The sequence below is a fragment of the Magnolia sinica genome, chromosome 17 (assembly GCF_029962835.1).
Source record: "Magnolia sinica isolate HGM2019 chromosome 17, MsV1, whole genome shotgun sequence".
In the NCBI taxonomy this organism is placed as follows: Eukaryota; Viridiplantae; Streptophyta; class Magnoliopsida; order Magnoliales; family Magnoliaceae; genus Magnolia; species Magnolia sinica.
Window position 1 is genome coordinate 26,539,018 of NC_080589.1, and position 144,179 is coordinate 26,683,196.

General features: G+C 40.1%; 1 protein-coding gene across 5 annotated transcripts; it reads right to left on the reverse strand.

Annotated features, from left to right (window-relative positions):
• Positions 1 to 17,768: 17,768 nt before the first annotated feature.
• On the reverse strand, positions 17,769 to 114,479 carry LOC131231709 (F-box/LRR-repeat protein 4). Of its 5 annotated transcripts, none has more exons than XM_058227998.1 (9): positions 113,896 to 114,468; positions 104,593 to 104,838; positions 75,183 to 75,589; positions 64,556 to 64,741; positions 64,061 to 64,253; positions 57,786 to 57,862; positions 53,217 to 53,367; positions 53,015 to 53,126; positions 18,903 to 19,039 (listed from the first exon to the last, which is right to left on the reverse strand). In XM_058227998.1, exons 1-8 carry the CDS (start codon positions 114,202 to 114,204, stop codon positions 53,055 to 53,057), a joined length of 1,641 nt encoding a protein of 546 aa, XP_058083981.1. In that variant the 5' UTR covers positions 114,205 to 114,468; the 3' UTR covers positions 18,903 to 19,039; positions 53,015 to 53,054. The 5 variants fall into 5 exon arrangements, 4 of the variants coding, with proteins under 4 accessions (XP_058083979.1, XP_058083982.1, XP_058083981.1 ...); XR_009164521.1 differs by lacking the exon at positions 53,015 to 53,126 and adding an exon at positions 38,358 to 38,532 and having other exon boundaries at positions 18,914 to 19,039; positions 113,896 to 114,466; XM_058227996.1 differs by lacking the exon at positions 53,015 to 53,126 and having other exon boundaries at positions 17,769 to 19,039; positions 113,896 to 114,445.
• Between the last annotated feature and the right edge of the window lie 29,700 nt (positions 114,480 to 144,179).

The following is a 144,179-nucleotide window of genomic DNA, read 5'->3' on the forward strand; positions in this document are numbered from 1 at the left end:
ATCAGGCATACAGATGATGCGAATGATCATGAATCATGGATCTATACTAAACATGTATAAAGAGATGGGTTCTAGGTATAATGGAGATGGGCCTAGACGGCCTACTTACCACAAGTTTGGGCCTATCAGTGGGCCTTAGGGAGAGCTATAATGCGGACATTTAACCAACATTATCAATGTGGACGTCAAACCAACATCGCTCCCAAGGAATGGCCTTTCATGAATCACATATTGTAATGGGCCTTTTGTACATCTAATTGGGCCTTGACCCAAGGACCCAACTACATCAAATGGGCTACATAACATGAGCCCCATATCTATATCAAGGTGGGCCTCAATGGGCCTCATAATATGGGCCTAGTACAAATCAAAGTGGGCCTCAACAAGGACCACTAATGCATGAAGATGGGCCTCCATAATGGGCCTTAATTTATCTCCAAACGGTTGGACTGTTGGATGAAACACATGCATCATGATGGAGCCCACACTAATAAAGGGTGTGGTTTACAATACTTACATAAGTGGGGCCCACCAAAATGCTCATTTTCCACCCAGCCTAAGGCCCAATGTAATGTTTATTTTCCACCCAACTTAAGGCCCATTATAATGTTTATTTTCCACCCAACTTAAGGCCCATTATAATGTTTATTTTCCACCCAACTTAAGGCCCATTATAATGTTTATTTTTCCACCCAACTATTCATAGGGTCATGTGGACTAGGGTAGAGCCCATTGTATTATATATATATTTTTTTTATTATCCAATCTACCCATAAGGTCACGTGGGCCTGGATAGGGCCCACTGTAATGTTTGTTTTCCATACAACCCATGGATAGGTCGTGTGGACGAGGGGCCACTGAAATGTTTATTTTTCATCTAACCTGTTGATCAGGTCGCCCGGGCAGGGAGCCCACCGAAATATTTATTTGACGTCTAACCTGTTATAGGGCCACCCGAATGGGGGTAGACGTGGGGCCCATCAAAATGTGGTTCACAAATCCAGCCCATCCATTATGTGGGTCCCATATAAATGACGGTACAGACCAAGTTTCAGCAACATCCAAAACTCAGGTAGGCCCCACCAACGATTTTATATGTTTTAGGCATGTCTTCACATGATTTTAGATGGTATGGCCCACATGAGTTCCGTATAAACCCGATTTTTGGGATGGACGGTCAGTCCATGGGGACCCATCAAATGCACGGTGTTGATGGTCGAAAGGGACCAAGGTGGGACCCACAGTCGAGCCGTGAGGGCCTGCACGGTTCGTCCGTCAGCAGCCCAGCGCAGGCGCTGCCTGCGCATTCTGTCAGGGGCGGCAGCAGTTGCTGCTGCTCTTGAGTTTTTTTTTTTTTGAATAAAATTGTTTTTCTGCGGTATTTCATAGACGGGGCCCGCATCAGCAAGATCCACACCATTCATTGGCCCCTGTGGCTCGATACAAGTCTATCGAGACCAATATTGAGTAGTTTTCTGACGTACTGTAGCATCGGGATGCATTTCAATGGTAGAAAACTTGTTCACTATGCTATGGCCCACTATCAGCTCATATTGAGATCATTTTTCGGCTCAACGCCTAAAATGATCTGAAGAAGGGGATGGACGGCTTGGATTACATAAAAGCATCAAGGTGGGGCCTACATGAGTGGCCCACCTCTCCCTTCTCTTTTTTTTTAAAATTGAAGTACACACCCATTGCCTGTGCACACACTCCTCTTGCCAACGTCCAGCGTCCAGGGACGCTGGACGGCATACATAAGTATATTATTGGGGTGGGTCCCACGTAGATGTGGCCCACCAACCTATATACATATAATATATATATATTATTATATATATAATACATAATATATTATATATATATTATATATATTATATAAAATATAACATATATATATATATAAAGCATTTAGCCCACCTAAATAGTGGATGGTGTGGATCATCACCTGTAATAGAGTGGACCACACCGTCTGATGTAGATGGACGGGGGAGATGTAACACATATTGGTGGGATCCACACCATTACAAAGAAAGAAAGAGAGAGATAGAGAGAGATACACGGTGAGATAGAGGAACCCCGCCACTATGGGCCCTCTTGATTAAATCACATACATCCAAATGGGTCCCACCAACAAGTGGGCCCTAAAATTCAAAATAATGGAAAATCACCCACCTTTAAGCCTCTTCCTTGCTCCCTTGGCTTCAAATGCACCTTGCCTATGCCTTGGATGGTGGATGATGGGAGATTAATGGTGTGGATGAGAGATGGGAAGGTGTAGATGGAAGATGGAAGGTGGACCACACTTGTGGTTTGGGAGAGAAGTGTTGGACGTGAGAGGCTTGGTTGCTTGGAGAGATTTGAGAAAATGAGAGAGAAAATGAGAGGATGGGAGTGATATGAGGTGATGGAGTGATGGGTGTAATTAATGAAGCATGGGTTTGTTTGAAAAGTGTGTAAAAGAGGGATGGGTGAAGAGAGAGAGAGAGTTGACTTTGGAGAAAGAGGGATGGGTTGTTGTACTTGAGATAAGGTTGTATTTAATGGTTGATTGATGGGACTAATTGTAGAGATTCCCTCGAAATCCGCAACGCGCGGTGTTTCTCCGGAATAAACGCTGATCGGCATCTTCTTGCCTGGGTATCGGTTCGGTGCGCAAGTCACGGCGTTGGAACCGCGGCGACGACGCGGTCGCTATGATACAACTTTCGGATCAAGCTAACGTCGGTGTGCGGGACCTGGCTTAGGATCGTGCGCAAACACCGAATACGGTGCGAAGGTTGCCGGAATTTGACCGGAAGGACCGCGGAGGCTAACGGAACAGTACGGACTAGGACACAGGTCTTACAATTGGTGCACATTAACATGGGGCCATATAATGTATGCTTCACATCAAAGGTGGGCACCACATGATGGATGGCTCACATCAAAGTATGGCCCCACATGATGGACGATCCACATCAATGGTGCCCCACCTGATAGATGATCCATATCAAAGTTAGGACCCATATGATGGATGATGGACATTGAAGGTGGGACCACATGATGGAAGGTTGACATCAAAGGTGGGCCCACATGATGAACTACCCATATTGAAGTTTGGGTTGTCCACATCAAGTTGGGCCCACATAATGCGTGGTTCATATCAAAGGTGGGTCTCACATGATGGATGGCCCACATCAAAATGTGTCCACATTAAGTGGGCCTCATATGATGGACGGTCCACAAGAAAAGCGGGACCCACATGACAATTGGTGGACATTAAAGGTGGGCCTACATGATAAATGACCCACATTGAAGGTGGGGCCCCACATGATAAGTGGTCTACATCAAGGTGGGCCAACATAATGCATGGTTCACATCAAATGTAGCTAGGTAGATGGACCATCCACATTAAGTGGGCCCCACCTAATGGAACGTCCACACCAAAGGTGGGACTCACATGAAGGATGGTGGACATTGAAGGTGGGGCCACATGATGGATGGTTGACATCAAAGGTGGGCCCACATGATTAAGGACCTATATTGAAGGTGGGGCCCGTATAATGATGTAACGTCTCGAAAAAATTCGTACAAAGATCCGAGTATCACCTCAGGCAGAAATCACTAAGGACTGAATCCTTTAGAAATTAGATGAAAATTAATTAAGTACTAAACTGAATTAATTAGTAGATTAGCTTGAACTGCTTTCTATACGATCTGCAAAACCCAAAATCAGTAGAATTGCTAATTCTACATTACCTAAAGACCTAGGAGAAATCTCAAAACCTAGTTACTCTCGGGAGTACACTGAAACTCCGTATCGGACCTGGACCGTGCGTCGAAAGTCCGATTACCGCGAAACTATACAATTATGACTGTCTTATTGGGCTTGACAACCATCTCGGGGATCAAGTCCAAATAATATCGAAAAATGCACAACTTGAGCCTAGAGCAAAGTGTGTGAGAATATCTTTTGAAAATAGACCCAAACTTAAGTGAATTGGGCCGTTCGCTTGCAGGCCAAATTTAAGGGTTCAGACCGTCAGATTCTGACCCAACTACACCCTTGGATCAGAGAAATTTTCCTACACATGTCAGTGCACTTGTGGCCCTGATCGAGTGACGATGGCCGATGAATTGAAGCTGGTCCTCCACGGTCGATCTACAAATTCGATCGAACTGAAACTTTAACCTGACATAGATCCATTGTCAGGGAACTTTCTCTGGACCGTGTGCAGAAAATGGACCTCCAGATGAACTCCGTTGGCTCAAAACAACCGCTTTTTGGCTATAACCTAAGTATACCATGACCCTAGGGCCATTGACGTCACTTCTGAGCCTATATAAAGCCTTAAACTCACCCCTCTCTCATTTCATACGAATTTTCTAAAACCCTAGGTGAGAGAAGAGAGAAAAGAAGAGAAAAGTGTGAGGAGAAGAGTGAAAGTTAGGGAGATCGAGGCAGTGTTTCTCTCATGCGACTACACGCACTAGATCGCCTCTTTGCTACGCTATTCAATTCGTTTTGACTGTGATTTGGGTAAGGAATCCTAACCCTAATCTTGTTTTGGAAGTCCAAATAAAGGAATCGACGAAATAGCTAACCTATTCTGTGATTCAGGTAGTCGTTATGCCGTAGACAAAAACGTAGTGTTCGAACTGAGTTCGATATGAGTTTATCGACAGAAGGTGCAGACTATAAATGTTTAGGTTATGATTTTCAAGGCTTTCAATGTCAGTAAATGATTTATGACTAACTTGATTGTTGTCACATATGCTTAGATGCGATATTTTTCGTGTATTACATATATATATGAACTATGTTGAATATAATGCATTCCATGTGTTTGTTAAAATGTCTGAATGAATATGAAATTATGATTTGTGCTTGCCATGATTATTGGTTGAGAATACATGATTGTTGTATGTGTGGCAACTCCCTTGTGAAAGGATTTGCTATAATATAGGTTATAACTAATTTATTACATATATGTATGTGTAGTCTAAGTGTTTGATAAAATGTCTGATTTAGAAATTGCGGGTTGAACTGTATTTAATAAGGGCGTTGAGATAGGATTCTCAAATACCATATCTATAGTTATAGTTTCCTACATATAATCTATCTTACTACTACATAATTCATAAATGAAGTACATATGTATGATAATATGTTTTATGTTTTGTTAAAATGTCCAAATGAGATTTATGTTGGCATTGTTTGTTAAATGTTGTTATGAATATCACATGTATACACATGCTGTATTTGAGTTGGTTTATGACTACTACGTAGTCCAGGCAATCGGTAATGGTTTCGATCAGTGGCCTAATCAGTTTCACCACAATGGATACATTCAATGAATCCAAGTCGTACGGTGATTATCGACAGTGGGTAGGCTGCGAGGAGTGCGTATGCGCTCCATGTCAATTAATTCAACGTGCACTTGTATCAGTCAAACTTGTCAAGTAACCCGATTGGCCTAATGTATGTTCACCATGTATGGACGCTACTACTTGAATCTAAGGTACCACTTACCAGTGAAAAGCCCGTTTAACCTTGGTACCATGATCCGCTAAGACTCATGAGCCGGGTATGGTGGTATGGGACACCGTGGTTGAGCTGTCGGCCTACGCTGGGGTAATGAGCCTCCCCGTAGTGTCTATTGAGCAACCTAAACTCCTGAGTTGAATACAGTGGTATGAGACATCATATTCAAGCCGTCGGCCTACGTTAAGGTGACGAGCCTTTCCCATAGTGACATCGAGTATAAACTAGGCCTACGCCGAGGTGACGAGCCTCCTGTAACGACCTGAACTTGCCTATCAACTGTTTTTAAATTAGGGGTGATGTTGCCCTATAACTTGCCTATCGTATGTGATTAACTAGGATTGATGACCCTATATGGATCATCGTTTGGGTACATGATATAAAGGGAGGTACCTTAGCTTCCCGAATTTGCTGTATGAATAAACCTAATTAAGTATTGGCTAACACGATCATGCACTGCGTTGCATGTGCTTTGGCGAGGAAGTGCACTGTCCGGAGTGATGCATGTCGCGATCGTGAGATGATGTCGCTGAGGGAGTGCGGGCAAGAGCATGCATCATTACAGCATATCATTCCTGCATTAATAAGAGTACTTAGGATATGAGTGTTATACCGCTTTATCATTACTGCTTGATTGAATTGATAACATGTTAACCTTTGCCTTATAGTACACTGAGTTGATCACTCACTCCCACTCTAGGACAATGTTTTAAAACACTAACCAGACTCTGTTGTAGCTACAGGTGATGGCATGGCTTATGAGATGAAGCCCGACTTCTATGACGATGAGGAGAAGTTCTCCTAATGCAACTCTCTGGCGGGTCTATTTAGACCTGAAGTTGCATTGCCGGGATTACAGGGATACGAATTAGTCGGACGGCACGCTTGTCATTTTATATATTTTGGAACAAACATGTATATATTCAGCCTGGTGGCATGGTCATACTCTGGGGGTTTATAACCACTCATATACTTTATATATCTACCACAGTCTTCCGCTTGCTTAATTCAATCATTTCTGGAGTATGATGTGCTGATTTAGTATAATCTCATTCTTGTTTAATGTACTAATACGGACAACATTTAATCATCATTATCTATGTTGCATAAGTGATGCGTCGAAACTCGGGAGTTGAGCATTCACTCGACCCCTGATTTTCGGGGCATTACAAATGAATAGTCCACATTAAGGTGGGCCCACATAATGGTCAAAGTAGGCCTCACATGATGGATGGCTCACATTAAAGTGTGGCTCGTCATTATGGACAACCCACATTGAAGGTCTCACATAATGAACAACCCATATCCAAAGTGGCCCAATACGATGGATGATCCTCATAAAAGGTGCCTTCATGATGGATGGTGGACATCAAAAGAGGGCCCCACATGATGGATGACCCACTTTGAATGTGGGGCCCACACGATGAACACATCAAATGTGGGCTCCACATGATGGGTAATGAACCTTGAAGGGCCCCACATAAATGGAAAATTAGCATTGATGGTGGGGCCCACATGATAGATGGCCTACATCTAGGTGGGCCCCACAAAATGGATGATCCACATCAAGGGTCAGCCCCTAATGATGAATGGTCCACATTTAAGATGGGCCTTGCATGATGGATGATCTACTTTGAAGGTTTGGCCCATACAATGGACATTCCACACCAAAGATGGGCTCCATATGATAGATGATCCACATCCAATATTTATCATGATGGATGACCCAAATGTCTTAAAACACGAAGATTGTAGCCATCCATTCATTTACCATTTGGGGCATGGTCAATCTATGGTGAGATCTACCAAAACAATCGTATGAATTGCTCTTATAACGAAGTTGTTGTAATTTTTAAAAATTATATCAACTACCGGTAAAAAAATCTCTTATTCAAATGTTTTACTAAATGTGCTTATTTAACATAAGAGCTTTTTTTTTTTTTTTTTCCCAGTTTTGAAAAAGTAATTTTACCAAACAAGCTTATAGCAAAAAAGAGCTAACCAAAAGTAGCTTATTAGAGTAGTTCTTATTTGAAAAGCTATTGAAATTTTGGTTTAAAAATAAATAAAAAATTTTAAAAATTTTCATTTTCCCTCTAAAACGGTTTGGAAAAATCAAAAGAAAATTGTGTTTTTTAGTCTCACATCGGAAAGAGTGGGAAAAAAGTTGTGGTTTATAAGAGGTTGAGTGGGTAGTATTCTTACTTGGATTAATTGAGCATGAGATGCCCGGTTTGCATGTTCCAGTGCGTAGCATTTGAATATGCACTAGAACACACGCATGCATGCACGTGCTCGGGCGTGGGCAAGGGTGAGGGCATAGGCAATGTGGCTATAGTGGCGCTAGATAAGCAAGAGGGGCCCTATTTTGACATCCACCATCCATCATGAGGGCACCTTCTATCGTGTGGGCAGAGATGAGACTTATGCCATGACTTGCACTAGGTACAATGATACATTTGTAGGGAGTAAACTTAGTAGATATTCTAACCATCAGGGTAATAAATACAAGAATACTATTAATAGGGTCTTAAGATATCTTAAACTAACTTGGGATATTGGCCTTCATTACCAAAGGTCCCTTGCTGTGATTGAAAATTACAGTAATGCTAATTAAAGTTTAGGTAGCGATAATTTCAAATTTATATATGTTTCCCACTTACATTGTGAGGGTAGTGCTTGAAAGTTTCATGCAGCTTACAATGCCACTCTTTTTTTGGCTTCATCTCCCCATCACTCTCTTTTATAGGAGAAGGATTACAAGAACACAGGGCTGTCCACCCTCTAAAGCATATCCTTCTTTACTTTTCCAGCCCGAAATCAGGTCTAGCATTGCCCATGGGCTTAGATTTCAGGTCCAAGACCATCTTGTGAACCATTGCAAAACGCAGCTTGCACATTAGCTCGACCCAATGCAAAAGCTATCAAAAGCTTTAACTCAGACTATATTGGAACCAATCCAACTCGACCCCACGAATCAACCCTCTTGACTCACCCCAACTCAGGTGAGTTAATTGGAACAAGTCATGATGAGTCATTGAGTGTGAAAATCATGATGAAAAGGACTCAAGAGACAAGGGAAGCCCAACTCCTTTAAACAAAGGCTCATGCCTCACTTAGGCGCAGTAATCCAAGCCTGATGGGTCTTTAAGACATCCAGGCCCAGAAGGACATTCCAAGTGAATCTAACTGATACCAAGCATTACAAAGGGAGTCTTGGAATCTATGTTCGCACACTTGTTAAAAAAGATTTGATTCTCACGTGATCCTTGTGAATCGAGACTTGGCAAGATGTGGTGTTAGGGTCAAGCCCATGGCCCATCGATTTGAAGTGTTTGTTGGAAAAAATATAATCTGGTACATAATTGAAGATAGAAAAATTATAATGAGAAAATCAATTCTATCGGGTTCAAGGCTCGACTTGAATAGTCAATTTCTCAAGATAGATTTGCTGTCCTTTTTTTGGTAGTTCCAACAAGTGCAAACGAATGAAATCTATAAATTGTCTTCATGATACAATGAACTCTTAATTTGAATTTCAACGCGAAAATTTGCACATTTAAGTGTTGAACACATCTCTAGTTTTGAAACCGATACGCTTTTACTTGAGTTCAGAAAAAACACAGCAAGATGTAAGATTCAAGAGTATTGCACAATGGATGGTTTATCTGAAAAATTGAGAGAATATCTTCTGGATTATAGTATCTAAGATTTATAACAATTGAATGGTCATAGAGTTCTTCCTAAGAGATACCCATGTGCCTCTTCAAGACATTCACACCTATTCACAACAAACAACATTCTTCCATGAAAGGACATGACCCTTTGTCCTATGGTAGTTATTTTTGTACCCTTTTAGACAGAAACAATTATCCAACAGTTTAAAACTGTAGCCACATGTCCTAATCATCCTAACCGTTGCCACATAAGCAACATGTGGCATAGGTGCTACATATACAATCATGTCACAATCACTCTCAATCAACACTAAGGTTAATAATACTTCAGAGTAGACCCTAGTTCAATTCAAGTTGCACCATGGCTCAAAAATTTTGATCCATGTGCCAAAAATATTAAGGCTCTTTTGGCTCCATGCGACGATGCGCACCTGCTAACTGCACATAATAAAGAGCCCAAGTAGACCTACATCCCATGCCGTGTGCACAGACAGTGCATTGCGTCGTCCTTTAGAAGATTTGAACCCTGGTTACAGAAGCAAAAACTCATTCTCTTACCAACTAGCTATACACTCTTTTTATGAAAAGTCTTAATAATCAATATATTTATTTACTTATTAAAAATAATATTTTATTTTTTAATTTATTTTTATTATAAAAACACAACAATCCCCTGCAATTTCAAAAATAAAACCAAATGCTAGAATGAATGGCATATTAGTATAAATAGGTGTACAAGTAAATGTATCTTTTGGATTTGAACATTTACTTTAGTGTATACGTATTAAAGTTTTGTCAGGTACTTAGTAACCCATTAGTATTGAATTAAGGACCTTATCTGACTCACCGGACACATAACACACATCTTTTCATATATAACTGGAGACATAAAAGTTCGCATATTTCTGGCCTTCTGTGTATCATGATTTCATGAGTATTATAGAGACGATCCCACTCTCTTCAAAAGCGGTCTCACTTCTCTACTCATATAAGTAAATCTATCAAAGATGATTCTTCTTCATCTCAGCAAAGCTTGCATTATTGTACCCTTTAAGTACAATGGAATACGACTTATAATGCAATCCATAGTCTATGGTTCCTTTTAGATATTTCAAAACTCTCGAAATTGCATTCCAGTGTACTTGTCTGGATTACTGGTATACCTACTTAGCATTCCCACTGTGAATGCTATATTAAATCTAATACAATTCATTGTATACATTAAACTCCAAATAACACTAGCATATTCTTGTTGTGCTTTACATCTATCAGTATTTTTAACCAATTTAATACTTGGATCAAATGGGGTTGAAACTGGTTTACCACCATAATGATTAAACTTTTTAAACACTTTTTGTAAATAATGAGATTGTGTTAATGTTATTCCATCATTAAGATTACAAATCTTAATACCTAATATTATATCGGATTTACCCATATCCTTCATGTCGAAGTTGGTATTTAGAAACTTTTTAGTTTCTTTTACACAATCCATATTTGGTCCAAATATTAGCATATCATCTACATATAGGCAATTAATGGTTTGACTTTTAATATATATATATATATATATATATATATATATATATATATATATATATATATATATATAAATATATATATATATATATGCACTTATATGCTTGGTTTACTCTAAAATCATTACATTGTACTACTTGGTCAAACTTCTCATGTCATTACTTAGGAGCTTGCTTAAGCCTATAGAGAGATTTGACCAGTTTACACACTTTTTTTCTATTGCCCAGGTTGAACAAACCCTTTAGGTTGTTCCATATAGACTTCCTCATGTAGATTGTCATTTAAGAATGTTGTTTTGACATCCATTTGATGGATTACTAGGCAGTGAATTGTTGCAAGAGCAATTAGAGTCATAATGGTAAATATATGAGAAACAAGAGCGTATGTATCAAAAAAATCGATACCTTCCTTTTGTCTAAAGCCTTTAGCTACCAATCGAGCTTTAAATGTATTTATGGTTTTATAAGGATTGAACTTTCTTTTGAAAATTCACTTATATCCTATAGGCTTTGAACTTGGTGAAAGATCGACCAAACACTAAATGTTATTAGAGACTATTGAATCTATTTCATCGTCATGTCTTCCCTCCAAAACTGTACATCAGGAGATGAGAGAGCTTCACTAAGTGTTGAAGAATCACCTTCAATACTTAGTGGTAGAGTGGTCTTCTTTCTTATTTCATTTATATCCCCTTCTGTAAGGAACATATAAAAATTTAGGTCAGAAGATGTTTCTTTTCTTGCCTTTTTCGATCTTCTTGGTTCATTTCCTTTTGAATGAGTGTTAGATTTATTTTGAATGCTAATAGGTTTTTCATTCATTCGTTCTACTTTATTTTCATCAACCTGCCCTTTTGTATGATTATTTATATAGTCTTTATATACCGTATTTTTAAAAAATATAGCATCAATATACTCTATAATCATGTTTTTGTCAGCAAAAGTAGATTGTTTTAGAACAAGAAATATATATACGAGACTATGAATCCCATAACCTACAAAGGCACACTTGATACCTCTAGGACCCATCTTTGCTATTTTAGAATCAATTATTCTGACTTCCACTATACTTCCCCATACTTTGTAGTAATGAAGACTAAGTTTCTTCTTTTTTCACAATTCATATGGGGAGACATTTACTTTTTTTTTTTGGGATAACATTTAGTATACGATTTGCTATTAGCAATGCCCCCCCCCCCCCCAAAAAAAAAATAATAATAATAATAAAATTCAGTGCTAAGCCGAAATTTAATATCATACAGTTGATCATCTCAACTAATGTCTTATTTTTGTGTTCCGTTAGGCCATTTTGTTGAGGTGTGTAAGGAGCAGTAAATTCATGAATTATACCATTTGATTTACAGAATTCAGAATGTAATATTGGAGTAAATGAAAATATATTTGAATTCAAATATTTTTTCCATTTCAGCCTTATAAAGATTAAACATTTCAAAGGCTTCATCTTTAAATTTGATCAAATATAATAGGAAAATCTAGTGAAATCATCGATAAATTTAATAAACTATCTTTTTCCACCACGAGTTAAGATGTTATTTAAATCGTAGATAACAAAATGAATTAATTACTCCAAGGGTTATGATTTTCTCATGCCATTTGCAAAGAGTTTTTTGATTATTTTAGAATGGATACACACATCACATTTCCCTTTTTGTTCTATTCCATGTTTTGGCATAAGTCCTAAAATTATCATTCTTTTTATTGAATGATAATTAACATGACCTAGTCTAGCATGCCATAAAGATACATAATCCACTATATAAACGGAAACATCATTATTATTATTGATATTTAGTTTAATCATACCATTAGATGAATATCATTTGCTTACAAACATATTATTCTTGATGATAACCAACTTATTAGACTCAAACACTATTTTGAATCCTCTCTTATTAAGAAAATCGCCTGACACTAGATTTTTACACATGTCAGGTACATGTAATACATTTGTTAGTGTCAGTATTTTGCCTAATGTAAACCGAAGCTTCATTGTTTCTTTTCCAACAACATTCGTACAAACGTTATTACACATATTCACTTCTTGTTCATTTGCAATACCTTCATAAGTCTTGAAGATGTTTTAGTCCTTTGATATGTGAATGGTTGCACCAGTATCTAGCCACCATCCACTATCAGATATTACTATGTTGGCGTTAGTAGCCATTGTTATAAGTTGGTCTTCTGTCATGTTAGCATGAGCTTTCAATTGCTTCCTCCTGTGTCGACATTCTTTTATGTAGTGTCCTGGCTTATTGCAGAAGTGACACTTGCCCCTTTTCTTTTCCTTTCTTAAACTTTGTATCCTTCTTTGGGGGAATTTATTTAGAGTTCTGAAAATTTGGCTTGTTCTCTTTTACCATATTTTCTTTGGAATGATTTTTCAAAGCATCTTCTCTTTTGTCTCGGTTTTTGAACTCTTTTTCTATACGAAGATGTCGTTAAAGCCCTTCAATAGTGTACTTCTTCTCATCATGTTTTAGTTTCTTTTTATAATCAAACAATGATAAGAGTAATTTTGCAATTACTACAATAACCATGAATTCTTTAGGAAGATCTATACCACTAATATTCAATTCATCAACCAAGTTTTGTAGTTCAGTTACTTGGGAGAGAATTGACTGATCATTTTTAAACTTGAAGTGGATATAATTGTCGATCAAAAATTTCTGAGTACTGATATCTTCAATTTTATATATTTGATCTAATTTTGTCTACAGGTCTTTAGCAGAGAATATTTTATGATACGAGTTATAGATGGAATTAGAGAGGTCATTTAAGATATAACCTTTGCAAAGAAAATGATCATCCTTCATTTTCTTCCGTTCCGCCTTCACTTGTTCTAAGCCGCCGTTCATTGGCTCGAGCAGAGAAGGCAAATCATCATCTAGGATGTATGATAACTTAAGAGTTGTTAGAAAGAAAAGTATCTTATGCTACCATCTTGAGAAGAATTAACCGTCGAAACAATTCAGTTGTACAAAGTCTTGATTCATAACTTGAATGGAATGAATTGCCTCCATTATGACTAGAGTTAAATATGTCTTGAATGTTGGAAAAAAAAATATAATATAGTACGCATGGAAGACAAAAAGAAAATATAATGAGAAAATTAGATCCATTGGGTTCAACGCTCGACTTGATTAGTCAATTTCTTAAGACGGATTTGTTGTCATTTTTCTGGTAGTTCCAGCAAATGCAAACAAAGGAAATTTACAAATTGTCTTCAGGATACAATGAACCCTCAATCTGAATTTCAACATGAAAATTTGCACATTTAAGTGTTGAACATATATCTAGTTTTGACACCGATATGCCTTTACTTGAATTCCCAAAAACAAAAAAAAAAAAAACACAACAATAGGTAATATTCAAAAGTACTACACAATAGATGGTTTATCTGGAAATTTGAAAGAATATCTTCTGAATTATAGTATCCATGATTTATAGCAATTGAATGGCCATCAAGTTCTTCCTAAAGAGATACCCATGTGCCTCTTCAAGACATCAACACCCATTCACAGCAAACAACATTCTTACATGAAAGGACATGACCCTTTGTCCTATGGCAGTTATTTCTGTACCATTTTAGACAGAAGCTGTTATCCATCAGTTTAAAACTACAGCCACATGTCCTAATCATCCACATAAGTGATACGTGACATAGGTTCCACATGTACAACCATATCACAGTCAATCAACTCTAAGGTTAATAATAGTTCAGAGTAGACCTTAGTTCAATTTAAGTTGCACCATGACTCAAAAAATTTGAACCATGTGCTAAAAAAACCTCCATGCGACAATGCGCACGTGCTAAGTACGCCTAATAAAGCGCGCAAGTACCCTTATAGCCCAGGCCGCATGCAGACGGTACTTCGCACCGTCCTTAAGGAGATTTGAACCTTAATTGCAGAAGTAAAAAATTCATTGTCTTATCAACTAGCTATACACTTTTTATGAAAAGTTTTAATAATCAATATATTTATTTACTTAATAAAAATAAACTTTTATTTTTAAAATTTATTTTTATTATAAAAATACAACGGTGTTAAAATAAAATAAATTAAAAAAAAAAAAAAAAACCAAGATGAGATAAATGAATGTTAAGGCTTGATAGTTAGCATATCTCACACACACATGCACACTATCGTGTTTATAGACTAGTTACTTAATTGACATATCTTTTATAGTTTATGTAATTGGACTCTCTATTGGCTTGAAAGCCTTAAAGTTAAATGCATTGCTTAGCTTAACTTGCATATTATCTTAAGTAGGCAATTGTAATTTAAAAAGACGAAAATTTTATTTGATCCTAAGGGATATAAGATACAGAAGACCAAGATCCATGTTGGCTATATCGAGGCATCAAAATGTCTTTCCAATCAGGTGTGCCTTTAAGATTGATGCCTTAAATCTTCATTACTAATACATAGACAATCCATTAATTTTGCAATATTAAGATTACAGAAGGAGCCAAAATAGCCATGCATAGCAACTCCAGGCTAAATCATTAGAAAAGAAAAGCTAGTTCGACCCTCACAATTAAGTAAGTTAAGGAACCTGAAAAGGTAATCATCGAGAAACTATCATTAAAAAAAAATTAAAAAAAATGACTCAACACCTAAAGCCTTTATACATCTCAGCTCATATGAACAACTACAAAAACTGGCAATGACACGTGGCAAGATATGAGAGGCAACATCTCAGCTCATATGAACAGCGGACCAACGATAACTGACAATGACACATGACAAGAACTGAAAGGCAACAACCATTGAGTGGCCTAAACGGTTGCAGGCACATTAGAAGACACGGCAGAACAATTATAAAACCAGCCGTTCCAATTCATTTATAAATAGGGCTGAAGATGAAGATCTCAAGGCCCGTCATTGTTATCAATATTGAAAGTCCTTTTGGCTAAAAGGCAAAAAGAGCCCATTTCACGATCGGTGGCTAAATATACAACTGATCCACTTCGGTTATCAGTCTCGTGATCTATCTTAGCCCTGAGTCAAAAAGAATTTAGTTTAAATCGATATCTATCTTGGCCCTGAGTCAAAGGAGTTTAGTTTAAATAGAGCCACATCTAGCTCTTGCATGCTCAGCACGCGCACGCGCGCGCACACACACACACACACATGACCAATTTAGAGCCAGACACTTCCCTCTTTTTTGAGCAAGGAAAATGGTTGCTTTGAAATGAGAAAGAGGAAATCATGGGTTAGGGTTTTTTAGTGGTAAAGGGTGTTGCTATCTTTCACAAAGGCCATGAGTTTGATTCTTGTTCCCTGCACATTTTCATTTTTCAAAAAATACCACTATCACAAGCATACTGACTCGGCTTGAATAGACTTGACAATTCTTAGAACTAAGGTTTTGATACAAGAAAAGGAGAAATAGGAATGGATAAGAGCAACGAAGGGGGGTAGATAGGATAGGGTAGTTTTGGGAGATGGGTATTGTTTTGGGTACATCAATAGGAACAAGAAGAAGAAGAAGAAGAAGAAGAATTTGATGAAGGAAAAGGAAAACATTAAAAATTCCATAGCAAACTCACTCTGATACCAAAATGATGCAACAGCTGCTCCCAAATGCACGGCCATGTAGACTTCTATCATCACATGATAGGATTCAATGTCAACTCTTAATGCAAAACGTGCAAGGGAGTATACAATCAAAGGAGCTTTGCTATAAGCGCACTCACGTGTGTAAAAAAAAGCTCGTATGTGTAAGGATGGCGCATAGGCACGAGAAATCAAATCCATCCATCAGGTTGGTCCAACCCTGCACATGTTTTCCGATTACACCCAAATATTGGAAACATGTGAATTGGTTAAAATCTTAAGCTGACTTTTCCAGAGCCGTACATTTGTTTTGCAAACTGTGGTCCCCACACCAGTGATTCCAATCCGATGCTTGGGCTAGGGAATCAATATAGCTATTGTATATTCTAATACATAGATTGGATCTAGGACCTATCATGCCATACTGCCACATGCATGGAGCATACTTGAGCTTTATTGCAGACGTGTGTGGGCTTGGCAAAGCTCTTATCAAAGAGGAGAAGAAAGCTTTTAATCTAACCATGAGATAATTCACCCGAGCAAGAAAGCTGTAAATATCAAATGCATACTAAACCCTTAACATGGTAATTACTAAAATAGCCCTTTTTAAACATCAGGGAATTTTACAGAAACTACTTGTTTGATATAGAATTACATTCGGGTACCTTTTTCAAAAAGCTTTTCATTAAGTAATAACCATTAGAGTGCCCTCCGTTAGATTCCTTGAAAGCAGCTTAGGTGGGTCCAAACCTGATGTTTACGTGAGATCCACACTGACACGTCAACCCCAACCCCCCCGCCTGTTAGGACCAGGGCCCAAAAGTCAGCTCCATCCGTGATTCTGGTGGACCACACTATTAGAAACAGTGTTTAGAGCAACACTCACCCTTCAAACTGTTTCCCATGAAATTCCCTTTTTTCTAATATTTTAGGAAAATATCCATTTTTTCAACAAAAGGGACACAGCCCTTGATTTTTTTTACAAGGCCTGTTGTTTATGATATGTAGGTGAATACAATCTGATCATTAGATGTGTAATCCAACATTAGAACAAAAGCCACCATTAAAAAAATCTAACGGAAGGTACTCCTAATGATAATTACTTGGATCAATGGGTTAGCTTATCAAAACCTTTTTGAAAAAAAAAAAAAAAAAGGTACCAGAATGTATATTCCCCTCAACATTATTCCCTTCTGTTTGGAGGCCAATTTTGTCATTTCCCCCTAAAACATAATGAAACAACTAAAACTAATAAATCCATTGCTTAGATCTCCTAAGAGCCTCACACATGCGAGAGAATGTGGGGAACAAGGACACTGCTTGCATCAAAGATGGTGTGGTACCATTGTTGCTGTATGTTGCCTGTATTTGATCAGTTCTCCAAGATTCAATACTATTCCTAAGCATGCTACCACCTTTTTAACCCGTAAACACATGCAGCCCGTCTCCAAGTGAGATGTCTTCACTGATCATATCCTCTTGAAAATTCCACATACACCCTCACATCTAATGTAACATGTCAAAATATGCTTTACAACAATAATGACTTAATTACCCTCAAATATTTAATCCATCACCATTTCACATTCAGTCACAAGCTAGATATTGGTTTAATAACAAATGCTATATAATTTCTTCCAAAAGAAGCAAAAAAAAAAAATTAACAGGAAGAAAACCGCTCTTTATCAGACAGTTCTTTTTGCACAAGTCATGAACTTAAAGCATAAACATACAAAGAAATGTTTAAAAATTAGAAATTCAGAGCAATCTACAAGAGCACTGGGATTCCTCACTCAATTCACATGTGCCAAATAGGCAAGAATGTCGGACGTGCAAGCCATTCATCAGATAGGCCCACACAAGTATGAAAAAAATAATAACAAAATAAGAAGTTGAACAATAGGGCACATTTAGCATTCATGTCTGGCCCACCTAATAACTGGACCAGCCTCATTTCAGGCTACACCATGTACAGGGTGGCGGCCACCTGATGAACAACCAGGATCTTGCACACATGCTGCCAAATTGTCACATGCGGCGAGGGTGGAAGTGGCCTTCTTAGGGCCTAAATAAGTACAACATAAATCTATCAATGCGAGGATACATACAAATACCCTTTTAGCATGTACTGACACATGCTAGATTCCTTGAGACGTCAAGCCATGGCTTCCCACCTTCAGCTCCAAATATGCATTTGGAGCAGAAACGGTACAGTATAAACAGGTAAAGGTAAATGGGTACCAAGGAGCATTGATGAAAAGAAGTCCCACTTGTGAAATGATGGGGGCCCACCCATGATCTGTGCGGACATGAGATGATAGGTCGCATTTTTCCACCAACAGAGCCCACATGGTACCTAACTTGGTACTCCTAGACGGTACCAAAGCCAACCTCATATAAACAATCTATGATGTGGAACTAAAGATCAACACAGAGATATGCGAGGACTGAACCTGCTCTTCGCCTAGTTCTCTGGCTGACCTTCCACTTCTCTACGAGGACCCGCTTTAGATTGACGCAGCTTGAGACCACTGTGGCAACTCCGGCTGCAGTCACAAATGGGCAATAAACCATGTGGCAGGATTCTAACTGGGTACATCGCTTTACGAGATGTGATAAACCAACGTCTGTTATTTGCCTGCAGTGGGACAGCACTATGTCCTTAAGCAGCGGGCAGCCATCGCCTATTTCGGCAAGTGCTATATCCCCCAAGTTCTGGAGAAGGCAAATATGTGCAAATATTAGTGCCAATTTTCAGTAAACCAAACAAACGGTAGAAAAGAATAAACTAATATTTTGTAATTTCATTAATCATGGAAGAGAAGAAGAAGAAGAAGAAGAAGAAGAAGAAGAGATTCTAACTGTTTAAGAAATATCACAGAACGGACTTTTAAGGATTCCACTAGATCAATTCAATTTTTACGTGTTAAAGCACCAAAGGAATAAAGAAGAAGAAGATGATTGGTCAAATAGGATCATAGAGCAGAGTCCATGTACCCAGAATTGTTGGGACTAAGCCGTGATGATGATAATGCATCATCATCTAAGACTTATCCCATGACTAACTGGGGTCAGCTAGCCAAATCCTGTTCTGCCTTTCCATTGTACTTCAAATGTGAGATTGTCAGGATTCATTATAAAAGTTATGGCTGAAGCTTCATGCCAGCTACCAACCTGACACAACCATCTTTTATCCAGGCTTGGGATTGGCAACAAGTGCATAAAACACCCACAGTCATTATTGACAGTAACAATGAGTGTGTGTGTGTGTGTGGTCTTTCGTCCAACCGGTTGGACTCCAAGTTATAGTCCACCCAGATGATAACTTCTAGCCTATTTAACTTCATGTGACATCCGATCAAGGCGTGCCATAATGGTAACGGCGGTTGTGATGGCCATCACTGTTACCGTTATGATATAGGCCATAACGGCTGTTATGCTCTATCGATTAAAATATATATATATATATATATATATATATATATATATATATATATATATATATAAGGTGTATTGGGCCCATAACAGCCATTACAGGACACTTTTCCTCTAACGGCCATTACGCCTGTTACAACCTTGTCACGCGAAACGGTTGTCACCGTTACTGTTATGTAACGACCTATATGGCTCTGTAACAACTGTTACGGCATACCATGCAGCCGATCCATCCAATAGGTTGGCCCCATCAAGAGGATTGTCTAGTGCAAAAATCAGCCCCATCCACTCGTCAGGTTGACCTCATCATAGAAAACAATATCTAGTCATTGAAAGATAGCAAGATACAAATGTGGTCCACTAGACAACATGAATGTGGCTGATTTTTGCACAAGTTGAGCCTTATAATGGGGCAAACCTATTTGACAGGTTGGATGTCACACACATGAAAGGTTGGAAATTATTCGCTGGGTGGACCAACTGGTTGGACAGGCTTTCTCCTCTGAGCCAAACCACATTTATATTAATGCAGGCAAAGGGGTCGTTGACTATTGGCTCGGGTGGGCCCCAGCATAATGTGTTTCTGCAATCTACTTTGACGATTAGATGTGTCCACTCATGCTAGGTCCAAGGCGCAAAAATCCGCCACATCTATGATTGAGTTGGGGCTACACTATGAGAAACAGTTGGTAAGAGACTCCCACCCCTGATTTTTTACAGGTGCCACCATGATATGCATGCACAATCCACTTCGACCAACAGTTTCGTCATCCACTATTAGGCTTATGGCCCAAAACTCACACCGACTCATGAGTCAGGTGGGCCGCATCAAGGGAAACAGTTTGGTGGGAGACCGAATCACAGATGGGGCTATTTTTTAGTGCTACTAACTAAATTAGGCCACACACCAGATGGTAGGAGTGGATTTTTGAAAAACATCTCGTTGGGGCCCACTACCAACTGACCCGTTTCTTACATAAATCACGCTAGTGAGGTCCTCACCACTCTTTACAGCGGTGCGGAGACTTTGTGGGGCCCACTGTGATGTGTGTGTTTTATCCACACTGACCATCCATTTTGCCAGCTCATTTTAGGCCATGAGCCCAAAATTGAAGCATATCTAAAGCTCAGGTGGAATACACCACAGGAAACGGTGGGAATTGAATGCCTACTGTTGAAAACTTCTTGGGGGACACAAAATCTTTGGATCAAGCTGATATTTGTGTTTTCCCTTCATTTAGGTCTGTGTGACCTTATGAACAGGTTGGATGACAATAAACATCAATGTAGGCCCTAGGAAGGTTTCAATGGTGGACATTATTATCCCACTATATTCTCTGGGGTGCTCCACTTGAGGATATGCTTCAATTTTGGACTCACCGCCTAAAATAAGCTGGCAAAATGGATGGACGGCATGGATAACACACATGCATCACATACACCACCTCACTGCACAATCCACGTCCTACATAAATGGCTTTTATGTAAAGGGGTCGTAAGCTCGAGTGGGCCCCACCATCATGCATTTCCAAATCCACTCAGACCATCAAGTGAGTGACTAGAGTTTAGGGTTAGGGATGAAAAACCAGCCCCATCCATGATTCTAGTGTACCATACAATTAGAAACAATGTACATGGCGACACTCACCCTCCAAATTGTTTCCTTTGGTTTGGCCCTCCTGAATCACGTATGGGCCTGATTTTTGAGCCCCATGCCTAAATTTTAGTGTGGCATCTAATGGTTTGAGTCGATTTCACATAATCATCACGGTAGGCCTCGTAAAAAATCAATTGTCATGGACTCTCCCAAATGTTTCCTTTAGTGAGGCCCACCTAAATCACATGTTAGCCTAATTTTTTTGCCTAGTCCTCACATGGTATGGCACATGCAATGGTTGGAGTGGATTTCACGAACACATCACAGTGTGCCCATAAAAAATCAAGTGTGGGTGTTCCCCTCCCAACTATTTCCCTTGGTTTGGCCCACCGCCCACATGAATCATGGATTACACTGGTTTTGACATCGGCCACAAGAGATCATCCGTGCAAGCATTGGGCCCCACTGTCATGTGTATGCAAAATCTACTCCAACCACAACTAATCATGAATTCACTAGGGCCCACTTGAATTGCAAAATGCCTTGATTTTTAGGCATAGGAAATAACATGAGTAAGACACCTAATGGATGCATTGAATTTCACATGCGCAACATGGTGAGCCCTATACAAAATCAAGGGTGAGCTTCACCCTCCCAACTATTTCCATTAGTGCAGCCCAGCTGAATTTAGGCCTTGAGCCTAACATGGGGTGACACACTTGATGGTTGGATCAGATTTCACATACAAATCACGGTGGGGCCAACCAGGTATACACACATGGATGGTCTCCTATGGCACAACTCGCAGGATCTCTCTCTCTCTCTCTCTCTCTCTCTCTCTCTCTCTCTCTCTCTCTCTCTCTCTCTCTATGTAACACAGAGGTTGTCAAAGAACAAAATTTAATTTAATTATGCAAGATGTGTGTATATGTTCAAGCACAATTTTTCCCTTTCATTAGGAACGCATATGACTCTTTACTCTTTTGTAAGTATTTGATGGCAGAAAGCAAATGTGAAGTGCCCGAAACAACGAAGTTGCAGCGATTTCTCACAAGATAGCAGTTCATAACACAAGAATGTCTAGTGTTTTCAGACCAAATATGCGAGGAAGTGCAAATCATTGGAATCTTCTCTGTAGCAATTCCTCCAAGGAAATATTGTGAGATTTGGATGCTTGAATATTTGTTGAGTTTCTTCTTCATGATAAACGTCCACGTGTCAAGATTCAATAGATTATATCTAATCCTAGGAGTAAAATTAGAAAGCTTCAAATCTCGGAGGAGTTACTTTGAATCAGTGTTCGAAATATTGGTATCGCGTTACGTATCACATCCTTGGGATACATATACGTATCGGTTATCGCACGGGATATATCATTTGTATCGAGTAATTTATCGCACTTTTTGGGAAATATGGGGAAGCATTGATGGTTAAATTTTTCAATGAAAAATTGGGAAATTTTGGAGAAATTTGGGGATTGTTAAAAAAACCTTAATACACACTTTTCAATCATAACATCTCAAAAAAGAAGTGCAAATAATAGGTTTCCTTTATATAGGGTCGAACTAATGCAACTACATTCAACTTGAATGTATAACATTTAGTGTGTATGTGATGATCAATGTTGTCATAATCGTTATCTTGTCGTAAATTGTAAGATTTTTTCAGATTTTCATAACACATTATATATATATATATATATAACACCAATCATCCATTTTGTCATGAATATGCAAAAAAACAAAAACAATTTAGTCTAAAATTGAGACAAACTGTATACTAAATGTATGATGTATCATTGATTCATTGTCAATGTGTTGCACTTGTATCATCATGTCATAATCAAGTTAAGAAAATAACCCTTTTCCCATCCCATGTACATGTAAGTTTTCTATATGATTAAAAAAATAATGTTTTTCCCATCCCCATTTACTTGTATAATATATATGTATTCTCTATTCACTTCAAAAAACTTTAAAAAATAAAAAATAAAAAAAATTCGAAATATTCTATTTTTCTTTTTCGAAAAACGCATATTTTCACCAATATATGAAAGAAATGAAATAGAAAGGAATAACTAAATATTTTACATGTATTCTTACCAATTTTAACGTAGAAATTGAATGGAACAAGCGGTGTTCGATTCCATTGAGCGACGAAAAAGATAAGTTGATTTCTTTCTCTATGTTTCCTATGGCTCACAACCTCGAAAAGTCCCCAAAATCTCTCAAAAGTTGCAAAATATGTGATATTCTAATGAGTGTGGGACCTAAATAGGTTTTAAAACCCAAAGCCCTAAAAAATTGCAAAAAACAAAAGGAAAAATAAAAAATCTACTGGATGTTGCTGGTGTTGCGTCAGGATTATCAAATCATCTGATTTGATCTGAATCGTATGATTCACGATAAAATCATACAATTCAACCCCAAATGCGATTCACAAGTACGATTTATATCATACAGCCATACAGTACGATTTGATTCGTACATCGTACGCTTTTAACAACATTGGTGATGATCATTTCATCAAACACTCCTAAACACATCAAAATTAGTCTTAATTGACAGCTGGTTGAAAGGAAAATTCAAGAAAAAAATAATAATAATAATTTTTTATTTTTATTAAAAAATGATTTTCGTTTTCTGAAAATTGACAAGAACTTGGCAAATCAATAGATTAGCCCTCATACATGTTTGATTTCATGTTTGGAGTGCAACATTCCAAGCAATTTGGGAGAAATTTGGAAAATATCAAAATTTCCCCAATTTTTCCCAAATTTGACCACCAACACTCAAATTTCGAAACTATAGTGTATGTGATGATCATTTCATCAAATACTCCTAAATACATCGAAATTAGTCTCAACCAGTGTTCGAAATATCGGTTTCGTGTTACATATCGCACCCTTGGGATACAAATATGTATCGGTTATCCCATGAGATATATCAGTTGTATCGCGTAATGTATCATGGTTGTTGGAAACATGGGGAAACATTGGAAATTGGTCGAATTTTTCAATGAAATTTCAGTGATTGTTAAAAAAGACATCAATACACACTTACAAATCAAAACATTACAAAAAAAATAAGTGTACACAATAAGTTTTCTTTGTATGGGTTCCTAATCTATGCATTGTCTAACTGAATTGATGCAAGTATATTCAAAGTTTACTCATATAATTTACAAATGTAAGAAGATATGTGGAAACACAAGCAATATATTCAAAAGCAAAAGAAGAATCACTAGATCAGGTTACATACATGTTTGATTTTATGTTTGGACATAAAGATTGCAACCAATTTGCAAGAAATTGAAATTTTATTTTATTTTTTTCAATTTTCCACAACTCGATCATTCTCCTCCAAATCTCGAAATCGAAGCACCCAATCCATGATTGTTCATGCAAAACATAAAAAATCATTGATTTGTAACAATTTGACACTGATTTAACATAATTTACAGAAAAAAATTGATCGGAAATAAAAAATGCTCACCGGATCAAGCATGTGGGATATATCCCACTACTTCCGTGTTTCGTATCGCACAGGCGGGATACAAGATATATTGTGGGATATATCGGCCGATGTCGTCGATATTTAAAACATTGGTCTCAACTAACAGCTGGTTGAAGGAAATTTTTGAAAAAAAACATGGAGAACACGAAGAACTAATGGATATCAAAATTAAAGCTCAACTACATGATTTTTCATAATTTCTAAAAAAAAAAAAAAAAAAAAAAAAAAAGAGGATCAGAGATTAAAAATACTAATCGAATTGAACATGTGGGATATATCGGCACTACCTGTGTGTTTCGTATCGCATATGTGGGATATAAGATATATCGTGAGATATATCGGCTGATATAGTTGATATTTAAAACATTGATTTGAATAAGGTGTACAAAAGAACTATAGCTATGGGTTTAAAATCTCAGAAGTGCCTAATAAGGATGTTTGTTGTCAGGCCAAAGGGTGTCATGGACCGTCCATGGATTTTGGATTATGTTTTCAAAGAGATTAAAATCTCTAGCTGGGGCTTTAAACATTTTGTTTAACCCTTTAACTAGAGATAATAATCTGATTGTTCGTGATTCTACTTCTACTAGGGCATCATGCCCCTATCTTTGTATCAAGAATTCCATTCCCCTTAACTTTTAATAAATCCCTTTAATCTGTTTTTTAAGGTTAATTGAATTTCTATTAAGAAAGCCACCTAGGCAAAAACTGCGGTGGAAAAAGAAAAGAATACAACTTAGCAAAACAGCCACAGGATGGACAAAGGGGTACAATCATCCATGGCTCTCAAGCCAGACGCCCATCCCACCACCTCCCACTTAACCTTACGAACTACACTTCCACTAATCCGCTCTTATTTTAGGAACAATGCCTATTCCGTTCCCCCCAAATGATCCACAATAAAGCCATTATGGTTAAACGCATATGATCGTGCCTTCCTTTCCAAACCCACAATAGTCATCAATTGACTCCAACATCACACAAAAGACTATTGAAAATCACAAAGAAGCACTCCCACACCCTCTGTATAGAAGGGCAAGGAATGAAGAGATGATCAACCATCTCAGTGTCCATCATGCACATGACACAGATGTTGGGGAGTCTATAGCTCTCTTTTGGAGGTTGACAATAAGCACCCTCTTCCTACCCACCAATCACACAAACGCCACCACTTTGGGAGGGGCACCATAGTACTAGAAGTGGTGAAAATGTACCAATCTGACCTCAGAAGTCAGTTTTCAAAGCACCCTGTAAAAAAATCGAATCGAGAACTGTCCCAATTTGTGAGCTTTCTAGATCATTGCGTCCTTCCAGTCACAAAAGGATGGTACCCCTACAATGATCTAAGAGCTTTACAAACTCACCCACTTCTTATTCGACAAGTCCCTTCGACATATGGTGGAGACCACAGCACATAATCCCCACAGATGGAATAACAACGAGCTACTGCAATGTTCCTATCTGGTGTCAACCAAACGAAGTCCTAAGAAGTCATCCTAAAGTGATCTGCCACCACACCATACATACTCCCAAAACCAAATGTACCTTCCAACACCAATCGCGAAGGACACACCTTTCTTAAACTTGGGAATCACCTCAATTACGGCTTTTCATATTCCAAAGGCTCTACACCTTGAAGATGCCCTCACCCCCAACCTTCGTTCTCGACCCTATACTTACCTAGCAATTACCTCTTTCTACAACCTGCCCTCTTTTGTTCCAAACCGCCATAGCCACTTGCCTGTTAAAGCCAAGTTCATCGTGTCCAACACCCTTATACCTACACCGCCTTCGGCAAAAGACTCACAAACCTCGTCCCATTTGAGGAAATGAAATTTGTGTTTTTGCTCAATCCCTTTCCACAGAAAATCATGCCTCAACTTCTCAAATTTGTCCAACATTGACTGAGGTCACCTAAACGAAGACATGAAATAGAGTGGCAAGTTTGAGAAAGCGGTTTTAATAAGCATTAGTAAGCATTAGACGACCTCCTAGCAAGAGATGATGACTCTTCCAACTTGAAAGTTTCCTCTCAAATCTTTCAATCACCTTATCCCAAAGGTGCCCGCGGGCTTACCAGTGCACAAAGGCAACCCAAGGTATGTTGACGAAAAAGAGCCCACACCGCATCCAAACACACCTACCAGACTCACCATTTCGTCCCAAGACAAGCACATACCTAACATCTCACTTTTGTAAACATTTACCTTCGGGCCAAAAACTACTTCAAAGCACCTAATTATCTTCTCAAGATTATCCACCAAGTATGCCTCAACATCACAAAAAAAGATGGTATCATTGGCAATTTGAAGATGGGAAACCTTAAGTATCCTTTTGGCGATCCATTCACCAACACAGAAAATGCGGTCGATCGAACATACTCTCGAATCCAGCCCCTCCACTTCTGCCCGCATCCCATCCTCCCAACATAGAGTCAAGGAATTCCCAATCAACATCGTCACAAGCCTTTCCAATATCTAATTTGCACACCATGCCTTACCTTCTCCGTGCCTTGAATCAATGCACTTATTGGCGATGAGAGCGCTATCCCAAATATGCCTTCCTGGTACAAAGGTTCCATAGTTTTAAATATAACACTTCAAGAACCGTCTGGTTATTAACCACATCACCTTTCACCATGTTCCAAAAAACCTAAAAGAAGGCCATAGGATAGCCAGGACCCGAAGCCTTGTCCTCACCCAAAGAGTCGGCTGGTTGCTTAATTTCTTCCTCGGAGACCAGCTTTTCAAGGGAGTCTACTTCTGCTTCTGACAATTGATGAATGGGAGATTGTCCAACTTGGGCCTATTCCAATTATCACCTGTTAGCAACTTGCTGTAGAACCGCATAATGGCTTCACGAACTTGGGTTTTGTATTCTACCCTTTCACCTTCCACTGGTAAGCTGCTAATTATATTATTCCTCATTCTTGCACTAGTAATGCTATGGAATAACTGCATATTTTTATCAACTTCTTTTAGCCGAATGACCTGCGATTGTTGTCTCCACTTGATTTCTTCTTCTTTTAGGTGATTCGAGTAATCCAAAGATAGTTTAACACGCCGATGTCTCACATCCTCCAACAATGAACCCCATTCCTCCTTCAAGTCTAAGGCATGGATGTCCCTAAGGATACTCTCAACCTCACCTTCATGCTTCCCTAAGACCACCATCTTCCAAGCATAAATCTTTCCTTTGATCCTTTCAATAATTTAAGTTTCTGGCTCAATATGAAGTCAGCAAAGCCCTCATCCTCGAACCACTTCTACCAATCCTTCACCAAATTTGTCAATTCCTCCACATCTAGCTACATAAGCTCAAACCTGAAAAGTTTAGGACCCCAACTCTCTTCCTCTATACCCCAAACAGTACAGGCCGGTGATCTAAAATGTACCTGGGGAGACCCCACTGCTGGAAAAGTGGGAAATTGATGACTTTTTGAAGAGTGAATGACAATTTTCAGCCCACTTTCCTCCAAAGGTAGTGGCTTCTCTTTGGTGAGATGCAAATTGAGCCCTAGGTGCAGTGCCATGGGATTAGTGGTGCAATTTCACCTAGTTATGTTTACTTTCCTACATGTGAGAGAGAGAGAGAGAGAGAGAGAGAGAGAGAGAGAGTGACAGTTTTTTGTTCCAGATCCGCCTGACAAATTTTCAGATTCAGAAATTTTCAGTTTTTTATTTCCCTTGCATGATGAGGATTTGAATCCGTATCTAATCCAGAGAAGTTACATCTTCAGATCTGCAACTGGGAACCCCGTTTTGCATCATTTGCCGATCAAGGTTGCCACAGATCCATCTGGTTTATTAATCAGATCCCAAGACCTGGACCTGGATCTAGCCTTAAAGACCCCAAATGCAGGAGAAAACTAGTTCAGACTGTACGATGTTAAGTTATCGAGTCTAACCCGTCCCATTGACAATCTACCTTCCTTTTAGGACTGCAAATTGTGTTGGAATAGGTTTGAGCCTGATTTAATCAATGATCATAAGATGTGGATCTAGATCCAACCAGACAGACCTGAAATCTGTGTCCAAACCCAAGTCCAAGATGGACCGAGTTTGCTGGGCCAGTGAGTCGAACTTACTAGAGTGGTGTGCCTATGCATGCTTATATGTGTCTGTGTTCAAACATGACCTTGCAAGTTTGTTTGGTGGTGTTTTGGTATGTATTTGGTGCTTAAGGGCATTTCTGTCCTTTTACTTGTTTTTATTAGTAAAGTTGTGACTATGGGGCTGTTGGACTCTAAACAACGTTGTCTTTCTCACATGTTTTTCCTCTCTTCACTTGGTTCTTCTTTGCTCCTCATTCATCATCATCATCATCATCTAAGCCTTATCCCAAGTAATTAGGGTGGACTACATGAATCCTTTTCTGCCATTCTACTCTATCAAGGGCCAATAACTTCAATTAGACCATATGCCATCAAGTTTTTTCTTACTACCTCCATCCATGTCCTTTTGGGCCTTCCCCTTGCCCTTTTAGAGCCTTCAACTTGTACCAACTCACTAATAACCAGCACCCCAATGCACATGACCTCTAAGTCTACTTTCCCTCATCTTGTTACCTATTGGTGCTACTCCCAAATTTCCTCAAATGCATTCATTCTAATTTTATCCTTGTCTTGCCACTCAGCCATCTCAGCATTCTCATTTCAGCTACACTCATCCATGGACATGTTGTTGCTTAATTGCCCAACATTCCATCCCATAAAGCGTGGCTGGTCTTATTGCCATCCTACAAAATTTCCCATTCGGTTTGAGTGGTCCACCACAATCACATAAAACTCCAAAGGCACATCTCCATTTCTTCCACCCTGATTGAATTCTATGGCAACATTTTTCTCAATCAAGGTATTCGATAACCATAATGGTGGCCGTAACAGCCAGCCTTATGGACGTTACGATACAGGCCGGCCCTATAATGATAAAAAATAATAATAATAATAATAAAGGAAGAAACTGTATTGGAGCCATAACACTCCCGTATCGGCCCATAATGGGCCACTTTTTTTCAGAACAACCATTACAACCGTGTATTGTGTAAAGGGTACCACTGTTACTGCTACATAACTGCTGTTACATAACCATTTTTAAATACCATGTTCTCAATCTCTCCACCCTCATGAATTATTGACCTAGGAAATTGAAAGTGGTCATTTTGGGAAACTTCTTGATGTAGGACCAATGCATAAACTAGGTAACATGTGAGATCAAATAACCGAATTAAGATATTTAATTAAAAAAAACACAAACATCGCTATATTCATCACAAATATCATGAAAATCAAAAGAGAGTCATGCATAATCCTGACCTAAGCTACCAACATCATAACACAAGATCATTAAATAAAAATAAACTAGGATCAAATGGATATAGGGACATCCAGTTAGCATAGGTATAGTCTATTTCAAATAGGAAACCTAATACAACCTATGGTGAAAATTAGGGTCTGGGTAATTTGGGAAAGTAAGAAAATTATGAATTTTAGGTTTAGGGTTAGGGTTTCGGGGATGGAAGAAAGGGGTTTTGATAATGATGGTGGGAAACCAAAAGGGGCAGGTGGGATTCACACGTTTGGTTGTATGGTCACACATGTGGTGTGGGAGGATGGGTTTAGGTCGGTTAGGATTTGGATTGTGGATGGGTATGGGAAAGTTGGGTTTAGGAGAAGAGAGAGATCTAGGATGTGAGAATTAAGAACCTGAATAAAATACCTGTATGGAGGAGAAAAGAGAAGATGGTGTGGGGATAGATGGAGACCTCGCACCTCCGTTGACAAAGATTGGCCTCGCACCAATCTTCCTTCCAAATCGCATGGTACTAACTTCACATTGCATGAAGATGGGAGAAGAAAACAAGAGTTTTTCTCTTTTTTCTTTTTTTTTTATCACAAAATCCAATGGGACAGAGGTCACACGTCCCCCTCTTTTTATAGATCTAAGAAGTTTCAAAAATTACAATAATCCCACTGTCTTGTGAATTTTAACAAAAATAGCCCTAGTCTAAATAAAATCAACTAAAACACTCATAATGTGTCCAAATATAAAATAATCAAAAAGTAAATCCTAAAATATGATAAAAGTCTAAAGTTGATGTGAACGATCAACGACCAATGGCCTGTTCATGTGATCCATGCGATCCAATGGCCCGATTGTTGTGTCCCTCCGATCCAACAGTCTGGATCACTCCATAAAGCAGCTCATGTTCATCTTCTCAGTGCGGGGTCTTCCAGATGCTCGCACATGCACATGGGGTCTTCAGCATGATCACGGGTACTCGCCAGCCACAGGAAAATCGATGCGGCCTGCCTCCTCCTCTGATACATACGTAAGGGTATATGTGACGTGATGTCCTCATCAACTCTCATTGACTAAGAAGAGTTCGGCTTTGGCGAACTAAAGCTCCTGTAGCGCTCCAAAATTTCTAGGTTTAAATGTAGCTCGTCTTCTATAATCCATGTACTGTCTGAGATCGACCTGTTCTTTAACTTGACAAGAAATTTCTAAAATCCTCCATGTCAAGTGGAAACTGCTTGTACATCTAGTATGTCTTCTATCTGTTCACTTCGACCTGGCAAGGACGGTAAAGGTGGTAATAGTGCGGATGATTGGTCAGGTAGGGGCCATGGATTTAGGACTAGATCACGATCTATGGGAGGGTCTGTGGATAGATCAAAAGGTGAAGTAGCAGAACCCTTGTATTGTACTAGATCTTCTACATTAAAAGTAGAACAAATTCCCATGGTAGGTGGAAGGTCTACTACATACACATTAGGACCCAGTTTCTGCATTATTTTATATGGTCCTGCGCTACGCGCTTGTAACTTTTTAACGGCCCTATGTGGGAACTGTTCAGGCTTCATGAGAACCATGACATAATCTCCTACTTGGAATTCATGAAACATGCGATGAGAATCAGTAAACGCTTTGTATTTTTCATTACTTACATTAATTCGCTTCCTGACCTTACCATGCAACTCATGTATATGACGTGCAAACTCTTGTGCAGACTCAAATGACTAATGGGACACAGACATAGGTATGAGATCTACAAGTTTCCTAGGTTTGTAGCCATGCACAACCTCAAATGGACTCATGCCTGTGGACCTATTGATGGAAGTATTGTATGCTAACTCAGCTATAGGTAAAACGATATCCCAAGTTCAGACGTGATCACCTACAAGACATCTAAGTAGATTCCAAGACTCCTATTGACAACTTCAGTATGATCGTCTGTTTGAAGGTGATAGGCAGATGAATATTAAAGCCTTGTCCCCATCATGTGCCATAGTGTCTTCCAAAAATAGCTCATAAAGCGTACATCACGATCAGACACTATGATCTTAGTAGACCATGTAAACGCACAACCTCCCCAAAGAAAAGCTTAGCCACATTGGAGGCATCTGACGTTTTCGAGCACGGAATGAAATGGGCCATTTTGGAAAAAAGGTCCACAACCACAAATATGGAATCATGTTGCTTGATAGTTTTCGGAAAGCCCAACACGAAATCTATACTAATATCCTGCCACGGAGCACGGGATACTGGCAAAGGCGTATACAATCCTGTATTTTGCTTCCTTTGCTTTGCCAGTTGACAAGTCTTGCACTGCCCAACAATCTTGGCTACATCTCGCTTGAGATTTGGCCAATAAAATCTATCCTCCACAAGGGCAATGGTCTTGTCCCTCCCCAAATGACCAGCTAGCCCTCTTGCATAAAGTTCCCAAACTAGGAAATCACGGAGGGAGGTACGAGGAACGCGGAGTCTGTCACCTTTAAATAGGAACTCATCGATGATAACAAACCCGCGACTGTCGGTTGATTGACTGTCTCGCAATGACGCATACAACTCATCAAAGTTTGGGCATGTATGATACTCTTCTCTCAGTCGATCAAACCCAGTCACTTCCACTCTCATACTTTAGAGTAGAGCCACACGACAACTAAGGGCATCGACAGGTTTGTTCTCGACCCCAGCCTTATGTTTAAGAACGAAAGAGTATTCCTGAAGAAATGGGACCCATTTAACATGCCTAGGGTTTAGTTTCTTTTGGGAATGAGGTAACATACGGCCTCGTGGTCAAAGAACAAGACAAATTCTTGCGGTAATAAATAATGCCGCCAATGGCGCAAAGATTGGATGACCGCATAGAACTCTTTGTCATAGGTGGAATATCGTTGCTTTGCCTCATTCAACTTCTCACTAAAATAAGCAATGTGGTGCCCTTCCTGACTGAGCACGCCACTTATACCTACCCCAGATACGTCACATGCGACCTCAAAGACTTTAGAAAGTCTGGAAGGCGCATGATAGGGGTTTCACTCATCTTGCTCTTAATCTTCGTAAAAGCTTTAGAGGCAGCTTTAGTCCATACAAACTCCCCTTTCTTAATGCAATCCATGATGGGAGCCATAATGGAGCTAAATCCTCTAATGAACCGCCTATAAAAAGTTGTCAAGTCATGAAAGCTTTGCACCTCGTGAATATTGCACAATTCAAGCCATTCAACTATGGCACGGACTTTCTCGGGATCGGCTCTCATGCCCTCAAACAATACGATGAACCCTAAGAAGATAACGATCTTTAACATAAATGTACTGCTTAAGGTTAGCATATAGCTTTTTAGTTCTGAGGACCCCACAAACTTGCCTCAGATGGTGGAGGTGTTGTTCTTTTGATGTGCCATAAATAAAAATGTCATCAAAATACACCACAAGGAACTTACCCATAAAGTGTCTCAACACCTGAGTCATCACTCTCATAAACAAGGTATCCCGTATCGGTATCGGTTGGCGTAACGGTGCCCTCCGATACCAATACGGATATGGGGGTGTAACGGCGATCGGGGGCGTAACGGTGCAATTTTATTTTTTTTTTGCCAAAAAAAATGAAAAAATATGGATTAAATCTGGAATATTCTAAGCATTCCAAATATGCATTCATTTATAAATTGGAATATGTTTATGGTAGTGTAACGGTCCACTCTTTGGTGAGAAGTTGTATCGGACTGTCTGATTAATTTTTGAACCAGCTAACCTGAATTTGACTACAAAATTCATATATTTAATTTTCTAAATATCTAATTTATATACTTAATAATTTGATATCATTTCTCCCAAAAGCTCTTTAATAAAATGAAATTAAATTCATGTAGATGGCGTTGCCAATTTGGGGCTAACTTGAAGGACCAATCTATGCCCCAAATTAGCCTCAAATTCATGCAATTTATTGCCATTATCCCACTTATGAATTGGTGGACATTTATTGGATAGTGAATCATGAAAAAAATCAAAAGGCCCTATTTTAAAAAATAAAAGTCCACAAATTAACAATTAAAATTATTCAAATAATTTGATTTTGGCATTGTGAGTTAGCAATTGCAGTCCATAATTTAATTGGTAAATTTTAAGTTAATATATGTCTCATGTACAATTTTTTTAGGGCCCGAATTAGGCGGGACTCGGATTGTGAAGTATAGCACACATGTCAAAGTTTTTTGGGCCCCACCCGTGATGAATGTGTTACATCCACACCCTCCATTCATTTTGCCAAATAATTTTAGGGCATGAGCCCAAAAATGAGGCACATCCAAAGCTCAGGTGGACTGCACCATAAGAAACAACAATAATTAAAAGTTCACCATTAAAAATTTATTGGGGGCTACAAAAGTTTTAGATCAAGCTAACATGTGTTATATCTAAACCGTCCATTCATTTGACGAGCTCGTCTTAAGGCTTGAACAGATTGGATGGAAAATAAACATTATGGTGGGCCCTACGAATTGTTTAACGGTGAAAATCATGATCTTCGCTGCTATATTTGGTGTGGTCTAGACGATCTTTGGATATAATTCATTTTTTGGGTGGCGCTCTAAAATGATATCTGAAAATAGATGAACGGTGTAGATATAATAAATACATCACTGTGGAGCCCACGTAACTTTGATCTCCTTTGAACCGTTCGTACAACTCGGAGCTCGAGGAGTGTCAGCGCTCGTCTTAGCATGACACGTACCTCCAGCAGTTATACTACACCAGTCAAACCGCTTCCGATTTCAAAAGAAAAAAGAGGGAAAGAAGAGAGAAGAAAAAAGAGGGAAAGAAGAGAGAGAGAGAGAGAGAGAGAGAGAGAGAGAGAAGAAGAAGAAGAAGAAGCAGGCCACCATGGTCGCAGCCGCAGCTTCCCGAGAAGAAGAAGAAGAAGAAGAAAAGAAAGAAAAAAAGGTTAAGTATTTTTTTTTTTCTATTTTTTAAGGCCCGTAACAGCCGTTACGGGTCAGTAACGGCCGTTACACCCATAATGGGCCCGTAACAGCCGTTACGGTAGCAAAATCGGGGCATCGCCCATTACGCCCCCGTATCGCGTAACGGACCCCACCATTACCGTTACGTATCGGTACGTAACCGATATGGGACACCTTGCTCATAAATGTGCTCAGGGCGTTAGTCAAGCCAAAGGGCATGACTAGCCACTCGTATAGCCTATCATTCGTCTTGAAGGTTGTCTTCCACTCATCTCCTGTGCGTATACGTATTTGGTGATACCCGCTCTTGAGGTCAATCTTTGAAAAGATCGTGGCACCCGCCATCATGTCTAACATCTCATCAAGATGCAGTATGGGAAACCGGTACTTGACCGTGATTTTATTGATGGCTCGACTGTCCACACGCATGCGCCACGTGCCATCTTTCTTGGATGTGAGAAGCGCTAGCATGGCACACGAACTCATGCTCTCTTGAATGAAACCCCTTCTGAGGAGCTCATTTGCTTGCCTCTTCAACTCTGCATGCTCCATAGGATTCATTCGATAATGAGGAAGGTTTGTTAGAGTTGACCCAGGGACAAAATCAATGGCATGTTGGATGTCCCTCATGGATGGAAGCTCATCTGGTAAGTCCTCTAGTTAGAATTCTTTACTGACTCCTTGTTCCTACTCCTATTGTTACTAAAATTGCACTCCATATCCTGCATGCCAGTCCGACTAATTTTAAATCCTTTAGATTCTAAAGCACCTCTCCATAAATCTAGTTGTATTCACACCCTCCCTTGTTATATCAATAAAAACCGTGTCATCCCTCCCTCATCTTGTCAATAAAAATTATGCCATCTACAAACAACATATACAAGGATGTCTTCCTATAAATGCCTCGTTAACTTGTCCATAACCAATGCAAAAAGGTACGTGTTTAATGACGACCCCTGGTGCAAGCCAATAGTAATTGGGAACTCACTTACCTCTCCACTAGTCATCCTCACATTTGTTACTGCTCCCCAATACAAAATACTTAATCATGTCAATATATCCTCTTGAGACTCATTTCTTTCCCAACACCCAGTAGATTAACTCTATAGAATCCTATCGTAATTCATGAGCTTTCTCAAAGTCAATAAGGACCATGTGGAAATCCTTCCTCCTCTCCCTATTTTTCTCCGTCAACTGTCCAAGTAGGAAATAGCTTCAATAGTAGACCTCTCTGGCAAGAAACAAAGCTGAATTTTTTATACAACTGTCTCATGCCTTAGTCTTTGCTCAATCACTCTTACCTAAAGTTCAATAGTATGGTTCATAAGTTTAATCCTATAGTAGTTCATGCAGCTTTGTATGTTTCCTCCATTCGCCTAGCATTTCCTTCAATTTTACAATCTTGTTGAACAACTTTGTCAACCAACATAACCCAGTATCTCCCATATAATTCCAAACCTCTATTAGCATACCATTAGGTTTAAGGGCCATTCTGTTTTCATCTTCCTCAAAGCTTCTTTCACCCATCCTAATCCTACAAAATATCTATGGACTTTGACATCATTTGAGTTTACAGTTCCTTCTATCTCTATGCTCTTAAAGTGATTGTCATTTAGCAAGTCAAGAAAATAGCTTCCACCTTTCATTGATCCCATTTTCTTTCACTAATAGCCGTTGGTCATCACTCTTAATACAACTAACATGATCTAGGTTGCTACTCTTGCTCTCTCTCATTTTTGCAAGTTTGAAGACATCTTTCTAACCTTCATTTGTCCCCAATCTATTGTAAAGATCATCATACACCTTAAGTTTAGTTCACTTGCTAGTTTCTTAGCAATTTTTTGCCATTTCTATATTGTTTAAGATTTTCGTTGTTTTCAGATTCTAGTCCATTGTTAGACTCTAAAACATGCACGCTTCTCATTAATGGCTTTTTGTACATCGTCATTCCACCACCTTCATCATATGATTGGCTTTTTCCTCTAGATACTCATAAAACATTTTTTGCCACTTTCGTTGTGTTCATCTCGTTTCATATTAAATGGTTACTGCTTCCTCAATATTCCACTTCCTTCTTCCAATTTATTTTTGAATAACATTGTTTTCTCTCCTTTTCAAAATTCCACCAACTAGTTTTTGGATACCTATTAATTTCATTCCTTTTTTTCCACTTCTTAATGTAAACATCCTTAACCATTAGCCTATGTTGTGCAGTCAAACTCTCTCCAGGAATCACCTTGCAATCCTTACATATCAAATGTTTTTCCTTCCTATGTACAAAGAAATCTATTTGACTTGTATATGATCCACTTTTGAAAGTTATCAAATGTTCATCTCTCTAAGTATGTGTTTGCTAAAGTTAGATTATATGCCAATGCCATAGTGAAATCAATAATAGCTTCCCCCATCTCATTTCTTCTCCCAAACCATATCCTCTATATACCCTCTCATATCCTATACTTTCTTTTCCTACACGACCATTTAAGTCTCATCTTATAAATATCATCTTTCCATTTGGAATTTCTTACATTGGTCCATCAATATGCTCACAAAATTCTCTTGATTCTATCCTCTTACCCTCCTTGTCGCACGTATGCATTTAGTACATTGGTTTTATCTCCTTTGCTAACACAAGTTCTATTAATAAAATCCTGTGACTTGCTCTCTTAACATTCACAACTTTTTCTTTTAAATCATTATCTACCCCTATCCCCACCCCATTTTTATTATTGCCCTTTCCCATATACCAAAGGTATTCAATAATAGTGATGGCTGATGTAACACATGGCCATGATACCGTTACCATAATGGTCGAATTTTTTTAAAAAAAATTAAAAAAATCTTTTTTTTAAAGAAATGAGAGGAATTCAAATATGTATTCTTTTATGGTCTTAAACATGTTTATGATGGTGTAATGGGCCATTCTTTGGTAATACTGTTGTCTCAGGCTGTCCAATGATTTTATTAACCTGAGGGGCTTAGATAGACTTCTAAAAATTCCTATATTTACTTTTCTATATATCTAATATGAATTATATATATATATATATATAGATAGATTATATGAGCATGAATCTAATGATGAAACAATATACATAACCATTTTTACCACAAACAACAATAGTGTAGCAGCATAGAACCATAAAGATATTAATGCATGAAGTATAAAGTGAACTCTCATAAGTTAGAAGTGATAAAATCATGCCAAAGGACAAACATAAATACAAACATTACTCACCAATCGCGCTAGCACTAGAAAGAAAATCGTGCTGCTAGTGGTTGTTCAACCTCCATATCGTCGTCAACTGACTGTGGCTATGGAACGGGTGTCGCATATCCATAATAAACGGAGGGAAAGACCATGTCAATTAAACCCGAGGATGACTGATCATGATCATCACCACCACTGGCATCTGTTGTGTTGAACACTTGAACCCGAATAAGAATAGTCACCAGCGCTAACGTAGACACATAATCATGTCATTGCCCTACCCATATCGGTATTGCTGCTGATACTACAATGATGAATGACTTGGATTTGGATCTTGATATTTATATTCATCGTATCCTATTCCATGTGGATCATATCCGGGACTAGTCTAACAAGAAAATGCCTCAGGAGCCTCCCTAAATTGTTCATGGTCATATAAATACCCATAAGCCATCCAATATCTTATTGGTAACATCTCCTCCAATGCCATTGACGTTGGCCTCCCCATCATGCACCTCCCCTGGTTGATGGTATCGTGAATCACTACACTCATAAGTCCAACCTCCTCTACTTCGCCAATGCTCATCGGCCTCGAATTGTGTGGACGGTTGTACCCTTGTGTGTCGAGCAACACCATGTGTATCATCATCATCGTCGCCATCAGTATCATCATCATTTGTCTCAGTTTCGTTGTTACTCTTTTCTCAGGTGAAATCTTCTGTAATCCTCTCTAAAACAATTGCACGGCTCTCTTGTTGGCTTATGCATAAAAGTAGTTCATGCGCCTCGACTTCCTCACTATCCACTTCTACTCGTTTCTCCCTTTGTTCCAACCAAGGTAGAAGTGAGTCATCTTCATCATAGACGTTGTCCAAGTTTATTCGATAAAAGTCGAGTTCTTCAATATGATTCGCCACACGCTTCGCATTCCATAATCTTAACTTCATGCTCTAGTGCACATAGATGAGCCAATCCAATGTCTTGCTCACAACATATTCTTTTCCTTTGAATGAATCGATCCAAATAGCACCAATTCCTCTCGCAATTGGACGAAGAAGTTGTCTAGCTCAAAACTTTTATTGTTATTGTTTTAAGAGCCTTTGCACTTTATCCAAAATTAAGCTAGGGAAAAAAAAACTTATGCACATAACACTGATATTGTCAAATGAACCACTATACATCACTAACAAAACAATTTCTATGATTATATAATAGTAATAAAACATCAGTTTCTTACCTAGATTTATTTGAAAAATTGCCCTTTGTGCAAGTGGATCTAAGAAGTACCCTGATGAAGTCCATATATTTCCAACTATGGATAATACGCCATAATATCCATATTGTTTTAAGCACTAAAATAACAAAATGTGAATATAATCAATAAGTAATGGGTAATAATTAAAGAGTTGTGAACTCACTTGGTTTAATGCCCTTATTTGCATATCTAAATTAGACTCTAATTTCTTCACATTTTTCAGCCCAACACGAACCTTTGCATCCTCAACAAATAATGCAATATATTGATTTCTCAGATTTAAATAGTAGTCTACATTACAATAATGAAAACAATAAAGGGCTTTAATGATTATATGAAAAAAATGACTTAGTGATAACTAATAAGTGCATAGTGAATGTCCATGAGACATTAATAGAGTAAGAGTGATATATAATGTGCATCACATATATATTATTACTTGTTGCATGAAGGTCGTGATGAAGCTGATTGGGCCAACGTTTGTTGATCCTCTTCCAATAATCTTTGTAGTTCTCATAATCTTGATGAATAGTAAGATGTGTTATTCATAGCTTCATAGGGGAAGCCCATGTTAGGTATCTTGTTGAGTTCTACAAGATGGACTCATTAGTAGTTCAATTACCTTAAGGATGTATTGGACTTTCTTTCAATATTTATTGTTGCTTTTAGTCTCCACAACCTCAATTGATGTCTTTTGTCTATGCTTTGTATTGAGCCACTCCCAGGAAGCAAACATGAACTCTCCCCTATACTCATATAACCTCTCAAGGGCAATAAAATTTATGGCAAATCAAGTTGCTACATGCGTAAGTAACTCTCTTCCTTTCGTGAACTTCCTCATTATGGAGACTACTTAGTTATGATTGTGGATAAATGTTGTGACTTTCCATGCTTTTTCAATAATTTTGCAACATTTTTCTTCTTTCCAGTATCTTCTAGTGTAAGGTTGATACATTGTGCAGTACATGATGATGAGAATAACTGTATTTGCTTCTCCTTTAACATTTTTCAAGCCAATTTGTATGATGCTTTATTATTAATGACAATTTGTACAACATTTTCCTCTCCAATTTCATCTACCAACTTATCCAAAATATCGAAAATATATTGCTTCCATTACAACAAATGCATTAATGCCTTTTCGGAACTTTATTCCCAAGTGGTAGTACATCATATAGTTTATCATGCTCTGTCTAGTTGGTCTAGTTCAACCATCACACATACAAGTGCATTCTCTACTCTGTCATATCGGTCTAAAAGTGACCACATACGCCCTTACTTCTCTGTAGTCCGCATTTGTTCATTTCTCCCTAATCTCACAAGTTGCGGATGCACAAACTCCTTCACCTGCCTCTATTGTTGCATCTATAACCACTCAACAATAAGGGAAGTGCAACATTTGAAGTTGAAGTTAAGTTATCATGTATGAATGGCTTGGTTGCTGCCTACTAAGCTTCTCAACCAGTCTTTCCTCACATTTTCTTCCAACTTCCTCTACTTTGTTGTCTCCTTCCTAAACAAAATAGGATCACATGAGCCCCCCCAGCTCCACCACATCCACATCATCAGCAATTGAAAGAGCACATGTGAAGTATATTGTTGGTTGAAGGCACGCCGTAAACCACCAAAATACCCTGATTCCCACTCCCACCCCACTCCTCCCACTAACACTCCCAGCCCCACTTCAACTGTCTCCCCTACGTCACGAACTGACCCTTGACGTTCTTCATCTTTACAATCGGTGGCGCATGCTCTCTCTCCTCGCCATTGTCACCTCCTCATCAAAATCCTCACTAGAGTCACATTATCATCATCACCCACACCCATATAATCAGGACTAAAAACCTCTACCTAGGCCATTGTTCGAAATATCGATATTGCGTTACGTATCGCACCCTTGGGATACGGATACGCATTGGTTATCACATGGGATGTACTGGTTGTATTGCATAATGTATCGCTCTTGTTGGAAACATAGGGAAACATTGGGAAATTGGTCAAACTTTTCAATGAAACTTTAGTGATTGTTAAAAATGACATAAATACACACTTATAAATCAAAACATTACAAAAAACAAGTGCACATAATAGGTTTTCTTTGTATGGGGTCCTAATCTATGTGTTGTCTAACTGAATTGATGCAAGTATATTCAAATTTTATTCATATAATTTATAAATGTAAGAAGACGTGTGGAAACACAAGCAATAATGTAAGTGCTAATGTTTTAAGCACACAAGTAGCTGTCAAATTTCGTAGACAAAATGTATACGGTATGGAACTTCAGCACACTTCAGCTCTCTTTGACACTTTAAGACTAGAGCGCAACTCAACATCTCCAGAGTAGAAGGTTCGGAACAATTTCAAGAGAATGATCTTAGAAAAGACCCTAGGATAAAGTGCAACATTATGGTTTTCCAAACTTTAACTTGTGGCTAATTTTACTTGAAAAATAAAGAGTGTTCGGCCAGCCCAACCATCACAGAGCAGCCCGAGATCAGCCTGGGTCAAGTTTCCAGCCAATTTTATTTTTTTTAATATCTTATGGAGCTTCGTCCAGCCCGACCCTGCCTTCGGCTTGCCGAACCCAGCTCGAGTCAGCCCGAGGTCGACCTAGGTCAAGTTTACAGCAATATATATTTTTTGATTTTCGGAAGCTTAGGCCAGCCGAACCCCGTCTCCGACCAGTCGAAGCTTGCTCCGGCCAACCGAAGATTTACTCAGGCCAACCAAAGTTTTGATAAAATCAAATCCCGTGAGATCTGATAGTCATTGAAACGGTATTGTGAAAATCCGGCCAGCCGAAGGGATTTTTAGGCTGACTGAATATCCAAATTTTTTACTATAAATAGAGACCATTTCTCATTGTTTAAAACACGAAAATTAGAGAGAATTCTTCCACAAACAAAATAGAGTAATTCTAGTCTTTTTCAAGCTATTTGCTTAGTCATTATTATATTTTTTTTATAGCTTATTCAGTTCTCTTCTCAAGTAGATTTAAATTCCATTAGAGAGTGCTTTATACTCAACTTGATATTTGAGAATTGAATATGCAACTTTTAGGATTTTATTATTTGAGAAATCATATGTCCCTAGATCCTTCTTGGTCAAGCATACATTGGTTCATCATTATAAAAGAAAAAGGATTGCTACATCTATTGAAGCATCTACTTTTAAAAGGCTTCATCAGTATTTTTGCATTGAAATTCGTCTACAAGAAAATAAGTGTTTACTTTCAGTATATTACTTTCATTTTGGGTTTGTTGAGATTGCCTGGAAATCTCATCGGGTCGTGGAGTGGTTAGCCCGTGAAAATCATTTGAGGTTTTATTGTGGTGTACCTGTGAAAATCACAAGAACCGTAAGAGGTTATTGAGGTGATTCTGTGAAAACCTTGAAAATAGTGAAAAGCCAAAATTACGAGCAGTAATTTTGGGAGTGGAGTAGGTGTGTGTTAAACACCGAACTACTATAATTCTCTGTGTATTGTGGTGATTAATAATCTTATTCTCTATTTTATTATCATAAAATATTGGATTCAAGGACGTCGTGAAATAAGGTCGTCTTATGACTTAATTGAAATCAAGATTTTCATATCTATTGCTATCCCCCCCCCCCCCCCCCAAAGGACATGTAGCTCGACTACTTACAAATACATTTACAAGCAAGTTAAGAATCACTAAATTAGGTTACATACATGTTTGATTTTATGTTTGGACACAAAGATTGCAACCGATTTGCGAGAAATTGAGAAATTTTGATTTTTTTTTCAATTTTCCACAACTTGGACCATCTCCTCCAAATCTCGAAATCGAAGCTAAATTTGTAACAATTTGACACTGATTTAAAATGATTCACAGAAAAGAAAAGGATCGAAAAAAAAAAAAAAAAAAAACTTGTCAGATCGAACATGTGAGATATATCGCACTGCATGTGCGTTTCGTATCGCGCAAGTGGGATACACAATATATTGTGGTATATATCGGTTGATATCGTTGTATATATCGAGTGATGTTGTCGATACTTAAAACACTGGCCTAGGCTTCATCTAGAGCGTCTTTCTTCTATATGGTAGCTTTTTTTCCCTTAATCTCTTTGAAATTCTTCCGCATCATCTTCCCTCTCTTAACACGGTTGGGCACCCAGCGATTTGCCCCTTTTGATGTGTCAAATGTTAGTTTTACTCATAGGAATCCTCCAGCCATAATAATTGCATTTTATGGCATGCCTATTTGTAACGTCTCGGAAAAATCCGTACAAGGACCTGAGTACCACCTCAAGCAGAAATCACCCAAGACCAAAACCTTTAGGAATTAGGTTAATATTAGCAAGTGCTAAACCAGAGTGCTTATGAAATTAGCACTAATCACTTTAAATATGATCTGTAAGACGCAAACCGTGCAGAATCATTGACGCTACATTACCCTGAAATCTAGAATCCGTCCTTAAACCCGGTTGCTCTCGGGAGCACACCGAAACTCCGTATCGGACCTGGACCGCACGTCCAAAGTCCGATTACCCCGAAACTATACAGTTATGACCGCATGACTGGACTTGACAACCCATTCGGAAATCAAGTCTTAACTATGTCTAGAAATGCACAACTTGAGCCCGAAGCGAAGAGTGTGAGAAACGTGAAAATATTTAGAAATAAAAAATCCGAATTTAAGTAATCTGAGTCGTGTCGCTTGCGGGCCAAATATAAGGATTCAGACCGTCAGAATCTGACCCAAATACACACTCGGATCAGGAGAAATGTCCCACACATGTAAGTGTACTTATGACCCTGATCGAGTGACCTTGACCGTTGAACTGAAACTAGTCCGCCACGGTCGATCTGTAAATCCGATCAGAACGAAAACTCAGCCTGACCTAAATCCATGGTCAGGGAGCTTAAGTTCGACCGCACGTAGAAAAGGGGCCACCAGAAGTGCTCCGTTGGACCGGAACAGTACATATTTGGATATAACCTAAGTATACCTTGGCCCTGAGGCTATTCCCATCAAACTTGGGCCTATATAAGGACCTTAAACCCTCTCTCTCTCACCTCATACGAATTTGAGAAACCCTAGGAGAGAGAAGAGAAAAGAGAAAGGAAAAGACAGGAAGTGAGAGAGTTGGAAGTTCTTCCTGGGATTCGATCCCGTTACTCCACGCACTTAGCCACCCCCTCTGTATCACAAATCCGGCATTTTCGACAACGTACTTAGGTAAGAAAATCTAACCCTAATCTGTTTTAAGGTTTCAGATAGTGTAAGTTATGAAATAGCTAACCTAATTTATGCTATAGGTTGTCAATTTGCCATAGACAAAGACTTAGCTTTAAAACTGAGTTCGTTACGAGTCTACAGGTGAAAGGTGCGGACTATAAATGTTTAGGTTATGGTTTTCAAGGCTTTCAATGTCGGTTAATGGTTTATTACTGATGTGTGTGCTATTTCACATGCCAAATGCGATGTTTGTTTCGCGTTTCAGATATATATGATCTATATGGAGTTTAGTGTATTCCATATATTTGTAGAAAGGATCATATACGTATGGAATTTGATAATGTGTTTGCCATGATTAATTGTCGTGTATTTATACTAGTTGTATGTGTAACAACTCCTTGGCAAAAGGATTTACCCTAATACGTGCTATCACCAACATACGCCATGTATGTTGGAATATGTAGTCTAAGTGTTCGTGAAAATGTCTAAATAAGTACTTGGCATCAGGTACTTTATATGAGTGTTGAGATAAGATTCTCAACTAACTTAACTATGTGTATGATTTCCTCCATGTAACTTACATTCTTTGTCTGTTTTACTTAGGGGCTACATATGTGTGAATTCATGTTTAAGTTGAAATCCATCAAATGCTCATATGCTAGTATGATTGGAATTGTTGATCCATTACTATTCTGAATAGCTTGTATAATTATCTGTTATAACTGAATGTGTTTGGGACTACGGAATAGTCCAGGCAATCGGTAACAGGCCCTGATTTGGTGGCTGAGGTTGTTTTCGCCCCACAGGACGTGTTCGATGAGTCCGAGTCGTACTTCAGTTGTCGACAGTGGTTAGGCCACACGGAGTGCTCGTGCACTTCATGTCGATCAATTCGATATGCGCTCGTGCCAGTCGAGCTCGTCAAGTAACCCGATTGACCCAATGTATGTTCACCATGTATGAACGCTACTGCTTGAATCTAAGGTACCAAACGCACCAATGAAACCCCTTTAAAACCTTAGTACCTCGATCCGCTAAGACTCGTGAACCGGGCATGGTGGTATGGGACACCGTGGTCGAGCTATCGGCCTACACTGGGGTGACGAGCCTCCCCGTAGTGACCAGTGAGCAACCCAGACTCGTGAGCCGAATACGGTGGTATGGGACACTGTATTCGAGCTGTTGGCCTATACTGATAAGGTGACGAGCCCTTTTGTAGTGACCTCAAGCGTACGCTAAGACTGCGTAGAGGTGACGAGCCCTTACGTAGTAACAGGAGTACACTAGGCCTGCACTGATAAGGTGACGAGCCCTTTGCAGCGACCTAGAACCACAACATCGTATGAGAATTGTTAGGATTGACGACCCTAGATTGGATCATCGTTTGAGAATTGATATAAGGGAGGTACCTTAGCTTCCCAATCCTGCTGTATGAAAAGGACTAATAAGAACTTGGTAATCACGTTCATGCACCACATTGCATGTGCCGTTTGGCGATGTGTAGAGAGCACGAGGAAGTGACTGACATGCGCGACCGTTGGATGAAGATCGCTAAGGGAGTGCAGGCGAGAGCATGCATCATTTATTCATACCATCCTGCATTAATCAGAGTATCTAGGGATGTTCGATTGTATTGTTTTATCATCACTGCTTGACTGAATTGATAACATGTTAACATTTGCTTTATTGTTCCACTGAGTTGATCACTCACTCCCACGTTACGAGACGGTGTCTTGAACACCAACCAGACCCTGTTGTAGGTTCAGACGATGGCGCAGCCTGTGAGGCGGAGCCGGACTTTGAGGATGATGAAGAGGCATTCTCATATATGCAGTATTCAGGTGGGTTCTCGTAAACCGTTCTGAATCGACGGGGGCTTTAGGGTTATACTTGTAGTAGACTGTTACATTTTTGATATTTTGTATTTTGAAACAATACATGTAATTATTGACCTGGCAATGCACACATACTTTGGGGACTTATACTGATTTGTAAACTTATATATATTCGTTTCAGTCTTCCGCTTGTGTATTACAACTGTCCCTGGATTATATTTTGCTGATTTGGCTTAATCTTATTCATGTTTTATGCACTAATACAGACAACATTTAATCATCATTAAATATGTTGCATAAGTGATGCGTTGGAACTCGGGAGTTAGACTTTTACTCGACCCCCAATTTTCAGGGCGTTACACTATTCCTACCCACCCTCATAATGTTGCCATCTAATCATGGTGTGTCGTAAAGGCCATTACATAAAGGTGATGGTGGCAACCATTACAATTTACGAGTTTGTAATGGCCATAACAGCCGTTGTGAAAAAAATGAAATATAACTGCCATTAATGTCCCGTTACGCCCCCTGTAAAGGATATAACAACCCCGTAATGGTCTGTTACAAGGCAGATATAGGTTTTTTAGAATATTTTTTTTCCAACATTACGGGCAAGATATAGATTTTTCAGGTTTTTTTATCAATAAAAAGAAAAAAAGAGAGAGATTGTAACAGTCGTTACGACTCGTATCATAAAGGTAACGGTGGTGGCCATTATGGCCACCGTTACCGTTACGGAATACCTTGCATTTAATATCCTCATTTCCTTATCAGACCACCATTTATTCTGCTCAGAAGTCGCAAGTCCTAATCCAACTCAAAGTCTTACCCCACTCCAAGTTATCAAGTATTCAAATCGTCAACCCAAAACTAGTCAAAAACACCAAGCTCCTACCAAAATATAAACATATAATTTTACAACAACATTATCTTAAACAAAAAGAAACCTTAAATTTATGGGAATTTTAACAAAAAAAGAAAAAGAAAAGAAAAGAAAAGAAGAAGAAGCTAATTAATATAAAATTTACATTCAAAAACCTTTTTTAAGGGTACATTCCGGTACCTTCTTCAAAAAAGTTCCAATAAGCTACCCCATTAATCGAAGTATTTATCATTGGAATACCTTCCATTAGATTTCCTAATTGAAGTTGGGGTCAACAGTGTGAGCAAAGGGGCCGACTGGGCCCACCCTTGATGTTTATGTGAAATCTGCCTTGACAACCAGGTCCATCATCCCATCTTAGGCCAAGGGCCCACAAATCAGCCCCATCCATGATTCAGGTGGACGACACAATTGGAAACAATGCATAAGGGTAACCCTAACCCTCAAAATTGTTTCCCATAGTAGCCACCTGAATCATGGATGGGCCTAATGTTTCGTCCCCAAGCCTAGTTTTTGGTGTAGTATCTAATGATTGGAGTGAATTCTACATAATCATCGCGGCGGGCCCTATAAAATCAAGGTTGGACGTGTCCTTTGGCATAGCCCACATGAATCACGAGTCAGCCTGATTTTTTTGCCCTAGACCTAACGTGGGATTACACATCTAATGGTCGGAATGGATCTCGCATAAACATAACGGTGCACCCATAAAAAATCAAGGGCGAGCGTCCTATAAATTCCATCTTTTGGGGAATAGTTGGGAGAGGGATGCCACCCTTGACTTCTTATGAGGCCCATTGTGATGTGTACGTGAGATCCACTCCTGCCATTAGATGTGTAATTAGGCCCAAAGGCAAAAAATCAAGCTGGCCTATATTTAGGTGGGCCATGCCAGAGGAAACAGTTGCAAGAGAGATGTCCAACCTTGATTTTTATAGGGCCCACCACGATGATTATATGAAATCCACTTCAACTATTAGATGCCACACCAAAATTTCAACCCTGGGCACAAAGATATTCAGGTGGGCCATACCAAGGGAAACAATTTAGGGGGTGAGGATCATCCAATACATTGTTTCCAATAGTGTGGTCCACCTAACTCACAAATGAGGCTGATTTTGGGGCCCTAAGCTCAACACAGGGTGACGCACTTAGTTGTCAAGGTAGATTTCAAATAAACATCACGGTGGGGCCCACTTGAGTGGCCGACCCCTTTGCTCGCATGGCTTATTGAAAACCTAAAGGTGCTCCAGTGATAATTTCAACTAAAAAATCTAACTAAAGGTGCTCCAGTGATAATTACTAAAATTAATAGGGTAGCTTATTGAAAACCTTTATAAAAAGGTACCAGAATATAAATCCTATATTAAACAGGTAGTTTTTTGTAAGATTCCCTAACTTTGAATTTAAATTCAAAAGAATAGTGTCAGGCTGATTTGGGACACTGGAATACCCCCAAAACGGCTTGAGAATCATGCAATATGTAGAACTCGTCCCACTAATGCGTATCCATGAGCATTTTTTTAAGACACTGGGTGTCCCCCGTATCATAAGCATTTGACATTATTACATCCAAGAAATTTGCAGAAAAAATTAAATTAAATTCAGATGAATAGTCTCGCCAATTTGGTAGACCACTCAAATGCCTATAGAACGAGCCAAAATTCATGTAGTCCATGGGATTCATCCCACTAATATATATCCCCGGGCATTTGACATCATTTCCCCCAACAAATTTGCAAAAAAAATAATAATAATAAATTAAATTAAATTCAGATGAATAGTATTGCCAATTTGATGTACCACTCAAATGCCCCCAAAACAATTAAATTTCAGGCAATCCATGAGATTCATCCTACTACTGCATACCTCTAAGCATTTCACATCATTCCTGAAAGAAAAAAACAACATTAAATTTGGATTAACAGTATTTGCCGATTTGGTGGACCACTCAAATCGCTCCAAAATGAGCCGAAATTCATGCAATTCGTGGGATTCATGGCACCAATGTATTATCCCTAAGCATTTGACGTCATTCTCCATAAGAAATTTCAAGAAAAAATTCAAAAATAAATCTAGCACCATTCATTGAAAAAAAAAACAAAAAACAAATATATATATATATATATATATATATATATATATATATATATATATATAAAACAAACATAGCCAAATCAACCAATATCTAGCAAGATTTGGCCAATTTGGCAATATAATGTTGAATCAATACATTTGCAGCAAGGAAAAAGAAGAAGAAGAAGAAGAATAAGAACAAGAACAAGGATTTTAACATTTTTTTTCCCTCAAATTAGGCCCCTGGATCTTCGATTCTTTGAAAATGTCTAGATCTTGTGTTTTACTCTCGAATGATTGCACTACACTAGTTGAAAATACGTTAGAAACACTCCTAACAACAAAAATTCTCAAAATATGGAGGAAAATGCCCAAAAAGTCGAAAAGACCTAGTTTTAAAGCTAATTTACATGTAGTCGTTATGCTAGACAAAAAGGGTCTTTTACAGTCCTAAATTTTCGTAATGTGTAACAGGTAGCACTATTACAGTTACATAACGGCTGTTATGGTGGTTAATTGTTTGTAACACCTTGTATATACCAAAGCTTATATCCATCAATTCCTACAATTTTGGCCCTTTTCCATATGATCACCTGAACATGAGATATGTTAACCCACCTACATTTCAGCGTATCTACCAACTCCATACTATTACATGTCAATTTTCCAATATTCCTATGAGACGAATCCTATTTTTATGGACTATCTTCTTTACTCGCGCGTGTCTAGAATGGCAGGGAACCCTTGCCTACTTCTCACAACAATTGGGTGTTGGGTGGCACATAGCTTCCAAGGGATGCCCTAGCCAACCCTTATTCATTTCTCACAGAACTCAGGTTCCATTTGATGGGGACATCACGCGAACTTACGCCGCCCCCCCTACGCACTTACGCCAGAATGAGGGCCCAACCGTCGATCTGGATAGATGACGACGTCCAGGGAGGGCCTCCTAGTTAGAAGACAGTTTTGGTTCAAGAGAGTGGGCCCGATAGCCAAGAAAAGCCCATCATGGGATCTCATGATCGTGGCCCCCTAGTCGGATTAATTTCATATTTTAGGTTTTGCTTCTTTATGTTATTTAGAACATTGTGAACGCTTTAGATTTCTTTGATTGGTTTTTATTTCAGTTTACTTCATCGCCACGTAATAGGTTACGCACATGGCGCGAGTTTTAGGGTATATGGTTTTCCCTATAAATAGGCACCCCTTGTAGTTCTTTTGATTCATTGAATATTAATAAAAATTCTGCGTTTTTCTACTCTCTAAATTGTAAAGCCTAATTGGGTGCGAAGCCCTCCCTTCATCGAAGGGTTAACTACCGTAGTGCAAAGCCACATCTATCCCGATTCGCCCCCATCCATCGCCATCTCTACTACCCATTTTCTACCATCCATTCTCATCTCACCCTATCATCTATACTTCGAATCAATCATCTATTGCAGTAATTCTCCTACTCACAACAAAATTTTAGAATCTGTCCCTATAGGAGGGCTGAAACTTGCGAAGCACCATGCACAAACAGTACATCGGATCGAGATGAGATTTGGGGGTTTTGTAGTCCATCCCTGGCCAACCAGGGGCAAGGTGGCCTTTTTCTGAATAGTGGGCCTCACACACGTGCGGCCGGGATCACACGCATGTGCGTCTAAGCCATTGTTGTTGTCCACGCATGCGGTACTTCTCTGGTTCGTCTCTCTCCTCTCTTTCACTCCACTTTCACCCAAAATCCCTAAACCTAACCCTAAATTACTCAAATCCCCAATTTTATGCCCCTTTTCTTACACTTGGGTTCCCCGAATTGGAATTTCTGAATCCCTTGGATTAGGGACTAATTACTATGCATGTGTGGATGATTATTTCTTATCTTTGAGTATCATTTGGTTCTTAATTTTTATTGATCCAGCTCTATCATGTGCAGGCCTGGACCCGCATAGATTCCCCTTAATTGAATGTTTGGACTTTCATGTGGGATATGGAATTTGTGTAATTGTTTCTGAACAAACGTGATCTTAAGATTGAAATCTCGCATATCATATTTAATTTTCATGTCCTGCATCACCAATGCAGCGCATCGCTTACAGAAAATGCACTATTATGAATTTGGAATGCCATATTGGTTGGATCAGATTCTTTGCTCTATCAAGGGCCTAATTTCTTTGCTCTTCATTCCATTGCATTTATATGGTATCCTTTCAATGACGTGATCGGGAAAGAGGACTGGCTGATCAACTTTAGAGCAGGAAGCAATTCCAAGTACCAAAAAAAAACTTCTTGATGCAACCCAGGGAATCTAAAAATTCATAGTAGCTAAGGAGCTAAACCGGGAGAACCCACGATTGGGTGTAACTAGAAGAGATCAAATTGGGCTCTAGCAGTCAGGAGTGGGTGACTTAATTGAACCAGAAAATTACTGCCATTTTGATTGGGCCAAAGCTTTCAAGGAGTCCTTTTCCCGGCCCAATTTGTGGACGGAGATTCAAGGAACGCCATTGCATTGGCATCTGGGAGTTTGTGAATTGCTGGATTACTTTCTGTGTAAATGAAATAAGAACAGTGACATCCTGATTATGTTTCTTTCAGGACAAATGATTTTACTGACTCTCCCCCTAAGGAGTAGGCTGATTTCATCTGCATTAGTTCATCTCAATCCACTAGTTTTACGGATATTTTACCTCCACTTGAGTTTATATTTTCATAAATCATTATTTGCAAAAAGATAGATCATTATCTTTTCTCAAGAAGACATAAATTTAGAAGTGAAATGATGGGTATGAAATATCCACACCAAATTACAGTGTGAAACATTGTCATAAAGAACCAATGACACCATAACTTGGCAGTTCTGTACCATCTTCCCTGCCAACATGCCCCTTGTGTAGGAGACCTGTACCATGAAAAGGGTAGGCCCACAATGAAGATCACCCGGCACAAAAATCAGGCCAGTCTGCTCATCAGATGGGCCACAGTGTTGGAATCAATGGACAACTGATGGTCTGACTCAGCATAGAGATGTGGCCCGCCTAGTGAGTGGACCAGAATTATTTTCAAGAAGGGTAATCTTCATTGTGGGCATACTGTTCCCATGGTGTGGATGTAGCAGGAAAGATGGTACGACACCAAGTAGTGGTGTTGTTGCCTTTCAACAATCAATTATCTTTCATAACATCAAACAACTGTTAGTGTTAAGTGTGAGGATCACATGTTTCACATTGAACCATCTCTCCATGGTAAATATCGTAGAAAGTTATCAGCAAGATTCCGTCGTGGTTAGCTCATTATGACTGGTGAATTTCAGGCATGTAATCGGACCATTCATCTGGTGGGCCACGCTGTGGATCACCAGAAGCTCAAAAATTACTATCTGGCAATCATAGGCATCAGAGGACTCTATACTTGCAGAATGGGGATATTTGTTCAATTTTCATACCCATGTATTTCTAGGCCACAAGTCACGCCATTAGAATCACTCAACTTGAGCATAGTTGGGTCCATGCACAACCTCCAGTGGATCCCACGGTGGAGCCAATGGATGAATGCTCCTAATTATAGCCAGATTGCAGAAACACCCAATTTAGTCTCATTTGAGAGAGAGAGAGAGAGAGAGAGAGAGAGAGAGAGAGAGAGACCACCTGAAGAACACTGACATCTAGATAAACAAGTCGAGGGCAGCCTCTTGCAATGGCTGTCAGACCAGCATCACCAATCTTGTTGCACCCACTGACATTTAACAGTTGAAGGGAGCACCCTTGACCAATAGCAATAAGTGCATCATCGCCAACCCTAGTAATTGGATGCTGAATTTAGATCAAACTACAGTTCAAATATTTACCAAACAAACTCGCACAGTAAATTGTGATAGCAAAGGGATATCCTAGGAATTACTGCACTCAGGATTAGATGCCACAAAACAATGAAGTTAATTACACCAAAAGCATGATGACTGCAGTAGATAAAACTTTCAAAATATAAGAACTAACATGAATATTTCCATGAAAGCTGTTAGGAGAGAAGAATCACAGTTTTTCATCTCTTATTCCTTTCATATTGTTTCGTGTATTTGTTGCACTGCCCTTGAGTCAAGGACTGTTTACGTAACTGTACAACACATTTAAATAATAGGTTTCTCTCAAGAAACTAGAGTTGTAAATGGACCAATTTGGCCAAGCTGTTCATGTCCACGGCCCAAGGGAATACGATTGGGCCCAAATCCAACCCAAGCCTGCCACAGACCCAAAAATGAAGTCCATGTCTAGCCCATTACACAGAAAGGAACCTGCTAGACATCGGACCAGACCTGAATCCAAAGCAAGTCTGAATCCAGCCCATACCCAGGCCAAATCGACCAGAATCAAGCCGGACACAAGAAACAAAAGAAAAAAAAAACAGAAAATATGTATACAACATTGAAACCATTTTAGGGCCACACCATTGTTGGCCACTAAAATGCAACAATCCTAACCATTTAACTACACTAAGTCTAGGAAAATATTGACAGCTTGGGATTGTTATGCTTCATTCTGTTAAATATTACTAATAATATGTAACAAGAAAATCTACATATACTATTTATTAATAGTATACAAATATTAATAAAAACACTAATATTGCATTGTGAAAGGTGTGCATCCTTCCCCACTGGCTAAGGTGTGGAGGCCCTTCATCCCTTTCAGAGAAGAAGCCTTCGTGTGGGATTGCTTTGGCTAACAGAATACTCCCATCTCAAGGGGCAAAGGTTCATTCCCTCCTCCCTAAGGGGAGTTGTTGAGGAAAAGGCTCCTTTGCTATTTTGTGGGGTATTTTGAATGAGAAATTTGAGAATTTTCAAAGAAAAAAGGGCTTCCTTGGCTTCTCTAAAACAAGGTATTAGGCAATAGTAACAGACGGCCATGCAACCATTACGATACAGACCATAATAGCCATTATGACCCTATAACAGCCCTCACAGCCTTGTAACATTCAAAAAATTTTAAAAGGAAACTAAACAGAAAAAGAAAAATGAAGAAGAAAATATTCAAAAAATGTGAGGATCCCAAATATGTATTTCTTTTCTAGTTTTGAACCTGTATTTGATGGTGTAATGGGCCATTCTTTCGTAAGAATGTTGTCTCAAGCTGCATGATGCTATTAACTTGAGATTGACTCTAAAATAGTAGACTCCTATATTAGGCTTCTAAGCAACTAAATATCAATACATAATTAAGATTGTAAGTCTACATATGAGTGATAATGAGTTGATGACACAATTATAGGCCATTATGTAATCACTATATTTAGGCTCCAAACACAAGTCAAGCATGATTCAATGAATTAGGGTCCATTACGTATAAGTGCAACAAAATGAAGATGGAAAAATGAAAAAAAAAAAAGCAAAAAAGCGATAGGTAACCCCTTCTGATAATTCCCAACATGTTTCACTCCACTTCAATTCATCAAATCCCACTCAATTTTTTGTTTTCATCCTCAAAATAGTCTTATATCTAGTTTCTAAGCTTCCTAAATAGAAAAACAAGAGAAATTTTGAAAATAAAAATTTTCAAAATGGGGCCTTTATGGTCAAATCAGCTTGTAACAGCATATCAGCCCAGTAACAGTGCCATATGGCCCATTTTTTCCATAACGGTCTGATTCACCCTTGTATCGCGTAATGAAATACAGGGCTGACTGTATCCCTTACATGATGACCTTTACAACTGTAACATAACCGTTTTTTAATTCCACGGTCTAAAATGGAAGACTCAACCCAATGGCGTTGGAGTGGGCTTTGGTCACTTGCACATACATGGATGTGAGAAGTTAGGGAGGTAGTTTCTCATGGGGTCACCTTGTCATTCCTGGATTTGGGGACCGATTCCTCTCTTTTTCTTGTCTGGTTGTTGTTTTGAGATGATTTCTCATCATCTCTTTGTTTTCTTCTTGTAGCTTTTGGCTCTTTCCGGCAATAAAATTTTCAGTTGCCATTTGAAACAAAGGAAAAGTTATGAAAAAAATTTAAAAAAAATAAAAATTTTAAAAAAAATAAAGAAAGAAAGAAGAAAAGAACATAAAAGAAAAGAAAAGAAAAACCTAATTAAGTCATTTGGGCCATACCAAGCTAGGCTATCCAGCTCAGGCATACTAGTCCTGAACCTGACCCTATTAACAATCAGGGTAAAATGCAGTCCCAAGTGTCATCCATGGGGCTAAACATCCAGCCAAAACAGAGCTGTAAGTAGGCTGGACTTGGGCCAGGCTCGTGATAGACCAACCAAATTACCACCCAATAGGGAACCATTCTTTTTGCTCTCAACAATTTTTCTTTTCCTTATAGCTATGCCACTGACAATTGCAACAGTGTAGACGCAGGATTGAAGGCCATCATTGATTGTCAGTATCTGTCTAGTGCCATTCCAATTGCATTTTGTACCACGGGATTGAAAGTGAATTCTAGAACTAATGAGATATAGTGTATGTGCAGTGTTGATCAATGTGAGAGATTGAGAGCATAGATATGGGCAACTTTGCTGTTGGATAGCACATTTGATCTAGACGTCCAGGCCTTGTGTTCAGATCGACTCTGTTCAAATTTTCTAGAATCTTATCCGTCAGTCTTTTGATATTATTAGAAGACATTGATGCTTCAATCAGATCTGAGACGACTAGTGGCTGTTCCGGAGATATCTCTGGCCAGATTTGGGTCAGGTTCTTTCTTAAGCGTCAGGATTGCCACCGTTCAGGGGTTGTAAAAGGGAAGATATCTTAAATCTTATGGGAGATCTTTCTTGATTTACTTGTAGGGTCATTGGATGGTATTTCACCATCGTCCCCTCGCACTTTTTTCCTTTCCAGTGCTTGGGGTTCTTTTTGTTTGGGTCTTAATTAAATTATGTTGCCATTAAAAAATAACATTGACTATAAAAAGGCGGAAATTGAAGCCATTAGGCTCAGACTGAAGATTTTCAAGGAATAGTTTTCTGGACCTCTAACCATTTTACGGACTTTGGGCTTCAAAGAAAGCTTTAGAGCCTTGGAGGTTCCCTTCCATTGTAAATTATCCTCGTCGTGTCTCTCCTTTAATCCTATGCCTAGACTATAGTTGTACAAGTATGAAGTGAAGCAGCAACGGATTTGTTGAAATGATAAAGTTCCTTGATATACATTGATACACCACACTCTGATAGCTTAAGCTTTTAGAGTAAATGGTTGTTTGACACGGTATCAGAGCGGAATGTCCTATGTTCGAATCTCAAGAGCAGCAAATATGCCTCGCTAATATATTATTCTCCCACAGGGGGTCAGGAAAATCAGGTCCGGCCTAGGGACCGGGAAATCAAGCTTGGCCTATTTATGGTGTGAGTGTCCCTCCACCCTTGCTAGTATGTTCCCATGCGGAATTCCCACCCCGCATGTGCGGGGGGGAGTTGAAGTGATAAAGTCCCTTGATATACATTGATACACCACACTCTGATAGCTTAAGCTTTTAAAGTAAATGGTTGTTTGACAAAATTCACTCGCAAGAGCCACACCTGATTAGAAGGATAAACAACTAGGAAGTGGGAGTGGGATTGCGGGAACGAAATTCCATAGCGTGATTCCAAGTGGGAGTGGCACATGGTTAGAAAGTTCGTGCAACTAAGGTCTAGACTAGAGAAATGAATTTGGTTGCAGGCTGACATCTCGTCTCATGGTCAATCAATCCATCCACTCCTATCCATTAGCATGATGGACAATGAATTGAAACCTTCAGCTTCCTTTTAATAAATTCATTGTTGATCAAAAAAGTCATGTAGTTTGGACTTCTCTGTATATCTTTTTGCATCCCTTCATCCCTTTGTCGTCATTGTTATTTACCAGGAATAAATATGTGCCTCTAATAAGCACATTATGTCCTATGAATATACTCTTTTCAGGAGCTTATATTTTTTGCAATATAATTTGTTACAACTTGTATAACGGTCGCAGCTAGCAGATTGAAGGAGCATTACATAAGCATCATATCAAACTTCTAACCCAGCAAAGCAACCACACACATGCAAATGAAACAAGAAACCAACAGCAGAATCCCATCAAATTTATGCTTTTTACAAGTTCAGCTATAGCCACAAGTAAGACAATTTTATATGAAACAAAAGCTTCTTGAGAAAATAATTGAAGAAACGCCAACAAAAGGAACTTTAGAAAATAGCCTACGGATCTAATGAAAGGAATGAATGGAATCTCACCTATCGCAAAACCGAAGGCTTAGGTCTGTCAGAAATTTACAGTTCTTACCCACAGCAATAATGCCCTTGTCTCCAATCTGTTTGAGATATACAGGAGATAAGACTAATCCTCAAAGCAATATATTTCTTTTGTCAACAGAATGTACACAATTTCCAAAACCTAGTTCCTAAAATAAAGATAGACTATCAATAATCACATTTGAAAATAAAGTTCACCATCACATATCACAAAAGTAAATTTACTGTTTAAAATACCAACAAGTAATCTATGGTAAAGAGCATTGTTCTGAATAAAGCATCAAACACTTCAGCACCAACTATTGAAAAAATCACTTGTCAGTGTAAGCAGTAGACAGGATCCATGATGATAGTAAAATGAACCAAATTGGACTTTTCGTACACTTATATGTGTAACCTTAACCTAAAGAAGTAACATACAGTGTTTTAAGTATTGCAAATATCGGCCGATATATACCACGATATATCTTGTATCCCACCTATGTGATATGGAACGCACAAGTAGTGGGATATATCCCACATGTTCGATCCGGTGAACATTTTCGATTTTCGATCCTCTTTTTTTTTTTTTTTTTTTTTTGTAAATCATGTTAAATCAATGTCAAATTGTTTCAAATCTATAATTTTTCATGTTTTGCATGAAAAATCATGGATTGAGAACTTCGATTTTGAGATTTGGAGGAGATGGGCCGAGTTGCGGAAAATCGAAGAAAAAAAAAAATCAAAATTTTCCAATTTCTCACAAATCGCTTGCAATCTTTGTGTCTAAACATAAAATCAAACATGTATGTAACCTAATCTAGTGATTCTTCTTTTGCTTTTGAATGTATTGCTTGTGTTTCTACATATCTTCTTACATTTACGAATTATACAAATAGACTTTGAATATAATTGCATCAATTTAGCTAGATGACGCATAGATTAGGATCCCATACAAAGAAAACCTAATATGTTCACTTGCTTTTTGTAATGTTTTGATTTATAAGTGTGTATTGTTGTCTTTTTTAACAATCATTGAAGTTTCATTGAAAAATTCGATCAATTTCCCAATGTTTCCCCATGTTTCCAACAACAACGATACATTACGTGATACAATAAATATATCCCATGCGATAACCGATACATATCCGTATCCCAAGGGTGTGATACGTAACGCAATACCGATATTTCGAACACTGTTTGGGACAGGGTGATTGAAAGAATTGAAAGAAAGCTTTCACCTTGGAGACGTCTCAAATGGCCCAAGTCGGTTTTAGAACGACTCAATAAGCTTCGAAGAGATTTTTGTGGAAATGAGCTGAGAACAAAAAAGAAGTTCAACCTTCTTATGAACGTTGCTCTTCTTAGCAAGTGGCATTGGAGATTTGGATTTGAAACAAGTAAATTATGGAGGGAACTCCTAGTGTCCAAATACGGTACCTAGCCGAGTGATCGGGCCATTAAATCATCCTCACTCTACCGGGCTTCTTATGATTGTCTATAATGAGCACTTGTTTCAAAGCAGTGTTTCTTCCTCTCTCGGGAAAGGAAGTCGTATTCGCTTTTAGGTGGACATTTGGTGCAGCGATAGACCTTTGTAAGATCTTTTTCCAAGTCTACCTATCATTGCCGGAGATCGTTTCATCTTTGTTAATCAATGCTATGCATTGATCAGTGGCTCTATTGTTTAGTCCCCGCCTTGTAGAAGGAATGTGATGGATGATGAACTGGACGATTTTCTTCGCCTTCTTGATCACTTAAAGCTGGTAATGTTGCAACCCTTTGAATAAGATTCAATGATTTGGAAAGTTCATAGATCTGGGACCTTTTCAGTGCAATCATTTTATGGTTTGATATCTAAACCAACCACTGCTTCCACCTTTCCATTCTAGTTTTGGTCATATGGGGCTCCTCCTAGGATCGCGGCGTTTGTATGGCTTGTGGGGAGAAAATGAGCAGTCACACTAAATAATCTTCAAAGGAGGACCCTTATTCTTCAAACATATGCTTAATGTGCATGGGAGATGCAGAGTTGATTGATCACCTTTTTATTCATTGCCCCTTCACTAAAAAGATTTGGGAATATTTTGTGTCTTTTTCACATTTCGTGGGTGATGCCAAGATCAGTTGACCAAATTCTTTGAGCCTAGCATGAAGGGGCGGAAAGTGAAGCTCGGAAAGCTATTTGGAGGCTCCTTGCAATGGGAATTTTGTGGTTTGTGTGGAAAGCCTGGAACGGTCGCTGTTTTCACAATAAGGAAACCTCGGTTGAAGAGGTCATTTTATGCGTGAAAAAGGCTGTCTCGGAATGGGCAAAATGACCTCTATGAACTCTATGACAATGCTAAAATAAATATATGCGGTGCCCACCAGTGCTTGTAGTATCAATATCGTTACATGTATCATTGGTTGGGGATATGGAAACATGTATCAATATCACCGATGTTAACGTTGATACCCAGAAATGTATAGCAAAGGGAAACATTGGGATAACACGAGGAAATGATGGAATTTCTCAATGACACTTCAGGAGATGCTAAAATACACATATTTGTGTGTTTAAGAATCAAATGATTGCAAAAAGACGCATACACAATAAGTTTCTCTTTAATGGGAGTCTAAAAGCATGTAATGTTGACCCAAGGAAACATTAGAGAAACATGGGGGAAATGGTGGAACTTTTCAATGATACTTTAAGAGATGCTCAAATACACATATTTGCATATTTAAGAATTAAATAATAGTGAAAATGAGACATATTTGCATATTTAGGAATCAAATAATAAGTTTCCCTTTAATGGGGCCTCAAAACTTGTATCATTGACTTAAGGAAACATAGAGAAAATGGTGGATCCATCCATCCATCCACCCCTTCATGCACATGCATCCATACAAACACGCATGTATGATCCATCCATCCATCCATCCATATATATATATATATATATATATAAAGAGAGAGAGAGAGAGCTCAAACCAGTTGTACGTCAAACTACTTGGTGTGTGGGGGCCACCAACGTGTTTGTATGACATCACGTTTGTCCAGCAAGGTTGCCCCACCATAAAAATAGGACGCCCCAAAAATCATGACAATCCAATCATGAAAATGGGGTGCTCCACGGCTCCACATAAATGCGGAGTTTTTAGGTGTTATTTCATGGTTTTCTATGGTGTACCCCACCTAATAGCTGGATCAACCTGATTTTGGGGCATCTCATTTTCATGATGGGATCATCTTAATGGACGGGGTGACATGTTGTACAAACACTATGGTGAGCCCCACACGCCAACTAGTTGGATGTACCGCTAGTTGCGTGTGAGCATTATATATGTGTGTGTGTGCTCACATACACACATGCATTTCATCATAAATCCATGCACCCGTTTTTAAAAAAATCCAAATGAATTTTTTTTTTTAATAAACAGATTTTTAGCTATACATTGGCGATACAAGCAACACACGGAATTTACACGGTCGAAAATATCGGAGATACATTGGCGATATCGATAAATTGGTGATTCAAGTAACACTTGGAATTTACACACTAGAAAATATTGGTGATATTGATACATTGGCGATACTTGGCAATATATCGTCGAAACCTGGAATTTATGATACTGATAGTGTTGTCTAATAGTGTTGTCAATATCACCGAGCTAGAGATACGGATGATATCAAGGATGTTATCAATAATGTTGGGGATACTACGAACAATGGCGCCCACATAGGCCAAAAAAAAAGGTTGAGAAGTTTTCTAAAATTCGAGAGTTCATCCTCCTCTTTGAATCGACATGACAGCTTTCTAAACCCGTCTGATTTGGACTCATTTTATAATAAAACAGCCTAGAGGTACACATGTACTAACACAAAGTTCTTTTTATTTTCTTTTTTGAATAATGACTAAAAACAAAGAAATTATTTGCAACCAAAAAGCAAGAACAGTAGAATAATGAATGTCCCTCTTATCACTCCCTCAAAGGCATGGTTATCAGTCATCCCATTAGGTTTTTTGGGCATTACAAAACAACAGCTGTCCATAGAGGCCAAAAGATTTTTGAATTCCTGAATCCAAAAGGTAAGCCAGCCCGATCACCCAAGACCCACTGAAGCACAACACGAGCTTCCTATTATCAACATGACAAAGAGGGAAGGAAAGAAAAAAAAAAAAAACACAAACCGGTTCTAAGTGTGGATAACTTCAATAATAGGGAACTCTCCTCCATACATGGTCAGGAGAAATCCCAAATGATCTCACCCTTTTCATCTCTCAACGTACCTTAGAAGCTAGGACTTGTGAAAGCCTAGGACAACCTTCAAAGTCATGATCAAAATGAGCAGGCTTTAGGTGACCCCCAAGACATATTTGCTGACTTTGGGACCTTCCTAACTCCTAACAACAAAACAATCCAGTCCCTCCCAATGCCAAAATGGGAAATGCCAATGAACTCTGGATAGGCGAGAACTAATCAACAACAACGGAAAGGATTCTATTTTTTATTAAGTATATCAGCTCCTTCTCATCGTCAAACGTCCTTCTATTACTTCTCCTCCCCTAGATCCCAAATGATTGCAAAAGACATTACTTTCCACAACATGCTCCTTTTTGTCTGAAATGGAGCAAGCAGCCTACCATCAATCACCTATAGGAGCAATGCATGTAGGACCAACTCATCCCAAACAATCTGAGAAAATTATCCCAAAATTACCATAGCCGTGGAGCAGTAGAGAAACAAATGGTTTACCGTCTCCTCATCCTTCCAGCACAAGGTGTTCTGTAACGGTAACGGTGGCCGTAACAGCCACCACCGTTACCCCCCATAACAGCCGTTACGGTCTCTTTTTTTTATTGAAAAAAAAAAATCCCGAAAAACCTGTATCTGCCCCGTAATGTTGATTAAAAAGTATGGAAAACTGTATATTCCCCATAACAGACAATTATGGGGCTGTTATGGCCTTTATAGGGGACGTAACATGCCGTTAATGGCAATTATGGGTCCTTTTTTTTTCCATAACGGCTGTTACAGCCATTACGACCTTGTAATGTGTAACGGTTGCCACCGTTACCTTTACGTAACGGCCTTTACGACCCTGTAATGGCCTTTACAGCACACCATGAGCACAAGACACAAATAGAAAGGAAACCAACCTCTTTAAAAGGTTGTTGAGAGCAAGAATTTTATTGACAGTGGTTGTCCAGGCAAAAGCTTGCAGATAAGGAGGGATGACTTGTGGACAACAGCATCTATTTTGACTTCAAACTGAAAGTAAAATCCCCCCTTTTCTACCGCATGGTTCCCCTCTCAGACGTGTATATTTAGGGATCAAATCTGGTCCCCTTCCAGGTCCCATATTGAGACTGATGTGGCCCACTCCCAATCCCAAATCCGTCTTTGCATCCTGCATGCAAGCTTGCTTCTCCTTTTAGACTTGGATTTGTTCTTCATGTTTGCATCAGTAGGGTCAGTCCAAACTGGTCCAACCACCGACCACCCGTGGTACCAATATAACGATATAAAAGAATGAGTAAAATAAAGGTTGTACCAGTTGTCCTGCACAATAGGAAGGCACAACCCACCTGACCCAGACAGCTGCACCAGTCAACCTGGAGTTTGAATGGTTTCCTTCCCAAAACGGGGCTTTTAGTGAACTGACCCATTGTGGTGGAAAGGTCCAGTACAACCATCTGGTCTGGTCCACGTTTTACAACATTGGGGAAAGGTCTTACTGCGTTCTGCTTCATACACAATGGTTGAACGTGGTTAGATCTGATCCCCTGGTCAATTTCTAGTTAACTACAAATTTATGTTATAAAGAGAAAGTACACTAGTGTGATGCTGGTGTCTGTATTTGTATCTTGGTTTCCTTTTTTTGCTCTACCATTTTCATTTTTTTCTAAAAATCTTCAGATTATCCATCGAAAGATTCCATCACAACAACACATTCATTAAGTCCAACACAGAATTTCATACTTCTACTTTATAGTTCACCTGCTTGTTAAATCAAATGCCCTACAAGGAAAAAGCTTATTTTACATTGAACATAACAAGGATAGTTAAGAGTATTAAGAGGCCCTTGTCTCTGGCTCATTAGTAGAGATGGTAGAGACAGTGTAGTGTGTGTTACTGATCCAGGGTTCCATCACTGGTCGTATTACCTTGTAAGTATTAAGAGGCCCTTTTCAAGGTAATAAAAACTAAGCAATAAATGAAAATCTGCACAATTATCACAGAAGAATATAAGCTACCTCATACAATTATCACAGAAGAATATAAGCTACCTCATAACAACGTCGAATATGAAGTTTCTTCAAGTTCCTGCAGCCCTGAGCTATATTGCATATCGCATCATCACCTATACTCGAACAATCTACCAAGTGAAGTGCTTGTAGGAGTGAGCAGCCCCTTCCAACTTCAAAAAGAGCATTATTGCCAATCCTTTGGCAGTACAATAGAGCCAGCTCTGAAAGTGCCCTGCAGATTAATTGACATGGCTCAATATATTTGAATACAAATTTCATCTTTAGATTAATTGACATGGGTAAATGTATTTGAATACAAATTTCATAAAGTCCTCCATGCCATACCAAAGCCACCAGTTAAAGAGTTTTTTTTTTTTAATGGTACAAGTTAAATAAGTTAAACAACGTAAAACAAGCACCAACGCATTTAAAAATGTATCCATGCCATCATTTCATAAAGTATAAGCACTAGAACAGAGAGAGAGAGGGAGAGAGAGAGAGAGAGAGAGAGAGAGAGAGAGAGAGAGAACTCACGGGCAGGATCTTCCAATAGACTCTAGTCCAGATGTTCCAATATTATGGCAACCATTAACTTCAAGATGTTTAAGTTCAGTGCAACCAGTAGCAATTGCTTCAAGACTCTTGTCGCTCAAGAAATAGCAGTCACTTAGTGTAAGATTAGTTAGCTTCTTACACCCATTACCAATAGCACATAGGCTCCTACAAGATGTATAAAAGTAGTCAAAAATGAAGCACATTTAAAAATACAAGATGCTGATTTTTTTTTTAATATAAGAAGTTCTGGTCGCACAAAATGGCCTAGAAAACGGTATATACTGGCCGCTATTAAGAAATGCAAAACAATTTAGAAGATCAGATGCCTGCCAAGCATCGTTACCAGGGAGGGCATTGGTATGAGTGTAGGGGACGGGTGTGGCAATGGTACAAAATCTAGGAGTTCAACCCACTTTATCCCAAATGCAAGCTAGTCAAAATAATGGATCTAGATGATACAGAATGTGTCAAATGATGAGGAGACATCCTAGTCAACCCATGGTCATGGTGGAGTCGACGGTGATGGTGGCAGTGGTAATGGACAGAAGACCCAAGATTATGGCAACCAACATGGCTATCAGTGGCATTTCCATGGCCAGAATTACACCCGTACAGCCACTACAGCTGCTATCTGGAGAAGACATGTACAACTATTTATTCAGTTACCCTCATCAGTACTGTCGGTATTGATATGGACAATCACACTACAACCACCTCAACAATGACGATTTTGAGCCCCCTTAGCAATCATATGGTATTGACAAGGTAATGGTTCGTGAGTACATGGTGGTTGTAATCAAATGGTGTTTGGAGGAGAAGGACAGGGCATGTTGGGAGAGAGAGGCAAGAGGATTGTGTAGACAAAGGCCAGCTACCGCAGCTAGATGTGCTAGGTGTGCCAGTTGATGCAGCCAGCCGGTGCGCTAGCAATTGTAGTTGGCAAGAAGGAAGAAAGAAGGCAAGGGGAAAAAAAAAAAAAAAAGAGAGAGAGAGAGAAACAAAGAGGAAGAGAGGAAAGGAGGGAAGAGAGTTTTTTTTTTTCTTTTTTTTTTTTGGTGTGGATCTAATTCCTGGCTTTGACGCAATTTAACAAATCATTTGGTGTGTGGAGGAGAAGAAAAGGAGAGAGGGTATTTTGGGAGAGTGAAGAAAGAGGGTTGTGCAGACAACTAGACATCTCTCACACCCAAGGTGAACTGTAACGGTAATGGTGGGCATAACGGCTCGCAATGCTACTATTAAAAGGGGCCATTATGCCTTCATAACAGTCAAGTTCTTTTTAAAGGAAAAAATCCAAAAAAAAAAAAAGTCTAAAAAGGTCTAAAAAATCATGTATATTGAGAAGATTCCAAATATGTATTCTTTCGTGGTTTTGAACATGTTTATAAAGGTGTGGCAGTCCAATCTTTGGTAAAAATATTGCTTTGGCCTAACTGATGATCTTATTAACCTAATAGTCAGAGTCAACCGATATCTCATGAAATAGCACAATGTATCGTGGAAATATCGATACATTGCGATATTTCATCATATCGCAGTTAGATTCTACCATGTATCGACAATACCATCGATATGCATCATCAATACATTCCAGCTGACACCGTCGTCTTGAGAAACCGAAAAAATCCCAAAAAAAAACCCTCCAAAATCGCATTTTCTACCAAATCTATTGCTTTTAATCCCTTCCTAACCAGAAACTGACCAACCCTTTTCGATTTTTGGGAGGGTAAATGCGGTTTTGGTATGGAAATCGAGATTGGAGAGCGGAGGGACCGGATTTGTAAACAGCAAGATTTTTCAATTTTAATCATTTTTTTAATCCCTTAGAATGACTATAACAAAGATGGAAATCCATGATTTTTCATGTTTTGAATGCCCAATCACGGATTTCAACCTCTGATTTATTAACTTGGGAAATTGGGGAAAAGCCAAAATTTCCCCCATTTCACTCATTTAACTTGCAATTGATGTGTGGAAAAATCATATTGAGTAGTTGGAGGCTGATGTACAAATTGACAGAAGTGTTTGGAAATTTAGAAGAAAAAAAATTATTAAAAAATATTTAAAAGTAATTAATGCAGGGGCATTTTCACACCGGGCTCGAGTGGGGTAGCCTATGGGGTGCAGGGACACACTCGGGGTGGGTGGCCCGTGTGAAGCGGAACCCATGTGAAGTGGGGCCCACGAGGGGGTTCGGTCGAGGTCCTAACCCATGCGATGTAGAGCCTAGGCTATGAGATAAAAGGGATTGATTCGCCACTCTCTATCAATTCGAGCTTTTAGAGCAAATGAACTAGTTGTCATGCATCAAAGTGGCATCAGAGCGGGAGGTCTCATGTTCGAGACTCCTCACTGGGGGTGATTAATGCAGGGGCATTTTCACACCGGCTCAAGTGGGGTACCCTGTGGGGTGCGGGAGGACACACTCGGGGTGGGTGGCCCGTGTGAAGCGGAACACATGTTAAGTGGGGCCCATGAGGGGGGTTCAGCCGAGATCCTAACCCATACAATGTGGGGCTTGGGCTATGAGATAAAGGGATTGATTCGCCACTCTCTATCAGTTCGAGCTTTTAGAGCAAGTGACTAGTTGTCCTGCATCAATAATTAAGATTTTTTTCAATAATTCTAGATTGATCAGCAGTTATCTGGACTTAAAATTCACATGTTCGGGAGTATTGGATGTTCATAATATCAATTACACTCTAATTCTCAAATTTGGAGAAATTGGGGAAAATCCAAAATTTCCCCCATTTCACCCATTTAACTTGCAATTAGAGTGTGGAAAAATTGCATTAGAGTGGTTAGAGGCTAATTTGCAATTTGACGGAAGCTTTTGGAATTTTTAAATGTATTGCTTGTGTTTTCATACATGATGCATGTCTCCTTAGATTTATAAATGATATAAACTGATTTTGAGTATAGTTGCAACACTTCTGTCAGACAGCACATAGTTTAGAACCTTGCACAAAGGAAACTTATTATATGCACTTCTTTTTTATGATCTTTTGATTATTAGGTGTGTAATGATGCCTATTTTAACATCCCTAAAGTTCCATTGAAAATTTTGACCAATTTCACAATGTTTCCTTAAAATAGTGATACATTATGCGATACATCCGGTATTTCTCGTGTGATACCTGAAATGTTTCATATCCCAAGGGTATGATCAGTATTCGTAGTATCAGACAGTGTACGAAGTATCAGTATTGCTACAAGTTTCAATGGCCAGGATATGGAAACAATATTGATATCACCAATAATATTGTTGATAACTGAAAATGCGAGGAAACATAGGGAAAATGATGGAATTTTCAGCAAAACATCGGGAGATGTTAAAATGTAAATATTTGCATATTTAGAAATAATAAAAATTTGCAAAAAGAAAGGATACATAACATGTTTCCATTTAATGAGGCCTTAAAAGCATGTGTTGTTGTAAGAAATTAGTCCAACCATCCCATCCAGCTTATTTAACCATCCAACCTTCCATCCAAACATCCATCGATATTTCAAAATATCAATAACACATGATATTTCACCAAGAAATCATCAACAATTGGAAAGGAAACGAAAGATTGTGGTCTCAATATCGCGTAAGTTGCGATATTGATAATATCGAGATATTATCAATATTATCAATGACAAATTGAACACTACATACAACCATGTGCCCATTAAAAAAAATTAAAAATTAAAAATTAAAATAATTTTTTCTAATAAACAAAATTTTGATGATATCAATACGTTGGCGATATTATTGAAATATCGTCGATATACTTATGATACAAGCATTACCTAGAATTTACATAGTCGAAAATATTGGCGATACATTGGTGATATTGATGCATTGGCAATGCAAGTGACACCTAGAATTTACATAGTTGAAAATATTGGCGATTACATTAGCGATATTGATACGTTGGTAATACTTAGCTATACATTGCTAATACTTGGAATTTCCGATACTACTTGCGCTATTGATATCGCTACCAGTGTTATCGGTATCGTTACGCTGGAGATAAAGAAAATATCGGAGATATTTCAATAATATCGGAGATAATTCGAACACTGGTATCAGTATCATTCCATGTATTGTTGGTTAGGCACAGTGTATTGAATAGCGTTGTAGCGTAGCGTGTAGCGTATGAAATAAAGTATTTCTGTTGTATCGTATACTACAAGGGCTATAGCGTACGCTACACATAGGTAGCGTGTAGCGTACGTTGCGTACGCCTCAAGACTATGGTAATTTTCTTTAAAATAAAAGCTCTGTTTTATTATGTGAGTTAACAAATTGTTTTAAAATGGTAGTGGCCCATATCACACGTGGCAGCATGTAGATCCATCCAAACCATCCTTCACACACGTGGCACTTTGTAGGTTATAAATATGTACTCATTTGAACATTTTTACAATCTAAACCATTAAAAAATGGGCATTGAAATGTATGGCTGAGACTTTTTCCCTTTGAGTAAATGGTAGGAGACTCATATTATAAGAATTTTTTTAAAACTTAAAACTATCGAAATAAGGCTTTCGAACAGCCCTATCTCAGTGCCGCAGTTACTGCCATTTTCAAGCTTTGATTCCAATCTATCAAAAGGCCCCTTGAAGATCAGATTTTAGGCGTTCAATCGGACCTACAAGAGCATCTTCTTGCTAGATTTTCAAGAGCATTTAAGACCAAATAAGGGAGAAATCACGTTTCCCTCTTTTCACAGCCACGCGGACACATAGCTCCCAAAAATCCATTTTCAGTTGATTAAATCTCTATTTAAGGTATGTTTTGGCTCTTTAATCATTGTTAATGACTTTTCTTTTTATTTATGCTGAAAAGTTATTGTTGTTTTTTCAATATTTTAATTTTTTTCTTTTTAGGAGGTCAATTCTCATGTAACAAAGATGCATGGGGGTTGTGGTGTGTATGGCATGGATTTGACCCATCCAACCATCACGTGGGACACATGCGTGTGGTCCACTGTGGTGTTCTATGCCATGGCCCACATGTGTGGGGTCCTTTTTGGTGTTTTATGCCATGGCCCACATGCGTGGGGTCCACTGTGGTGTGTGTATGGCATGGCCCACATGCGTGGGGTCCACTGTGGTGTATGTATGACATGTATTGTACTCGATGCTCTTAACTGTGGGATTTTTATTTTGAAGAATATGACATTTATATATTTTTCTTTTTAAAAAATAAAAATAAAAAATAGAAGTATTGTGTAGCTTACGCAACACGCTACGCTATTTCGCTACAGGCTACGAAGGGTTGAACGCTATGTAACACGCTACCGCTATTTAAAACACTGGCTGGGCATAAGGAAACATATATCAATAGTGTTGAATGTTGATATTATTACTGATACCTGAACATGTAGTGCACTGAGGGAAACAATGGGGAAACACAAGGTAATTGTGGAATTTCTCAATGAAAGTTTGGGCAATGCTAAAATACACATATTTGCATATTTAGGAATCAAATAATTGCAAAAAAAGACACATACATAATAAGTTTCTCTTTAATAGGGGTCTAAAAACATATAATGGTGACTCAGGTAAATGTTAGAGTAACATGGGGAAAATGGTAGAATTTTTCAATGATACTTCAGGAGATGTTAAAATACGTATATTTGCATATTTAATAATCAAATAATAGTGAAAAAGACGCATATTGGCATATATAGGAATCAAATAATATTTTCCCTTTAATAAGGCCTAAAAGCATATATCGCTAATTCAAGCAAACATTGGAGAAACACGAGGAAAATGGTGGATCCATCCATCCATGCACATACATACAAACACACATGCATGATCCATCCAATCCATGCATGTGTGCATACACACATTCATCCATCCAACCATCCATCCATGCATGCATGCATCCATACATTCATGATCCATCCATCCATCCACACATGTATACATATACACACATACAAACATGCATTTCATCATACAACCATGAGCCCATAAAAAAATTTCATTTGAAATTTTTTTAATAAACAGGTTTTTTGCGATATCGATACTTTGGCAATATTATTGAAATATCACCAATACACTGACGATACAAGCAACACCTAGAATTTACACAGTCGAAGATATTGGTGATACATCGGCGATATCGATACATTAGTGACACAAGCAACCTCTGGAATTCACACAGTAAAAAATATTGGCAATACATTGGCGATATCGATACATTAGTAATACTCAACGATATATCGTTGATACCTGGAATTTTTAATACTACCCGTGTTATCAATATCGTCGAGCTGGAGATACAAATAATATTGAGGATATTTCAATAATATCAGGAATACTCCAAACAATGGGTACAATACATCCATCGATACCGATACTAAAAACATTATTGACAGGCTTAGATTGACCCCAAATTGACTGAAATTCATGCAAGCTATGGCAACCATCCCACTTTTGCACACCTCTAAGCATTTTACATCATTCCCCCAAAGTAATTTTAAGGGAAAAAAAAACTGAAATTAAATTCGAATGAATGGCGTTTCCAATTCAGTGACCACTCTAATGCCCCCAACTCGGCCCTAAATTCATGTAATCTATGGCACTCAACCCACTAATGCAATCAACCTGAAATTATGATTATTTCATCACCCAACTATCAAATCGATGAACATTTATTGGACAGTGAATAATGGAAAATATTCAATGGTCCTATTCCAACAAAAAAGTGTCCACAAAACAACAATTATGATCATTCTAACAATCTGATTTTGGGATTGTAACTTAGTAACTGCAGTTCCCAAATTTTAATCACATTAGTTTTATGTAATATGTGCCAAGTGTATAATTTTTTGGTTGTAGGTGTTTCAAGCGTCATACGTGACCAGAGTAGCATGTCTCGTGCTCTCTTTTAAAGGCCTGGCTACAATGAGGACATGTCACCCCTCTATTGCCTTTTTTTATGAAGTGACGAGAGAGAGAGAGAGAGAGAGAGAGAGAGAGAGAGAGGTGTTGTCGGCAAAGGAGGCGGAGAAGACGAAGAAGAGGAGGAGAGTCCCATCCCAGCCCCAGCTTTTTATTTTTTAAGAAAGAAGAAGAAGAGTCTCATCCCAGGTATGCTAGATTATTTTTTCCTTCTCTAGAAAAAGTAGGGTTTTTTTCGAATGTATTGTGCGTAACGGCCCAAGGTCATTACACTGGGTCGTAATGGATTGTTACAGTCCCGTTGCGACCATTATGAGACTGTTACAGTCTGATTTTTTGGGAACGGGACTTGGTAACGTATAACGGCCACCATTACAAAACAGATACAGCACACCTTTCTCATACCTTAATCTTTTATTATTAAAAAAACAAAAAAAAAAAAAAAAAACCCTAAACAAAATAATATGGAGGTCAACGGGAGCACCAAAACATAACAGATGCCCCCGCAATAAAATACTCCACATACTTCCACAGAGACGCACTCACACAAATACACAATATCCTATGATGGTTAAGTAATAATACTTCATGAATATGTTTATATGACTAATGTATTTCTGAACCCTTGCACTGCTTGATGATGGTAATTGCTAGTCACTAGATGATTAATGACATCATGAATTAGGATGGCACTACCTACTTGTAAATTGTAATGATGAGTCACCGATTGTAGTCTACAGACTCTGCATTCTATACTCTTATAAGTCTATAATTAAGACATGAGGTGATGAAGATGATTGTTGATATATAACATATCCAATCAACTTGGAAGAGTCACTAAAATTTAGAAGTCAACAACTTATCATCTCAGCTTTCAACAGATCAGCCTGGCAGACAGCATTCTTACAGAGGAATGGCCTGATGCACTATTAAATACATGTAACAAAAAAAAAAAAAAAATGATACGCTTGGGTGTTTTAGATTTCTTTTTTCAGTTTTTCTAGCATTTCTTTCGAAATTTTTTGGAGGAAAATAGTTTGGCCAATATGCTCCTCAAAACTGACTTTCGGAATCTAAGAGGATTAACCAAAGACAATATCAAACACAATGAATAATTATACACTGGAGTGTAATGAGCCAATTTCAACAAGGTTAACAAAATATACAAAAGCACCAAAACTGGATGTTTCTATACATAATGAAAGCAAGGAACAAGATCCAATAGAGACAAAAATATGATATTTCAATGGAAGATAATGGAATTCGCATGAAGACACAAGATTCCTAGTGAATGGAAAGGAAGTTACTTGGTTGCCAAAGGGAGAGGTGTCCTTTATTCATGTTTGTGCGGTCAAGGACTTTTGCATAGCCTAAATGTTTTCAATATTGGTATCAACGAATGTATCACACCCTTGGGATGCGGAAATATATCAATTATCGCAAGGGAAATATTGGATGTATTGCATAATGCTTCATTTTTTAGAAACATTGGAAACATTGGGTAATTGGTTGAATTTTTCAATCAAACTTCAGAGGATGTTAAAAAAGATATTTTGCACACTTAGAAATCAAAAGATCACAAACAAAAGTGCACATAATAATTTTCCTTTATATACAGTCCTAACTAAGCGCCGTCTAACAGAAGTGATGCAACTATATTCAAAATCAATTCATATCATTTATAAATATACGAAATGGATTAAAAGTGGAAGATTTCACAAAAAAAAAAAAAAAGGGATTTGTAAGTTTTTTTTTCAAATTTTTTAGTCTTTGTTGTCGGTATTAATGCATTGACGATATTATCATCGATACACCATCAATATCGACTACACCATCATCGATACATTGCAATAACATCGTCGATATCCAAAAGTCCCACAATTTCTTGCGGGTTTAGTATCATTGAGGTGCGATCGATATTGTGAACATTGCGCCTACCTAATCGGATGGAAAGGAAAACCCCGGTAGGAGCTCTCAACTCGAGCACAAGTTCTCTCCAATCAAAGGAGAACTAACGAAATTAATCCCATTTGAGAACCATGTGACTATGATGTGCTATAGGCCTTATGGCCGATTTATGGGAGGGATTTATGATTGTGATGGAATATAGGAATACTTTATTAAAATAGATGGTTAGCATTAAATTATTGGATGGTGCATTTGGGGTTTATTTTGCTTTGGAAAAAGTATAAATACAAGCAAAAGACTATTTATGGATGGTTCACTTCCTAAAGTTTCTTATGCATGGAGAGATTCTTCTCCTTTTTTTTTTCTTTTTTTTTTTTTTTGTGGGTTTGGGGGTGGGGGGGTTTGTAGCAGGTCAGTGTCTTGCCAATGATACTAACAAAAGAATGATAACTTCGTGTTACTAATGTCCAATATTGTTCTTTTATTTCATGTATTCCTTTCTTAGCATCACTAACCCTTCAATCATCATCATCATCTAAGCCGTATCCCAATTAATTGGGATCAACTACACAAATCCTATTCTGCCATTTCACATATCCTCGATGAAACCTTGGGTCGTCAACTCTTTTCCGAAAACCTCCATCCATGTCCATTGCGCCTTCCCCTTGCCCTTTTATAACCTTCAACTTGAACAAACGCACTCCTAACCAATGCAGTTCTCGATCTCCAATACACATGACCAAACAATCTATACTTTTCCCCATCTTCTTACTCATTTCGGCTACTCATAACTTCCCTTGAATGTGTTCATTTCTAACTCTATCATTCATTCTCTTGCTACTCATCCATCCCGATGTCCACATTTCATCTACACCATTGCTATGAGCGTGTTGTTCCATGACTGCCCAACATTCTATCCCATCAAGAATGGCTGGTCTTATGGGTGAATAATCCCCTTTGGTTTGCTTGGCATGCAGCAATCATATAAAACTCCATAGGCACCACCTAGCTCTAGTTCATGAGCAATATCCGTCTTAATCTCACCATTCTCATGAATTAACCACCCAAAATATTGGAAGCGATCATTTTGGAGCCATCAATCTTTAGTAATTCCTCATTTCCACTTCTATGGTTACTAAAATTGCATTTCACATACTTTTTTTTTTTGTCCGGCTAATTTTAAAACCTTTAGATTCTAAAGCATCCCTCCACGGTGTTGAATTCACAATCTCCCTTATCTCATCAATCAAAACACTCACATCTGCAAACAGCATGCACAATGGGACCTCTTCATGTAAATGATTAGTTAACTCATCCATACCAGTGCAAATAGATTGTTAAGAAAGAAAAATACAGTAATGGTCCAAGGAAAGGGGAAAGATTGGACAGCTAGGATCTTCGAACATATGAGATTTTCTGGGCGTCCGGGGAGATAAGATCAACAGTATGAATGCTGAAGCTGTGCCTGACTTGTACACACTTGGTGAATGAAGAGACCATTCGAATTCTACTACATTAAATCCTTGATTTCACATGAAAATAGTATAATTCTCCATCTGCATTCAATTGTTGAAAGATTTGGTGTTCATGTAAAAGAAACTGAGCATGAGGGTTGAGTCGAAATTGTGACTAGATGTTTCCACTTTCTGGTAATTTGGTTTGACTTATTGAGCAGAATGGAGAAGTTCATGCCAAATTTAAAAATAAATAAATAAAATAAATAAATAAAAGAGAGAGAGAGAGAGAGAGAGAGAGAGAGAGAGAGAGAGTCCAAGAATAGTCAGTTACCAACCTATCTGTAAATCTCTGGAAACTGTCTAGGGCCAACAACTCCAGTGACAAACAGTAGGTTCCCACAGCTAGCAGAGCCTCATCTGTCACATTTATACATTGTAGCTTCAAAGCCTTCAAGGCAGGACATCCTCGTGCTACAACAAGCACCCCTTTGTTCTTGATGAACTCTGAATCCAATGACAAGGTCTGAAGGGATGTGCAGTGAGATCCTACAGCTTCCAAAGAGAGATCGGTGATCTTTGCACAAGCTGCTACACCGAGAACTTTTAATGACTTCCCACAGCCAATGGCTAATTCGGTCAAACCCGCATCAGTTAAGCCTTCACAAAAACGTAAATTCAGATCTTCAAGCTGTTTGCAACACTCTCCAACAGCCGCAAGACCTTGATCTCCAACATAGCAGCCCTATTAACAAAAGACATAAGAAACCGATATGTCATAATTACTGATAAAAAAATCACGTGTAACAATTCTTAAAGAATATGAGAAAACCAATGGCCATAGTCAGTGTTCGAAATATCGGTATCGCGTTACGTATCGCATTCTTGGGATACAGATACGTATCGTTTATCGCATGGGATATATCGGTTGTATCGTGTAATGTATCGTTGCTGTTGGAAACATGGGAAAACATTGGGAAATTGGTTGAATTTTTCAACGAAACTTTGGTGATTGTTAAAAAAAGACATTAATAATAAATCAGAACATTACAAAAAACAAGTACACATAATAGGTTTTCTTTGTATGGGATCCAAATCTATGTGTTGTCTAACTGAATTAACGCAAGTATATTCAATGTCTATTCATATAATTTATAAACATAAGAAGACATGTGGAAACACAAGCAATACATTCAAAAGCAAAAGAAGAATCACTAGATTAGGTTTACATACATGTTTGATTTGATGTTTGGACACAAAGATTGCAAATGATATGCGAGAAATTGGGAAATTTTGAATTTTTTTTTTCAATTTTCCGCAACTCAGCCCATCTCCAATTCTCGAAATTGAAGCTCCCAATTCATAATTTTTCATGCAAAACAAGAAAAATCATGGATTTGTAACAATTTGACACTAATTTAACATGATTTACAGAAAATAAAAGGACCAAGATTCGAAAATTCTCACCAGATCGAACATGTGGGATATATCGCACTACTGGTGCATTTCGCATCGCACAGGTGGGATACAAGATATATCGTGGGATATATCGGCCAATATCGTCGATATTTAAAACATTGGCCATAGTATAGTATTGGTTCAGGCAGAGAAGAAGAAACGAGAGGCCAATTATTGATAACCTATTCATTAACCATTCTTTAAAATCAGAAAAATATTAGGCCAAGCAAAGCTACCAATGACACCAAAACACCATGAATTAAGTAATAATTTACCAGAAGTGGTCACTACACTTTCTTAACTGTCAATTAATACATCCCGATTGATAAAATCAGCATTGAACTTCGTCAAATAGCATCTAACGTTGATTTGCTAGTCTCTAAGATAATTCTGATAATAAAATGGACAAGAAAATCATGCCAGGTAAAATAGTAAGCACATCATATATTTAAAAGTTGATTATTTGATTTAGGATGTTGCATTTGCAAATCTCGTGAGTGCAAAGTGCCCGGTAAGGGACAGGAACATTAAAAAAAAATAAAAAATAAAATAAAATAAAAAAATTAGAAGTTTTTTTTTCCCTCTACCAACGCAAAGTTAGTAACTTCAAACTCTACAGGGTTTTCTATGCATTTTTTTTCTGAAGGTAGGGAGGGTCATGCAAGAAAGGCCATCAGGGATAGAAGAGGGGGAGGCGATTTGATGGGGACATCATCCACACGCCTCCTCCATGCACGTATTTGAGGAGGAGGCGGGCCCCGCTTTCAATTTGGATCGACAACGACATCTTTGGAGGGCCTCATAATTATGGGGCTGCGTTATGGAGCATTGGAATGGACCCGATCATCACATAGATTCTTCCATCGGATCTCATGATCGTGGCCCACTACTTTAGATGATCTAGGATTTTGAGTTTTGACTATTTTTGTTATTAGAAATATCATGAACGGCTTTGATTGCTTAGATTAGTTATTTTATTTGCTTTAGCTTTGGTATTAGTGCGCACATATGGCGCAAGGGTAATTTTGTCTTTTTTGGGTTTAGAGCTTTCTTATAAATAAAGCAATCCCATGTAGGTATTCTCATTGATATTTTATGAATAAAATAATTCCTACGTTTCTTCCTCTCTCTCTCTCTCTCTCTCTCTCTCTCTCTCTCTCTCTTTGGGTTGAAGAATTGAATTGGGTGCGAAGCCCTCCCTTCCTCGAAGGGCTAACTACAGTGGTGAGAAGCTACATTCGCTCTAAATCATCTCCATCTTACGCGCCACATCCATCACCCTCTACACCCCTTCCACCTTCAGATTCACCCATTTTCGCATCCAAGTTCTCCTACAGCAGTGCACAAACATATTTTCAGATTCTAGCCCATCTGACAGGGTGAAACTTTGGCGGAATACTACGCACAAACCTTGCGTCGAATCGATGTGAAATTTGGTATGGAAGCAGCCCATCCCTGGCCAAACCCAGCCTAGAAGGCAGTTTTCGACTTTGAGGGTCCCACACACGTGCAGACGACCTATCACGCACATGCGTCCAGGCCCTTCGGCTGTCCAACGTACGCAGACCATCCCAGGTTTTCTTCTCTCCTCTATTTCCTTCCTTTTTGCCTAAACAAACTTCCTAACCCAAATCCCTAACCCTAAAGAGTCCCAAATCTCAATTATTCCCAATTTTCAAACCCTATATTTTCCCCCAAATTGAAACTTAGTGAATCTCTTGAGTTGCGAACAATCCTTTGCAAGAATGGATGATTCTTACACTCCTTTGGGCTTGTTTGGCTCATAATTTTATTTGATCCAACCCTAAAGTTGTGTAGGCTTGGACCCCCATAGATTCCCCTTTTTGAATGTTTGATAGTATGTAGGATGTGGAATTTTGTGACTGTTTAATATTAATATAATCACAAGCTTGATCTCTTGCACTCCATATTTAATTTCATGTCCTGCATCACAATTGGAGCATCACCAAGAAGGATCCAGAAGGGAAAGGTGGCGTTGAAGAAGAAGGAGAGCATGGAGGGTGGAATCCGGCAGAAAGGAGAAGGGCTACAGTGAATAATATGGATTGAGCACTCATATCATTATTGGAGCTACCCACACTATTCGTGGAGAACTTCCTGGAACAATGGTCAAAGTTGCATTTTTTTCCAAGGTGTTTGGGGGATTAGGGTTAGTAAAGGAGGTTGTTGTCCCTCTAATTAGGGGGTCTGTGACAATTCATGGGTTTGTCTGCGTGCAAATGGAGAGATCAAAGGAGATGAATCTTCCAATAGCCTCTCAATGAATGGCAAAAGCTTCAATGGGAGGAGATTATCAATGCAAAGAGCATGGTATGGTTCTAAGGTGGTGAATCATGCAGCTACTAGGAAGGAGGAAAGGAAAGAGAAGGGAGGCTTGGTTTCAATGAAGAGAGATAATAGGAGTGACTTAAGGAAGGTTGTAGGCAAAGGGGATTATGGCAAGGGAAGACATAGGTCCTACTGAGATGTGTTGGTGGATAGATTTTTTGGGTCAGATAAGGTCAGGGGAGGTGGTATCAAGGAAGGAGACGAGAGGACACATAAGACGAAAGGCAAATGGGTGTGGAAGGAGATGGCGGTCGGCGACATAGAGTTGAGAGTCCACCGAAGAGTGGTGGAGACAATGGAGCATTGATCACAGATTTGGGAGACTGGTTAGCTCAGTGTTCTGGCTTAGAGGAGGAAGATATGATGCCCAAACCTCTCGACGATAAAGAGGCTTGTATCTCTCTCTGGACAAAATCATCCTTGTCAATGCTCTATTCAAAGACGGGATAGAATCCATGAGCAAGTGGTTTGAGGTCGGCGTTCAGGTGGGAGGACGCCTGGTTTCAAATATGGCAATTGTAGTTGGAGCTCTGGTTCCCGGAAGCTTTCATAGTGGTGGGTTCAAGTATTAAGGAGGTTGTCGACCCTGTGACGGAAGGCTACGAGGAATTGCAAGTGGCTAGTTGTGTTAGGAGGAAGATGGTAAAAGTTCCGGAGCAGATCTCTATCATAGTAGGGAAAGATAGTGTCTGTTTAGCTGGTGCAAGAGGCGAAATGGGGAGAGCGGAGCAAGTTGGAGGATGGCAAGAGGACGAATATCATAGCAGATCAGGTGGAAAGGAGCAGAGGACCAGCAAAGAAAGACGAAGGAGTACATGCTCAATGGTCAAGTAGACTAGCTAATAATAGCTTGCCTAAGTGTGGAGCTATGATTGGTTCGCAGGCGGTAGGTGGCAAGGTAAAGGGCCGCATGCGACACGTCCGAACAACTATCCAGCATGGTAGGACAGCAAAGGAACTCTATTCATGCAACCAAACAGCTGCTTGGGCAATTGTTCGACTCGGCATCTGAGCATCAGTGAGTCAGTCACGTGTCCCGATTGGTGTTCTGGTCAGAGGAGAAGAGCGGAAGGCTCAGGCCACATGTCAGGAGGAGCCTAGTCCACGGGTAGGTGGAGAGAGGACTGGATAGTGCACCACATGTTCGAATAGCTAGTGGGCTCAGCAAAGTCAAGGAAGAGCTTCAGGCCCCATGTGAAAACAAGGATGGTTCGGAGAGGGTAGGCGGCAAGGCGGTGTTGGAGAGGTTACCACGTGTCCTGGCTGTTGCTTGAGTCGAGAGCCCCACACGCGTGAATATTTCCCTACTCATGCGAAGTTACTAGATAGAGTCGCTCATGTCGTTATCAACTTACCTTTTCACATGTGTGAGAGTTCCCCCTTTTTCATTGATGCAACCAACAAGTCTTTTTTCCTTTGCTTTGCTTGCAGTTGTGAAGTAAAGCCAGAAGTTCGAAGGAGGTTCGTACCTCTACTCCTTCCACTCTCAACTCTTGTCTCTCCTTTATCGAGCTCAAGTGACGGTCAGCCTCTTGCTTCAATTCCTTCTGCAAAGAGCCGCTTAAGCTCAGGTGGAGTTCTAGCTCGCGTTTCATCGAATGAAGGAGATAAGGCGGAGCAGGCCTTAGTTGTGGTGTTTCAAGGTGACGAGTCTCTAGAGGGGAAGAGCAACGATTGGTTTTACGAGAAGTTCAGTTTAAGGGTGAATCTTTGTCGAAGGCTCTAGACATGCCACTGCTACAAGTGGCAACACGCATTGGAGAGGAGTTGAGTAACAAGAAAGGTCTTCCAGCGAGTGAGTGTTTTGCCAACAAGGACGGAAGGGAGATATACCAATGGTTCAGGGCATGCGATGGATCAAGGAGGCAATTGGTCATGTTGGCAAGATGGTCAATGTATCTTTCGAAGATTTTGAGGATTTCATCGCATTGTTCCAATTCATGAAGAGAGTCCAAAAATCCCAGGCTATAAATCAGGGGGAGGTCGAGGTCCAAAAGTCCCCTAAGGGGCAAAGAGAGTTGGCTAGCCTCAGGTCCTCAGTTAATTACACCACAGGGGTAACCTTCAGTGGTCAAAAGACGGGCAAAGGCATAAGGGCGGTACATTAATGAAGCCTTTTAGCTGGATTGTGAGGGTATTGGGGTGCCAGCAGAAGAGGATCCCGATTAAGGATCTTGAAAAACACTTCAAGACTTAGTTAATTACAACGTAGGAGACCAAGCCTCAATCATTCGCCCAGAAGATGGAACATTCTGTTTGAGGCTATAGGAATAACGACTAGGTGGTTCTTGACAATATAGGATTTGCAGGGGGCATGGCAGTAATTGGCGACAAAGGTTTGCGAAAAGGAGTGGTGATCTTTTTCAGTATCAATGCAATTAAGGGATGTGGTGTTGGGACTCATGTGAGTGTTTACAAATTACAGCAATCTATGGGCTAAACAAATTAGCTCAACAGTCCTTGTTCTTGGTAGAGCTAGACTCAATCTGCAATAGGTGATAGTTTCCATGGTGCTTAGGGAGAGATTTCAATGTAGTCAGATTCACCTAAGAAACTAAATGGAGGTCGCAATATGCATAACATGAGGAATTTTTCAGATTGGGTGGACAAAAACGAGTTGATGGATATTCAGAAAAGCGAGATTGGGTGAAAAGGAACGAGTTGGTGGATATTCTAGTGGGAAAGGTGAGATTGAGTGGACAAGAACGAGTGGGTGGATATTCCAATGGTAAATGTTATGTCGCTTGGACAAACAAGTAAGAAAGGTTTCTTATATTTAAACTAGACAGGTTTTGGTTCTTTCTGATTGGGTGAGAAGTTCCGTCTAGTGTAGCAAAGGGGTCTCCCGAGGCCATTATCAGATCATTATCCGATTATTCTGGAAGTAGACAAGGAAAATTGGGGTCCAAGACCATTCAGGCTCGAGCTGATGTGGCTAGAAGTGGAGGGCTTTTTAAAGTTGGTGAAGGTGATGGAACTCCTTTGTGGTGGAGGGATATGCAAGGTAAAAAATTGTTTTAAAAAATAAAATTACTAAAAGATAAGATCAACATATGGAAAAGGGAGGTGTGAAGGAAGTGGGGAACAGAAGTTAAAAGCGTTCTTTGAGGCATTCAAACTCTTGATATTGATGAGGAGAGGAGTTATCAGAGGAGAAAGCCACGAGGGTCGAATTATCCGCAGAATACAAAAAATTAAAAATCAACTAAAGGAAGTGGAGATTGAGTGGAGGTAGTGGTCTGGAGCAACGTGGCACAAAAGTGATAAGATAATAATTTTTTTCATAGCATTGCTAATGCCCGGACCAGGAATAATAAGATGCATAGTGTTAGTGGACGGTAAAAGGTTGAAGAAAAATCTCAAATTTTCAATACCATAGTTCAATTTTACAAGAAATTGCTCACAGGTAAGAGGTGGGTGTGGTCGCGGCTCGATAATTTGTCATTTAACCAAGTCTCTATAGTGGAAGTCGAATCTCTAGAAAAGTCGTTCTCTGAGGAGGCAGTCAAAGTAATGGTGGAAGCCTCGGGTAGGGATAGGGCCACGGGACCAAATGGTTTTCCTATGGCATTCTTCCAAGTTATTTAGGAATTGGTGAAGGGTGATTGGTAAATTTTATAGCTGAGTTTTTTTATAGATGTCGATTTATCGTCGGAGTTAGGCGCTTCCTTCATAACTATTATTTCAAAGAAAGGAGGTGAATTTTTAAGAGATTTCAGGCCAATTAGCCTTATTAGGGTCCCTTGTAAGATCCTAGGCTTCTAAGTTTCAAAAAATTCTAGCGAACATAATTTCTAATGTCAGAGTGTGTTTACTGCTGAAAGACAAATCCTAGATAGTGCGTTAATTGCTCACGAATGCATCAATTCACATCATAGAGGGAAGAATGAAAAAAAAAAAAAAAAGTGCATCATCTACATGTCTAATATTGAAAAAGCATACGAACATGTGGATTAGTACTTCCTCGACGATATGCTAGGGAGTCTGGGATGTGGGTTGAGACTGAGGTGGTGGATCCAAGAATGCATCCAGTCGGCCAAGTTCTTCATGTTGGTCAACGTGTCCACCAAAAGTTTTTTCAAGACTTCAAGAGGTCTCCGGCACGGGGATCCACTTTCTACTTTCTTGTTCGTGGTGGTAGCAAAAGCATCCGTAAGATATTTGAAAGAGACCAATATGCCAGTCTCATTAGCGTGTTTAGGGTGGAGAACGGTGTTTTAGATTTCTCACATCCAATTTGCCAATGACACCATCCTATTTTGTGATGTGGAAGAGGATACGGAGGATAACTTGAGAAAACTTGTAAGATGCTTTAAATTGGTATCACTATCAGGCTTAAAGGCTAATATCCTTCAAAGAGAGATGTTGGGTATTCAAACCTCCAAGGAGGCAGTGGCAATGTTACCGAAGGTATTCAAATGTCATGTAGGGTCATTTCCATCTTCATATCTTGGCCTTTCTTTGTCTTTTGGCAACCCATGAAGCATCTATCGGATAAGGTAATCAAAAGAGTAGAAAGGAAACAATCAAGGTGCAAGAATCTATTAACTGCTTTAACTCATGTCCCTATTTAGGTGTCCCAAATCCATCTTGGATAGGCTAGAGAGGTTGAGGCTGGGTTTTTTGTGGCAAGGCACCAAAGGGCCTATTTGATTTTTCAGCTCATGTGTAATTACCATGTAAATGGGTAATAATTATTTACCTAGGTAATTACCACATCTTTCCCAATGCGGATGTGACAACTTACTTTTTTAACACTTAAATCGAGAAATTTACAACATCAATGTGGGGCCCAACGTGATGTATGTTACTTATCCACACTGCTCATTTGTTATGCCAACCGAATTTATGGCATGAGCAAAAAAATGAGGCAGATCCAAAGCTCAAGTGGACCACACCACATGAAACAACGGGAATCGAACACCTACCATTAAAAACTTCTTAGGGCCCTTAAAAGTTTTGGATCAAGCTGATATTTGTGTTTTCCCCTTATCCATGTTTGTGTGACCCTATGAACGGGTTAGATGATGAAAAAACCTTAATGTGGGCCTAGTGAAGAAGATAATTTTCAATGGTGGACGAATTAAGGCCAATGTTTCCTTTCATGTGGGCCATTTGAGTGTTGGATCTACCTCATTTTTTGTTTCAAGCTCTAAAATGTTCTAATAAAATAGATGGACGGTGCGGATATATCATATACATTACGGTGGGGTCCACATATTAAGTCAACACTTTTGTTTCAATTTTCGAGGTGGAATTACTCTCATATTTTCAAACAAGGTGAAAAAGTAATAATTACTTATTTACCATGATTTACATGTAACATGGAAAATCAAACAGGCCCAAAGAGAAACGAAAGTTCCATCTATTGAAGTAAGAAGTGGCGCGCAAACCTTATGGGGAAAGGAGAGCATGTATAAGGAAGTTGGAGTTGGTAAATCTTACTTTGCCAGGTAAGTGGTTATGTAGATTTGGCCCGGAAGAAGGGAGCTTATGGAGAGATGTGATTGCTAGTAAATACAATATTAAGGAAAGGGGAAGGTCCGTAACGGATTCATCCTTATATAGGGCTTTAGGGTTGTGGAAGGCAAATGCTAGGTTGGCAGTTAAGTTTAAGGAGGGAGTCGGTTTCTCATTAGGTGATGGGAAGAGGATTTGTTTTTGGAAGGATGTGTGGATGGGAGAGAGAGCACTCCATGCCAATGTTGTCAAATGCATAAGCGATCCTATGCGACCCCAAGGTGTTGTGCGCTTATGCGATGGCACAACCACCCAAACTATTATTTTTTTTGAAAAAAAAAACATCAACAAAAAATGAAAAAATTATGTTAAAAAACATATAAGTGTAGGGAATTGTTTTTTTTTTTTTACAGTTTTATTAAAGTATTAGGCTATAACGAGTCAACTAACATCTATTCAAATGAAGGCATATACTAAAAATGTGAAGAAAAAAAAAACAATATATAAATTTTATTGATGTTATTTTAAGAGAGAATAAGAGTAATAGAGTGTGAGAGAGAATAAGAGAGTAAGAGAATTAAGAGACCAGAGGGATTGAGAGATGAGAATATTAGTGTGTGTGTGTGTGTGTGTGTGTGTGTGTGTGTGTGTGAGAGAGAGAGAGAGAAAGAGAGTATTAGAGTTGTGAAAATAGGGGAGTGGGATTGCCTATATTATATATAGGCAAAAAAAGTGAGAGAAAATGAAGCATAAAATAAGTCCCAATAGTAAAAACATGTAACCGTTAGGAGGTTATGCCATCACATATTGGGTCCGATGGCATAACCACATAACTATGGTTTATATAGTCACATACTTCTCTGTGCGACTACATAAGCCCCAAGGGTACAATAACCATATATGCCACCGCCATCGCATATGCCATTTTGGACCAGTGAATCGCATATGCCACCATGGCATATGTGATGGCATAAGTGCTTATGCGATCGCATATGAAAACACTGCTCCATGCAAAGTTTCCGAGGTTAGCAACGTTATCTCCGGAAACAAATATTACCATCATTCGTTGCTACTCTCTTTCTAGTGAAGCAGTGGATTGATCTCCTCCTTGTCGGAGGAATTTAACGAATGAGAAAGCAGACAAATTCATCCGGCTCTTGGCATCGCTTCATTGCTTCAATTCTTTAGGTGGAAGGGATGTCATGGTGTTGAGCAAGGAAAAGTCAAGTCAATTCTCTATCCAGACATTCTACATATTGATACAAAGGCCGTCATTGGGAAAGAGAAAAGGACACACCACTTATGTTTGTTTATATGGAGCCCCTCCTAAGGTGGAGGCATTTGCTTGGTTGGTGGGCACGAAGAGGGTACTTATAATAAATAAGCATCAAAAAAGGTTGATGGTGATTCCCAAAATTTGTGTGATATGCATGCAAAAGGTGGAGTTGGTAAATCATTTATTCACCCACCATTCTTTTGCTAGAGGAGTGTGAGAAAGATTCTTTGACTTCTTTAAAGCATCATAGGTGATGTTGGGGTCCACTGATGGCCTCTTCCTAGCATCGCAAGGGGGGCAAGGTTGGGGGAAAAAAGGACAGAAGGGTGGTTTGGAAGCTAACCTTGTTGGCAGGCATTTGGGCTCTTTAGGGGGGAAAAAAGAATAACCAATGTTTTTGGAATCCAAGTGGGACGATGTCAGAGGTCTTTAGAAGGGCAAAGCTAGAATGTAATGGGATGGGCCTCATGCATAAAGGCTCTTGATGACTGTAATTTTTCTTGGACTTGGCCGTTGTTCTTTTCTAATAAAATCCCATTGCCTTTCAAAAAAAAAAAAAAAAAAAAAAAAGAAGAAGAAGAAGAGTGTCTGGTTGATGTAGGACAATTAACCACTTGCTCTAAAAGCTCGAACTGTTAGAGCATGGCGAATTAATCCTTTTATCTCATAGCCCAGGCCCCACATCGCATGGGTTAGGACCTCGGCCGAACCCCCCTCGTGGGCCCCAAATCACATGGGTCAACCACCCCGAGTGTGTCCACGCATCCCCCAGGCTACCCCACTTGAGCCCGGTGTGAAATGCGCATTAATCACCCCCAGTGAGGAGTCTCGAACACGAGACCTCCCTCATGGGCCCCAAATCACATGGGTCACCCACCCCGAGTGTGTCCCCGCATCCCACGGGCTACCCCCTCGAGCCCGTTGTGAAAATGCCCCTACATTACTGGTAAGGGACATCTACACAAGGAATGTGCATAAGGTTTGATTATGTGCCTGACAAAGTTAATGGTGTAGAGTGGCTAGAGAGAGATGGAGAAGAAAGACTCTCTTTTACATGTTACAAGGTGGATGGCAGGCTCAAGAATGAGAGATGGGAAGGATTGCAGCAAACAAACAGTAATGCAGGTGCTGCCGGTCAGATGTGAACCAGAAAAGGGGGAATCATGAGCTGCAAATTTGATAGACAGTTTATCTTGAAAAGAACAAAAGAGGAATTTGAAAGGATTTCCAACATGTCCCTAAACAAGTGCAAATCCAATATGAGAATGGCTCCATATCCATCGTAAGCTGCAACTACAAAGGATAGAGAAGGGCTCGTTAGAAATTAAAATGGATAAATAATGTTCTGTAGAAGTCATGCTTAACAGCTCATGTGGATAATGCAGGGGCATTTTCACACTGGGCTCGAGTGGGGTCGCTTGTGGAATGCAGGGGCACACTCGGGGTGGGTGCGGCCCACGGAGGAGGTCTCGTGTTCGAGACTCCTCACCAGGGGTGATTAATGCGCATTTCACACCGGGCTCAAGTGGGGTAGCCCGTGGGATGCGGGGACACACTTGGGGTGGGCGGCCCATGTGATTTGGGGCCCACGAAGGGAGTTCGGCCGAGGTCCTAAAACCCATGAGATGTGGGGCCTGGGCTATGAGATAAAGGGATTAATTCGCCATACTCTAACAGTTCGAACTTTTAGAGCAAGTGGTTAACTGTCCTACATCAAATTGGTATCAGAGCGGGAGGTCTCAGGTTCGAGACTCCTCATCGGGGGTGATTAATGCAGGGGCATTTTCACACTGGGCTCAAGTGGGGTCGCTTGTGGAATGCAGGGGCACACTCGGGGTGGGTGCGGCCCACGGAGGAGGTCTCGTGTTCGAGACTCCTCACCAGGGGTGATTAATGCGCATTTCACACCGGGCTCAAGTGGGGTAGCCCGTGGGATGCGGGGACACACTTGGGGTGGGCGGCCCATGTGATTTGGGGCCCACGAAGGGGGTTCGGCCGAGGTCCTAAAACCCATGAGATGTGGGGCCTGGGCTATGAGATAAAGGGATTAATTCGCCATACTCTAACAGTTCGAGCTTTTAGAGCAAGTGGTTAATTGTCCTACATCAGTGGACGTACCCAAATTGCACATTTCATCATAATGGATGACATTCCAGTGGCAGAAATTCATTGAAATGCATTGTGCAAGATCCCGTATTTCTGCTTTTACTGCCTCAAATCAATATCCATAACTTTTCAGGTCAGGCATGAAACGTCTTTAATATTGATTGGAGCAGGAAATCAGAAATCAACCTGCCAACCCATCTAATTTAGGAAGCATGAGCAATGCACGAAACTGACAGAAAATCAGCGAAACAATGCACCTAGGATATCTATGAATGAAATTGTCTTTTGGAAGAAAGATTTCTAGGAGAGTATAGGAGTGAACTGTCAATCATATTGAAATATAAGATATGAACCCACAATGACAGGTAGAGCAATTCACGGGCAAGGACAATTTGTTGTTTGCACGAATCTGGTCACCTTCATGTAGCATTATTATCCAAATACTGTTGAGTTATGATATTACATTAATTATGATATGCATGTCTTTCACAAGGAACTTTTCTGCATAAGTGCACATATATGGTTGAATTTGGGTGAATCACCATTATCATACAGTAAATTGCAAAATAAACCTGAAGGTCAACAGAAGAAGATCAATTACATACCAGATGAAGTTGGACATACAATGTTTTTCCTTGAAGGATCTTTCTTTTTATGAGAGTGAAGCATGCATATATCAATATAAATTTACCTTGTACATAACCTTTGTATTAAATATGACATTTTCCCCGTACATTAGATGAGACATGCTAACAAACCATTTCATTCTTTTATATATGAGATTGCCAGTAAATTAGATGACTCATGAACATCAGAATTTCATGTGGTCCAGCATAGTTAAAGTTGTGCTAGGCACACAACTAGCCACATGCCTTAGGTATTTAGGCCATATGCACCTTGTCATGGCCATAGGCAATACAACAACCCTGGGCTTGGGCCTATGGCATAGGTGCAAATCATCTAGCATGTGCCTGAGTGCAACCCAATAAAAGATGGGAAGTACCCGCTAAGTGGTATTTTAGACATTTAACACCCATTAAGGGTGGAAACACCTTCCAAAGACCATATCAGTGAACTGTGGTCTGGTTGTATCCAACCTCAGTCACTGCGGATGGATTGAGCGCACATGAGGCAAGTACTAGGGGAAAAACTTGAGTCATTATAAGAGTTCTTAGACACCCAGGCTGCCCATTTCAAGCAATGATTGGACAATCTGGCTGATGAATTGGCCATTGTGAAGTGTGCTGTTCGTGGGTCCTCTGTTGCTGATGAAACACCAAGGAGGAAAGTTCCTGAACCAACTCCGTACAGTGGTGTGCGGAGTGCCAAGGAGTTGGAGAACTTTTTAGGGCAAATGGAACAGTACTTCAGGGCTGCCCATACCCTGGAGAATGAGATGGTGACCATCACAAGCATGCACCCGTTGGGTGATGCATAGTTGTGGCGGCAAAATCGTGTCAACAAGACAACCCATTCAAAAATCGTTACTTGTCGCTTGGTTAGCTCATGATTCACTAGGAAAGTTGAAGCAAATAGGCACTACTCGTGAACACGTCAAGTAATTCCAGTCCCTGATGCTCAATGTGGAGAACATGTCAGAGGACGATAAGTCGTTCAACACGTGGCTGGATTACAGCCATGGGCCTAGGCGGAATTGAGATGGCAGGGTGTGGACCTAGCCTCAGCGGTAGCGGTGGCAGACAGTTCAGTAGATTATATGTATAATCCTACCGGACGAGGTATTGGGAGGGGGGGCAAAATAAGAAGGATGCCTCTCACCCGTAAGCCTTCCAAGGCTAACATTGGTTGCTTCATTTGTAAGGATCCTAATCAGGCACTACAATTGGACCGCTAGGGTGAAGCTGCCACAATTGTTGAATGCAACCACTCATGAAAAGCATACATCTGTTGGGCTTATGTATGATGAGACAATATTAAAAGACCACAATGTTCATGCAATGGTCGATATGGATACCATCCACAACTTCATTGCCAATAAAAGTGTTGTGCAGTTGGCCCTTTTGGTGGTGAAAGGCTAAAGTGAAATCAAGGCAATGAACTCCAAGGCAAGACTGATAGTCGCTTTAGCCAAGGCTGTATCACTACAACTTGAGGAGTGGGCTGGAAAATGCAGCTTGATGGTTGTACTGCTGGATGACTTTGAAGTAATTCTGGGCATCGGTTCCTGTTTATGGCCAAGGCTTGCATTGTCCCTCATCTTGGTGATCTCTTGATAACAGATGAGAAGAGCCCATGTTTTGTGTTGCCTTGGTTGTGAAGGGGATCATGAAGATAGTGTCTGCACTCCAGATTAAAGATGGGCTAAGGATCAGGTCACCTTGTTAGCCACACTGATTGAGGAAATGTTACTGACGGAGCACCTATCCATGAAGGTGTTGCTGCTTTGTTAGGAGTATTCGAATGTGATGTCTCGTCAACTTCCAAAGATGTTGCATCCTCTTTGGTACAATGATCATGCGATCAAGTTAGTGCCTGGTGCTTGTCCCCCTGCAAAAGGCACCCTATCGGATGACTCCGTCGAAATTGGCTAAGTTGTGGAATCAGTTAGACAAGTTGTTGGATGCCAACTTCATCCGAACTTCAAAATCCCCTTTATGGAGCGTCAGTGTTGTTCCAACGAAAGCAAGACAGATCTCTTCAGTTGTGCATGGATTATCGGGCCCTCAACAAGGTGGCAGTCAAGAACAAATACCTAGTTCTCTTAGTTGCGGGTATGTTTGACCTTTTGGTGAAGGCAAGCTACTTTACCAAGTTAGATCTGCATTTGGGATGCTATGGAGTACAGGTTGTCACATACAATGAGCCAAATATGATGGTGGTGACCCGTTATGGTTCGTTTGAGTATCTTGTAATTCCTTTGGATTTAACAAATGCCTCTGCTAAATTATGTATTTTAATGAAGGATGTTCTTAGAGAGAAGAGGAGAGAGAGAGAGAGAGAGAGAGAGAGAGAGAGAGAGAGAGTCAAAAGGGAGATCCCTGGCGAGAGATCGATCAAGAGATATCATTAGATATCCCTCAAGGTAACCAAGTCGTGTGAGAAACAGTGAGACCTCTCAGGAGTTTTATCCCCTGAAAACCAGAGCTTGATGTGAAGATAAGGTCTGCGATATACATATATATATATATATATAGAGAGAGAGAGAGAGATAGCGAGAGAGAGAGACATCCTCCACTAGAGCTCCCGTCTTTCATGATTGTTCTCCTCAATCGTCCAAAAGGTTTTCCATTGGGGTTTTCAAGAACAGGAGCCTTTCAGATCAACGGTTAAGAGGAAGATCCGAAGTCGGAAGAGGCAAAGAAGCGATCTTGTTTTCTATTCTAAAGGCAAAGGAAGACGCTAGGAAAGATCGTTTGAGGAGCCTCCCTTCCAGAGAAATGCTTCACTAGTGCATGAGGCAAGAGCAATCCCCATTCGTGTTCCCAACAGCAAAGCTTCTTTGGTCGGCAAAGGCTCCCCTGGGTGAGCAAAAGATTTTGGCTCTGACTTTCCACCCTAGGAGGTCAACTGGGAATCATCAGTCATGCTTCTCTGGGATGCACGATATGTCTAAGTTGCCCTTTGCGTCAGTGGCTAACAAAGGCTTTTATTACTCTCCCCACTCAAGTTCCCTTCTCTTAACTCTTGGACAACTCAACTATGACAAGCATGCCGAAGTCAAAGAGAGTTCTCTCTCCTTACACGTGGCCCTTTTTAGTCTTGTCCTTTAGTCCTTTCCCCCTCGTTTCTCCCCCTCCTTCCCCGGTTTTATCCCTCAAGCAAAATGCCTTCAGTCTTCCTGACCCTCCCTACCTAGCCTTAGTCCACTCTCCTCAACACCTCCCCTCATCACTCAACATGTGCCTCCTATCATTCGACCCATCTCCCTCTCCAAATCTTCCTTTCGTTCAAGACTCTTGTTTCCCCTTGTTGCAATTGGCCTGTCTCTACTCTAAAGTGGGCTCTAGTACCTCTACCATTCAGTCGGTCCCCCTCATGAACTCCTCTTCGATCACCTCGACATCTCCCCTTTCATGTTCAAGTTGAGGCCTCTCTAGCCATCAATATCTTCCCTTCCCTTCATCAATCCTCTAGCTCCTCTCCCCAAACCTATGCCAATCCCATTTGCCCCCAGTGGATAAAGAATGCATATATTGAGTTTGGGAAATTGGTTGGGGACCCCTTTGGAGATCGAGATGATGATTAAGTAGCAGTCTTCAAATTTGTCGAGGCAAGAGGTGCTCAAGCCACTCATAAGGGAAAATCACCAAAAAAGGCTGGAGAGAACTCGTCAACCTCAAGTCCTCAATCAACTACAACATAGGATCCAGCTTTAAAAGCTCGAAGAAAGGAAGAAGGATCAAACAGGTTTCCCAATGAAGAACATACCTTAGAATGTTCACGGCCTTAGATGTGGGTAGAAAAAGCTCATGTCAAGGACATGTGCCGTAGGTTCAAGGCGCAAATCATTACTCTTTAGGAAATCAAGCTTCATTCTACTAACCGGTTGGTGATTGATTCTATTTGGGGTGTCCCTCACAAGGAAAGGGTGACGCTTGACGCATAAGGCTCTACTCGGTGGCTTGGGACACTAGAACTTGGGTCAAAGAGGTTGCTCTAGTTAGAGCGTTCTCTATTCGTGGTTGCTCTTCTTTTGGGTTTAAGTGAGTTTTCACAACATTTTACAGCCCTTGTAAAGCTTCCTCAAGGTGCCTCCTCTATGATAACCTTAATGCGGTTAGAGTCAAATGATCCCTACCTTGGTGCCTTAGAGGGGACATTAATGTCATCCACTTCTCCTTTGAGAAGTCAAATGGCAACCGTCTATCTAAAAGCATGAAATTGTTCTCTAATAAGGTCAATGGAAATGATCTTGTGGATCTCCCCTTTTTGGATGTTAAATACACCTTGTCAAATGGTCAAAATCCCCATGTCCACTTTTGCCTCGACAGATTCCCTACCTCTCATGACTGGTTGGATGTCTTTCCAATGATCTCGCAATGCAGTCTACCCCACCCCATCTCTAATCATTACTCGATCCTTTTGCATTCTATCGAAGACAACTAGAGTCCTAAGCCTTTCATATTTGTGGCTCGAACTGTAAGGTTTCCCTTCCTTAATCTGTAATTGGTGGTCCTCATCCATTTCAGGTGGCCCGAGTCTATCCTTAGCTAAAAGCTTCAGCTCTTAAAAAAACAAGTTAGTGCATTGACTGAAGGAGTCTCTCAACAGCCTCGTGGTCAAAGTGAATAAAATCCTCTCAACTATTCAGCTTTTTTACACTACTATTCAGCTTTTTTACACTAAGGAAGAAGTTGGCCTGCTTTCTGATGAGGAGAAATCTTCAAGAGCAGCTCTCCTCATTGATTATTCAAGCAAAGTGAAGCAAGAGGAGCTCAAGTGGAGGCAACGTTCACATGCCCTATGGCTCAAAAAAAGGAGAGAAGAACACCCACTTCTTCCACTACATTGCTAGTGCGAGGATCCGTCATTCTCCCACATTCAGTTCACGGACGATACATTCCTCTTTTGTGATGCCACGGAGCTGGTTGTTGAATATCTTCAAAAAATCGCCCGTTGCTTCAAGGCTATCCCTAGCCTCAAGATCAATCTCTCTAAAAGTGAGATGTTGGGAATTAGTCTTTCTCCCTTGGCCCTTTCTCGATTAGTGAAGGTTTTTGGTTGCAAGGTTATTTCCATTCTCATACCTTGGCCTTCCTCTATGCATTGGGAAGCCGGCCAAGCACCTATGGGATGTGATCATTGAGCGAGTCGAACAAATGTTGTCTTACTAGAAGAGCTACTATTTGTCTCATTGGAAGAGCCAGAATGGACACTTTTGTGGAAAGGGACCTCCAATGGTCACAAATCCCATCTTCTCAGTTGGTCTGAGATCCGCACACCTTTCTCGAAAGGGGCGCAGGCATCTAAGATTTGGTTGTCATTAACTCAACCCTTCTAGGTAAATGGTTCTGGCATTTTGGCTCAAAGGCAAACAACTGGTGAAGAGAGATCATCGCCAACAAGTATGGCATTGAGATTGGGGGTTGGTTTTTCAAATATTATTCTCTTTACAAAGCTTCTGCAGTGTTGAAGGCCATTGCTATTCTAAAGCTCCATATGTAGGATGGGCTTTCCTTTGCCCTTGGTAATGGGTTGTGCATCCATTTCTGGATGGATTACTACATTTCTGATAGGTCCCTCCTCTCTCTCTTCCCAACTTGCCCTCTTGCCTCGAACTAGTCCATTTATATAGCTAATTGTGTCTCCGATGTGGCATCTGAGGTATGGTGCATCTTTATAGGACATCTCTGTCGAATTTGGAGTTGGAAGAAATTCTTCAGTCTTCTGGATCTTTTTGCAAGGAGTTTGTCCTTCCTTGAGAGTTGACAACTCGCTGAACTGGTAATGCAGGGGCATTTTTCACACTGAGCTCGAGTGGGGTAGCCTGTGGGATGCAGGGACACACTCAGGGTAGACAGCCCGTGTGAGGTGGGTGACTCGTGAGAGGCGGGCCCCACCCGTGTGAAGCTGGTGGCTCGTGTGAGGCGGTACCCACGTGATTTGGGGCCCAGGAGGGGGGTTCAGCCAAGGTCCTAACCAATGACATGTGGGGCCTGGGCTATGAGATAAAGGGATTGATTCACCATGCTCTAGCAGTTCGAGCTTTTAAAGTAAGTGGTTATTATCCTGCATCAAATTGGTATCAGAGCGGGAGGTCTTAGGTTTGAGACTCCTCACCGGGGGTGATTAATGAAGGGGCATTTTCACACCGGGCTCGAGTGGGGTAGCCTGTGGGATGCAGGGACACACTCGGGGTCAGCAACCCGTGTGAGGCGAGTGGCTCGTGAGAAGCGGGCCCCACCGTGTAAGGTGGGTGGCTTGTGTGAGGCGACACCCATGTGATTTGGGGCCCACGAGGGGGGTTCAGCCGGCCGAGGCCCTAACCCATGAGATGTGGGGCTTGGGCTATGAGATAAAGGGATTGATTCGCCATGCTCTAACAGCTCGAGCTTTTAGAGCAAGTGGTTAATTGTCCTACATCACCTGGTCCCTCTCCTGCTCAGCCCAATTATCCCTCTTGTGCTTGGTCTTATAGAGCTCCCCCAAAAGTTGTCACGTTTTCTGGCTTCTCGCTAGGGGGAAAACTCTTACCAAGGACAATCTACAAAGAAGAGGAATGATGCTTCCCAATGTTTGCTTACTCTGCCTGGAAAATGCAGAAACCATCAATCATCTTTTCATCCACTACCCCTTTGCTCATGGGGCGTGGTCTTCCATCCTGGCCTATTTTCACACTTCTTGGGTCATGCCTCTTGTTGTTGATGATTCGTTGTTTGCTTGGCATGGTGGAGGGGCTAGAAAAGATATCAAAGATATTTGGTGCTTGACTACCATTGATGTTCTTTGGGCCATTTGGAGAAAGAGGAACAGACGATGCTTTCAGAATTCCTTTTCCATATCTCGAACGATGGCCTTAATATCTAGAGATGTTGGGGAATGGTCTTTATGCCTCTAATCAAAGCCTTATCCCTCTAAACCGGGGTCGGCTACATGAATCCTATCCTGCCATTTCAACCTATCAGTGATCATATCAATGCCCTAGCATGAGCTTGTAATGTTAGATTATCAATATTCATGAGAAAAAGTAGTAGCTAAATTTAAGCGACAATTGCCAACATGATGCACCCCTCCTTTATCCAAGCTTGGGACCAACAAGAGCACAAAATTCCCATGAGTGCGATTATATATCATCATTGACACTATAATCATCATCTAAGCCTTGTTCCACAGTGTTCCAAATGTCAGCAATATTACCGATACTGCTAGGTTAGCAATACCAAAACACCATAGAAAGTATAAAAAATTTCAAATATCACTAATATTATATTTTCAATAATATTAGAGATATGAAGCGATATTATTGATATCAACAATATTTTCAGAAGAACCCCTTATAGAAGTTCCTTGATATCGGTGATACCATTGATAATATCCTCAATACCAACGATAATATCCACAATACTAGAGAAACATCCATAAATATGCGAAAATTACAAAAAAAAAAAAAAAAAATGGAAAATTCAAAATTTTCCTTAGGTGCTTTCGACCACTCTTGGTTTTTATTAAATCAAAATTTGCATTTGGGGAGAAACCTTGACTTGAAACAAAGATGGACCAAAATTCAAAGGTGATGAAAAATCTATAGAAGCTTTATTTTTTGTTCAAATGTTAGCATGGATTGTAATATACATCCATGTATATACATGATTCTCATATATTGATATGGATTTGTGCTGAAAAACATTATCATTTAATTGAAAATTGAGAGAAATTGGTGAAATCCTTGTTTTTTATACTGAAAAATGTGTTTTTCACTGTTAATCAACATGGAAAATTTATATATTAGAGTGTTAGTCATCTACTGATTGGCAATTAGTTTTATATGTTTATAATTATATTGATTTTTTCTGGAAATTTTATTAAAAACATGTTAGCAACTACTAGACAGGAAAAGAATACATGAAACAAAAGAAGAAAGCCTACAACCCCTAAAAAGTTGAGCAACAACGCACAAAGGACCCCACTCAGATAACAAGTCCACCCCCACCCCATCTAACTGAAGCAGCCGAGACTGATTTGAAACTGAGAAACAAAGCACAAAGGACCCCACTCGGATAACAAGTCCCCCCCCCCCCCCCCAAAAAATATATATATATAATAATAATAAAAAATTGTGGGCTAAGTCAAAAGCCATCTCAAACAAACTTGCTTACCTTCTCCCCACCTGCATGCCAAGCCTAAAAGAAGATCCCCAACAGACCCTGGCATCACCCAAGATACACCTAAGGCAGCTAAAAAAATGCTCCCACATCTTTTGGGTGAATGGGCAAAAGATAAAAAGTTGATCAATATTTTTAGCATCTTGCTTACACACATGCAGCACATATTCAAGATGATTAAGGACCTTTTCTAAAGGTTATCAATCGTAAGGACCCTCTTCCTACCCACCAATCAAGTGAAGGTGGAGTTGGTTTGAGAGGTTTGGAAAGGAGTAGGAATAAGAAATGAGAAGAAAAGGAAGAGGAGAGGAGAGAGTTTTGGGAAAGAAGCACTTTGTGTATTAGAGCTACAAGCCCTACCACACCTTTTGTTATATCATTAAAGAGCACCTTTAGATACTCCCGAGGAGCGTAAAAAGACCACATACAAAACACACCTAAGCATGCCACTCCCGAGACTCACTGCTATCACGATGGATCAAATTATAGAAGGATTTGACCAAAAAGCGACCCTAGCTATTCATCTGCCATACAAAGGAATCGAAACCCCCCTCCGAGGACTGGCCCAGGGTTTGGACGAACGGCTAGTGTCGTGGGTTTGCTCCCCACGGACGCGGTTTTGATTCCCCTCCCCGTGCTTTACCCGATGCATGTGGTTTGCGGGTAATTGCATGCATCTCGCCTTCAAAAGGGGTGAGACACCCTGTTGTCCTAAATAATAAATAAATAAATAAAAACTTCGAGCTAACATGCCACAAGCGTCCAAGAAAGGCAACATAATCATCTGCCTCACCATCTAACAAGTTCCTCCTACAAGGCAGAGCCCAGATCACCAATGAGCCGCAGGAGTAGCAATTCGCCACTCTCAATCCTTCTAAAGGGGTGAGGCAAGCCAAAGCGGGGAAGACGAGATCCAAGGGGAAGTCGCCGCACCAAGTATCCTCCCAAATCCAAACTCTAGATCCATCCCCCACGAAAAAAGCTAACCCTTCCAAAAAAACTTCTCTTAGCATTGCAACTTGCAACTGATTTCCATATATGAGATGCCCTATACAATGGCAACCTCTCGGTTTTCCAACCACCGTCCTGAATACCATACTTACAAGCCATAATCTCACGCCAAAAGCATCCCTCTTCCTTCCCGAACCACCATAATCTAACACTGTTTGAGGGCATTTAACAAACGACATGAAGTAGATCAACATATTCAAGAGAGATGCCTTAATCAATGTTAACCGACCACCAAGGAAGAGATGATAACTCTTCCACCTAGCTAATTTTCTCTCGATCATCTCTAAAACCTTATCCCATAGATGTCTAGGGGGTTTTCCCAATACAAAGCGGAAGCCCCACATAAGTGGAAGGGAAAGAGCCATCCTTGCACCCAAAAGTAGCCAAGCTAAAGAGGTCTTTTTTAGACAAATGAATTCCCAACATCTCTCTTTTCCCCACATTGATCTTCAAACTCAAGACCACCTCAAAGAACATAACCACTGTCCGCAAATTATCCACCATAACAAGGGTCCGCTGCACAAAAAAAAAAAAAAAAAATGATTGTTTCGTCTACGAGCTGAAGAGGCGAAATCTGCTCTTCCGAACCGACCACCCTGAAGCCATAGAAAGGCCGATTTCTTGGCCTTTGGCTAACATACGGCTAAAGGCTTTAGCTATAACCAAAAAAAGATATGGAGAAAAGGGATCCCCTTGCCTGAGACCTGTGGAGGATTTTATTTTTTTTAACCTCAGGAGAGCCATTAACAAGAACCAAGAAAGAGGACCTGACAAACGTTTAAATCCACTTCCTCGACTTGGCTCAGCAACCCAACCTACCCAGCATATAGCCCAGAAAATCCCACTCCACATAATCATAGGCTTTCTCCACATCAAGTTTAACCATTAACCCCGACTTATTTTACTTGAACCAAGAATCAATGCACGTGTGACCTATTAATGTAGAGTCCAGGATTTGTCTTCCCCCCACTAAAGCCCCCTGATTAGGAGAAATAATCCCTCCCAATGCCTCTATGAATCTAGAAGCGAACACCTTAGCCAAAATTTTGTACGGGCTCCCTATCAAACTTATCGATCTAAAATCTTTCAAACCTTTCGCGCCTTCAACCTCTGTAATAAGAGCAATGAAGCACCCAACTTAGATAGAAAGTTACCATGCTCCAAGAATTCATTAGCAAAGTCCATCACATCCTTTTTAATCATATTCCAAAACACCTAGAAGAAAGCAATGGGGAAACCATCAAGGCCAAGGGCTTTGTCTCTACCCAAACTATCCACAAAAGCTTTAATCTACATACCGATCTTTAAAGAGAGAACTATCGAAGTGAAGCAAATCTAACCTCGACCAAACCCAAGGCTCCTTGGATAGGAGCCTTTGGTAATACCCAACTATAGCCTCGCACACCTCCTTCTCAAGCCTCAAGCCTTCCACAACGAGCACCAAGATAGCTGAGGCAATACAATGGAAGAAACGTGTGTTCTTATCACCTTCCTTCAACCACAAGGCCCTCAACCGTTGTCTCCATTTGATCTCCTTGAGGAATTTGGAATAATCTGACATCAAGGATGCTCACCTCTAAATATCCTCCAAAGGCAACCCACATCCCTCCTCCTTAAGGTCAAAAGCGCACAGCTCTTCCAACTTTTCTATCATCAAGGATGTCCACACCTTTATTTTTCGGAGTTTCAACTTCTTATGGAGCTTGAATCCAATCAATTTGTTCACCAAAAAGGATTGCCACTAGTTTGCTACCAGCTTTGAGAAGCCCTCAAACTCCAACCACATCAATTCAAAACAAAAGGGTTTAGGATCCCAACTCTCAATGTTGACCTACAGCAGAATTGATCTATGATCTGACGTAGGCCTCGAAAGACCTTCAAGCATGACTTGCGAGAACTGCCCACCCACTCTGGCATCACAAAAAATATGTCTAGCTGAGACTTAATTGGAGGGCATCACCCATTGGTCCAAGTGAATTTGGCCCCATACACAGGAATGTCAATCAGATTGAAACGTCGAATCTAAACAGAAAAATCTTTCATACTTTTGGTAACAGTAGTACCTTGAGACTTCTCAAAGCTTAAACAAGTCACACTAAAGTCTCCCTCACTACGCCAAGGGAACAAGGATTTCCTTCAACTCCTCCCAAAAAGAAGACCTCCTAGCAGCTTTACACGGGCCATACACACTCGAGAGGAGCCATCTGAACCATAAAGAAAGATCAACAAGGACCAATGAGACTAAGAACTCACCGCACCAGTTGTCCTCTTTCTTTTAAACACCCAACTTCCAAGCCACCAAAATGCCCCCAAAAGATCACGCTGCATCTAGAGAAACGAAGTCCTTGGACTTCAAACCCCACACTAAATCCAAATCCAAACTACTGAAAGAAGATAGCTTAGTTACTTGAAGGAAATCACCTAAGACTCCAAATTCTTACATATTGCATTAATTTAAAGACGCTTATCCCCATCCCCCAAACCCTGACATTCCAACTGAGGATATTCATCGGGATACAAATCTCACCCTCATGGCCCTGAAAGGCCCGACCAGCTTGCAGCCCATGTCGTAATTAACGGTACTTTCAAGCCTCAACAACTCCCTTTGCCCTCTGGGGGTGCACTTCGACTGTTGCTTAATTACTGCGTTGCATCATTGTTCAATAAATTGAACCAGGGCCACCACGTCGTCCTCACAAGCTAGGAAGGTCATGCCTAGCTTTCCTCCCCACCCTATGGATTGCGTCCTTGGTCCAATCTAGCTCCTCCTTCGACAAGATGTTATGATCTGTGATATCTTCTGCTAGGACAGCCTCATCGAGGGACTAAGCTTCATGAAATCCACGGTCTTCCGTCCTAATAGTTGTATCCTGAAGCGAAGTAACGTCCATAGTTTTGTCCATGTTCACCCCCACAATGGCATTCGCCCCATTGGCATCGGAGACTGCTAAAGCCCTACAATCCCCTTCAACCCCATGCTCGATATGCCCATCTACTTCGACGACCCCCTTTTATGGAGATTAGAACTGAGGTTCTTCCCTACGCATTTGGTCTTCAAGTTCCACCTATTATTGAAGAAGATGTCCCCCGTCGTAGCAGCCAACCAAATCGCCCACGGGAGGAGTCACTGAATAATCCTGTTTAAGGAAAATGGCCCTCGAGCCCCCTCAACTATAAGGATGAAGGATCTCCTTGCAAGGGAAAAATAATAAGGGCTCGGGAGCTAACTAACGTGCAATCACTAAGTCTCAAGCAACATCCTTCTCATGTGTCGAGCAAGAGACAGTATGGGAGAGAAGGGCCTCTCAATGATGGCCCCATTTGAAGGAACGGCTAAAAGTGTCAATGTCAACCCCAAGGAGGCCGCGCTTTGCATGATGCGTCCACATGTCGCCGAGGGAAAAGAATCGTCAAAGAGTCAGATACGATCCTGAGCGTTGAATAACTCTGAGCCTGCTGCAAGGACACGAGCCTAAGACCCCACACCCGCTTCGGGCCAAACCGCCATCCTAGCCTCATGAAGACCAGTCGCCACGTGGGGACCACACACATGGGCGGGCAAGTACGAGACCTCTCCTAAGCCAATGTCATCGCAAAGAGGCGCACCCGGCTCCCCCTATGCCTGCACAAGACACCTGAACCCTGCGAACAACGAGGGGAAGGTCCACTTGGCCACCTATCCCTTGCGCCTTCTCTTGCTACGAACACCGCATCACCCTTCCTTACTCTGATGAACTGCTGCAAATGAACTCACCTCTCTTCCAGCCACCACCGACACATGGCTACTGGACCTCTTCCCAACAATTCCAAGCTTCGGCCCATCTGCACGGAACACCCCATGACATCTCGTTATCAACCTTTAGCTAAATGTGAATCTCTCCCACGAGGAGGGAAACAACGTCCAATGCCAGAATTGCTCCTACGTCTAATACACATACGTGCAGCGCAAATGTCTTCCCTACCTCGAAAATCTCATCGATGGCAAGAATCTCCCCAATGCACTCCCGTATGGTCGTGAAGAACTCATTCCATGGTTAAAGGGGAATACCCTGGATCAAATACCAAGGTATTTTGCAGCCAAGGATGGAGCCTTCCTCCCATTTTTTTGATTGAGAGGATCGGACCGTCATTAAATAGCACCCTTGCCATGATCATTTGATCAATATTCGTTCCAAGCTTAACAGAGATCCAGATATGTCACTGATAGGGGTTTGATCTTGTAATCACAATCATCCAACCTAGAGCAAACTTTCAGCCATACTCGTACCTAGGAGAGAAGAATCCCCTCTTATCTCTATGACTACTAACCACTGGAACAGCAGTCACACATTTTCCACCATCACCGGGTCGATGCAGATCTCCGCACCCAAACTCACATGATTCCTCCAGACCCATCTTCCCTACTTGGGTCCAATCCTGCTCCCCCACTACCTTCCTCTCCTCTGGTCGGAATTGGCCAAACTCCTTCCATGTGAAGGCCTCCTTAAAGGAACAGGATTTCTCCCCTCCCACCACAACCCTTCTTGCCTCGCTACCATACACCACCTCCTTTACATCCCTCATCTCCCTTTTCGAATTTCCTCTCCTCAATCTTCCTGACCTTCCTATTCCCCCCTTCTGAATCGGCCTTCGACTTCTCCTCCCTATTCACCATCTTCAGGCCAAACCTGGCCTTTTGCACCAACATCTTCTTCCCCCCAAAGCTCTCGCTATTAAGCTTCTCAATCATTATTTCCAACTCCACCGTCCTCATTTGTACAAAAGCAAAACCTCTAGGGGGCCAGAGCTTTGGAGTCGAGGTATTACTGCCTCCATAACATCACCTACCCTCCTAAAAACCCTGGAAAAGTTAACTGTAAGACAGCCTTCAAGAAACCTTAACACAAACAGCATTGGAAGTTCCTGTAATGGGTTCAACTCCTCCCTATGCCTTGCATCTCAACTCCCCCCTCTTCCACCTACCCGTACCCACTCCCCCCCTTCTTCAGGTTCAAACTCGTTCGCCTCAATGACGTTGAACCCATTCCCTACGTTCCCCTTGCCTTTGTCTTTCCCCAACAACCGGAACTCACCATCCTCCTCGCTTCCTTGCTCTGAGTTCACCCTTCTCAAAGCTCCTCCTCTCAACCTTCTCCGACTCACTTTGCTAATGCCCCTTACCGCTGCCTGTCCTCTCCCATCGTCTATCCAACTACCCACAGACCTACTTCTTTTCAACCCACCGCCTTCTCGCGATGGACGCCTCAAGCTCGAACACACTGGGAGCCATCAAGCACCTATCTGACTACCCAGTACCCGCATATCTCCCCTTACCAAGATTTTTAAACATGTGCCTTTTAACATCTCCTAAAGTTTCACTAAAAAATTCCAATTTTTCCCAATGTTTCCCCCAAACAACAATATTTTTCCGAGTATAACGATGCATGTTTCCGTATCCCCAGTCATTGATACATGTAACGATACTAATACTCTTAACACTGGTTCCAAGTAATTGGGTTTGGCTACACGAACCTTGTTTTGACATTCCACTCTATCAAGGGCAATACATTAGTATATAAATATGGAGAATGTTCCAATAAGACCAACTCTGCGGACCAGACCTACCATGATTTGTATCGAGCATCCACCCCGTCCTCAGATGTGTCCTCTTATTAGGTCTAAAGCCCAAAATCTAGCCTAATCCATGGCTTAGGTGGGCCCCCATAGCTCGGATGTTGTGCCAATTGCGTCCTACAGATAGTGTAGAGGATCTTGGTCCTTTTTCCTTCTAACAATCAACTCACCTTCCCTCCCACTCCCCATGTCTTGCAAATCACTTCCTCTATTCATGTGAGTGGCGCGTGTCATACCCACTAGTGTATATAATCATGTGAAGCTCATAGAATTAGAGCCAAGTGGATGAAGTGAAGATGCACCTTGGAGTTTTATGTGGTCTTCACATACCAATCAAACTAAATCAAAGATTTTACCATATCTATAAAGCAACCATGCATTATGGGACAAAATGTTGAGCAACCAAGGAACATGTTCATATGATAAAAGTGTAGCTAAAATGAGGATGTTGAGATGGACAAGTAGCAAGATGAGAAAGGATAAGTGGCCACCCCCATTAGTGTCTATTTTTTCAGGCTTTGCCCCCTGTCTTGAGTTGTATAGTTCCTTAGTTGTTTTGTTTTTTTCTGTTTTTTGGTTTTGTTTTCTTGTTGCTTTGTTGTTTTTCTTGCTTTTCTTTGTCGTTTCTGGCTTTTAATAATATTTGCAATCTTCGAAAAAAAAAAAAATTTGAATACATTCAAGGGAACTTAGAGTAGCACTAATTGGTAATAAGATGACGGAAGTAGACTATTGGTATATGCCCATCTACAATAGAGACCAAGAACTACACCAATTAATAGGAGTGAGTTGGTTCAAGTTGTAGGCTCTAAAAGGGCAAAGGGAATGCCAGAATGGGTGGAGGTAGTAAGAAAAGATTTGATGACCTATGGTTTAATTGAGGATATGACACATAGTACAATGGAATGCCGAAACAGGATTCTTGGAAATCATATATGCTTGCCCTTTTAGAGCAAGGCTGGTCTTTTAGTGCATGCTTGCCCATTTAGAGCATGCTTGTGAAGTCATGGAAATCAAATAATTGAGGATGTGGCCCCAAATATAAGATATTCGACATGTGAACATTCTCCCATATGCACGCATGCATGTGCGTGCGTGCAGACACAGTGTGTGTGCATATACATAACGTAGAAATCATGTTTTTTCTAAAATACATTTTAAAAAAGGTATGCCCAGAGTCTCCAAGCATGCACCTAGGCGTCACTTAGTGCCTTGTCCATTCCCAAGGCCCATGCACCTTGAGTGCACCTAGCACCTTTAACTACAATGTGATCAATCAAATCAGTTTCCAAGATTGAATTCAATATTTATCCAGCACATCCACGCACACACGTGCCCATGCACACACACACACACAGCCATGCGCACACGCATGTACATACGTATGTAGAAATCATATATGCCATAAAATACATAACACACACACACACACACACACAAATATATATATATAGGGCCCATTAGTCTTCAAGCATGCACCTAGGCATCGCCAACGGCCTTGTGCATTCCAAGGGCCCTTGCACCTTAGTGCACCTAGCACCTTGAACTACAATGTGATCAATCAAAACCAGATTAGTTTACAAGATTGAATTCAGTATTTCAAAAATTGAGCAGCATCCAGACTTTGGGAAGTCTTAATCACACTATAAAAGAATCTAAGACTACTCATATAGTAAAGGACTTGATATTCACCTGTAAGTCCAAAGATTTCAAGGCTTTACAGTTCTCAGCAATGGATCTCAACCCCACGCTAGTGACGTTGGAACACCATATTAAGCTCAACTTTTCTAGACGTGCACATCCTTCAGCAAGAGCAGTAAGACCAGCATCAGATAGACTAAAAGGTTCTATGTCACTTTCTTCAGACCCGCTGCTCTCCACCGCACAATGAAGTTTGGAAGATGAGCCTCTAATTCTTTTACATGAACGACTTTTTCTCTGCATGATGGATAAAGGTACAACTTGTCTTAGCATACATGGTATGTTGATACTGTAGTACCAAAGGTTGGACTGCATGCTCAGGTAAACAGTTCATAAAGATTGGCTAAACATGCATGATGCATTGACTAATTAAGTTTAAAGAAAAAAATCATAACATTCAAGTCTTTAAATAGACATTGCACAGACAATGGAGGTGGAGAGAGGAAGTGGTTTGCAAAAAATGGAAGAGATTAGAGAAGCGATTGCAGAAAGGGTTATTTGATATTCTTGCAGGGGGTAGAAATTGTAGAAGCGGTTGCAAAAACGGAGATATTTGATATTCTTGCAGAGTGCTATGGTTGATACTAAGGCACTCCGAAATTGTACAAATGGCATGCATTAACTCAGCCAAATTGTCCAATTAGTGGGACCCCCTTTAGACAGTTCACCATCCAAGATTCAGATTGATCAAACTACAATATCCTCTGATTAGTGACATTTGTTTATACAATTTGGACCACTGGCTGTTTCCATTTTGATCATGGATAAAATATCCTCCAATCAGTTAGTTAGAAAATCAAATAAACATAATGTTCGGTTTGAGAGCCATCTATATCATGGCCCACGATTTGTATGATTTAGTTAAGAGTTCAATGTATGTTTTCCTACTGCCTGCATGCTAACCATCATATTCATCTGGAGTATCAAAAATTTTCTCATTGTGAAAAGCAAGAGAATGCCGCCCTACCAGAAGGCTTCAACTGTAAATTCAGTAAATACATTTTCTCTGGGTTTAGAACCCTTTCCATGTCCTCTAATAATGCATAGTAATAATTTGAAAAACTAAGTGCCTACAAATTTTTGCCCCTGGCTACTCTCATTATATACAGTGGAGATATATAAAGCAATGTTTTCAATATCGACAATAGTAACCAATATATCCCACGATATATCTTGTATACCACTTGTGCGATATGAAATGCACAAGTAGTGCTGATATATTCCGCTTGTTCGATTCGATGAGCATTTTCATTTCTCAATCATTTTTTTAGATAACAAATTATGTTAAATCAGTGTCAAATGGTTATAAATCTATAATTCTTCATGTTTTTCATGAAAAATCATGGATTCGATTTTGAGATTTGGGGGAGATGGGCTGAGTTGAGAAAATTTGGCGAAAATCGAATTTTTCAAATTTATTACAAATCAGTTGCGTTCTGTCCAAACACAAAATCAAACATGTATGTAACCTGATCTAGTGATTCTTGGTAATTTGGGGATTTTTTCAAGAAAAAATATATTTTTTTTTTTTAATTAAAAATGCTATAAAAAAAATTTTAATTCCACTTCGATCAGTGGTCAATTGGTCCCCATTTCAGACTATTCAGGAGTGTTTGATGAAATCATCATCACATATACTCTAATTTTGGGATTTGGGGGAAGATGGGCCGATTTGCGAAAAATAAATTTCTCCAAATTTTATCAAATCAAGGAGGATGAGTACCATCATTATCTTAAAGAGTATCTTTATTGGTATCATTCTACTATGACCTGGGCACAGTGTCTTAAGTATCGACGATATCGGCCTGTATCCCACCTGTGCGATACAAAACACACAAGTAGTGAGATATATCCCACATGTTCGATCTAGTGAGCATTTTTTTTTTCGATCTTTTTTTTTAGTAAATCATGTTAAATCAATGTCGAATTGCTACAAATCCATAATTTTTCATGTTTTTCATGAAAAATCATGGATTGAGAGCTTCGATTTCGAGATTTGGAGGAGATGGGCTGAGTTGCAGAAATTTTAAAATAAAAAATAAAAAAATAAAAAAAACGAAAACAAAAAACAAAATTTCCCAATTTCTCACAAATCGGTTGCAATCTTTGTGTCCAAACATAAAATCAAACATGTATGTAACCTAATCTAGCGATTCTTCTTTTGCTTTTGAATGTATTGCTTGTGTTTCTACATATCTTCTTACATTTACAAATTATATGAATAGACTTCAAATATAATTGCATCAATTTAGTTAGACGACGCATATATTACGATCCCATACAAAGAAAACCTAATATGTTCACTTGGTTTTTGTAATGTTTTGATTTATAAGTGTAGCCCCATCGAGATGGAGATGATAATTTTGAGCCACAACACAGCTCTATGTGAATCTAAGCCATAGCCACACACATTATTCACAGATATATTTTTAGTTTTCTACTTCTTTTGCTTTAGAATGTATTACTTGTGTATCCATACATGAATGCTTACATTTATAAATTATATAAATAGACTTTGAATATACCTACATCAATTCAATGAGACAACACATAAATTACAACCCCATGCAATGGAAACCTATTGTGTGCGCTTGTTTTTGTGATGTTTTGATTTCTAGGTGTGTATTGATGTCTTTTTTAACAATCCCTGAAGTTTCATTAAAAAAATCGACCAAATTCCCTATGTTTCTCCATGTTTCCCAACAATAGCAATACATTACGCGATACAACCATGTCTCTACTCATGGCTCAATAGTAGACATTGTGTGCTTCATCTCTGGGGTCATGGGTTCGAGAACCCATGTGGTGTGGGTGTGGTGTGAGAGTGTGTTTATATTCACCTTTCAAAAAAAAAAATACATGATACAACCGATCTATCCCGTGCGATTACCGATATGTATCCGTATCCCAAGGGATACAGATACATTGTCTACAACCCCTCTTTGTATTATATGTAAGACAACAGAGCTAGTGCCTCCTTCATTCCTCCATGTCATCTTTAAAAGCTAAAAATGGCAAACATATATTAAAGAGTGTTTATCTAGGGTTAGGGTTTCAAAAGATAGAGAAGTATCTCTAAACCAAACCTTATTACCTATATTTATAGGCCTTCTACCCAGAGAATCCCAATTTTAGAGAAACAAATGTTTCTCTTTTGTTTCCAAATAATGAGGTATACCAATTGCCACGCTCCATCCTTAGTGAAACATCTAAAATCCACCCTCCAATGCAATGGATCCAATGTAACACTTCTCAAATTATATTCGTCCCTGAAGATGACATTGCACCAAATTTAAAAGTAGACTAGCAAGGACTCATCCTAACCTCCAAATGCTCATCCTAAAATGTTAATCTAATCACGCTCGATCAATATGTTTATTTATTTATTTATTGGAAAGATAATGAAATTTATTAAAAAGCATTATAGGAAACAATGGTGAAACGCAAAAACTACACCTTGACAACTAACCACAAACATCTACAACTCAAATAAGGAAGACGTGATACAATCATCCTTGGCCTCTATACAAGAGGCCATCCCATTAGATCAAGTTTTGCCTTTCTGAACACCTCTAACGTTGATTCGCTCTTATTTCCAAACCAATTATTCCTATACCCCACATGGCCCATAAGACGGCCAAAAAGACTAGCCACCAAACCACTCTTCCACCTTTCCCAACACAACCTCCATGCCAAGCTAAGAGCAACTCCTTAGACCTTGGCATAACATAAGAGTTTGAAATAAATTCAAGACCCTCACCAACACCTCTTGTGCAGAAGGACAATGGACAAATAAATGATCAACCAATTCCGCATTTTGCATGCACATAACACAAATATTGGGAAGCAACCCTTTTTTTAAGATTATCTATGGTGAGCACACACCGCCTACCCACCAACCATTCAAAAGTCACAATCTTAGAGGAGTTGTGTAGAATTAGACATGAATTTTGTGGCCTTTTCTCTCTCCCAACTGGGGAACTTCGAAGCAACCTGTAGAATGATTGCATAGTGAACCGACCTAACTTGTCCATATTCCAAACCATCGTGTCCTTTTCTCTTGGGGAGGGAGCGGCGCACTGAAGGCATTCAAGAAGCCTAATGATGTCGTCTGCCTCCTCATCCATTATATGCCTTCAACAAGAAGTCCAAACTACTATATTTCTTGACACAAAGAAGCAACTTGCAATGGGAAAATTCACACCCGTAGAGAGTCGAGCCAGCCTTGGAAACACATGCTCAAGCGAGCACTCACCTAGCAAAATATACTCCCAAAACCGGATCCCCGTGCCATTGCCAAGAGAAAATTTAACCCCCTCCTTAAATTTTGTTTCTCACCTTAGTGATCCCCCAACATAATCTAGAGGGCCTACAAAAAGAAAAATTATTCACCCACAATCCCCCAACCTAAAAGGTTCATGGTTTCCAAGTCCCTAATTCCCACTCCTTCACACGGAACCCAATACTAGCTAGCAATAAACTTCTCACTACAAGTTCCCTTCCTCCATTCCAAACCTCCATAACCATTTACTAAGGAGAGCTAGGCTCACGGTTTCCAAGTCCTTAATTCCCACTCTATAAGTGATATGGTTTCCTGCTCCTTTAGTTGTCAAATTTTGTAGTGCCAAAAACACAATCTGTGTCTTGTGCAGCATGTTGATTTATATGTTCAAGACACTACATCACAATGCTTCAAGTTAAGAACGGTGATCTACTTCAAGAAATGCAAGGTCAAGTACTTTGTCCACTTCTGTAAGCTTCAATGTTCAGAGTTTTTAAAGCTACATCGAAAAGACGAGTGCTTGTTCAAGACTCAAGATAATGTTGAACTCAAAATCAAGTACAACTCAAGAACAACAAATCCAAGCTTTAGAAAATCTTAAGTTCAAGCTACATCATGTAGAGATCTCAAAGCTTCATAATCTTCAAAGGTCAACCATCATCTGAAGAAATGAAGATTCAATGTTTATACTTCACATTTAAGGTATGAATGACCTTAGATTGACCTTAGGGTAGGTCATTTTGTATACATAAGTCAATTGAATCTTTTTATAAGTGTTTGGTCTGTTCTAAGACAAGTCCTGGACCTTGTTCGACTAGTCCTAGAACTGCCTCGACCAGTCTAAGAAATTCCAAGACCAGTCCTAAGTTTGTTGGAAATTTTCAGAATTTTTTGGTTAAGCTACGACCAGTCCTGGACTCTGTTCGACCGGTCGTGTGAACAGTGCACGACTCGTCCTACGACCAGTCCAGGATCTACGACTCAAACTATAGCGAACAAACCTGGTGCCTCACAACCAGTCATAAGATGGTCACGACCAGTCGTGGAGGTGTCACGACCGGTCGTGCAAGGCCTACGACCAATCGTGGAATGGTTTTATCCGATCGCGCTCAAAATTTCAAAATGCAGTTCATCCTACGACCAGTCGTAGTGTCCACAAGACCAGTCGTAGATGCGATTTCTGCAACTATAAATAGAGCACGAATTTCAGAGTTTTATATCGAATTCAAGTAAAATCAAAGCATCACTCTGAGAGATAAGTTTGTGTTCTTTTTAAGCTACGTTGTGCATATTTAATATTCTCTTTTGTTAGCTTTTCTTATTTGATTTTGTTTCTGCATTCCAATCTAATTTGAAAGAGGAATTGGGATATTCCACTTCTTGGAATCAAAATCAAATAGAGCTAGCCCAACTTGATTTAATTTAAAATCAATTAGAACTTAGAACCATTTCAAAGTAAGCATTGGACATTGAACTTCTATATTCGAACTCCTACTCCGATTGGTTCTTCCAGGCTGCTACAAAAGGAGAAATCCAGGTATTTTACATTATTGTAAATTTCCTTCTTTTGGTTTTATTTGAGATTAAGCCAGAAAAATCTCAATTTATTGGTTATCTGAGGAGAGCCAGAAAACTCAGAAAGTGGGGTTTTTGAATTGTGTAAGCCCATTTGAAAAACACAATTGTGGGGGTTTTAGGTGAACCTGAGAAACCTATTTTCATAGTGAACGCTAATATTCCCTGTGTGAGGATATTAAGAGTGGAGTAGCAAGCTGTGTGGCTGTTGTTTAACAGTTGGTGAACACACAGGCGAACCACTATAATTCTTTGTGTCTTGTGATTTGAATGTTTGTTTAATTTTTATTTCTTTTATCATTCAAATTTGTGGGATGTATGTGTGGATGTAAATGTTGTAATATTTACATTTCAAGCATTGTGGGGAATGTTGTAATAGTTTAGAATTTATTTCTTGCTATTTCCTTTATTTCCTTTCAGTTTGAGTTTTTGATATTCAAAATATTCTAGTAAGGTTGTCCTGCCATAAACCCTTGGTTTTTATGGTGCAAGGTTGTCCTTAGAATAACATTGGTATCAATCTCTCTATTTGAGGTTGTTTTACATTTCCATATTGTGATTTGTTTAAAGTGTTATCTTTACTTTATTCATTTATATTCCGCTGTTAAAGTTTTAATTTCCCCCCCCCCCCCCCCCCCGCGGGACATATAGCTAGGCCTTTTCACACTCCTCTATACGGCTTACATAACTATTCATATGGTTTGATTATATGCGTGCGCACAAACAAATCACAGTTCATTGATCGTGATTTGCACTTATTCACTTTTGATATTAGATGAATTTTACCTTGCAAACATGATCAATACGGTGGCAATGGGTCGAGCCAAGGTTGGCCCTAGATTGGCCTTGCGACCCTAAGTCCCTAGCCCAACCCAAGCCCCAATGGGCTACGGAGGCCTCAACACTGGCCCCTGTCCTAAAGGGTTGGGTTGGGCCATGGCCAAGACAAGGTTGGATCATGTTCGGGCCAAGGCTAGCCCAATGAGTTAAAGAAAAGTTACATATATGCCACATGTACAACTATTTTATAATTAGTGAGAACGCGTTTATGAATCATCATGCTCTACCAAAGTATCAAGGTTCTTCTATGGCAAGCCTATGTTAAATAAGATCATTCATCGGCCAAGCCTGTACCCCACCCAATTATCCACCGTACGCATTGACTTAAATGAGCACATCAATTTTTATTTTTTTATTTTTTTAAAGGATAAATGAGTACATCAATGTACTATTCACCATCTAAATTGGGATCCACAATTTGGAGAGTTTCGAAGTGCCAGGGTATCATCCACTACACCTTACCAAAGTATTGAAGTTCTTCATATTACTAATATATACACTAGTATAAGGACTCTATATCCCACATTACTAAAACTTGTGCACTCTATAGTATACACTAAGAGAATGGGCCGAGATTTCAAGCCTAGCCCTCAGTCCAAGTTTGGTGGCCCAAGGCCTAGTCCTTGAGGGCAAGGTCACTCAAGCTGGGCCGATTAGCCAGCCCATTGCCACCTTAATGAGCAATTAATGCTGATTTGAAATAATCTAATGAATATAATATAAATATGTAATATTTATAATATATAAATAATTCCCGAAATGTTTGCAATAAAATTCGACAGTCTATTCAATCTGGCATCTTAGATAAGTTTAATTAACACCATCATCACCATGTGATCATCAATAATTTTCCTCAACTGCTTTCCTAGCATGTGCTTCTATTCTAACCCAGTGAAATATATATACATGACCTTGAGAATAAACACCAAAGTAGAGGTACCTCATCACAATCGTACCATGTAGCTTAGAGTAACAAGGACAAGCAACTGATCCATAGGACTAACGCACTCACACAGCAACAAGATCAAACTAATCCATCACAGTGGGTAAATGGTCTCATAATATGTGTGGCACATTATTGATCAAGGGTTTGTTACATACGCGATCCTCATACAAGAAATGCCTAATCAATTAATGATCCATCCACGCTACGACATGGGCTTACACAATCCAGCCATGTAAGTAGCAATCATGCCCATCCGAAGGATCTCATCCTAATTGCCTAATGGATTGGAGCAAAGATACATCTCATATATTTATGCATCCCATCATGCATTGCTCTTACCATGCATACCTGCACCATGGACTATGTCATGCAAGAAATGGACCAAGCCTTTGATCGATGATTATCAGCAACACCTACAATGTGTTAGCCACACCAAAATGCCTAATCAATTGATGATCCATCCACGCTACAACATGGGTTTACACGATCTAGCTGGGTACGCAGCGATGATGCCCATCTCAATGATATCTCTCATCCTAATTGCCTCATGGATTGGAGCTCAAACATATCTCATATATTTATGCATCTCATCATGCATACCTGCACCATGGACTATGTCATGCAAGAAGCAAACCAAGCCTTGATCAATTATCATTGGCGACACCTCCATTGTGTTAGCCACACCAACAAATAATGTGCATACACTATCATCATGTGCATGAATATAATCACAACAAGACATGTAAACAAATACATTAGATAATCAACCAATGATGAACATGAGTATGTGTCAAAATAGGTCTGATGGGCGGCACAAATTCTAACAACCGTTGCACAGCAGCATACATGGATGAGATCAAAACCATTCATTAAGTATTACCAATAGTGAGTGGACCATGGTCCAAAATTCACAATATTTGGATGAACCTATACCTTTAAATGGAGCATACAAACAAACAGCAAAATACAAATGCAGCGACTGCAAACATCCAGTTAGAAAAGTTTCAATGTAAGAATTCTATAAGGTGGGCGTAATTGATCAACGGTCTGGATTGTCCTAAGGGTGGATAATGTGATCGGGTGTACCAGTGGGCCCCACTAAGTTGTGATACATTCAGAAATTCTTGTAAGGGGTGGAGTGCTACAACTGTGATACACACACAGTGTTTTAGAGGAAGTAGGATTATCAAATTCGTGTGGAGAGAGAGGAGTTTTGATGGGTTTCAAACTCCTCTACCCTCTGTAACTATAAAACTAGGCTGGGTCCCCAATCCAACACCACCGACAGAAGTTGCAGCCCCATCACAGCTTCTTTAAAGGGTGTAAGGAGAGGAAGATCTCGGCAATCCGATTTCACAGCAATGGCGTCTCAATCAGGTACGCCCTATAGTTCTTCGTATCTCCATATCCAATGCGCAGCTCAGTCCTTTCCATGTACGTTGAGATATCTCAATCGTGAGTGACCAATCAACAACAGAACCCGCATGATGGCTGGTTCCAATCATCATAGACATGTCCTGCGCATATAGTGCACAATCTGGAGGCAAGAAAATGCCGTGCCTCGGGATGTAGCGGATCTACTCACATCCCTAAAACCACATTTCGATAGAAAAATTCATTTAGAGCAAGAGATAGAGAGAGAGAGACTTACAGTAGCTGTTCGGGGCATTCCATGCCCTAGAGGATATGTAGACGGGAACGGCGACGAGATAGGCAATCTCTCGTCAATGTACACATTACAAACAGCTGCAAACCGCTGGATCATCAGCTTCACGAACGCGTCGGGGTTCCCGGACGCGCCGATCCGGACCGTCCTGCGGCTGGCCCGCTCAAGCTTGAGCCATCGCTTGCACACGAGGGAGCAAGCGTCGCAGCTGGATTTGTAGCTGTCGAGGCGACAGAGGATCTCCAGGATTAGCTCGTCGGGGAGGATGGCGTTGATCAGATCGTGGCCCCTCATTGCGAGCAACAGTAATCAATGGATGAATGGTGGAACTTCGGTTTTGTCAAAGAGGAGTTTCGGAAGGGGAATTGCAGGGAAGAGGGGAGAGGGAAAAAAATGCCGCGAGAACAAGAAATATACGGAAAAAAAAAAAATGGAGGGGATTTGGATTCGTATGGAATGGTAAGCGATAAATAGTTAAATACACGGCTGTAGCCGGTGCACTTTCTTGCGTTGGAAGGTCACACGTGTGTTCAAGGTATAGCTGCTGGATGGGAATCGTCTGCGACACCTGTTCTACACAGGAGGGAAGCAATCCCAGTCCCTGGGGGCTGCCATGTTGTCTGTATAAATACCATGTTGTCTGTGTGAAATCCAGTGCGTCCATCAGGTGACTCCCGGATACTAAGCCTGGGGCCAAAATTAGGCAGATCCATGGTGTTTATTTTCATGAAGAACATCTATCGGATTCTCTGTCACGGAGGGTGGATGCATAAATCACCTATCTTAAAACTCAGGATGCGGATCAGGTGGTGTGTCGATGTGTTGGGGGCTGTGAGGACCAACGTGATGTATGTGTTTTATATCCACCTTGTCCATCCGTTCTGCCCCCTCATTTGAAGGAATAAATCAAAAAATGAAGCAGATCTGGAGCTGAAGTGGACCACACCATAAGAAACAGTGGTGATTTAACGCTCACCATTAAAAATTTCTTATAAGCTACCAAAGTTTGGGATCAAGCTGATGTTTGTGTTTTCCCTTGAGACTTGGTCTGAGAGACCTCAACGAGTTGGATGACCAAAAAAAAAAAAACATTATCATTTATCCTAGAAAGGTTTCAACAGTAAGTGTCATTACCTCCATTGTGTATTGTAGTGTGGTCTACTTTGAACTTAAGAATTTCTTATTTTTTGGTTTCATGCCTAAAATGATTGATGGTCTGAATCCTTCGGGATGTTGTAGACTAGGCAAGGCTATTGTCTTCTAGAAGCCTATATAAAGAACACCCCACAAAGGTCGGTTCCAATTGAGCAACGAACAGATATTTGAAAATCCGCCCTTCATTCGTTATCTCGTCACGAGGCTTGGTTCCAATTGAGCAACAAATATATTACAATCATGCACATCACAACTACCCTGCTACAAAGCTTTATCCCAATTGTGCAACAAACATATCGTCATCTTTTAAGCCGGTCGTGAGTGTCATTGTTGTAAAAATCATTAATAAAATAACATAACTTATATATTATTTTCTCTATTTTTTGCTGCCGAACTACGGTAGTGAATCACACTGAAAGAACAAGTCTTGAAGTCTGTAGACACATGTTTATTGTTGCAAGGTAAAAAGAACTTGTTTAGAAGGGTTAAACCCTACCCTTTCACAAATAGCCTGAAAAGAGCACAACGTGATGGTTGAGAGGATAATTGGATCATGGTCCATTTTCCAATCTATCAATCTCGATGTGAGGGACACTAGCGTCTTAATCAAAATCTTTGAGTCGAGTAGATTCTGGCATGTCCAAGCATCTTACATTCACATGAACAACCAATCCGAGCCCTCACTCACAGATGTGGCCATGTTTTATTGAATTGGGAGTAACACCACTGATGATAATCCATCCATGCAGGATTATGTGGGCCCCCCATATGTATAGTTTTTATCCACACCATCCATCCAATATTTTTACATCGTTTTAAGATATAAACCAAAAAATGAGGTAGATCTAGGGTTGAAGTGGACCACATTGTTGTAACGCCCTGAAAATCGGGAGTCAAGCAGGAGCCCAACTTTCGAGTTCCAACGCATCACTTATGCAACATAGATAATGATGATTAAATGTTGTCTGTATTAGTGCATTAAACATGAATGGGATTATACCAAAACAACATATGAAGTATAGTTAAATTACACAAGCGGAAGACTGTGATAGTTATATAAAATATATAAGTGGTGGTGAGTCCCCAGAGTATGAACATGCAACCAGGTCAAATAATTGCATGTATAATTTTCAAAACATACAAAATGTGTAATGTCATCTAGTCAACATCCCAGTAATTCCCGTCAATTAGAACATGGCCTACATAGACCCGCCTGATAACTACATGTAGGAGAACTCCTCCTTGTCATCATAAAAATCAGGCTCCGCTATGTAAGCATCGCCATTATCTGCAACTACAATAGGGTCTGGTTGGTGTTTAAAGCACCGTCCCAGAATGTGGGAGTGAGTGATCAACTCAGTGGAGCTATAAAGCAAATGTTAACATGTTATCAATTCAGTCAAGCAGTAATGATAAAGCAATACAACACTCATGTCCAAAGTACTCTTGTTAATGCAAGGATGATATGTGATAATGATATATGCCCTCGCCCGCACTCCCTCTGCAATATCATCTTACGATCGCAGCGTGCAACACTCCCGTTGTGCTCAACACCAACGCCAAAGGCACATGTAATGCGGTGCATGCGCATGATTAGCCAAGTTCTTAATTAAGCATATTCATACGGCAGGATTAGGAAGCTAAGACACCTCCCTTTATATCATTTACCCAAACAATGATCCATCTAGGGTCATCAATCCTAGTTAATCACATACGATAGCAGTTCTAGGTCGCTACGGAGAGGCTCGTCACCATTAGCGCAGGCCTAGTTTATAATCGAGATTACTACGGAAAGGCTCGTCGCCTTAACGTAGTCCTAGTGTATGCTCAAGGTCACTACGGGCTCGTCACCTGATCGTAGGTCGACAGCTCGAATACAGTATCCCATACCACTGTATTCGGCTCACGAGTTTGGATTGCTCACTGGTCACTACGGGGAGGCTCGTCGGCCCAGCGTAAGCTGACAACTTGACCATGGTGTCCCATACCACCATGCCCAGCTCATGAGTCTTAGCGGATCGAGGTACCAAGGTAAAACAGGCTTTTCACTGGTGAGTTTGGTACCTTAGATTTAAGCAGTAGCATTCAAACATGGTGAACATTCATCGGGCAAATCGGATTACTTGACAAGCTCGACTGGTACGAGCGTGCGTTGAATTAATCGACATGGAGTGCATACGCACTCCTTGTGGCCTAATCACTGTCGTTTATCTCCGTATGACTCAGATTCATCGAACGTATCCATCATGGCTAAAACAGTTCGGCCACCGATCGTAAACCGTTACTGATTGCATGGACTACATCGTAGCCCCAATCACACTTCAAAACAATAGCATTCACATGCGATAATCAAAGACAGCATGTGACAACCAAATTCAAATATAAATCTCATTTGAGCATTTTAACAAATACATAGTGTATATGTTAACATACATAGGCATTTCATCAATAAATCACGTAGTAGAAAGATATGTTACATAAAGGAAATTGTAACTATAAATAAGAGAATTGAGAATCATATCTCCACGCCCTCATTAAATACATTTCAACAAGAACTTTCTCATTCAGGCATTTTATCAAACACTTAGACTACACATATAAACATACATGTAATATATCAGTTATAACGTATATTCTAGCAAATCCTTTCACAAGGGAGTTGCCACACGTACAACAATCATATATTCTCAAACATATATCATGACAAGCACAAATCATAATTCCATATCCATTCAAACATTTCAACAAACACATGGAATGCATTTAAAATCAACATAGTTTACATATATGTGTAATATACGGAAAACAACGTATCTAAGCACATGTGATAGCAATTAAGTCAGTCATAAATCATTAACTGACATTGAAAGCCTTGAAAACCATAACCTAAACGTTTATAGTCCACACCTTTCGTCGATAAACTCGTAACGAACTCAGTTTAAACACTAAGTCCTTGGTTACGGCACAACGGCAACCTATAGCATGAAATAGGTTAGCTATTTCACCATTTACTCTATTTGAATCCCTAAAATAGATTAGGGTTAGGATTTTTTACCCAAAAACGGAATCAGAATTACCGGTATAGCGACACAGCAGCGGTGATTGAGCACGTGGAGAGGTGGGATCGAACCTCAGGAACAAACCCTAACTTTCTCTCTCTTCTCCTCACTTTCTCATTCTCTTTTCTCTCTCCCTTCTCTCTCCTAAGGTTGAAAATTCGTATGGAATGAGAGAGGGGTGGGTAAAGGACCTTATATAGGCCCAGGACTGATGTAAATGGGCCCAGGGGCCATGATATACTTAGGTTATAGCCAAAAGTTGGCTATTTTGGGTCCAACGGAGCACATCTGGAGGCCCCTTTCTGTGTATTGTCTGGGAAAAGTTCCTTGACGATAGATCTACGCCAGGCTAAGTTTTCGATCTGATCGAATTTACAGATCGACTGCAGGGGATCAGTTTCAGTTCAACGGTCACCGTTGCTCGATCAAGACCACAAGTACACTGACTTGTGTTGAAAATTTTCTCTGATCCAAGGGTATATTTGGGTCAGAATCTGACGGTCTGAAACCTTAGATTTGGCCTGCAAGCGAACGACTCAATTCATTTAAGTTTCAGTTCATTTTCTAAAGGTATTCGCATTTCTCACACACTTTGCTCCGGGCTCAAGTTGTACACTTCGGGATATTATCTGGACTTGATTTTTGAGGTAGTAGTCAAACACATTAAGGCGGTCATAACCGTATGGTTTCGGAGTAATCGGACTTTCGACGCGTGTTCTAGGTCCGATACGGAGTTTCGTGATGCTCCCGAGAGCAACTGGGTTTTGAGATGGATCCTAGGTTTTTAGGCAATGTAGCGTTAGTGGTTCTACTCATTTCGGGTCTTGCAGTTCGTATTTAAAATTGTCCAAGCTAATTTGACAGGTGATCTAGTTTAGCACTTAATTAATCTTCGTTTAATTTCTAAAGGATTTGGTCATTAATGATTTCTGCCTGAGGTGGTACTCGGGTCTTCGTACGGATCTTTCCGAGAGGTTACAATCTATCCCCCTTAAAGAAAAATTTCATCCTTGAAATTAGTACCTTTTTGTACTCCTCGAGAATCTGAGGGTGGTTCTTTCGGACCTCGGTTTCTGTTTCCTAAGTAGCCTCTTCCTTAGTGTGATATATCCACAGAACCTTCACAAGTGGAATCACCTTACTGTGCAGCACCTGCTCTTTCCTATCTAGAATATGCGTCGGTCATAGTACATAGGTAGCATCTTCACTCAACTGCACCAGCTCTCACTTGATAATGTGGGAAGGATTAGGAACGTATTTCTTCAACATCAACACATGAAATACGTTGTGCATGCCTAGGAGTGGTGTGGGCAAAGTAAGGCGGTACGCTACCCCCCCCCCCCCCCCCACTCAATCAAGTATCTAGAATGGGCCAATGAATATCAGCGTGAGCTTCCCCGTCTTTCCAAACCGAAGGACTCCTTTCATGGGGGAAACCTTCAAGAACACATGGTCCCCAACCTCAACTCTAGTTGTCGCCGCCTCGTATTGGCGTAACTCTTCTGTCTACTCTGTGCTGCCAGAAGTCGACGCCTGATAATGTCGATCTTCTTTGAAGTCACCTAAACTAACTCTGGGCCAATCAAACTCTTATCGCCAACCTCTGCCCAGCAATGCGGTGCTCGATAAGGGAGCCCATACAAGGACTCATAGGAAGTCATCCCAATACTCACCTGAAAACTATTGTTATAAGCGAACTCTACATAAGAAAGACAATCGTCCCAACTGTCCTTGAAATCCAGTACACAAGCTCGCAGCATCTCTTCTAACACCTGATTTACCCGTTCCGTCTGCCCGTTAATCTGTGGGTGGAACGTGATACTGAACTTCAGTTTCACACCCATTGCTTCCTGGATATGAGTCCAGAAGATCAATGTGAATCACGTGTCTCGGTCCGACACGATCTCCATAGGAACTCCATGCAAACGCACAATTTCCTTGATGTACAACCTGGCCAACTCGTCTGCGGAGTTCGAAACTCTGATAGGGAGAAAATGAGCCGATTTCGTCAATCAGACCACAATCACCCATATGGAATCATGTCCCTTCCTCGACTTCGGTAGCCCTGAGATAAAATCCATGAAAATAAAATCTCACTTCCATTCTGCTATGGGCACGGGCTGAAGTAGTCCAGGAGGTCGGTGATGCTCTGCCTTGACCTACTGGCAGGTGAGACAACGGGACACATAATCTGTTATGTGGACCTTCATGTTGTCCCACTAGTACAAGCGTTTCATGTCTCGATACATCTTCGTACTGCCAGGATGCATTGCCATTCTCGAATTGTGAGCGACTTCGAGAACTTCCTTTCTCAAGTCATGAAGATTTGAGATGCATAGGCGGCCACGATAACGTAAGCCCCCATCCGTACCAACTCTCCATTCGGAGTCTGCATCGTCACTGGCTCGCTTCCTCAACTCCACTAATCATTCATCCTCGCCTTGAGCCACTATGATTCGGTCATCGATGAGTGGCTACACACGAATATGTGTGATGCTCTCAAACGACTCCTCTACCATAAGTTTTTGCTCAAAGTCTCGCACAAACTCTACCATATCCCACTCTGCTATCATCAGCGAAGCCGCGAATGCTATCATCTTCTTGCGGCTCAACGCGTCTGCCACAAGGTTGGCCTTACCAGGATGGTAGGAGACCTAGAACTTGAAGTCCTTCAAGGTTTCCATCCATTGTCGTTGCCTCATATTCAAGTCTTTCTGTGTGAATATGTATCTGAGGCTCTTGTGGTCGCAAAAGAACTCGAACTCCTCTTCGTAGAGGTAATGTCTCCAGAGCTTCAATACAAAGATGACGACTGCCAACTCTAAGTCATGCGTAGGGTAGTTCTCCTCGTGTTTCCTCAATTGTCGCGATGCATAGGCAATAACCCTGTCCTTCTGCATCAAAACACAACCCAAACCCACACGAGATGCATCGGTATATATTGTATACTTGACCCCTTACTCTAGCAATACTAGCATAGGGGCAGACGTTAATCCATCCTTTAGCTCCTGAAAAGCTACTTCTGCCTTCTCATTCCAGGAAAACTTGAGATCCTTCCGAGTCAGCTGAGACAACGGTCTGACTATCTTGGGAAAATCCCTAATGAATCGATGGTAATAGCCTGCCAGGCCAAGAAAAATCCTCACTTCGGTAACGAACCGGGCTGCTCCCAGTCCTGAACTGCCGGTACCTTAGTGAGGTCCACCACTATCCCTTAGACACCACATGTCCTAGGAACTTGACTTCTTCTTTCTAAAAGTCATACTTCTTATACTGTGCAAACAACTGGTTCTTCCTGAGAGTATCAAAGCCTGCTCGCAGGTGCTCCTCGTGATCTTCCTGACTCTTGGAGTATTTCAGGATTTCATCTATAAATATGATGACGAATTGGAATAGATACGGCCGGAACACCCGGTTCATCAAGTCCATGAACACGGTCGGTGCATTTGTGAGTCCAAATGACATCATAAGGAACTCGTAGTGCCCAAAACTGGTCTTGAAAGCTGTCTTCTGCATGTCCTCATCTCTGACGCGTAACTGGTGATACCTTCACTGTAAGTCAATTTTTGAGAAATACTGTGCCCCCTTCAACTGGTCGAACAGATCATCTATCCTGGGCAAAGGATAGTTGTTCTTCACTGTCATTTGGTTCAACCTGCGATAATCAATACACAATCGTAGAGATCCATCCTTCTTCTTCACAAACAACACAGGTGCTCTCCACGGAGACACGCTAGGTCGTATGAAGCCTGTATCCAACAGATCATTGATCTGTTTCCTCAGTTCCTCCATCTCACACGGAGGCATGTGATACGTGGGTAATGAAATGGGTGTCACACCAAGCACTAGATCAATGGTAAAAGTGATCTCGCGCTGAGGAAGTAATCCAGGTATCGTCCTGAATACGTCTGAGAAATCTTGGACCACCGGCGTGTTCCCCAAAGTTGGACCATCAATATGCTCTAACAAGGTAGCGTAACAACCGATGCGGTAGTACCAACTGACCTATACTGGGAACATAAAGGTCATGCCCTCAGGTCCATGGGCTGTCACCACCTTAGTGTCACAATCGATCTCTGCCTTCATCTCCGTGAGTCAATCTATACCAAGGATCACATCGTAATGACATAGCGGGGCAGCCATCAGGTCAACGAGCACTGTTCTGCTCCCCAGGTCTATCGAACAACCCCTACACATCTTGGTTGAGTCGGAGAAAGTTCCTGTGGTGGTAAGGAGTCTCAATCTGACCATGAGACTAGTTTCCAACCCTAGTTGTTTGACTGCAGTGCATGATACTATAGAGATAGTGGACCCGGTGTCCACTAACAAGAAGACTGGTGTACCTTGAACATGCACGGTGACTTTGAAAGCCATCGGTGCTGTAACTGCTGTCTCAGATGCCTCAGCTGCAAGTGAGTGCACCTGAGCCTGTTGAGAACGGTTCGGCTGTGGCGCCATAGGTCGCTGGGGCGCCTAAATTGAGGTGCAGGCGGCCGAAAAGATGGATGTGCTGGTGCTGACCGTAGAGGTGGTGCCGAAATAGCTTGTGGAAGCTGGCGGCTGATCCTCTAAGGTAGCAAGAAGCTGTTGTCCCTCATCCTGGTGAAACAGTACATGTCAGAATGGACCGACCTCAGGCAGTAGGTGCACCATATATCATGTCGCCTCGACTGTGTCGGTGGAGTTGTAAGCTTAGGAGACGAATCTGTACGAGGCCTCTTGCCGAGGAACGGCCTACTCGGCAACTCTAGTTGCGGCCTAGTAACCATAGGAACGCGAGTGCGGGATAATCTGTCCCCATCCTGCTCTGCTCCCAAAGACATGCCCACTAGCTCAGCATAAGTGGATATGCTAGCACAACACATCTTTGAGCATATCTCGGGTCACAGACCCTCATAAACTGTCGCATCCGCATTGGCTGATCAGCTAATATCAACGGAGCATATCTAGCTAGCTCCTTGAATCTGTTCTCGTACTCAGCCACTGTCATCCCTCCCTGACGGAGGCGAAGAAACTCACTCCTTCTCATGCCGATACGTGAGGGGAAAGTACTTCTAATGGAAGCGGGTCTCAAAAGCCGCCCACGTCCATACATATCTGACAATAATAGTCTGAAGGACGCTGTTCCACCAGAGGCTTGCCTCCTTTTCGAACATATAGGTGACCAGCTCCACCTGCTCTGCTTGAGTGCAGTGCAGCGGCTTCAGCATCTTAGAGATGTGGTCTAGCCAATACTCGGCCTCCTCGGGTCTATGAGTACCCACAAAAGTAGGAGGTTGGAAGTGCTGGAATCGCTCAAAAAGGCCGCTAGCACCCACATTCCCAACAAGGTGCACAGATGGTGCATTTGGAATCACACCCATGCTCTGGGCAAAGATCCCTGCGATGGTGGCCAAAAACTGTTGCCGCTACTATTGCTGCTGCTGCATCAAGAGCATCATCTGCTCCAACCTATCAGTAGGAGGAGCCGACTGAGGCACGTACGGCATCGAAGAAGACACCCAGTTCTGCTCAGGAACCGGTGGTGCCACAAGTGTTGGCCCATTAGTGGGGTCAGTGGCCGGCTGAGAATCCGGCATAGTCTCGTAGGTCAGGCCCGAACTGGGGTCCATGTGGCTATCGCTGAGTGGAGGTGCCCCGTCAATCGAGTCGCCAAGTGTGAGACGTGCCGTACTTCGCGTGCTCTTAGGTGACATTCCTATATACAATATAGGGTGCAACCCGAATGAGATTTAGCACATAACACTCAATTCTTCAAGCATTCTATACATTCCATAACAAAAGGAGCTGCATGCATTCCATTTAACAAAATTTGTCACAATACATGAGATGTAGCTTTACATGAATCATGACAGGAAACACATATGAGCCATTCTACTCAAAGCCTTAAACACCCAACATACCATTAAATCTACCCTACTACCAAGCCTATCAAGGCTACACATAGAAACAAGAAAACAAGCAACACAACAAACCAAAAGACGACTACAAGTATGACTAGTTGTCAGAATCTGGCGATGGTAGAGGTGCACCCCTATCCTGCAGGCAACACAGGATAGACCTCAAGGCGCGCGATACTTTACTGAATTTCCACTTCATGAAGGCTTCATTCTCTTCAAGCTTGGCCCGGGTCGCTGTGACCTCCTGTCGCAGGGTAACCTGGCCCTCCTCCAGTTGGGCCAAGCGGGCCTCGATAGCAGCCCGATCACCATCGCACCCCTATGCCGTGGGAGGAGAGCGCTCATCAGTGTCATGGGCCTCATCTTCCTCTTCCTGCTCTCCTTCTTCCTCTATCTCATTTTCTTCCTCTTCCTCTTCTTCTTCACTCTCCTCAGCCCCGTCACTACTTTCCTCGTCCTCGGATCCAGCATGTCGTTGTTGCGGCCCAATCTTCATGTTGGCGAGTGTGGTGTCATTTATAAAGTGAATCGGCACCACCACATCAGGGCAAAGTCTATAGCTGAACTCATGAGCAAGCTTGCATATGAGTCAACTAAATGGAAGTAAATTGGTTGTTCTAGTAGAACGGGCGGTTAGGACAATCGCTCGTAGGACGAAGATAGGCAGGCACAGCTTGTCTCCCTGCCCAACATGGCACAAGAAGTCCACCATCAAGCATGTACACTCGCTGCGATTTCTCCACCTGGGATACACGTTGTACGTGAAGATGTGATGGAGCAAGCAGACGTCGTCGGCCATCTTGGACGTTAAGAGAGTACTGTTTGGATTTCAGTGGGCCAGTCGGCCACAAAGGAATTGCATACGGCAGTCTCTTTCACGCTCACTCCTGAAATAATCCTCACTGACATGTACCTCACCACATGGTATTCCCAGGAGCCGAGATATCAGACGAACGTCTACAACCGCTTCCCGCCTTGCCACGGAGATCTTGAATTATAGAGGCTCTAGCGATGAGTCTCGTATATAGGTGTAGACGGCTGGGACAGTGTCCGTAGTCGCCCGTGACTTGCTTTCAAATATGGGCCCCCATCCAGCATTAGACATGCGGTCCATCAACGGATAGAGCTCGAACAGTCTCTCATCTACATGTGCTTCGAAGAGAACCCTACGACCTTGAAATCTTCCATGCGGCAGGTCCATTAGTAGAGTTCTTGTGAGAGGAGCCTGGGGATCGAGGTCCCGCTTTGTCCTTATCTCCACATTAATGCTTGCACTTACGACGGTGCCCGATTTTCTCCTTGGACGAGTAGGGCGGCTAGGCCCGACCTCGTCTGTGGAAGCTCTCTTCTTCCCTATGAGGGAAAGAAGTGTAGAAATGGAGAAAACCGCCGCCACGAGCTCAAAAAGAGCCATTTGAGTGAAACAAAAAGGAGGGGTAGGATGGGTTGTTGGTTTTGGAGATGTATGAGACACAAATATGGTTTTGTGTACTCAAAAAGGGAGAAATGAAGGAGATAAAAGGTGGGTTTTGGTGAAGATGGTGGAGGGGTGTATGTATTGAAGGAAAAGAAGAAAATATGAGATAGGAGGGGAGATTTGAGAGGAAAATGAGATTTTTGAGGGATTGAAAGGCTTGGAGAGGTGAGAATGGGAGAAAAGAAGCCAAAAAAGAAAGATATAGGGGGTTCCACACCCTTTCGTGGGCTCCACACGTGTTGGGAGGTCGGCCCGACGCTGGCCCGTTGCGGCTCAACAGGCCCGGACCAACTGGGCAGTGAGCCCTCGACGATCTGGCGATGGCATCGCCGGATCGCTGGATAACCCGGCGAGGGCTCGCCGACCTGGCGATGGCATCGCCAATCCCTGGACATCTGGGTGAGCCCTCACCCCATGGGCGATGGCATCCCCTCGGGGTGCCGTATGTGTGCAGGGTCCACTTTGGATCCCCCCGTTTTGCTCCGTTTGGGCCCCCTAGTCCGTTTGAGTCGTTTCGGGTCCCATCACGCGTATATTCGTGATTTTCGGGTTTGTTTGAGTGTGGAATAGGCTGGATTCTCATGTAAACCAGTCAATTGATGGTCTAGAAAAGATCTGGGGTCACCACGCATGGTCACAGATGCATACGGGCCTCGATTTCAACGGTCAGTTTCACCTGTCAACGAACTAGGAATCCTATGATTGTTTCTATATATGTTTTATCGCCCCCACCTAAGTCAAAATGTGTCAGCGTGTGTCGTGTAATTATAACCCAGGTCTAGTTTAATCCAAATCATGCTCTGATACCAACTTGTAATGCCCTGAAAATCAGGGGTCGAGCAGGAGCCCAACTCCTGAGCTCCAACGCATCACTTATGCAACATAGATAACAATGATTAAATGTTATCCATATTAGTGAATTAAACATGAATGGGATTATACCAAAACAACATATAATACTTCAGAGACAGTTAAATTACGCAAGCGGAAGACTGTGATATTTATATAAAGCATATAAAAAGTGGTGAGTCCCCAGAGTATGAACATGGCACCAGGTCAAATAATTACATGTATAATTCCCAAAACATACAAAATGTGTAATGTCATCTACTCAGCATCCTAGTAATCCCCGTCCACCAGAACATGTCCTGCATAGACCCACCTGATAACTGCATGTAGGAGAACTCCTCCTCGTCATCATAAAAATCAAGCTCTGCTACGTAAGCATCACCATCATCTACAACTACAACAGGGTCTGGTTGGTGTTTAAAGTACCGTCCCAGAACGTGAGAGTGAGTGATAAACTCAGTGGAGCTATAAAGCAAAGGTTAACACGTTCTAGGACGGTACTTTAAATACCAAGCTATAAAGCAAAGGTTAACATGTTATCAATTCAGTCAAGTAGTAATAATAAAACAATACAACACTCATGTCCTAAGTACTCTTGTTAATGCAAGGATGATATGTGATAATGATGTATGCCCTCGCCTGCACTTCCTCTGCGACATCATCTCACGATCGCGGCATGCAACACTCCCTCTGTGCTCAACACCAACGCAAAAGGCACATGCAATGCGGTGCATGTGCGTGATTAGCCAAGTTCTTAATTAAGCATATACATAAAGCAGGATTGGGAAGCTAAGGCACCTCCCTTTATATGATTTACCCAAACAATGATCCATCTAGGGTTGTCAATCCTAGTTAATCACATACGATAGCAGTTCTAGGTCGCTACGAAGAGGCTCGTCATCATCAGCACAGGCTTAGTTTATACTCAAGGTTACTACGGAAAGGCTCGTCGCATTAACGTAGTCCTAGTGTATGCTTGAGGTTACTATGGGCTCATCACCTGATCATAGGCTGACAGCTCGAATATGATGTCCCATACCACCGTATTCGGCTTACGAGTTTGGGTTGCTCACTGGTCACTACAGGGAGGCTCGTCGCCCCGGTGTAGGTCGAGAGCTCTACCACGGTATCCCATACCACCATGCCTGGCTCATAAGTCTTAGCGGATCGAGGTACCAAGGTTAAATGGGCTTTTCACTGGTGAGTTTGGTACCTCAGATTCAAGCAGCAGCGTCCAAACATGGTGAACATTCATCGGGCAAATCGGGTTACTTGACAGGCTCGACTAGTACGAGCGTGTGTTGAATTAATCCACATGGAGTGCATACACACTCCTTGTGGCCTAACCACTATTATTAATCTCCGTACGACTCAGATTCATCGAACGTATCTGTCGTGGCTAAAACAGTTCGGCTACCGATCGTAAACCATTATCGATTGCCTGGACTACATCGTAGCCCCAATCACACTTCAAAACAATAGCATTCACATGCGATAATCAAAGACATTATGTGACTACCAAATTTAAATATAAATCTCATTTACGCATTTTAACAAACACATAGTGTACATGTTAATATACATAGGCATTTTATCCATAAATCACGTAGTAGAAAGATAGGTTACATAAAGAAAATTGTAACTATAGATAAGGGAATTGAGAATCTTATCTCAACGCCCTCATTAAATACATTTCAACAAGCACTTTCTCATTCAGGCATTTTATCAAACACTTAGACTACACATATAAACAGACATGTAATATATCAGTTATAACGTATATTATTGCAAATCCTTTCACAAGGGAGTTGCCACACGTACAACAATCATGTATTCTCAAACATATATCATGACAAGCACAAATCATAATTTCATATCCATTCAAACATTTCAACAAACACATGGAATGCATTTAAAATCAACATAGTTTACATATATGTGTAATATACAGAAAACAATGTATCTAAGCACATGTGATAACAATCAAGTCAGTCATAAATCATTAACTGACATTGAAAGCCTTGAAAACCATAACCTAAACATTTATAGTCCGCACTTTTCGCCGGTAAACTCGTAACAAACTCAGTTTAAATACTAGATCCTTGCCTACGGCACAACGACAACCTATAGCATGAAATAGGTTAGCTATTTCACTATTTACTCTTTTTAAATCCCCAAAATAGATTAGGGTTAGGATTTCTTACCCAAAAACGGAATCGAAATCACCGGTATAGCGACACAGAAGCGGTGATTAAGCACGCGGAGAGGTGGGATCGAACCTCAGGAACAAACCCTAACTCTCTCTCTCTCTTCTCCTCACTTTCTCCTTCTCTTTTCTCTCTCTTCTCTCTCCTAGGGTTGGAAATTCGTATGGAATGAGAGAGGGGTGGGTAAAGGACCTTATATAGGCCCAGGACTGATGTAAATGGCCCCATGGCCATGGTATACTTAGGTCATAGCCAAAAGTTGGCTGTTTCGTCCAACGGAGTACATGTGGAGGTCCCTTTTATGCGTTCGGCCTGGGGAAAGTTCCCTGATGATGGATTTATGCCAGGTTAAGTTTTCGGTCTGATCGGATTTACAGATCAACCGTAGGGGATCAGTTTCAGTTCAACAGTCACTGTTACTCGATCAGGGCCACAGGTATACTGCCTTGTGTTGGAAATTTTCCCTGATCCGAGGGTATAGTTGGGTCAAAATATGACGGTCTAAAACCTTAGATTTGGCCTGCAAGCGAACGACTCAATTCACTTAAGTTTCAATTCATTTTCTAAAGGTATTCACGTTTCTCACACACTTCACTCCGGGCTCAAGTTGTGCGCTTCGGGATGCTATCTGGACTTGATTTCTGAAGTGGTGGTCAAGCCCATTAAGGCGGTCATAACCGTATGGTTTCACAGTAATCGGACTTTCGACGCGTGGTCCAAGTCCGATATGGAGTTTTGTGATGCTCTCGAGAGCAACTGGGTTTTGAGATAGATCCTAGGTTTTTAAGTAATGTAGCGTTAGCGGTTCTACTCATTTTGCGTCTTACAGTTCGTATTTAAAATTGTCCAAGCTAATTTGATAGGTGATCTAGTTTAACACTTAATTAATCTTCGCTTAATTTCTAAAGGATTTGGTCCTTAGTGATTTCTGCCTGAGGTGGTACTCGGGTCTTCGTGTGGATTTTTCCGAGACGTTACAATTGTGGGATTGAATGTCCGTAATTCAAAACTTCTCAAGAGACATAGAAGTTTAAGATCAAGACAATATCTGTGTTTTCCCTTCATCCATGTCTATGTGACATGAGTTAGGGTTTCGGGTGTGGCAAACCCAAAAAAGTAGCAAATCCAAAAAGGAGGAACATCGAGGCCACACGGATGTATACCATCCATATTTCTAAGGTCGAGGAGATCTTCGACACCTTGCTCGAGAGCGAGTTAAGAAAAATTCTTGTACACTATAAACCCTTAGTTGAGAATATCAAAAGTGGGAATTATTATAAATGGCATGCCCCTAGGAAATATTTTACTAAAAATTGCCTTGTGTTTAGAAACCTAGTGTAGGATAATATAGACAAAGGATTGCTTATTTTTCCAAAGATGGAGTAAGTGATGGGGGTCGATGTCGCACCCACTTTTGAAATAGTCGCGGTCAACATTGTCTAGACCGATGCCACAACAATTGACCACCCAAAAGGCAAACATGTGGTTATGCACCTGGAATCGTCCAAGCCAGGTACCCCCCGTGCAAAACTTCAATCAGTGGCGATTAGGCCAGATGAATTGCCACTCTTGAGTGATGTGACTTTGGACGGACTGTCAATCATTATTACTGGCAAAAGCTCAACCTCGACTATGCCATCGATTGGGAAAGACGAGTTAGCTAGAAACACAACTACCATGAAGAAGGGGCCTAAGAAGGACAAGGGAAATGCCCCGATTGAATACCAAGATTGTGAGAGAACTTGAAGTCTCAAGAGTTTGAAGACAAGCCTCAAACTTACATATGCTACGTATGCTAGGAGACGATGCTCTGACATCCAATCGGGGTTGGAAACTAATGGCCCATAAGTCGAAGACATTCCTAACCCAAGGGAAGCCTCAACAATGGCAGACGTCTTTACACGGACGGAGGCCAACCTATAACAAGAAACACCAACTTAGGAGGGATGCCCAGGACTGGCATTAATAAAATTAAGGGACCCTGGCCCACAAAACCCCCTGTCAACAACAGGGTGGCCTCTAATGGACTAAGACCTTATCAACCTCAGCAAGTGACAGGGTGGCAAAAGTGCCTCATTAGGTATGCAAGGAATGAGTTGCTAACACTCAAACCTCGACAACGATCAACAGTAGGTTATCCGGCCAGGTCGAATATGAATGATGGGCTAGGCACATGGTCAACCAAGGAAGCTAAAAAATAACCCAATATGGGCCTATCAAGAATAGGAATATCTGGAATGCGTACGAGTTATTATAAACATCATCAACCCTAATCAGACAAGCAATTACCAGCAGCAGAATCAAGATGAATAGCCAACCGAAGGACTGTCCAAAATGGAATAGAGATGTCTTCGAAAGAAGACAACTATTTAAAGGAACCATGACACAAGTCAAGCCACGCAACAGAAGGTTTCCGCCCTCATCTCGAGGCCGAGCACCTCGAAAGAAAAGCACCGTCCCTGGAACAATGCTTCAGGAGAGTCCAAGACTAAAATCTCCAAAGGCGTCTCTGTGAAAAACAAAACAGTCAATAAGCAAGTGAGGTTGAAGAAATCGATCGTGCCAACTGTCGGAGTGATAAAGTCCCTCGATATACATTGATACACTACACTCTGATAGCTTAAGCTTTTAGAGTAAATGGTTGTTTGACATGGTATCAGAGAGGAAGGTCCTATGTTCAAATCTTGAGAGTAGCAAATATGCCTCACTAAATTATTATTCTCCCAGAAGGGGTCAAGAAAATCAGGTCCGGCCTAAGGATCTCTTTTTAGTATAAAATGTACGATTGACCGAGCATGATTGGGCCACGACTATTTAGTTTTTAATAATAAATGAAAGCATTTGAATTTTTAAAATGCAAAATGATCAATGATTGGGACAGCCTTGCAAAAAGGGAAAAGGGTCATCACATAAGATTAAATATCCTTGTTTCATTGCATAGTCCAAAATATACAAGTATAAATGGGGAGGCTTGGTCAAAGCTGAAAGTTGACTTCTTGATGATCAATAAAATGTCATTGTGCTTCTCTTAGCTTACCTAGAGCCTCTCTCATTTGCACCTCCCACACTGGTATGTGTTGCTCGACCTCTTTCGGATGATGTATCGCAACTAAAGCGTTTTTCAAGATCTGAGCTTGCCTTCGCTACATTCTTCTCTCTCGTTTTTAATTTGATTTCTATGCCTACCCAAGCTTACAACCTTTATATTCAGATTCATGAGCTCTCATAACAGCTCTTCGATCCTGCAATTCAAAAGGGGAACCTGAGTGTTTATCTCCAAACCCTCCATGACCAACCTATGATGGAGTTGCTTCTGTGCTTCAAAATCCTCTCTTAATGGTAAGGAAGTAGCCGTTAATTCTTATCGTTCACAGAAATGGGAGATTCCTTCTATGTATGATTCTTGAGCAACACAGTAATCAAGGACCCTAAAAATGATCGCTTTGGCATGATCCAAATGAGGGGCACATTCATCATTAGAGCTAGTCTGTTCCCGGAGCTCTTTCAGGATGTTTGGAAGTAAAGGAAGCTCATCAATAGACAATTGCTTTGGGATGGCAAGTTTGAGAAACATATCCATAAAATCTCTCCAACTAGAAATATCCTTAATATTGACGAGGATTTTCCGTGAAAGAACTACCTCTTCCAAACAATAAAAAACATCGATGCCTATAGACAAGGATGTGTTTGTAATAGTCGAGGGGGTTGCCTCTGAGCGTGGCACTAGGGGCTCAAACGTCCCATGTCCCAAATCACGAGGAATATAAGTGGCATTAGTAAGAGTAGAGGATTTATCGTCATGACCTAAATATGTTGTACTCATCCCTAAATGACCTTCGGGGTGCAGAGGGGCCTTAATAGGACATTCTTCACAATCTGGGCCTAGTGATAAAACCTTAGCATGCAGGATATGAAGAAATCATTTAGTTATGAGCCAATGGACCGGCCCTTTCGCCATCTTCAGTTGGTAAAGTAGCCACCATCTCATCATTGGATGGAATCATTTTGACAGCTACGATCAAACTAACATGCTATTCAATAGGTAATGCAGGAACAATCATCGAAGGAGGAGCCTACTGGAGAGGCGCAATAGTCTCCAAGCTAATTGATGCCTTTTCTGGAATCCCATCCTCTTTTGGGGATAATGTCAAAAAGTTGGGGTGCACACGGTTCAAAAAGGAGTCCCATCCTCTTCCAAGGATAATGTCGAAAAGTAGGGTGCACACGGTTCGATTACGTCCGGTTCTGGGGTAAAAGCGGAACTGAACCATTCCCAACGGTTCTAGGAAAACTAGAACCGAAACTGGACCATAAAAAACTAGTTCGGCACTGGTTCAATTCTACTATCATGGGATTTTTATAATTCAACCCAATTGCATGTTTTTTTTTTATATATAATCCAGCTCAAGCTCCTCTCCTGAAAATTTTCACAAAGAGTAATCTTGTCATGGTTTGTTTTTATGACCTTTTCATGTTCCCAAAATGATTTTGCTACCAATGTCTATTCGTGTTTGTAATCCATTAATGAATGGTCTAGTTTTTTATGTAAAAATAAATAAATTTTAAATATTTATTGACCAAGGGGTCCAATTCCAGGTTCGGTTCTACGATTCGGTTCGATACTAAAAAACACCAAACAGAGAATCGAAATGAACTAACTAGTTCTTTGATTTTCAAAACGGGAACTGGAATCAGTGCACTTTAGAATTGGACTAAACCATGCGGTTTGGTTGGTTCTGATCCGATTTACCAGTTTAGTGTGCACCCCTATTGAAAAGGCAGGAGAACTATTGATAGACCGAGAGGCCATACTCTTATAGAGGATCGGACGATGGTCTAAGATTTTCTCCATCTTAATATGGTAAAATAAGTGAAGAAAAGGTTCAAGCTGGTCAGGAACCGGAATTTCCATGGCTACTAACATAGGTGTGCCCTTCATAGGTTTAATATATCAGGAAGAAGAAGCCATCACATAAGAAACCTAAAAAATAAAAAGAGAAACAAAGACAGTCAAAGAATAAGGGAGTACTGATTGGGATGGAAATGTAAAGTATAAAGTAGATTGAAACATTGCAATTCACATCTGCAATAAAAGTTGGCAATCATTTTAAGCAAAATAAATCTGACGTTTCATTGCACCATGCAATGGTCGAAGTGCAAACCCTGTGCTGCAACGTCTTATATGTTGGAATGGCCACCGAAAACCTAATCATCATACGTCCCATCATATATCTCGATAGAAAGAGACACGGGGTCATTGTTTACACCCATTTTTGGCACCCTAACCACAACACCCTGGCCCTCCAATACTCGGTTATTAGATATCCTCAAGGGTTACCTAGAGGATTTTTTTATTATGCATATAACGACATGTGTGTATGCACATGCGTGAGTCCAAAAAACTTAGAGAAATTAAGCGTGGCATTAAACCTATGAGTCTAAACTTAAGAAAACCTTATGCACAACACACTGATAGTGCATGACCAGTTGTGGGACCCGTATCCCTAACCCATTAGTTAATAACATCAAGATATTGCATAATTATCCTCTCAAGTACATTAACTTGCAATTACGTGTTAATTCGATATAATTATATATATTTTCTTCATGCAAGGTGATTTTATACCTAAAGATGAATACACGCTTAAAAGAGAAATTAAAGCCCAAAAGAATGATTGGTGAAGAATTGGAGATTTGGAGGACATTATTGAATAATTCAAATGGCAGAGATCCAAAAAAAAAAATCAAGAACAAATGATGGAGAAAATATTGGAAAATCACACATTTCATTAACAGAAATAACAAGCTGTTCACTCCCACCTGAGGTTGGTTCGGTCCGACCAAATGTGCACATAACAGTGCAGCGAGAAATTGTGATTTTTAGAGAAAATTTAGTTCGACACTTAGGTCTGACCGAAGCCATATTTGGTGTCATCGAAGAGAGGTTCGGTGCGACTTGAATGAAACAGAGACTTCAAATCTATTGTGGTGAAATTCAGTTGTAGCCAAATATATCTTCGATCGGACTCAGTGCGACTTCAATGCGATTGAAGATAACTGTCAGTGCGACCGAAGCATAACACAAGTACTTAAATTTGAAGTTGGTTCCAAGTCAATGCGAGTTTTCCATATTTAAAGGAGTGTTTTAGGCTTTCTAAACTATGAATGAGGGCTTGTGAGAAAGACCTAGGGGCTGACAGAGCTTCCACAGAGCCATCCTTCTTTTTCGATCCCTTAAATTTAGTTTGTTTTTTTAAATTTTCTTTTGCTTTTCTTTCTAAGATGTTAGCCATGTTATGCTAATCTCTTAGCTAAGGTTAAGGGATGAAGCTTGTACTTTAATTACAATATTTAGTTTATTTGATTCAATGACAATGGTTTGAATGATGATAATAGATTAAAATTAATTTGGATTTACTTTAAAGTCTTTGAGTTGTTTATTTCTAGATTTATTATCACCTCCGGGTACAATGAATGTTTTAATTTAATAATTGTTTAGCCTTAATTAGAGAAGGATTCAATCTGTATAATTGATTGATCTATTGTCGTATAAGGGTACTTTAAACACTTTTGATTCTCTGGGATTGAGATACGAGTGCTTCATGAGATAATCGTTTAATCGAAACCATATCTCATTGGTGTTCATGATTTATTTAATTGAATTATCTTTCGATTGGATAGGATATGACTTCGATTCCAATTAAGTTATATATTGAATCAATGAATGAGATATTTTGATTGCTATGAGTGGATTTCTTGATCCTTAGTCATTTATTTTTATTGATTTCAAAACCATTTTCTACTTTGTTGGATCAAAAAGCAAGGCAAATCTTTACTAGTAAACTAGCTCTAAGCCGTGTTCCCTATCCCTGAGGATTCGATCTCAGTCTCACCGAGTTATTATTACATCACAGCCCTACACTTAGGATTGTCAACCCTTGAGTTCGATCAAGTTTTTTGACCGTTGTCGGGGAGTGGCGAGAACACAATTAGGTTTATGTTTAATTTTTATTTTAGGTTAGATTTTTCTATTTTTGTGGATATTTCTAACCCAGGTTTTGTAGGATTTTTTAATTTTAGATTTTTTTGGGTTTGTACTATTTCAAAATTTCTAATCTCATTAACACGGTTGTTTGTTTTTATCTTATAGGTTTCTTCTAGTTCTTCTCATCTAGTAAACTCATTCCTTACTCTCTTCTAAATCACCCTTTCTTAATTTTTTGTAAGATTTTGATTTTTTTAACTCAGGTTTAGAGTTAGGGTTTTATCATGTTTATGCCGGATTGGACACGAGAATACTCTAATCAACTTCCAAGAGATGAGATATTGGTTGAAGGGTTGTCAGATCATTATGTTAAGAAACACCCTATGTCTCGTGAATTAGCTGGAGCCATGGTCGAGGGCCGACAAGGATATGATGTTCCACCTATTAAGAAGATAATGCGTAATTATATGGGTGAGAACATTTATTAAGAACCATCAAGTACACCCACTTATGACCCATATGATATTAATTGGTGGAACCATCAGAGCTTAAATTGGAGAGGTGTACCAACCATGGATTCTATCGACAGCCCCATGAGCCTCCTACTTATGAGATCCTACCAAAAACAACCCAAGAGGATCCAATTCAGAGATTCATGGATGCTCAAGAGCAAGTCAACCAAAACATCATATAAACATTTCAAGACATTAGAACATCATTAGAGATGTTTACACTCTCTATTCAAAGAATTCAGTCATGCCTCATTGATGAGGAAGATGCTTGTTTAGCCGAACTTCAGCCCAATCTAGAAGTACAATGTAAGGAGAGTGATCTCAACTCACTTGTTGAGCATACTGAATTTGAAAATGAGTAAGTCAACCAAAACATCATACAAACGTTCCAAGACATTAGAACATCATTAGAGATGTTTGAACCCTCCATTTAAAGAATTCAGTCATGCCTCATTGATGAAGAAGAGGCTTGTCTAGCCAAACCTCAACTCAATCCAGAAATACAACATGAGGAGAGTAACCTCAACTCGCTTGTTAAGTATACTAAATTTGAGAATGAGGAACCAAAGAATGATCAAGAGACTATGGTTCAACATTCCAAAGGGTCGATCTCAATTAAGGTATCAGTTAATGATCGATAAATACATGAATTTTTCAAACATGGTGATGTTGATACAATCTATTAACACAACATGTCTGATCCCATTATGGAGAATGAGTCATTTTCAACTGGGTGTCTTGACTCTCTAAAAGTTTGCTTAACACACTTTGAGGATTCATTAATAACATAATTAAAGAAATAGTGAATGCCTTGTAACATAAAACCCAAGTATTTGATACTAATCGGGGGAAATTCTGTACTGAACTGTCTCATTCCACCAATCCGGAATGTTTTGAAATTGTGGTAATGACCGCTTTAGTAGAAGTAGGAATTGGTCAAAGTGTCCTAGAGGGGGGTGAATAAGACTCTATAAATTTTGTGACAGTTTAAAATCCTATCATCATTATCTGGATCTTAATATAACAATTTATCAAGATATCTTCAACTTAACTCTAATGGCTTCCAAGCCAAATAGCGGATCGAATCACAAGACTATTCAATATCTAATAATATATAAATTTAGTCTATGATGGATGGACAGAGTGACTGTGCATGAGATGTGATACTTATCAGTTCTAAATAATCATGCATCATGTGATCATTCAAAGTATACACAATAAAAGAGTATGCAAATAACAATCTCAAACATAGTCGTTTTATAGTGGTTCGGCTATATGACTTGTCACGCTCCAAACTTGGAAATCGGGCTCACAAAATTCTCGATCGCCAAATCTTGTGCCGACAACCTTCGTAGTACCCCATTCTCGGCTCCCAGCGCCCATACACCAAATTTCGATCCTGGGATCCTACAAGAAGGATTTTCCAATATACATTTGTCTCATTAGAAGCATAACCACAAGTATACCCAAATCACAAGAACAACATCATCACCACATATCTACTAATATAAACATTTGAATACAATGCTGAAAGGGAAATACTTATATCAAAATCAAAGCTCCAGAAGACAGCTGCATGCTCTAAGCTCAACGCTGCTGCAACCTAACACCACTTGCACGCATCTATCGTGCATAAGCTTATAGAAAGCTTAGAGGGTGGTGAAAGTGTGTGCATAAGATAAGTGCCAAGTATACAGTACAATACCATAGTTCATAGAATATCAGAAATACTAGCAAGTTCATGAATCATATGATATCAGAGTAAGCGAAAGTACCGACAAGTCCACGAATATAATTAGCCATACCATGGTCGATGTAAGAACGTAAGAATTCAAATATCAGATGTCGAGGATACAATATAATATACAAATCCTGATGAGTCCATGCATATCAGAATGTGCAATATGCGGTGCGAATGAAATGACCAAGCTAGAGCGTGAAGTCGGGATGATGTAGTATCGCAGGCTATGGGGTCCAACACAAAGGACTTCTATCCAAACCAGTCCCATACCTAAATTTGGATAGTCAGACTCAATGTGGTAAACTCCTGATCTCAGGTTAGTCGCGCGCCACAATTAAAATTCTGGCCATTGCGAATGTACATGTAACAAATAGTTGCGCACCACCAGCCCGAGTAGATAATGAATGAATGAATGAATGAGTATGCAACTCTTGCTCAATAAGTCTACATATCAGTAACAGTTCCTCTCTGGAGAAATCACAGGAGTCTAGTACACTCTACGCCAGCTTGCCGCCTCTATCCGAGCGCATAACTGGTTAAGTGAAAGAGACCTCACTATCCGCCTGTCAATATCGGGCTCGACTCGTCGATAGCAGACCCATTCCTCAAGCTCGTCAAACTCAAACTAGATAATGCCCCCTCACTCAGGTGGGTAAGGTCACATCCCCTCCCAACCGACCATGATACAGTGGGAGACGCGGCTTACTCGTATACAGCCCTTATGCGCTCATATATATCTAGAGCTATACACGAGTCGAGTCGAGTATTGCCCTACTCATACTCGGCTCTTAACGCCTGAGTGCTACTCATACTCGGCTCTACTCGGCCAACGAGCATGGACTCCCTGCTCATACTCTACTCGCCCAAGTACGAGCCGAGTACGAGTAGTAAATGAGTTGAGTTGAGTCCGAGTTTTCGAGGCGACTTCGAGTACGAGCTGAAATCAAGTCAAGTAGAGTGCGAGTTTTCGAGGCGAGTTCGAGTCAATTGGAATTCGAAGTTAAACTAAACAATAAAATATATAAAATACACATAATTTATGATTAAAAAACTTTGATAATTACATTAGCATATTTACATTACATTGTTCACTTCAAAATGACAATTTATAACTAATAACCTCCATAAGAGGAGTGTCTTCCTGTATTGTCATCTGATCCATCGGAACTGCTATCTATTTTTTCATATACAAATTGGTTCACTTCCTTTGAGTCAGAAGGCGAAGAGATTTTTCCTTCGTTCTCTTCTACACTTTGAACTAGATTTTTTAAACTTGCTCTATATGAAGAATTGTATGTTACTCCTAATGCCCTATAAAATTCATCGAGACGAGTCAGGAATTTGAATTTGTTAATCTTTTTATTCTTCTTGTTTATCGTACTCGAGTAACTCGACCCTGCTTTAACATCATGTTGTCTTTGACTCGAATATCGCTAAAGTCTAGAAACATCTTCCATACTGCGTTTTAAGGCGAGTTGTAATTGTTCTTCCTCCAAAACTTTTAATTTGGCTTCCTCCTCTGCATTTTCTGTGGATGTCATTCATGTACTAGATCCAGAAGAAGAAGGTTTGGATGGAGTGAAAGGTTTTCTATTCAAATCTAACAGAACTTGTAAAAGAATTTGGACATCCTTAGGGGCATTGGGGCATGGTTTTGCATCACCACCTCGACATGACAAGTGTAAGCGAAAGCGATTAGTCTTGTTTACAAACTTTGCGCCACACAAACCACACTTAATCTTTATTTTTCCAGACCTTGGTGGTGATTCAACTAGGGAAGCATAGTCCCAAATGTTTGTCAATGGTTCAGATGACGACATATCTACATTCAATTTTTAATAAAAAAAATCAGAATATGGATAAATAAATTGAACTTGATATAGGAATAAAAGAAAGCAATATAAATGTATCAAAAGTTAAAAATAAAAGTAAATGAACAGGCATATGTAAATAAATATCAAAGATTAAAAGTTTTCCAAACCACATTCCAAAAGGACCAACACTTTTGTGTTTGCAGTTGCAGTGAAATAATATTACAGATCATTCAATATTCAACCAAAAAAAATTGAAAAATCGAAAATAATTACTGATCTGTAGGTAGAGACTCGTCACGAATCTCAATCTCCTCTTCTTCTTCATCATCATCATTCATATCTCCTCCCCATATTGGGCACAACCAATCTTGCGTACAAATCAACCCTTCAACTGTATTTGGCGAAAGTGAGCTTTGATACTTGCTCACAACCCTGCTCCCTGTGCTGAATGCGAATTCTGATGTCACTATTGAAATTAGTATTAATAATATGTCCTATGCCATCACAGATAATGTAGGGTATTTTGATTCACTAACCCTCATCTTCCACCATTTCAACACATCAAATTCGGATCGCACTATGATTGACTCCTTGAGGTACATTTCTAACTCTGATTCTTTAGTATAAACTCCTATTCGTGCTTGTGCCAAGTATGATATGTATTCATTGAGCACGTCCAGATTACCAGGTACAGAAATATCCGCATCTCTACTTTCTTCAACACTCGCTACAGGTAAAGTATTAACATACGATTTGTACAAATCTTCAAGGGCTTGACGAACCTTAGACGTCTCTGCTACTGCTCTTTCAGTAGGATAAAGCTTTATGAAAATAAAGCTAACCAACCCCATATTACAACAAGGATCAAGAACAACTGCCAAAGACATCAACAGATGACATTCGTCCCAGTATTTATCGAACTTCGTCTTCATACCAACTGTCATCTGGTGTATGAAATCTGGACCCGCACTGGCATTTTTCTATAGAGCATCCTTAATCTTCCAAAGAGACGGAAGAAATAGATTTATGGTTGGATACTGATTTCTAAAAAAAATCTTTGTGCAATTGTAGAAAACTTTGAGAAATGTGTGAACTTGTTGTGCTTTGGCCTAATCATCTGTGCTCGGCAACCAAGAACACGTTCTGTCACGTGCCGCGTATTTAGGAAGTGTAAGATATAATTCTATTGCTGCATCTAACATTTCATAGGTCGAGTTCCAACGTGTACAGACATCCAACTTCAACGTTTTTTTAGATGGCACATTCAAACGTTGGATGATGTCATTCCATACACTCAGTCTGGATGGCGACCCCCTTATATATTTCACCCTTTTTCTTATGTTCTCTATAGTGTTTTCAATTGCTTTCAGCCCTTCTTGTACAATTAAATTTACAATATGGGCACAACATCTGACCTGGAATATTTTTCCTTCAAAAAATAAATTTTCTGTAGCCTTGAACTGGTTACGTAAGCATGAAATGACACTGTCATTTGCTGAAGCAACGTCTAAAGTTATTGCTAAAATTTGCTTCTCAATGCCCCAGCCTTCTAGACAACTATAAATGCAATCTGAAATAAGTAAACCAGTATGAGGAGGAGGAAGGTGTTTGAAGTTCAAAATTCTCTTGCATAGTTTCCAATCTTTATCAACATAATGAGCGGTTAATGAAATGTATCCTTTTCTTTGATTGGACGCCATCCATAAATAAGAAGTCAAAGCTATTCTGGTCACTGAAGCTAAAACTTCTTTCAGTTTCATCTTCTCTTTTGTGTACAACTTCATACTTTTTCTCTGCACTGTGACGCGGGAGACATTCTCGGCCCGAGGGTTAAGGAATTGATAGAAAGCCCTAAAACCTTTACTTTTAATCATTTTGAAAGGTTTTTCTTCCAAAATCACTAATCTAGCAAACCACTCATTCAGCTTCTCCTTGTCAAACTTATGAGTGGACACTACGCCTTGGGAGTCGTCCCCTTTTGACTTCGTAAATGACAATGTCTGTTGACCGGGAGGAGGGAGTCTTGCTTTCTTAGGACACGTCTTCAAATGTCTAATTAGATATGTCGTAAATCCTCCTGAAATCTTGCTGAATAACCCTTTGCAGTGATTACACTTTATCTTCTGTACACCGTTAACTGTCACATCTTTGAAATCATCCCACGCTGATGATTTCTTCTTCTTCCCTTTGCATGTAGTTGACGTGTCTGTCTCCCTCTACTATTAAAGGAGATGTGGCCGATGCACCCATTCCAGGGGTAATTGGGCTTTCATCTTAACTAGCCATCTATAAAATAAAGTTCTCGATATGTTATACGGCTATACCTCGGGTCCTAGATGGCTAGACCGCTAGACGGGCATAATTACTTAACTGTCTAAATTAGTCACCCATTCAAAGTTAGATTGTAATGCTTCATTTTCCAATTTAAATGCTACGCCGAAATTTCAGCAGCATCTCCCTTTATCTCTCCAGAATATATTAATCTTGTATTTGATTCCTATGTCAATCATCAACACAAAGTGTGGACATTTGACGACGGAAATAAATACATGAAATATATCTAGAGAGAAAAAGAAGAAACAAAATCAGAACATGCATATGCATTTAAATTGGAATAAATGAAGACATTACAGTCTATCTAACCTTGAACTGTCAAAAAAGGGACAATTTGAGAATTTCTATGTATCCAAGAACAACTGAATCTATGTCTGGCAACATAGAAATCCTCAAATGAGCAACTGATTATCTTATGCTACAAGTCTACAACTAGAACAATACAAATAATTCATATCTATGCAAACAAAGGAGCATGCTGAAATTGACATTTATCATCTAGCTAACTAATAACAAAATGTCAAATGAAAAACTAAAGGTATCTTAAAGTGGTAGCATTCAACACTAACAAAGTAACAAGTAAACTGTCATTTATAAAGTAAATTAAGAAATATGGAAAACATAACTATTTTAGGGCACGGTATCAAGGGAAAACACAAATAGTAATTGCCCTCTTATTCCTTAAAAAACCTAAGACCCAGCTTAATAGATGGCTAAAAATGAATCCATCTCATTTTATTTAATAGTAATCATGCATTAGAGATATGAATATTTAATACATAATTAGTTTAATAACCCATGATGGGAAACACTTTGTGAAAAACTCAGCCCTATCCACTTATTAAGTGGATCACATTTAAAGATCTTTATAAACAAAAGCCACTCTGACTTTGATCGGCCCACCATGATATTAATTGAAGACCCACGATAGGCTTAGAAACAAACAAACAAACAAAATGATGACTTGTAATTCAGGTGGGCCACACTAAAGTAAACAATTGGGAGTGAGATGTTCATCCTTGATTAAACAATTTCTATATTAACAATTTCTAACATATATTAAACAATTTCTATATTAACATATCAGGTTAATCCCAAAACTATATTTTGACCATAGAGGATCAAATTGAATATTTTGACCTACGCCCACATGGCCAATTTGAGACCGAGGGCAGGCTAGGAATTTTGATGGCTAGCTAGCCTGAAGCCATCAAGATCCATCTAGATCTTCAACTCCCATCACCTTTGATTGGGTTCATGTTAGTTGGCTACTTTGTAAGTGTCACATGGGACTTATTTACTACAGCCATGTGAAATCTCTCACCCCTATTGACAAATGATGTAGACATTAGGTCTGTCAGGCTCACCCAAATGCTCACTCTTCTTCCGACAACATGTGATGACCCAAACCGCCCATTTAGAGCAACTAAATAAAGTTGGTACATAAATAAAAATCTCATTAATTAGACATGTTCATACAATGTTTCTTAGGATTAGTGTTCCATAAATGCAATTTCTAAGTCACTCTTGTAGGATGATCTTCAATCACTTACAAGCATTTCAAGGGCCTAATCTACCATTATGAGTCATAGTTTGGTGATCCAAAATGTTAATATGGTGGGACTTACAATGGATGGTCCATGCACAAAAATCCCCAAGAGTGTTTGGTCATTTTCTTTGTTTAATGGCTCTTTTGTCAGTGTGGATTTGAAATCATGCAGAATGGGGGTGGATCTTATGGTTTGTGTCGAATTGAGCCCATTTGAAATCATGACCTTTTGAAGGATTTAGATCACAAATCCCTCAAATTCTTTACTTCTAAATGACCAAAAAACAATATATCCGGCCCCAAAAATACATTGGATTCCATGCTTCCAAATAAGCCTTAAGTAGTTCTTCATTGATGGTTGTGGACGGATATCAAGATTTTTACATCCAGAAGATGTGCCTAGGTTGTTGGCAGTATACAATAACATGATTCAGCCCAAAGGTTGTATAGCTTGTTTAATTGATTTTCACTTTGTACATTGCAGGTTTAGTAATCCAACTAATATAACTTGGTTGAAAAATCCTAGCTATAGAATATTTACCTTTCATGTGTAAATGGAAACTGAACTTAGCAATTCACCATGATATCAAGAGAAAACACAAATATTAGGTTAAAATCAAACTTTATTAACAATTTCTAAAATATATTAGTAATAAAAAATAAAAAAATCAACCCCACACCTTACTG

Coding starts and splice junctions, on each gene's coding strand:
- LOC131231709 (XM_058227996.1), bottom strand. CDS start 114,204: ATGAGGGGCCACGATCTGATCAACGCCATCCTCCCCGACGAGCTAATC. Junction 104,839..113,895: donor GAATGCCCCGAACAGCTACT/GTAAGTCTCTCT, acceptor TCCATCATGCAG/AGAAAAAGTCGTTCATGTAA. Junction 64,742..75,182: donor TTCCAGAGATTTACAGATAG/GTTGGTAACTGA, acceptor TACATCTTGTAG/GAGCCTATGTGCTATTGGTA.